Below are 144179 nucleotides of genomic sequence, written 5' to 3' on the forward strand. Positions count from 1 at the left end.
AACAGAGTAGCCATCCCAGCACTCGACTGCCTCTGAATTTCTCCACCAGAGAGAAATTATTTCTATGCCATTGCCAATTTTCCATTTTTTTCATGTTGTTTGCAGTTGAAACTAATCCTAATGTGCCACTTCTCTACGAAAAAGTGACAATAGGAAAGATCGTCCTAGGTATCAATGTTTCAAGAAAAATGATCTTCATTCATGCACATACTTACCTGTCACCTACGATCACTTGAGTTTCCTACCTACCCTGCTGACACAGCTTACCTGAGCCCTCACAGCTCTCAGTCCACCGCTGACTTTTATTTTTGTTTCTTAGTGTGTTTGTTTTTGAAAACACCATGATACCCCAAAATAGTAATAACCCGGAGTTCTGCACACTGGTAGTAAGGAGCAATTTACTTGAGGCTCTTTGTTTTTCAATTCTGGGAAAATTGAAAAAAACAGTTAAATGTTACTCTTGATGCTATTAAATCAGCAGAGTTGTTTATAGTTTAGTCAAAATCATTGAATAAGCCATTTATATAAATTCAGTAGAGAACATGCAGAGATATTCTGAAATAGAAAAAGAAGTACTTTAAATGGGATTAAAATAACTTAGTCATATTAAAAACCTATTTTGTCAAGCATAAGAAAAATTTGAAAAGAATGAGGTAGCAAATATGGAAAGAGATAAATTATTAATACTTTGCTAAGTGAGAAGAACAAAGAGATGTGATAATTAACTTTTGAATAATGAAGAAAACAAAAAGGGAAAGTATGTTTTTAAAGAAAAAGGATGTAGAGAGAAACGGGATAATGCAAGATCAAGAAAATATTTTAGGCTAAATTCTAAGAGAAACACCTGGTCCAACAGAAACCATTCTGGAACTGTTCAAAGTGGGATATAGAGCACCTGAGGTTGACAACTTTACCTCTGGCCTTGCCTGGCAGCTCCAGGACGAACCAGAATAGGAGCGTCATCAGGATAAAGTTGTGAATCTAAACTTGTCTGCCAAAGAACTCATGTTTATGGCAAAATCCTGCAATAAATAAATCTATTCTTCCTATGCCAGACTGCAGTATCTCTCTTCTGTAAGAACTATGCTATTTTTTCTTTCATTTTTCTTCCTTCTCAGCTTCTCTAGTATGTTCTAACCTAGACTGAAAAAAATTATTTACTCTATATTTAATTTTACCTTTTATTTTATATATTTTAGTTTTCATTATTTCTTATTTTGAGAGTCCATTTATTAAAGCTGGAGACATAAGGAAGGGCTGAGGACAGAAGAAGCCACAGGAGAGAGCCTCGTTGGAGCCACTGTCAGCTCACTGGGAAGTCAGAGAAATGGGGCCTTGGGGACAGGTTCAGGAGTTTAGCCTGGAACGAGCTGCCACTGCCCACGGCTCTCCTGCTGGCAAGTCTCACGGGGACCTTTAAAGTTAGGAGGTGCACGCCTGAGAGGTAAGAAAAGTGTGGGCGTATTCTGGAGAGGGAGAGCACACCCTGGGTCCTCTGGTTGCAGTGGTTCTCAACCTTCTGGCCCTTCAAATACAGCTCCTCATGTTGTGGCCCAACCATAAAATTATTTTTGTTGCTACTTCAGAACTGTAATGTTGCTACTGCTATGAATCATCATGTAAATATCTGATATGCAGGATGGTCTTAGGTGACCCCTGTGAAAGAGTCATTAGACCGCCAAAGGGGTCGCGACCCACAGGTTGAGAACCGCTGGCTTAAGGGTTTTAGAAGTTAGGATTTTAACGGAGGTCTTAGGGGAGGATCTCAATAGAATATGCATCACCTTTATGCTGATGAGCCAAAATGAGATTTATTCCCTTAACTTCATCTGTTCTTGGGTGTAGTTGGCATAAAGGGCACTAATTGGATTTCTACTATCTATCTTCCTGAGTAGGGCCTTTTAAGTTATTTACCCTCTTGTTGGGGAGAAGTGAAAACCATTTATTCTTAAGTGGCCTTGGTTAGGGAAGATAGGATTTTGCCATCTAGGTGCCTGGCAGGCATTGGGCTTCCCCGAGGCTACTTCGTTCTAGTTTTCCTCTTCTCTCACAGGCCATCGGCTGCCCACAGGAGATTACCCTGCTTTTAAAGAGGAGTGTCAGTCCTGTTAGCAGAATCAACTAGACTGTGAGCTTGATACTGTTTTGAGGTTAATGCCTCTAAATGTGATCAATCAGCTTTCCAAATACTGTCAGCTATTCTGGAAAAACAGTATTTTGAACCGGACACTGCAAACATTTTTCTTCAAGACTGAATGCCAATAAAACTGTATTTCCTGAATTAACACTAATTGTGTTTCTGAAGGTAAGACAGTCATGATTTTTTTTAAGAAAAAAAAAAAACAAAACAGTTAATAAAGAAAGGAATACAAATAGAAAAAAATTGTAGTAAATCTAGAAGTTGATACTGCCATCTGTTGTTCAGAAATAAAACTGCATGAACTTTAAAGCTACTAGTACAGGGGTGGGCAACCTTTTTGTGAGTGCGTGCCAAAACCAGCAAAATCTCTGACTCAAAATTCTTCTGGGTGCCAACCCTAATTTTTTGAGAACATATTACGCCTACTTGATATCTCTTAAGGTGTACGTATGTGAAGAAACTTGAAGAAATAATAAAATTCATTCGAGTGACAAAAACACAGTATATGATGATGAAAAATACATTTATTTTTTAATGTATACATGTACACTGATAGTCTGACAGAAAACGTTATGACTCCGTTTGATATTATCAGTGGGACTTTTGCTGCTGCATCACGGATGACAGAGATTTTACATCAGGTTGATATTTCGTGACCTTCAGAGATATGCACGAGCTACTACTTTCATCCATCAGGCTACTCCTATTATGAGACTTAACAAAATTCATCACTGAGAACAGAGATTCACAAGTGTATGTGGATGAAACCAAAACACTGTTCGGATCCAGAAAGGCAGGGAGAGTTAAGGCAGAGGCATAGAAATTGCTCTTCCCCTCTCTCGTCAATCCATGTCTATGGTCTTTAAGATAACTTGTTATGTAAAATTATTTATTTATCTAAGATGCACCTACACTGAATTTATCTGAAAAATAAAAAAGTCGATATTGAGAAAAAAATTGTAAATGGAAGATTATAAGAGAGGGTTTCGCGTGCCAGCAAAAGTTACTGGAGTGCCATGTTTGGCACATGTGCCAGGGGCTGCCTACCCCTGTACTAGTACATTTTCTCTAATTTTCAAGAAAAAATAGTATAGGATCCTGTCAGTCAATATTTAATCAATACATTAAAAGAGAGAAAGATAAGGTGCTGTATTCATTCTATATTTCTGAGTTTGGATCAAGCACATGTGTCATTTCTTTTGTATTGCATAATGTGTATACTTTGAAATTGTTATAAATTTAAATATTTTTTAAGTTAGCAACTACTAAAGTTAGCAATTACTAAAAAAAGAGATTAGTTCAGATAATGTTTGAAAATGAAAAGTAAAATAGCAGATATAGGATACAATATGAATACTTTCAGTTTCCAAAGATAATAGACCTTACTTTATATAAAAATATTAAAGATGAAAATGGCTTTTCCTTCTGAACAATGAAGATTAGCAACTATGAAACAACATGCAACTCTGGAATCAAAATAAATACATACCTTGGACTTGAATGAATCCTATATAAAAGAGCTAATATGCAAATGGTCATCACACCCTTGCGCTGGGGCCTGGGGACCTGAGACCGCACACCCCCACCCAGCGAGGCTTGACAAGGGTGGGGCCAGCCAAGTCTGGGTCTTGCATGATTTCGAGGTGCACACGGGTAGGCAGGGACTTGACTCTGGGTCCTGTGGTGTGCCCCAGACTCTGACAGGAGGAAGATTTTCATATACATTTTACTAATTTTCTTTCATCTCTGACACTTCTATTATAGAGAAAGGGCACAGAGCAATATTAAAATATTTCCTCTAATTAATTCCCTTTTAATGTGCATGAATTTTGTGCACCGGGCCACTAGTAAAATTAATATTTTAAAATATTCAAATTATTTAACAATGAGAATTGTCTTTCCTTTTTGTTTAAATAAAATATCTTAGAACTTTTAAAATATTCTTGAAACAGGCCAGTAAGCCAGGAAAAGTGGAATAGGGAAACAGAGTCAGATAGCCGAACAAACTGGCAGATAAATTTACAACACATACTGAAGGTCACCTCCCTAGAAATAACATCAAGGCCTCAGTTGAATTTCAGCTCCAAACCGAGAAAAGCAGCAAAACCAGGTGGGTGACACCAGGCCCAGTTACAATGATTAATAACCCCTTGCCCTAACACTGACCAGTCGGTGGAGACCAGGCTCTGGAGGCACACACCTAGAAAACTGATGAATATTCTGCTAAAACTCTCCTCTGAGACCTCCCTTAAGATTCCTGCCGGAGAGAAAGAGATAAAGCTTCAAGACAAAGGACCCAGTGAGCAGCCTCCACCATCCCCTTTTCCCACTCTTCCCCCACAGGCATGAATCTGCTCAACCCTAAAGGACCTCAGGAGACTTGCAACCAGGAGAGGAATGGGCAGCAGCCGCTCACCCATGTTAACCCCTGAACCTGATCCCAAGGCCCCCTTTCTCTGACTTCCCAGAGAGGTAGGCCAGCCCAGCCTAGGCTTTCCTGTTACTTCTCCTATGCTAAGCCCTTTCTTGTTTTATGTACCCAGTTTTAATAAATGTTCCCTCATAGTCATCTAGACTCGAGCTGTGAAATTTTTCCTGCACCAAGTCAAGAACCCACACACTACCAGCCGACCGTAGGCAGACCTGCCCAGGCCAGGTCCCCTTTCTGGAAACACTCTATGTAATTAATTTTATAAATGCAGTCAAAAGGCATAAAAGTATACCTTTATCGATTCACTAAAAATATTTTTTGAGCTTTTTATGTAAAATAATTTTTTATAAATATATATATGTGTATATATATATTCTTAGTTATTTGGATATCTTTATTTGATTATCTGTTTATTTGCTATATTTTTTTTAAATTTGCCAAAAGATCTTAAGTATTGATGATAACAAAATTAACTTTTATTTAATAAAATCTTGCTATTCAAGAGGGAAAATAATCACATAATATACAAGTGTTGTCTGCAATTATTTGTTGCTAAAAATCCTGAGTTCATTTCAGTATGTTAAAAAATAAAACAATTCTAGAATAAGCTTTATTTCTTGGTTAAAGAAAAGCAAAATTCTAAAGTAATATATTAAACCTTCCACTTCATAATTATATATAAATTATTTATTGCTTCATCTCTGTCACCTTCTCCCCAGTTTGTCAAAAGATTTGTTGGTATAATAAATTTGTTAATATACCGACAGATAAAAGGAAATCCAGGAAAGTTCTGAATAATTTAGGTTTGTGATATTACAAAAACATAATTAGTCTGGGCTACATTTCAAATCCCTTTCTGCTGCTGTTCACAGAAGTAGTTTAACACTCCACAGTAGGTCATTTCAATATAGCATGAGTCAGTCTTTTCTAATGTTATTAACATTGCAAGTGGAATTCTGAAACTACTTTTTAGAACTAGAGTCTTCTCTATAGTTATTCTAAGAGTACTCTTAAATTATAAAAAAAAAAATAAATAAAAGATTCCCCTATTTTTCTATAATGAAGAAATGCATTCATATCCTTGGCACTACTGATAATTTACACAAGGAAAAATTTCATGACGATTATCTTCTTGTCTTATGTTTAACTCTATATGAGTCTCATTAGTAATAACATACAAGAATGAATTGATTCCATAGTATTTTAAGCTCAACCTGAAAAATCAGTCTATAGGAATCCAAATGTTTAAACAAGTCTTCAGTCTTATATCTCTCAAGCAGATATAAATCCCAAAGGAAACTGAATCAGCAGACTTCTGTTTTCATCCAAGATGAGTAGCTTTATCCTTTTGCTTGATATAACACACAAACACACACACACACAACACACACAAATATGAAAAAGTGACTTTCTGGGTGTTGGATATCAGGCAACAGTGATTACATACATGAGAAATATATGAGGTTGGCTCTCTGGCTGCTCCAGGTTACTACCTAGAGAAAGTGTCCAGGCCATAGCATAGGGAGCAGAGGGTTCTCTCTGAGTTAAGTAACTGGAATTGGAAAACTGGGGAAGCAAAGGTGGCTAGAACTTGCAGGGCAGAGACTAGACAGGAGAGAGCCGCACAGAGAGAAAACTCCCGAGTTCTGCAGAGGGCCCTCCTCAGTGTTCAGGTGAGTCCTGCTGAGCATATGCAGATGAGGAAACAATCAGAGGAGTGGGAAAGAACCATGCAGAAGACTTAGAGGGAGCAAACCCCTGAGATCACATCGGGCCAGGATTAGTGCTCACTCTTCATACTCAGAATGGAAAACCACATAGTTCACATGACAAGAGTACTAGGAATTGTCCTGCCTCAGGAGGCAACACAAAGTCACCCTTAACTAAATGGTTCACTGGTTCTGCCTAACAAAGATTAGAAGCAAGAACTGAAATGACCACACGGTTCCCCAGGAACTTAAATGTATCCCAGAACAACACTGAAGAATGTTTAAAGGAACACAAAAATATCCAGCACTCAACAAAGAAAGATTCACAATGTATGGCATACTATTGAAGTTTGCTAAGCATGAAAACGTAAAAGAAAAATACAACCCATAATGAGGAGAAAAATTAATCAACTAAAAGTGACCCTGAAATGACGCAGTAGATAGATTGAGTAGACAAAGATATTGCATACTTTTAACTGTATTCCATGTGGTCAATAAAGTAGAGGTAAGATTAAATGAGATAAATATAAACATAGACAATATAAAAAGACCCAAAGGGAACAATATTTAAGATGGTGAATACATTAGATGGGATTAATAGCAGATAAAATAGTGCAAAAAATTATTCTACTTGAAGACATAGCAATATAAATGATCCACCACAAAAGGCAGAGTGAAAAACAATTTAAGAAATCCGGCAAAGCATCAACAAACTGTGGGATAATTTCAAGTGGCCAAATATATGCATAGTTAGAATCCTCAAGATGGAAGAAGACAAATATATATGTATTTGAAAAATAATGGTGATTGCCCCCCACCCCTGGACCCCTAAATTTAATGAAAACTTTAAACCAACATTCCAAGAACAATAAGCACAGGGAACATGAAAAACATACCAGGGCACATCCATTATCAAATCGCTTGCTTGAAAAAAGATACATTCTCTGAAGGGAACAAAGACAAGGCAATCAGTGTTTTTTTGTTTGCATATTTTGTTTTGTTTTTGGTCAGAAATAGTGTAAGCTAGGAGACATTGGAGTTACCTTTTTTTTTAGTACTGAAATAAAATCTATTACCTTAGAATTCTTCACCCAGCCAAAATATTCAAATGGAATCTTACGGTATGAAAAGTTGTGAGATATTTTGAAGGAGAATGTTTCTGTGCTTTCTGCCCTGTCTGGGATGAGCCACTTTTTCACCATTGCCCTTCTTCCTTTAATAACCTCGCCCACTCTCTAAATTTGTGCCTAATAACCACAGGTGAAAATTTAACAATTCCTGTATTGCTACTTCTCTGCCCCATTAATGTATTCAGCAACACTGGAAATAGTGTAGTGAATAGAGCAGTAACAAAATTCTGCCTTCAGAGAGTTTACATTCTTGTCAGGAGGGGCAGATAACATATACAATATAAGTATGTTGTATAGTTTATGAGATAATAAATTTTACAAGAAAAATAAAGCAGGGAACCGGATACAGAATATGGGGGCAGGAGTGGTGGATGTTGCTGTTTTAAATAAATTAATCATATTTAATGTATAACATGCTTACTATAGTTCATAACACTGTATTGTATAATTGAAATTTGCTGAGAGAGTAGAAAGTTACACGTTCTCTCTCTATCACTCACACACAACACAAAAGGTAAATATGTGAGGTGATGGGTGTGTTAATTAACTCAGTGGGGCTAATCCTTTCACAATGCATACATATATTAAAATATCACATTGTACATTTTAAATACCTTACAATGTTTGTTGCAATGATACTTCAATTTGAAAATAATAACAAAACTAAATAAAAATAATATAGTCAGGGGATGCCTCAGTGATGCGACAATTAAGGAAGGACCTGAAGGAGCAAGCTGTGTGGCCACCCGGGGAACAGTGGTCCTGGCAGAAGAAACAGTCTATGCAGGGGCCTTGAGATCATAGCATCCAAGGCGAGTGTAGCACCGAGTGAGCGAGGGAGAGAGATGTGATCAGATGTTGTTGGGGCATCTTTGTTTTTGATGCATTTATTTTATTTTTATTAAATTTATTGGGATGACATGGTTACCAGTGTCATATAAGTTTCAAGTGTACATTTCTATGATACATGATTTGTGTATTGTAAAGCATTCATAAGCGATGAGTTTTTCATTGTTTTTGCACTCAGTCCTCCTTTAAAAACTGCATTAGAAAAAGGAAAATAATAAAATTAACTTCAATATATCCAATACTCAAGTGAAAGTATTACATTTTGACAAAATTGTTTTTATATCTTTTTTCCTTTGCTGAAATATTTTCAAGCAAAATTCCAGACCTACTCATTGCACCCCTATGCTTTAGTCTGTATCTCTACAAATAAAGCCATATTCTTATGTAACTACAAAACTATTATCACATGAAACCCATATCAGATTATTCCTGTTTATCCGATACCCAATCCATAACCAAAATTTCCTGATTTTTCAAAATGTTTTGCAATTGGTTTGTTTGAATCAATATCCAAACTCAACAGCCTTCTTAAAGAGTAATGACAATTTTACTGTACATATAGTCTTGCCTTGAATCTATCTTAATTTAAAATATTTTAATATTCTTGAGACCTGAATTAGAGAGGAAATCGAACAGTTAATTATAATTATAAGCATCCTAAATTCTACACTATATGTGATTTCAAGTGAAGATGCTAAAAAATAATACGTTGATACTATTTTTATTATTGTTATTACTAATACAACTACTTGTTATACTATCATCTAAATCATAGGTCTGTTGTTTTATTATTTTTTTAAATCAGAGGGGGCTTAACTTGCATACATAAAAAATTATATACCTTTCCATTTTACATGAAATAACTAGAGAAAAGAAAAGAGGAAAATCAGCCCAGGTGATAACAAAGAAAATGCTCCCAGCAGGGATAAGTGGAGACCTAGCATTCTTTAAAATACCCATTTTGTTCACATATTAAAATTATTAGATTTTAGGTCAAACATTATTGTCACACATTTACAAAGCAGCTATTTGATTTAGGACACATGAAGACTTAGCAATAAAATCTGTTAGGATTTGTACCTAGCCTTCAACTTTCCCCTCCTATATTTTCCTAAAGGTTATACCTGAGTTTTTATAAAATTTAAATTTTCTCTCCTTTTATTTTACCTCAAAATCAATGAGAGCATATGTTTTTTTATCTTCATGTCTGGGCTGAGATTGGCCTTCCTTCATTAAATTCTCTTCAGTAGCAAACTGCATGGTGCAGAGAGTGAAGAAAATTATTTGATGTTGATGACCCCATTTATCAAATATCAGAAAAATATGATTTCGTGTCATTGTCCAGTGCATGTTACTGAACCTGAACTGAACAAAGGAGGCTCAACCTTAATTAATCATTCTCTCTTCCTTTCCAACAATTCTATGCTGAGTGATGGTAAATTTATCTATGTCCTTCAAGTTTGAAGGAGAAGGGATTTAAAAATTTTAAGATTTTCAAGTCACCATGTAAAATTTTTATCCTGTAGGTTGATTGATCTCTTACAGACATTGGATATTATAACATTAACTTCCTACAGCTAGAATCGTTTTTCCACCTTCACACTTATGCTTTACATGTGAAATAATGTATGATTTTCCACTTTCATGGATAAACTTTAATTATATGTATGTTTTTATCTTAATTATTTTTGGTAGTTTCATAATTTTTTTATTTCCAGCAGCTGAGTATGTAGTCCCTGAATTCTTTCTGGTAAAAATGTTCTATGGATTATTTCATAGAAAAAAATTTGCTTTCAACTAACTTATGTGTTAAATACAAAAATAAGTTATTGTATTCTCTCAAGGATTTATATTTCAAAAGGACAGTTAGATTCCCCCTGCCCCCCCTCCCCCCATGGATACTTTGCTTAGTTATATACAAGAGATAAAATAGATATTATTGGTAATAACTTTTATTTTTATCTAACATTTTCTAGATGGAAAGCCTTTTGCTAATCCTAGGGTATTTCATTTACACTCTACAATGATCCTGTTTAGCAGGTACTATTGTAATCTTCATTTTACAATGAGGTAATGGAAGATTAACTTGGATGTCAGATACTTGGCTCTTATTGCTCCTGAAGACACAGACACTTCTATTTTCCAAGAAACTCAGTGTCTTAAATGAAAGATAGTCTTTATGATGGTCAACTCCAAGTTGAAAAGTATTAGTATGTCTGTCTATGTGCAAACAGAATCATATAATGTCATATTAAGTCTTGAATACACAGTGCTACAAGTACAAAAATTTTTTTCTCTCAGGGAACTTACTAGTATATTTAATGGGGAGATTACCTGCTAATAAGTAAGTATATCCTACAACAATAGAGAATGATAGTGCAAGAAAAAATAAAAATAGTGTCTAATGAACATGTCATTTAAGGCTGACCAATATTTTTGGCCACTCACATGATGTTTTGATAATTTTCTACATTATGATTTTTGACCTTTCCAAAACTGGGAAATAGAAAGCTTACTTTCCCAGCCACCTTTCATCTGGGATGCAGACAATACCTTGGTTTCTACAAAACACATACACTAGCATAAGATTTCAGTATGGAATTGAACATCGTGACATTTGTTTCATTCAGGACATTGAGTGTCTTGACCAACATGGTGGTGGCGCAGTTTAGGTTTTCAGGAATAGTACTGGCCAATTCTGGTATTCAGTCCCGAGACATATTGATATAAAGGGGGCCCCAGATTCATTGGTATGAGTGGTGGTGTTGATATGATGTGTTACTTGATATTTTTTATACTTTCCTTTTCTTAAACTACCCATTGTGAGTTCTATTGTCTGCAACTAAGAACTGTGACTGATACACAGGGGTAGATGTAATAAGTTGGTCATAAAAGGCTAGGTCAGAAAAGACATAAATGTAAGAGACAAAAATAACAGAAATGAAAACAGTAAATAGAAATTCCTGAAGTAGGAATTAGCTTGAAGTATTTTTGGAGTGGGAAGAACATCTATATGGCTAAGAGGATTAAGCCAGGTAGATGAAAATAGACAATGAGATCAGGCAGAGAGTCATTGGGGATCCCTAAAGATCATTAACAAGAATTGGATTTTATAGTGAGTATAATGAGAATTCATTGGGTAATTTTAAGAAGCAGCTTTATAATATGACTTACATTTCAAAAATTTACTCTGACTGCTGTGCAGTGCTGACTGTAGAGAAACCAGAGCATTGGTGAAAATCACGAAAGTCAGGAGACAGAAGATAGTGGATTAAACTAATTTGGAAAAAATGGAGGTCATAGAAATAGGTTAGAATCCAGAAATATCTTGTAAAGAGAGGTGTCCCATTTGTTTGTGTAGTGGATGTGCATTGGGAGAGAAAGCAATTGGTTGAATTGTGGTAGTTTACTATGGGTGAGACAGCTAGAGGAGAGGTGATTTTTGTTTGTGGCTTGTTTTAATATGGTGATTGGAAATAATAAGCTCAGCTTTGAACTTACACATTAGACACCTACGGCTCTAGATCAGCGGTTCTCAACCTGTGGGTCGCGACCCCTTTGGCAGTCAAACGACCCTTTCACAGGGGTCACCTAAGACCATCCTGAATAACAGATATTTACATTATGATTCATAACAGTAGCAACATTACAGTTATGAAGTAGCAACGAAAATAATTTTATGGTTGGGTCACAACATGAGGAACTGTATTTAAAGGGCCAGAAGGTTGAGAACCACTGCTCTAGATGATCAAGAGAGAATATTGAGCTAGCAATGTAAATTCTGGAGTCATCTGTACATAATGGTATTTAAAAATCTTCAGATACGAGATGACCCTCTGGGTACTAAAAGGAGATAGGGAATGCAAGAAGGCCACATGCTAAGTTATGGGACATTCTAACTTTATAGGTTCAGGTGAATAGAGGAATTAACAAAAAAAGAAAGACTGAGAAAGAATGGCCAATGAGATGAGGTAAAAATGCAGGGAAACCCTGCTACCCACATTCTGAGTGAAGAAAGTATTTCTAGAAAGGCAGGTCATCGATTATGTCAAATGCTACTGATGACTGGAATAAAATGAGGCCTGAGGATTTGATCATTAGTACTTGGCAAGAAAGAGGTAACTATGGATCTAGGCCAGGAGATCTTGAGAGTGATTGATTCAAGTGGACTAAGAAGCGATGAAAATCTTTCTTAAAGGTACCGGGTATGGAGATACTAGGGGCTGAGTAAGTGGTCACGGGAAGTACATAGTCCACTGGTTTTCTGTAAAGAAGAGCACGGAAAGGGGTTATACCTGAAAACATGGAGTTTAGGGAAACGCTTTTATTTTTCTACCATATTCACATTGACACACAAATTTCCTAAAAATAGGAATATGTGACTTTGCCAACTTTTAAATTTTTTATGTTATTTATTTTAGCTCTAATTACCCAATGGCTCACTGGAACACAAAGCAAATGGCAGATGTTTAGTAGTAAACTACCAAGGTTATTAAAAATTGGGTTTAGAATAGACAGACAATTTTAAAGTGCTCAACAATTTACTTGCAATATTTCATTTCATCTTGTTAAAAACCTTTTTTTTTTTTCACATACTAAGAGGCTATAGAATGAAAAATGTGATCATGAATATTTTAGGTTAAGAATATTTAGAAAATAAGGTAGAGAGAAAGAAAGCCAAAAGAAGAGCAAGGAAATGTGATATTCCCAAATTAATAATGCAATGTAAAGTAATATAAAGGAATGTCCAAAGGCCCTAGTATACATATTCAGGAACATATTAAGTGCTATGGGGGATGCTTATGAGTGTAAGACATGGTTCTATAGGTCAAACAACAAACAGATAGAGTTGGGAAGATAAAGAGTATATATTAAGAGGTAATAAAGCAAAATAGTAAATAAATATGCAGTGTAGACAATATGTGCCATAAAGATTAGGGCAGAAAATATAATGGTGAACTATAATCATTAGTTATCTTTTATAAAAAACAGGAAATGAGGAGAATTCCTAGACTCTGGAAAGGAAAGTAAGATGGGAAAGAAAATTCCCAGAAAAGAGAGGAAATTTTGGAGTAATGTAGTAACAATTCCATTAAAAATATTTTCCTTGACTCCTGTTCTGTTCTAAGTTTAAGAGCAGGTAAAAAACAACAACAATGAAGCTCCTCACACACTAGAATAACTATGGTCATAAAGGCACACAATAAAAGGTATTGGTGAGGATGTGAAGAAAACGGAACCATTGTGCTTTGCTGGCAGGAATGTAAAATAGTGTAACCATTTTGAAAAAGTGTGAGAATTCCTTAAAAAGGGAAATGTAGAGTTACTTTATGACCCAGTAATTCAACTCCCAAGTAAATTGCGACATATGTCTACACAAAAACTTCCACACAAATGCTTTTGGTAGCATTATTAATAACTAGAAGCCCAATGCATGAAGATTCATGCAAGATTAGGCCTTCCTTTCCTTGGCTGCTGGCACGCGCCAGGCTCGTTCTGGCAGCCTGTGCAGCGGCAGCTGCGGCGGAGGCGGGGAGGACTGGAGAGGTTGGGTGCGCTAGGGCATTTCACTTTCTCATTGTGAAAATGGGATGCAACTGGCCCCCTTCCTCATCCTCTTCCTCCTCCGCCCTCGCCTCCTGCCCACCCACCCTCCCTCCACACCCATCGTCCGTCCCCTCTTAATTTGGCTAGATAGGGAGGAGGGAGACTTAATTTGGCTAGATAGAGAGGAGGGAGATCTGATAATTTGGGTTACTGTGTAGGTGGCCTCTTTCATCTATTCAAAACAAAGCTGAGCTGCCTGCCGCTGCTGCCACGGCTGCCACCATCACCCCTTGGCTGGCCCGGGGCTCCCGGGGCACACTAACTATGCACCGAGAGAGCTCCTGTGCATGTCTGAGCCCACAGGGCTGCTCCAACGCTAGGGTTTTGTTTACCAGAGCAGGGGTGGGGTAGAGGGAGAGGCCAGACACTGGAGCTATGACCTCAGGCACCAGAGGGCTGCCTCTGAGGCCAGGGGCTGGGCCACAGGGAGGCTGCAAGGATGGTTGACAGGTGTGGAGCACGGCAGGAGGACCTGAGGAGGCGCGCTGCCCAGGAGCCCGGAGCTGCCAGGGGTTGGGGCCACTGCCATCTTTGTTGGGTTGATTTGCATACTTGCTCCTGATTGGTTGCAGGGTATCGTGAAATGATGGTCAATTTACATATTTATCTTTTATTAGATAAGATAGCAAAATGATGAAACAACCAATTGTCTATCAACTGATGAATGAATAAACAAAATGTGATAACACACTCAATTAAATATTATTCAGCCATAAAAAGAATGAAGTGCTAGTGCATGCTACAATGAAAATGAACTTGTAAGACATTATGCTAAGTGAAAGAAGCCTATTACAAAAGACCACATATTGTGTGATTCCGTTTAGGGAAATTTTCAGAAATCACCAATACATAGTGGCAGAAGGTAGATTAGTGGTTGCTACAGGTTCAGGGGAGGGGAGAATAGTAACTGACTGCTAATAGATACGGGGTTTCTTTTGGGGATGATAAAAATATTCTGGAATTGGATAGTGGTGATAGTCATAAAGGGATAGTTATAAAGAGATAAATTTTATAGCACATAAATTCTATCTCAATTTTTTAAGAATGAGAGATATTTAAAATTAATAAACAACAATAAAAAAATACATCCTTTATATCTTTGTGTGTTTTGGAGTCATGTAGAAGCAGAGGTATATGTGAAAGATGGGATGATACTGGGTTGAGTAGGCTTACTGGAGAGGAGAGTTTGAGCTCCTCAGGACATAAATGAAGTTGTAAAGATGGGTTATGCCAACTGTATTATTTTTAAAATAAGTAGCACGATGTCAAGAATTAGGAAAAACTGAAAGATCCTAGTTAATTTATTATAGGCTGCGATATGTAAAAGAAGCACTACTATGTGCTTTTCCATTTAAGATATAAAGAAACTGAGATATAGGTACCTGAAGAATCTTTCCTAAGATAATACAGTGAGGCCTTGACTTATGAGTGTCCCGACTAACGAATTTTTTGAGATACCAGCTGTCTCTCAGCCGATTTTTTTCATTGAGTTGACAGAGTAATTTGAGTTAACGAGCTCCTTAACGAGCTTGGTCTCAGAACGAATTAAACTTGTAAGTCAAGGCCCCACTGTACAGAAAATAAATGATAGAATCAGGATCTGAATCCAGATTTTACTGACTCCAGAGTTAACAACCAGGACTGCTCTTTTTTCCCTTGAATAATGATGTATTTTGTCATGATGAAATTTCTAATATAAATAAAGCCACTTTTATAGTACCAAATTTTACTTTTCTTACATTGTCAGATGAAAAGTTAAATTTGAGTTATATTTCATTAGCACACTAGAACCAATTGATTCTCACCAAATGCAGAGAGAAATGTCAACTCTTTAGCATGATTTATTCCTTTTGAATTTGAATCACTTTAACATTCTATTTTTTAGACCATATAAAATATATCTAAGAAGGTATAAAATTATATTTATGGTAAAGATAAAAACAAAGAGGAAAATTGGAACATTGGAAGGAGGATACATTTTTTTTAGTCTTGTTTAAGGTCACTTAAACTAAAGCATAACATTTGCAATTACTTTTTTCCTGCCTTCAAATATAAATTGTTAAGATGCCATTCAAGTAGTCCTATTGTTGAAATATCTTTGCCTTTTTTTGTTCTTCCATTATCTCTTAAGTCATACTCACAGTAAAAACTTGCCTAAAAATTGTAACTTTTCTATAATTGTCTACTGATTGATTGATTCAACTTCCAAATTATTTTCAAAGATAGTGTACAATGTTTGAAGTTCTGTGTCAATTACTATGTTAGTCAGCATTTGAGTTGAATGACAATCACTGGAAATCCCCATTAACTGTGGTTTGTAATGGATAGAAGTTTAATTCTTTTTTCTTATTCTAAGAAGCCTGGACATGGTCAGGGCAGCCTGCACTGGTGCAATATATCACAATGTCCAGAACCCATGCTAATCCACTCTAACGCTTTGTTCTGCACAGATTTTGATTCTGAGTTATTGTCATGATTCAAGGTGATTGTCAGAGCTCCAGATATTCCATTCAGGAGGAAGGAGGAAGAGCAATGAAAGATGCAAATACATTTCTTCCCTGTGTTTGAGTTGTTGTGGTTTTTTTTTTTTTTACTTAAATACATTTTTTATTGTCTCTCAAAAACAGAACATTGAAAACTCACTGAAATTTAGATACAAGAGCTCTTCCACCCATAGGCCTCTAAACTTTAAAAAGGGTTTCAGACAGAGATCTGAATGTGATAACATCTGGAGACAGCTTTTCAAAAATGAGCAGTGTACTTCCTTGGGCAGTCTCAGCTGACCAGGGAGAGAAAAAGTTCTCAGGGAACAAAATATTTGCGGGAAGAACTAAAATTTATGTCAAAGCTTCCACTACAGCAGCAAAACCACATATTATTTATTGACCACCGATCAAGGGCAAGAGTTGCCATGGGCCTTAGAGAGTCAACAGAGCAAAGGGCTGCAGAGGAAGATCTATTTACTCAGCAGAAGAAATGTGGCAAATGTTGAACCAGAGGCAGAAGCTATGTGTAAAGGCAGTGAGCTGACTAAAATTTCTCTATGCTCCAGAAAAGTTCTGCAGGCTCCAAGAACTCTTTTTTCATCCACATGTAGGAGCTGTATAAGAAACTGTAGAATGCCTTAGCAAAGATTGAGAGTAGATTTTATCAGCGAGGTGTGGCTGACTATGAAATGCTCTCAGGAATGCAACCCAATGCTGAAGAATGGTGTTAATCTAAAAGCTAAAGCAGATTACCCTAGTTTGCTCCTTTCCCCCCCTCGTTTCTAAATCGGGTAGAATTGAGCCAAAATATTATATATAAGGTGTATAATATGTCTCTTTTCAATACTAAACATTATTAATAAACAAAATGTAATGCCATTTTTGAGAAAACTCTTAGCCTCACATTATTCAGAATGCTAATCACAGAGGCAACTAAACCTTCAGATTGGATAACACTTTTTAGTAAGAGCTCTAGGATCATATGCAACACTAACAGGACACAAGGCACTGAGGGTCAGCGCCCTCGGGCATCTTAGTTTCTTGGTCTGGGATTTTGTTGCTAGGCATTCACAGAGAGAATAATGGCAGCGAATAAAAGGTCCTCCCCCCATGCCCCTCTTAAGCTCCTGTTTCTCTGGTTCTGAAAATAAGTGAATGTTTGGGGACAGTTTAAAGAGAGGCCCACAGAGGTTTCCACATGTTATCACCTAGTTTACATCTATGGGCAAAGAATATTAAGGTAAGCGTTATAAATATTTTTAAATTAACATTCTACTTGAAATACTTTTTTAATAGAAGTTTGTTATTGTTGCCTCTAATGAGACTACAGCTCTATTTTGAGTACTAGCAGTGTTAGTACTTGGTGGAACGTACAATGAATTTTTTAAAGCATTAATTCTCCTTTAAAATGTGTGGCACTTGGCATAAGCCATTAGAACAATGTGCACAGAAAATCTGGCAGCATTTAACAATACATATGAAAATAGCCTGAAGAAAAGCATTTATTTGAAAACTGTTATGATGTTATTACTACTTATGGAACAGTCAATTATTCAGCTATTCCTTTACTTGATAGGCTAAGTCACTACTATATCAACAGACTTCATACTGTGAAACTGTTAACCTTTTGGATGTAGTATGTTGCTGCTTCAATTTTACAGAAATTCTGATTGCTCTGGGTATAGAAACCATGGTAGGGGGGAGGAGGCATAATTGATGCATTTGCAAATAGGACTTCTTTTCATCTGAAACTAGGCTCTGTATTTGCTATGTATGTATTTGTCAGTTTTATAATCTAACAGAAATTATCTTCATGTGTCAACAAAAATAAACATATAAATTAAAACATGAGATCAGATTGACCAGGGTTTATTTTAAGTCCCAAGAGGTAGCAGATCTGGGTTCAAATGGCAGGCAGATTGATCACTTTTCAGTTGCCATACTTTGGGTAGTCCCTAGATTTCTTGGTAAAATGGGGATTATGAGTCACAATATTACCAGTTAGAGAAATTACATAAAATAATACCATTTTATATGCCAGTTAACACATGCTTAGCACAAAATTAATGCATGATGAGCTAATAATTATAATTATTAAGACAAGGCAAATCTGTTTTATTCTATCCTTCTATTGGTAGAAGAAAGGAGAACTCATAAAATTGATAATCTGTCAACAAATTTTTTTATAATAGGTGAAACACACACAAAAAGGCTTTCTAATGCTTAGCATAAAAATAATTCTGTTTTATAGTAAAAAGATTCAAAGATAGGTGGGTCCAGGCTTTTGCCAAGAGGAGAGAAAATATAAAGCAAACGATAAGCATAGGACAGATAAAGTATAGCTCTGGCTTCTTGATATACTAATATCTCAACTTTTACCAATATAGTGTTTTACATTATGACAGTCTCATATGCACCAACTCAAATAATCCTCATCAGAAGATTACAGAAGAGATAACTAAAGCTTGGTGAGATCAAGGGATATGTCCAAGGTCAGACCAGTAGTCCATGACAGAAGAGGAATGAGAAAAAAAGATCTCAGGTTCAAGGTTCAAACCTGTACTATTTGCTATGCTGCCTTATTTCTACACAGTGCTGACGATAGTTTCCAAAGGAATAAAGGGTTAGGAGGGAAGGGGTCCATAAAAATATGTGAAAAAGTCTGTGACCTATTGGGGAAGGTAGATGTACTGAGGAGAGAGAGCATTATCTATGGGGATTTGGGAGCAGAAGCACTGATACACTGAGAGAAAGGCACATGCGGCTTCTCGGGAGAAATGCACATCCGAGAATTCCTCTGCCTATAGTCATAGCAATGCTTTGAGTGGATAATTTCCTTTACTGTTTCTTTAATTTAACCAGTGATACATAGATTGGCACACAGTAAAATAAGCAACAGACTGTAACTGCCAATGGAGGCAATTTCTTAACTTTATTTGACTGGATGCTAGTATCTAGTTAAGTTAAAACTCCAGTCTGCCAAATACATCCTTCAAAACTAAAATTTCATTTTTAAATTTGAAGCAAATGCATTTGTAACACATTTTTAAATTTAGGAACTGCTTATTCTAAGGTATTATGGGACTTCATGGGAATGTGGCTGTTTTCTAGACATGACATGAAATCTTCACAATTTGAGAATGTTGAGTGTACTTATGTTGCTGAAATTGTTTCTTCTAACTGAAAAGGCAAGTATTCTCATTTTTGCATGAATGTTAACATGTGTATGAATGAATTACATGCCTTTGTTTAATGAAGTGCCAAGACAGGAATGTCAATTGCAGATGTTTTGTGTTTGTCAAAGTTGCCCATGATGGATATAAAATGTCTTATGCCAATCAGCACTGTTACAACTCATATTTTCACTCAGCTTATATTGTTGCAAGTTGTATACTGAATCCATTTCTACAGGGCTACCTTTCAACGTATAATTTAGCTTTTGAGAACTGAACAGTAATAAAAAGACTAATGAATGCGTTGAGTATAAGTTATACATCACAATTACTGAGAACACTCCAGATGGATAGAATGTGCTTTGTGAGCTATTTTTGTTTTGATTATAACACTTGCTTACAACATCTGGTCATTTCCTAAATTTATTACTAATGTTGGTTTGTTAGTAGCCAGGATATCTCTAAATTTAATCTATTTATCTAAATTAGGGTATTATGTTAACCAATTTCCTGCTGCTTAAGAAAAATAACCTTCTCAGAAAGATTACTTTGTATTTTGGTGAATGACCAGATCCATTGTATTGTGAACTTGTTAAATTGACATTTGGTAGGATTTTTTTTTTTTTAATTTTTGAGAATTACATAGAGTTTCTATGTACATTGGTATGTCATTTCTATAGAAGAATGTTTTACTTTTTCCTTCCCAGTCACCCTGCTTTTTATTACTTTTTTTTTTTTTTTTTTTGGCCTTGTTTTGCTAGCTACGTCTTCCAATACAATAGTGAGCAGAAGTTGTAAGAGAAAACATGTTTGCTTGTTCTTTATATTATGGGAAAGCATTCAATGTTTCATCATTAATGACGATGTAATCCGTAGATTTTTTTGTTGGCACCTTTCTATTTCTTATACACATAGATTTTCATATAAACTATTATTGCCAAATGCTTTTACTGTATCTAGACATGTACAGACACTTTTTTTTTCTAATATAGTGAATTACATAGGTTGATTTCTGAATGGAAAAAATAAACTTTGAATTCTTGGAATAATCCCATGTGGTCCTGAAATAGTAGCCATTTACATAGGGCTGTTATTTAGTTGTCATGTCCATGATGGATATTAGCCTGCAGTTTTGTTTTTGTGAAAGTATTTTTTTTTTTGTAATATTTTTTATTAGTATTTTTCTGTCCTCAAAAATTGAGTCAGGATATATTATCTCTTCTATTTTTGAGAAGAGTTCGTGAAGACTTGTGATATTTCTCCCGTAAATGCTTTATAAAGTTTACTAGTAAAGTCACTTGGGTCAGGAGCTTTCTTTGTGGGAAAGTTTTATGATGAATGGGGTTTTATGTTTTCATGTCTTTTTTTCTATCAGTTTTAGTTAGTTTTTAAAAAGAATATATTAAGTTTATTTAAATTGTCAAATGTATTGGCATGGGGGTCTTCTGGAGACAAATTCTTTCAGGTTTTCCCCCTTAAGATGTCTTTATTTCCCCTTTACTTTAAAGGATACTTTTACTATATATATAGCATTAAAAATTAATAGGTTATTTTTTCCTTTGAGTATTTCAAAGATATCATTGTACTATTTTATTTTATTTATTGTATTTAATGGAGAGTCAGTCATAATTGTTATACCCTTTATGTAACATGGATTGTTTTTTTGAGTGGCTTCAATATTTCTTTTTATTCTTTGTGTTTTAAGATTTCACTTACAATATACCCAAGTATAATCTTCTTCTTGGGGTTTTCTGAACTTATTGAGTGTTTGGTTTTATGTGTTTCATCAATTTAGGGGAAATGTTACCTATTATCTTTAAATTTTATTATTTGTCCTAATCTCTTTATTTTCTCCTTTATTTTTTCCTTTGTTTACTCCAATTATATGTATATTAAACCATATGAAAGTGTCCCATAAATCTCAGACACTTTTCCTTTAGTCTATATACTTATCTTCTCTGTTTCAATTTGGATAATTTCTTTTTGACCTGAATTCATATTAACTGATAGTGTTTTCTTAAATATTACTTATGTGCTATTAAGCTTATCAAATATATTTTTATTTCTGATATTGTTTTATTTCTAGTAGTTCTATTTGATCTTTTATTATAATTTTATCTCTACTGAAATTTCCTTTGCATTCAAGACATGTAGCTCACATTCTCCACGCCATTCTATCATACTTATTTTAAATTGCCTTTCTGATACTTCTAATATCGGGACCTTTTCTGGATATTTTCAATTGATGTATTCTTGACTATGGGTTAAATTTTTAAAAATTTATTTGTTTTGGCTGGATAGAGCTTTGGCCCTTGGACTGAAGGGTAAGGGGTTTGATTCCTGGTCAAGGGCACATACTTCAGTTGCAGGCTCAATCCCCGGTCCCCAGTTGGGCAGAAGCAACCTATGGATGTGTCTCTCTCGCATCAATGTTTCTCTCTCTGTGTCTCTCCAAGTACCTCCACTCTCTCTAAAAGTCAGTGGGAAAATATCCTTGGGTGAAGATTAATAAACAAACAAAAATTATTCATTTGCCTCATAATTTTTTATTATGAGAGGCATTATGAGTAAAATAACTTTAGTAAATAATATTTACCTCAGAGAAAGGAATACCCCTTTTCCTGTCAGGCCTCCAATGCAGGGGCTGAGCCACCCCAATTTGTAGTTGAAAGAGGTCTAATTGAAACTCAAGTTATTGCAGCCTTAATTAGTTTTAACTCACCACAGTCTTTAAATACTTTGAGAATATGATCAGGATTTACCTTTTAATTAAACTTGAGATCTGAGCAATGCAATGCTCCAGAGAGTTCTTCATCCTTTACAATAGAGCTTTCTAACCTTTGTGTGGTAAAAGGACTAAAATTAAGATGCAATATTATGTACTGCCTTGACATGTGAAATAAGAGAGCCTCAGATGTCCTTAACCACAAGTTCCCTTCCCCACTCTGCTCCAGTGGATAAGGTCCCCTAGCCAAAGAATCTTCCTTATCAAAGGGACCAGGCACAGCGTCTGCTTAATAAACATTTTTGTTTTTTCTTGTGATTAGAAAATTATAAGGGAAGAAAATAAACCTTTTATCTCATCACTTAGAACTCATTTTGCAATATATATTCTATCCTATCTTTACTAATATGATACAATGAAAAATGACAAAAACCTGCTGATAGCATATAATATAATGAGTTTCATAGTTTCGTTTTTATAAAATAACTGGAGGTGACTAAACGGCAATAGGTTAAAACATAATTAAATATAAACCATCTAGTGGGCAATGGGTGTGTAGCAGAATGATAGGGTGCAAGTATACAAAACTCTGATGTTATAGTTCAATCCAAGGGTAGCATTTAGAGTAGCTAGAAGAATGGATTGAGTATTCATTCTTCAGGCTGTAATCCCAGGAATATGGTTTTTCTTAATTGTTATTTGATGAGCATTAATGAGTTTCAGAAAGCAGAATTTAAGATTAGGCCTCTGACAGTATTTGAAGTACTAATAGTTTGTGTCTTCAATTAAGGGATAACCCATACATCTAAAACCATCAAATGAGCTGGGGATTCTCTGGGGAGTTACAGCTAAGAGAGCTGAGTGGATTGATCATATAGTACCTTTTGATCACAAGGTCCTTGTAAGCTGGATTAAGGGTAACTAAAAGTCATTATTGGTCAATACCTTACAAGAGGCGAAATGAATTACTTAGCTCAGTTCAGTGTGTGTGTGTGTGTTTTTTAATCTTTACTGTTGTAAGTAATACATGATGTCCCCCTTCCCCCCAATTGACCCCTTCTAGCCTGCCCTGGCCCCCTCCCCAGGTCTTCACCACCCTATTGTCTCTGTCCATGGTTAATGCATATATCAGTTCAGTTTTTATTACCACTGAGAGCTATTTATTTGTTATTAATTGTAAATCCAATGAGTGACCCTCTACCACTAAAGTTCATTTGTCCTAAGCAGGATCAAGATTTTTTTCTTCAAAACATATGTGTACCATTATTCCAGCTTTTTCTTACACTTTTAGAATAGCCTGTTTAACTATGAAAATGGGTTTAAAATTGTATGCTATTAAATAAAAAAATTTACTTGGGTTTTTCTCAATTACTATTCTTCTCAAAGCTAAAGGCAGTTAGTTGCCTATGTCTTTTTCAGATAAAGAATCTAGAATGTTTTTTTCTTAGGACTAAAAACCATGTTTGTGCTTTGAAAATTGTGCAGTTTCTTTGCTGCTTTTAGTAACTAATTACTGCCCGGATTGTCTGTGCTGGACATTTTTGCTCTTTTACAAATGCAAGGTTTGTGGGATTTTTCTGTGGTATATCTGAGAATTAGATATTTTGTACTCCCTATCAAATTCAATTGGAGTTGCTGCTGATTAATGTGTTTTAGTTTAAATAACCTTATATTATATATTCTCTAATATGTTAAAAATTTACTCATAGAAATGAATGGCGAAGACTAAGGAGGAAAAAAAGTATTAAGACCAAGTAGTTAGTAATTCGTTGAAAAAACTAAGGCCTTGTTGCTAATCCTGGTGTCCTGTATCCAGGATTAGGAACAAAAGTATGCCTGTAATAATACATAACCAAGCAGGTTACTAGGTTTTACATTTTCCAATTCTGAAAGAAAACATTACATGACTAAATATTTAGCAAGTGCTTAATGCTTAGCACAGAGGTTGACAGGAATATTAATTACATATGGATCTAGTTTTCAGATAAGACATAATAGAACATAAGCAAATAAAAGCCAAGGATATATTTATTCTCCTTTATAATCTCAGTACCTAAGAAAGTGCCTTGCTGAAGCCAACTTAGGGTTTGAGTAATTATTGAATGAATGTTATTTATGTACTAGAAGCCAGTTGCATGAAGATTCGTGCAATAAGCCTTCCTTCCCCTGGCTGCCAGCACCGGTTTTCCTCTGGCACCTGGGACCCAGGCCTTTGGTCTGGCCAGAGCAGAGAGGCCAAGCCTCTTCAGTCTTCAGTCTTCAGTCTTTAGTCTTCACTCCAGCCAGAGCCTTCAGTCTTTACTCTGCGCCTGCGTATGCAAATTAACTTCCATCCTTGTTGGGCTAATTTGCATACGCATCCTGATTGGCTGGTGGGCATAGTGGAGTGACACCAATTTGCATGTTTCTCTTTTGTTAGTGTAGATACTAAGTCTCCTGTGGAACTTTTTATGGATGAGAGAGCTTAATTGAAGTCTGAGAATCAGAGATTTGATAGAGTGGCGAGATCATAAATCCCATAAAGCATATCTACTAGAAAAATAGTCATAGAAAAGCGTTTGATCAATTTAGTTCTCTATTTCTTACAGTTAGTATACTTTTGTACTACAAAAAAAGTGCAAAAGCATTATATATGATACAATTTTATTGTATTCTCATGTGACTTCACATTTTCTTCATGCATTCCTTAGTGGTAAAATACTAATTACCCCCAACCACTAGAAGATCAGAATTAGAAAATAGAGTAAGTAAAATTCTGATTATTCAACTCATTAATTAATTAGTTCTGGTAAACATTCTGAGAGCAAAATTTAAAGTGAATTCCTTACATACCTGTATGCTTTTTTTTTATTACTTATAATTCAGATTAACTTCACATAATGCTACAGATGAAGTGTATTTATAAAAATGGGTTAATTTTTTCCCCATTAACTTAGCCTGTGATGTGTGAAAGGGCAGAGACACAGCGCAAAACAGTGTTTGTTTATATGTGTGCATGTGTATAAGCACTTGAATAAAAGGTGGCTCTTTGGATGGGGCACAGTGGGAAAGAAGAGTGGCAATTTTTTTCTCTCAATATCCTTGTGTAGTAGAACAAAATGGTAACCTCTTTCATTCAGTACATCCAAACAGGTTCCATGCTCCCCATTGTCAACATGAAGCTCCTCTTTAAAATGAGCAACAGGTGAAGCATAGGTGTACCTACGGGAAGCCAAGTTACTTCATATTTTTCTCATGGGTTTTCCTGGTAACAATTGCCTGTGTTTTCCCATTTGCCCTTAGCCTCGTCAGAAACCCTTCCCGCTTCCATAGATCCATCCTACCAGAGGTCACAGATCACACCGAACCTACAGAAACAGGAAATCAGACTTCCTGAGTCCACTTCAAAACACAGAAACCTGTTTCCTTTGCACATCTCACATTGGCAAAGCCCTGTCTTAGCGGAGTCAGTGTGGAAGCAGCCGTTGAAAAGGCTAGAAGGACTCACTCCCCAGTTTCACATGAGCTTTCTTGCTTCAAACTACTGAGATGAAGGGAGCAAGGCTATTTGTCCTGCTTTCCAGTATATGGAGTGGGGGCTTTGGGCTTAACCACACCACGCAGACTTGGACTACGCCTGAGGATGGAAACTCCCAGAAGAAGATGACCTCTGCTTCGGTTCCTCTAAATAAACTACAAAGTCACCGAATGCTGCCAACCACTCAGATCATGTCAGCTGAGATGGTCCCTGAGACAAGAACCTCAGAAGAAGGTCTCCTAAAAGCAGCCTTGCTTCCCTCAGAGACCAGTGCAGCTCCTGCGGGTGTGAGACGCCCAGCCCTCACATCCACAGAGGAGCCGGAGGAAAGGGTGCTGAAGTTACAAACTCTGGCCCCGCTGGCCAAATCTAGCAGCAAGTTCAGTCCTGGAGCCGAGTCCGTGGTCCTTGCCAACTCCACGCTGAAATTTCTTCAGAGCTTTGCCAGCAAGTCGAATCAAGTGACTTCTCTCAACTCAGTTGGTGGCCTGGGAAATCGATCCCCACGGGAAACATATCTCAGCAGAGGTGACACCAGTGAAAGCCAGAGAACCAACTATCAACAGTCAAGCTTTGAGACAACGAGAGGGAAGTAAGCCGATTCTTTTCTTCTTTTCCCCCTTAACTATAAGGTCTGTAAGATTGCAAGCTAACAGTTCAACTATCTCACTCCCAGAAAATAATTTTATATTTTAGGTGAAAGTGGACCATATTTCAGTTAGACAGTGCAATTAAGTGTTACCTTATCTAATGGAGAAAGGAAGAACAAACAACATGCAACAATTCTGTTTTAATTGAAGTTGTCAAAATCGCTTACAGAGGTATTTTTACTTGGGATAGTTACTGACAAAGAATGTAACACCACAGTGACTGTGAGTTCAGTTCATTCAACTCAAGGGTATGTTGGTTGTGCTCAGAATTATACCCACAACATGAAAGGAAAAAACACACGTCAATATAGTTGGGATGTGAACAGATTTTAAAAATTGAAACAGCCTGGTGCTGTGGAACACATACAGTTATCAAGATCAAACCAAGTAGTGGTGGGTTGGAATCCTGGCTCCCATACTATCTAGATTCATAACTTTGAGCAAGTCAGTTGATCTCCCTGAACCTCAATTTCTTCATATGTGAAATACAGAGGTTGTGGAAAAAGTACAAATAAAACCTGGTTGATTTGGGCTAACTAATTTGAGATAATTTGGGATTTAAAAAAAGAACATATTTTTTCCTACTGCTTTTGGAATTTTATAGTGATTCCAAATAAAAGGAATACGTATATCTATAGGATTTTTTTTTTCTGGCATATTTTTTCGCATCGTTCACTCTCTCTCATCTTAGCACGCAGTTAGTCACTCCTGGCTACATCAGAGCTGTGTGTGGTTTCCTGTCTAGCAGAGTGGATGTTTGTCAGTGACCAAGCACTTTGAAATAGGCAGGATAAAAAGAAGAAATTAGGATTAAGGCATTTATGCGTTGAGTAAGTGCTTGCTGGGGACTTGATCTGTCCACAGCACGGAGCTTGTGCTGAAGGTGAAAGAATGAACACAAACTCCCATTGTCCTGCTCTCATGGATTCTACAGACCAGTGGGAAGGGTATGAGAAGGAAAAACTGAATAAAAAATGCATTAAAATGGTGATAAGCATTCTGAATGAAGCTTATGAGAAAATACAGGAGGGTGCATGGTCTACAAGGGAGGTGAGCAAGCCTTCCCTGAGAGGATAATAGGTGAAAAGAGGTACTGGTATACATCAACTGCTTACTTAACTTCTCCCACAACTACAGCCCCTGCATGCACATACTTGAATTTAAATCTTCACCATCTCAGTGATGGCTAGTTTCATAATTCGAAACCTTGGATATGTTATTTTTTTAACATATTTTTTATTGACTTCAGAGAGGAAGGGAGAGGGAGAGATAGAAGCATCAATGATGAGAGAGAATCATTGATCGGCTGCTTCCTAAACACCCCACCCACACTGGGGATTAAGTCCACAACCCAGGCATGTGCCCTGACCGGGAATTGAACTATGACTTCCTGATTCATAGTTCAATGCTCAACCACTGAGTCATGCCAGCTGGACCCTTGGATATATTCTTGACATTTTCTTTCCCTCTAGCCTTTAACAAAGAAAATAATAATCTTCTTAGTATCTCCTCCAATATATTCCAGATTCCTCAGCTTTTCTCCCCCTTCACTACACCATCCTGTTCCTAGTCTCTATTATTTAACTTGTCCATATTTCCACTCTTGTCTTCTGTAATCCATGCTCCACAGAAGTAAGAGCTTTTAAAAAACTTTTTATTGAATAGATTTTACATGACATTGTTTAAATTTAAGGTGTTTAAACTTTTAAAACATTTTATTAGTGTATTTCATTGGACATATGACTTCATCTATTGTGGCCTATTACATGATATACTAACAAGAAAGGAAAGTATGACAGCATTATCTCTTAGAATTTTTAGATTTACATATCTCTTAGACTTAGGGATTTTTTTTACTATATGTCAATTTTTTGCATATTTAAAATGAAACTGTCCAACCAATACTGACTGAAAGATATCATTCATTTCAAAATATATTCTTGATTGCAAAGATGTGTATCTTAAAATCTGTGAATTTTATATTTTGCTTACATGCTCAAAATTCCTCAGTTGCTTTGCATTACATTTAGAATAAAATGCAGAATTCTCACCAGGGATCACAGCTCTTACTTGACATGAGCTTGCCTATCTTTATGATCTCACTAGAGGCCCAGTACACGAATTCATACATGGTGGGGGAGGGAACACGGGAGGTTGGCCACTGGCCTCGAGCCCCCTGGGAACCACCCCCAACTACTGCCACCCACCCCCAGTTTCCCATCCCAGCCCAGGACTGAAGGCTCGGGCTGGGACGGGAGAGGAGGGGACAGGAGAGGAGGCGAGGGTCACCAGGCTGGACACAGAAGAAACGGATGCTGGATGCCAATACCACCATTGGCGCCCCACCACCATGTGGTTCCCTGCCTCCCCCCCTCCTCCTTCCTTTGCCACTGTGCTGCCATCACAGCGGGCAGCCCCCAGAGAAGGGAGAGGATGGGAGCGAGACAAACCCTTGTGACTTTCAATAGATCTCAGTGAGGGAGCTGCTCTGCTATGTACAAAACCCCGAGCCAGAAGCAGGTTTAGCACCAGGGGCCAATGGGGGCTGGCCGGCTGTGTGGAGGGGCCATGGGAGGTTGGCTGTAGGAGTGCACTGACCACCAGCTCCTGAATTGAGCATCTGCCTCCTGGTGGTCAACGGGTCGTTCCAGTCATTCGGTCTAACAGTCGCTTAGGCTTTTATATATACAGTGGGGCCTTGACTTACGAGTTTAATTCGTTCTGTGACGGAGCTCGTAACTCAAATTACTCGTATGTCAAATCTTAAAGTGAACGAGTGAGACACGTGATGCTGGGCTGATGTTGTGGCGTTCACTGTGATGTTTGCTGTGCCAACTAGCAGTGGGGTATCTGAAGCTGGCTCGTTACCTGAATTTTAGCTCGCAACTCAAAGCAAAAAATCGGCCCGAGAGATGGCTCGTATCTTGAAAAACTCGTTAGTCAGGACACTCGTAAGTCAAGGCCCCACTGTATATAGATCTTCCATTAGGATCCATGCTCACTCCACTTCACTTCCTCCAGCCACACTGGCCTTCTTTCTGGTTGCTGAGCATGTCAAATTAACATGCATGTCAAGGAAACTGTCTGTTCACTCTTGCTAGAATGCTCTTCCTTCAGTATTTAAAGTGAAGGACTTCTTTTCCTCATGAAACTGCAACTTTAATGTCCCTCCTCAGAGACCTGGCTGACTACTCCGTGTAAAGTTGCCATCCTTATTTTATCACCCTTATTTTTTTCATAGCGCTATTTAAAATTATTGGGTCTATGTATGTAAACAGTTGTGTATTTTATGTCTTTTAACAGTAGAACATACATCCCATAAAAATAGGAACCTTGCCTTTCTTATTTACTATTCTATTCACTGCATACAACAGTGCCAGGCACATAGAAAGAACTCAAAAGAACTCTGTGGATTGTGGATGGACTTGGAGTTTAGAAGAGAGGTCAGCTAGAGATGTAAATTTGGGAAATATAGAAATATACACACTCAATTGTGAAGGTTTTATTGTGTGTACTTTTTTTCTTTTTCTTTTTTAATAAATGGGACAAGAGAGAGGGGGCAAAAACCAGAGCTAGCCCAGAGAGTCTTCCACTTTTTTATTGGTTGTTTTATTTTATATACAGGATGGTCATAAATATGGTAAAGAGTTAATGAAAGGGCCAGAAGGAAAATAAAAGTCAAATATGAAACAACATAAATATTTTATTTGATGAGTTTAATAACTTGGTTTCTTTTAGAATTTCATTTATTTATTCTTTTTAATATAAGCTACACTTACTTGCTGTATGTACAAGTGGCTTATGTCAAATGAATTATGACTTCTAGTATAATATGTAAAATTATAAGTTCTATAAGTCTTTTATTAGACTACATGTAGATATGACAAATCTGATCAATAAAATTCATCTGTTGTCTTAGTCCATTCAGGCTGCTGTAACAAAATAACACACTCAGTGGCTTGCGAACAACAGACATTTATTTCTCACGGTTCTGGAAGCTGGAAGTCTGAGGCCAGGTTGCCAGCATCATTGGGTGAGAGCCTTTTTCAGGTCCCAAGCTTTTCATTGTATCCTCCTATGGTGGAAGAGTGAGGGGTATCTCTAGGGCCTCTTTTATAAGGGCATCAATCCCATCATGAGGGAGTGGCCTCATGACCTAATCATCTCCAACCCCCCAATTCTAAGTCTATCATATTGGGCACTTAGGATTTTCAACATATGAATTTGGGGGAGGAAGGACACGATATTTAATTTATAGCATGTGTAGTTTGCAAAATTATTGTCAAGCCTATTAGCATCCAAAGGGAATTATTCTCACATGCTGTAAAAAGAGAACCATACCATTATATTAAATATTATTTTTTTATTTCCTTGGATAACAAATGTCTACCCTGTTATTACCAACAGTGAAAACTAATACTAAATAGACTATAAGCTGTATCTTAATATTCCTCATTGTTTCCTTTTTTTTTTTTTAATTCTCTTGACATTTCTACTCAGTAAATTGCTACTGAATATTTAAGTATATGTGCTAGAATTTAACAAGTATTTAGTGCAGTTGATTAAATGAGAATTTTTTTTGTATTTCCACACCTGTTTTTTAATACAAAAATACTATTTTGAAATGTGTTATTTAAGAGAAAATGCTAAGAGTCAATTTTCAGGAACAACAGGATTATGTGTAGGATTAAGCATCACAGCCTCTTAGCCAGCCTTTCCCCAGGCTTCGTGGTCTGCACACTGGGAAAGCCTGCCATCTTCTGGAACACAAACAGCTTGCAGTGTCCCTGAATATGTTGAATTCACAGTGTGGGGGAAAGAAACAGAAAAAGAAAACTCGGTAAAATAAAACATATTTGTGTAAAAGGTTGTACTAAATAATTTTAAAATGGTTACTTATAAAATATGTTATACATATAACAAAGTTTGGGGTTTCTAAAATGTGTCAATCAAAAATGTAGTACATTGTGTATTTATAATGCTTCTCTTAGTTCATTATCCACAAGACTTCACATTGGATAAGTCAGATTAGACTCCTTTTTCTGCCTCCTATTTCTGCAAAGTCGGCTCATGTTCATAAATAACCAAAGATGTCTGCTTTTCCCTAGGAAAAAAAAAGACCTTTCACCTATTAACTTGGAAAAATCAAAGACTCAATGCAAGCTTTTTTTTTAGTACATGTTGCTGCACAAAAGCAATGGTGTTATTACCCCTAAAGAGAATCCCAGATGCAGGCTGCTGCTTGCAGGGGTGCCGCCCCATGGAAAGCTAACCACTTCGAAGTACCCGCTCTCCATGCACGTAATCCGATTGGAAAAATACAGAGCATTTCTCGACTTAAGCAAAATGCTTGTCTGGGATCATCCCGTTTATCTTATTCTGCCTGTCACCATTTTACCATGCTTAATTTTCTATTTTTAAACATATTTCTTGATAATTTGACTTTAAAATTGTATTTCCATTTTTAACATCATAGCATAAACCTAATTACAAGTCACACCAGGGGTTCTATGGATAATTCTTCCATTTTATACCGGACCAGAGATTGCCAGGTCATGAGCAATCTGCTGCTATGCTTTTTGCCTACTCAGCTATGTTAGTCATGAGACTGTTTTACTACTTAGAATTTTAATAGCTGGTGACCCTGTTATTTATTCTCATAATCTATCTATCTATCTATCTATCTATCTATCTATCTATCTATCTATCATCTATCTATCTATCATCTATCTATCATTTTTCAAAATTCAGAATATGTAGAATTAGTGGTACTTACCTTTTTCCTGCCTCATATTCCAGCCTCAATAGTCATTCAGCTAGTGTTCATGTGACATACAACTGTGCATCGGTTGAAATTCATCGTTCGCTGCAATTAGGATAATCAGTGGATTTGCATGAGGAATCTAAGTTTTTAAAATATCCCTGTATGTGTTTCTCTTAATTTTAAATCTTTCTCCTTTTTATATCTTGCTTTTGCCAGTTCTTTGTTTCACATTATTTTTGCAAGTACTGCCATACTTTCACAAAATGTGCAAAGTGTCTTTTTATGTCTTCATGGAACTGAATTTTTAAACTTTTCCTTCAATACAACCTAGCACCATAAGATATACGGTGCTCAATTCATCTGCCTTGGAAGAATGAATGACTGAGTCAGCTTTCCTTGTAGAAGACCATTTGGTCCTAAGAAGCCAAATATTCCAAAGCAGATGATTACTAACTTTAGTTGCTTTACCCTGGGAAAACTGGGTTCCCTCTTTAACATTCAGGGTGATTTCTGCATTCTTTTATTTTTATTTTTAAGCAGAATAGATTCCTTAATACTGATTTAGAGACATACATCTCATCTCATATTGATTTGCACTTGTAGTGGTTCAATTTCACAGTCATATAACATTTCTTTCAGTATATGTTTTGTAAATCAGCTCTGCTCTCTGGGAGGCGGGGGTGGGGGTGGGGGGAGAACAAACCAAAGTCATAGGTGAGAGGAAAAAATATAAATTAAATGTAACAAGACACATATTTACAATGAAACAAATAATCAAAATAGAAAAGGAGAAGAAAAAATAGCAATATCCAATCATTCATTCAACCTATAATTATTGAGGACTTTCTCTAGTTTGCTATAGGATATTTTTATGATAAAATAACTGGTGTTGCAACCAGGAATAAGGCTTCTCCCTCTTTTCCTACTCTTTTCAAGCACAGCGTGGTATTCAGCCCAAGATGCAAGAGTACCCCAAGGTTGATCTTTAAAATGACCTGTCCCATGTTTTATTTAACTTTTCCCACATCTTCTAACCTCCTCAGCAGCCCCACACTCAGAGCTCTGTTTTCTTCGCCCAGTATTATCTTTCTTTTAAGGTTTACCCAAAGATGCAATTTAAAAACTGTTCCCAGGCAGAAAATTAGATTGAATATGGAGTTCAAATCATGCATGTATGTCCCTTTCTCTCAAGAATCCTATCGCTGTGTTGTCTTTGTCCAACACCTGAAAAATATTGTTATACTAGAGACCCTGTCTGTGCCCTCTCGCAATCTGGGACAACCTCGGGGGATGTTGGACTGCCAGTTTCAGCCTGATCCCTTCAGGCCAGGCCAAGGGACCCGATCAGTGCACGAATCCATGCACTGGGCCTCTAGTATGCATATAGGATCTTTGGCTAATCTCTTCCCACCTTCTCCCCACCCCCTTCCCTCTGAGATTCATCAGTCAGCTCCATGTTTCCATGCCTGTGAGTTGAGCGTCTGCCTCCTGGTAGTCAGTGCATGTCATAGCTACCTGTCAAATGGTTGGCCGGTGCCTTAGGTTTTTCTATATATAGATACTAGAGGCCCAGTACACAAAATTTGTGCATGGGGGAGGGGATCCCTCAGCCTGGTCTGTGCCCTCTCCAATCTGGGATTCCTCTTGCAATCTGGAACCAGATTGGCTCCTAACTGCTCACTTGCCTGCCTGATCCCCCTAACTGCCTAACTGCTCTCCCCTGCTGGCCTGATAGCCCTAACTACCTGACTGCTCTCCCCTCCTGGCTTAATCACCCTAACTGCCTAACTGCCACCTTCTCCCTTCTTCTGCGGTGCTGTCCTTCTCCCTTAGCCCTTCTGCCTTCTCCTGTGATGCCTTCTCCCACGGCCTCTGCAAAAGGGACCATGGCGCTGGACTGGCCCTCACAGCCTCTGCGGCTGCAGGCCCTCAGTCCTTGCAGCAGCTGTGGCCTTGTCTGGAAGGACGTCCAGAAGATGTCTGGTCTAATTAGCATATTACCCTTTTATTAGTATAGACTAGAAGCTCAGTGCACAAAATCGTGCACGGGTGGGGTCCCTCTGGGTAGTCTGCAAGGATCAGCCAAAACCCGCAGTCCAATGCTGCCTGCAGCTCCTACCTGCGGCTCCTGCTCATCCCGGCCTACTGTGCCTGCCACAGGCTCACGCCCAGTAAGTTCTGATCCAGGGAGGCTTGTGCTGTTGCAGCACCACTCACCAGCCATGAACCCTGCATCTGGTGCCCTCCCAAGGGGAGTGGCCTGTGGGATTGGGCTGAAACCTGCTCTCTGACATCCCCCGGAGGGTCCTGGATAGTGAGAGGGCACAGGCCAGGCTGAGGGACCCCACTGGTGCACAATTGGGCTAGGGAAGGACCACAGGAGGGCTCCAGGGCGTGTCCAGCCCATTTTGCTCAGTCCCGATCAGCTGGACCCCAACAGCAAGCTAACCTACTGGTCAGAGTGTCTACCCCTGGTGGTCAGTGCCCATCATCATGAGCGGTTGAGCAGCATTAGCATATCATTAGCATATTATGCTTTGATTGGTTATTAGGTTGTTCTGCCGTTCGGTTTATTTGCATATTACCCTTTTATTAGTATAGATACCTTGTCCAGCTTTATAGTTTTTACCAAGGGAAGGTAAATCTGGTGCTTTTGTTCTGGCCATAACCAGAAATATCTGGAATTTATGTTTTTAGTTTATTTCATAAGACATTATGTAATAAGCTTATTTACTTGTATCAAACTAAGGTTTGATTAAAAATGCATTGATTCTATAGAGTAAATTGATGAGAATTGATATCTTTACATTGGCTCTTCCCGTCAATGAACATAAGACTGGATTTTTTTCAGACTTTTCAATAAAGCTTACAATATTCATATATTAAATCTCACATTTTTTGTTGGATGTAACAAGGTAATATTATTTTTGTTAATGCATACAGTATTTTTAAAAATTTGTTGTTGGTACATTGAACTGTAACTGATCTTAAAGATGTGGCTAAACTTTTCATTAATTATAAAAATGTTTATGTTGATCTTACCCACATTGCTGAACTGTCTTATTAATTGAAATCATTTGCATCTAAACTATTTCATTTTTTCTTTATTCATAGTCATATCATCTGCAGCTCAAAAGAGTTATTTTTTTCCTCTTTTTGATCCTTACACCATTTATTTCTTTACTTCTGTCTTACTGCACATTATGATATAGAGGTAATGAACTTAGATCTGGATCTCCAATCTTGGTCCTAATATTGGTACTTGTCATAAGAGCAATCTTGGATTTTGACTTAGCTTACAGCCAAACAACACAGGTTTTGGTTTTACTTCTGATTTATGCTTAATTTACTGTGATCTTACAGTGTTTCTTTATTTCCCACAAGTACAGCAATGCAGTAACAAATGTAGTTTCTATCCTCTCTAGATATTTTAAAGCTAAACATCAATATTTCAAGGTATCTGATCTTCTGTACTAGCATAGATATAGTTCTATGAAAATAATTTTGATAAAAGGAATTCTTTGACAGTGATTTTTCCTAACAAAAATGATCTCTTCCTTAGGAATTGGTGTGCTTATGTGCACACCAGATTGTCTCCCACAGTGGTACTGGACAACCAAGTCACTCACGTCCCACGTGGGAGAAGGCCTTGTGGCTGGAACACTGGGCTTTGTCCCCAGAGGTATGTCATGGTTCTTGAAAATAGTAATTTCTTGCATCAAAATTGTGTATGGCCTGGAATATATATGGAGAAAGTTAATCATCTCAAATACATATATATAGTAGGGTCATCACATTAAACTATATGTATGATCATGGATAAATAAAATTCAGACACTACTACTACTTGCCTAGATAGGTGTTTTTATAATATGTGAGATAATTCAGGGCTATCCTTATACTAGTATCTTTAATAAATGTTCACTCTCATGCTCGTTTCTTTTTTTACTACTGCTATTACGTTTATTCTGTAACCTTATCAACAACCCTAGCCTTCATTTCCTTATGAAATTCACTCACAGATTTAGACGTTTATTGATAATTTCCCTTTCATTATAGGCTAGAGAGAAGTCCCCAGTGTGGCAGGCTACCCATTGCAGTTATGCATAGTAAAGCAGCTCTGTGGGGCCTTTCTTTTTGTGTCTATTTTAATGACACATGTTATTTAGTTTTCATTTTTAAAAAAAACCCATGTAATTGTTCTAATATGTGGGGCTGAGTAACTGATAAATGCTCTGAATTCATACAGTCACAGGAGCTTAGCTGGGGGTATTTCAGAAGAATGTGCAATAGAAACTAAAATTGTTATTCAGGTCATGATGGCTAATGTTATGCAAATTGTCATACGAATAACTCAGGCAGTGAATCTGACACATCGGCAATCTGGAACAGTGTGCAGTAAGAATACATAAAATCAAGGTGTTGCTTAGTCCCTGAGGAATAGCTACAGTTCATGGTCCAGAGAGCTAAGCACATCTTAGGGAGTTGGGAGAGCTGAGCTCCAGTTCTGCTTTCAGCATCTACTCCCTTTGTGACACTTTCCTTGTCGACATGAGATACGAAGAATGCCTGGTTAGTTCTTTAGTAATGAAAATATTACCACAGAAACATGTATCATCTTGCCCTTCTGAGTTCAAGGTGAGCTTTTTAAATCTCTTTAAATAAACCAGGAATATGTATCTTTATTTTCATCTCTTATCTTTCTCTACCTTTGAATGGATCTCTCCATTTATTCACTATTTCAGTACCAATGCAATGCTTGTCACCTTCTTGTTCATCACATCTGAGCAGCATACAGCAGAAATGCAGTTTGCCAAAGCAGGGAACGTTGGCTCTGACAATAATGCAGCTACCTGCTTGAGTTCATCCTTATAAACTCGAAGGAGTCCTTTTCCCACCTGCCTCACTTCCTATTTAGCTTTAGCTTCTGGACTGGAGATGATATTTTACTGGACAAAGTTATTTACTGCATATAATTTACTGAAATAAGCAGAAACAAATGATTAGCCTGCATTTAGAGATAAAATGAGTCTTAGAGGTCATCTGAAAATTGAGGAATAACCTCATACATTTTGAATTACCCATTGTTGCAGCAGAAATTAAAATTCAAGTCTCCCAAAGCAAAGCCCAGTCTATTATAATGTATTTCCTCCACATAATAAATAAAGGGTTTATTTATGAAAGTGACTACAGTATTTCCAAGTAGTTGTATATGACAAACACTAGATTCATACCAGGGAGGCTAACCCGCACAGCATGGGTGAAAACCCCAGCTTGATTACCTTTAGATGTGGGACTTCGAGCAAATTATTTCATCTCTCTGTTCCACAGCTTCTTCATTAGCAAATTGGGATAATAATACTTTCTTTACAGAACTTCTATGAGAATTAAACAAAATTATATAGGTCCATTTCATAGACCCATTTGATAAATATTAACTAAATACTGAAGTCATGGGGGTAAAAACAATATGGCCAAATTGTATTTATGACTTACATTTACATACCCTGAGCCTACAATTGTGTATTATTCACTATTTATATTGATTCTCGAAATGTTATAGTTTCTAGAATTCCCTTTCATGCTTCCTTCTCAGAAATATTTTATCATGTTAGACCTTTTCCTCTCTCCCCAACCCCTCTCAGAGAAATACTACATGAACAAAATAATATATGGTGTGATTTTAAAATGTGGCTATCATAATTTCACTTATATTACTAATATCTAATTTTTTGTAAGTTGTTTGTTATTGATCAGGAGTAAAAAGGATCCCTTTAACTATAACAATATAAGAAATGAGAGTTGGAATAAAACTAAATTGCCTCTATAGACTATGGAAAAATTAGAATTAAAATAACTTTTTGGGGAAAAAAAGGAGACATATGTAACACTCTTTGTAATACTTTAAGCAATAAAACAACATTTTTAAAAAAGAGTGTAAACTACAAAAAAAATAACTTTTAACATTGGTTTAGTGAAACGCATTATAAAAGGAAACGCTATAGTATCTTTAGAAATGTAATGATAGGCATAAATTTAAAATATCAAATAGTATGACCTTTAACACATTTTTAATGTGTTTAAAGAAATCTCAGTTTGACAATGACATTAATGATAAATACACTCATAATAGTAATGATAATAATCACAACCGATAATGCTTACTAAATGCTTATTATATTTCAGAAATCATCCCAAACGCTTTACATTAATTACTCCAAGTGATAATTGAACGTGAGGCAAATAACCCATTTCCTGCAATTGCTCTCCTCTCTAGATCTCAGAGGATATCAAATTCTGTCTACAGGATGCAACATAAAATTGTTACCTCATTGGAATGGAAATGCTGTCCTGGATTCAGTGGAGCAAAATGTCAGCTAAAAGGTATCATCTAATACTAATTTTGTAATAACAATTAGAAGCATAAACTTCTGAAGAATAAGCAACTGATCCTAGTGAAGAAAAGAGTTGCATTTTCTCTTTTGAATCAGCTAATTAACATGTAACCAAGCTATTAGGACTTACCTTTTCAGTGCCCCCTAACTTGGTAGCTATTATAGTACCCTAAAATCTCATAATCTGTCTTTTAAATTCTCCCCTTATTTTTATGTTGGTTTTACATAATGGGTAAATGGAGATCTCATTAAATAGCTTGCTTTTTTTCTTAGCTATGTGCTTTAGAAACATGCCTTATTAAAATACTAGAAATCCCAATTTTTTAAAAATTATCATTAGACATGACCCTATGTAAAATAAAATAAAAACTACACTCTATTTTTTCCAGTTCAATTATTTTAAATAATATTGTCTTTATAAATGAAACTCAGTTTTAAAGAATATATACAAATATGGCATGAATTATTCTGCTTTTTAAAAAATCCTAATGGAGCCATTTTTTTCAAGTGAGATTATAAGGGTTTTCTGGTAGCAAGATCTGATCAAACACATGGTAGCCTGCTGTGGCCTAACATCCATGCGACTATTATTTTGCTTATGGCTTTAAACAGGTTTCCTTTGAAAAAGAAGATATGGTATCAGCATACATATTTTAAATGAATGAATATTACAAGAAAGGCCAGTGGTGGGGAATTCAATCAGCCGTGTAGGAGGCTGTGATTAAAAATTAATGTAAGTGTGGAGAAACCATTATGATTCGTATTTAAAAAAAGAATATTGTTATACTAGTACAGAAGCTATAGGAAGCCTGCAATTTAGTTAGAGATATTACTTACATATGGTTCTTCTAGCCCAATTCAATGAGAATCTAAAGAGAAATTTCATTGCAATGCTATTTGTTCTGGGTCTGACTTTCAGAGATGTTAAAAAATTTAATACATTTTCAGAGTATAACATGTATATGTATTTCATTTATAATCAGGTAAAGTAAACTTTTAAACAAAATATCTGCACCCAAATATTTGGAAACAAGGTAATTTAGGATATTCTTTAAAAATCCAAGCATGAAGCATGATACTGCTTTCAAAGGACTTTGGACTTCTACGAGTGCATAGATGTGCTCACAGTGGTAAAACGTATTTGTTTATAGTCTGTATTTGGCAGATGGCTGAAAGTTCTGGGCAGTATTTAGAATTATATTTCTAAAGTCTAAGATTATTTTTGTATTTCTCTTATATAAAGAAGAATTTGTTAGGAATATTAACTCCATCATTATTTCTTAAAGATTCAAGTGTTGTTCACAGTATACCTTCCTGGAAATTTAGAATGTCATTACACATCCCAGGGTACAGAGGGGCTGGATACAGCTCTATGGCAGGAAGCAAAGTCTGTTCCCAAAGCTGATAAGGACTGCTGTTGCTCCAGGCTCTGTTTTTTTTGCCGACTACAGTTGACCTTTGAACAATGCCGGAGTTAGGGGTGCTAACACCTCACACAGTAAAAAATCCACATATAACTTTTGAGTTCCATGGGGGATTGGTCACGGGACTCACACAGAGATACCCAAACCCACAGATGCTCAACTCCCTTTTATAAAATAAAATATTGCAGTGTATACTGTGGGCCCTCAGCATCTGTGGATTCCAAACCACTGATGACTGGGCTCCGCCCTTCGGGACATGGCTCAACCCTCCGCAACTAGGCTGAAAAAACCCCCCACAAAAAAACTGTTTTCCATCTGGGTTGGTTGAATCTGCAGATGCAAAACCCTGGGTTACGAAGGGCCAGCTGTATATTTATTGGAAAAAATCCACTTATGAGTGGGCCCACGCAGTTCAAGCCCATGTTTTTGCAAGGGTTAACTCATATAGATTAATAATACACCCAAGAGGGGAAAAAACACGCACACACATAGAATTTCGTCATTATAAATGTACACACAAGAAACAAGACCAGCTGACAATTTTGAATCTCTACTATGTACTGTTATTCCCCTTTTCTCAAAGTATTATATGAAACTAGAAGCCCAGGGCATGCAATTCATGCACAGCTAGGGTTCCTAGTGGTGGCCAGCTGGGGCCTCCCTTCCCATGGTTGGCTGGCCTGCCCTGCCCCCCAGTGGGGGAGGGATGGACAATTGGGGGCAGGGCCGGCTGGGGGGAGGGGCTGCGGGTCGTTGGAAGGCCTGCGCCCCCCGGCCCCTTCCCCCCCATCCCCCCATCAAACTCCTGGTTAAACTCTCCATCGAAGGGACAATTTGCATATTAGGCTTTTATTATATAGGATATTTAAATTAAATTCAAATAGTTTAGTTTTAAATGTTTAATGACACCTTGTGTTCTAAGTGGGAGCAGCCAGTGGATTACTTTAACACTAGATTTATAAATTGTTACCTTGAATCTCCATTAACCAAAATGTCCCAGAACCATTTTGACTGTGACCTTCTGTCACAATACTATAATTAGAATTAGTTACAGTTCAGGTACCTGCTGCTGATAAGCTGCTGTGGAGAGGTCTTCTTTCTATTGAAATCGAGAGCAGGAATAATTTTCTGATGGCTGATATGCCCATTGTGTGAGATTGTCATACCATTAATTCTAATACCACTGCAATTGTAAAAGAACCTACGGTTGCTCCCTACAATATTCTGACCATCCTACTCTTCAGCTGTATTGCAGTACAAGCTATTGAATTTTTTATTTGTGCAATTGATGCACTGGTAGTATCAAGAACTACTGTGTCTCTTTGTCCCTTCAACTATTCTTTATTATCTCTTCTATCCTGGGGTGTGTTTTTGCCCTCCCCCTTCTGATTCCTACCCAATTACATGTCAAGTTCCTCCACCCCTTTTTATCACACTTTATATATATGTGCCAAAAGCCTTGTATTCTTATAAGGGAGAAACAATTGTCAGGTTTCCTTTGACAACACTCTCTATGCTGTCTCATATGACAAGCTGCCCCAAATATGGCAAGAATAACCAGTGTGACTGATTCATTCTTTAAACCTCTTCAGAGCTCTGAAGTGTTTGGAATACCTAGGTTGTGTAACTACCATAATTACTTCAATGCTAGTCCTTCACATCAGGAGATTATTTTAGAAATAATATTCATAGAAAATGTGTGAAATACTGAATACGTTTCACAAATCCCTGCCTCCCCAACAAGTTTCCTCCTCACAAGCAAAATAAATTTTATAAAACAAAAATAAAAACTTTATTTAAATTTATATCCTAGGATAGGGGTGGGCAACCCCTGGCACGTGTGCCAAACATGGCATGCCAGTAACTTTTGCTGGCACCGAAACCCTCTCTTATAATCTTCCATTTACAATTTTTTTCTTAATATCAACTCTTTTATTTTTCAGATAAATTCATTGTGGGTGCATCTTAGATAAATAAATAATTTTACATAACAAGTTATCTTAAAGACCATAGACATGGATTGACGAGAGAGGGGAAGAGCAATTTCTATGCCTCTGCCTTAACTCTCCCTGCCTTTCTAGATCCGAACAGTGTTTTGGTTTCATCCACATATGCTTGTGAATCTTTGTTCTCAGTGATGAATTTTGTTAAGTCTCATAATAGGAGTAGCCTGATGGATGAAAGTAGTAGCTCGTGCATATCTCTGAAGGTCACGAAATATAAACCTGATGTAAAATCTCTGTCATCAGTGATGCAGCAGCAAAAGTCCCACTGATAATATCAAACGGTCATGAAGTTTTCTGTCGGACTATCAGTGTACATGTATACATTAAAAAATAAATGTATTTTTCATCATCATATACTGTGTTTTTGTCGCTCGAATGAATTTTATTTTTTCTTCAAATTTCTTCACATACGTACACCTTAGGAAATATCAAGTAGGCGTAACATGTTCTCAAAAAATTAGGGTTGGCACGCAGAAGAATTTTGAGTCAGAGATTTTGCTGGTTTTGGCACACACTCACAAAAAGGTTGCCCACCCCTGTCCTAGGAGGAAGATCTTTTAAACGATATGAAAGAGATTAATAGGTCAGGGTTAAATTAGAGCTGCTAGCAACTATACTCTTTTATGTTTCCTCCTCCACTTGGTACCCCTCTGTCTTTTTCTTTTTTCCTTTGTCTTTATAGATCTACCCCATCTGTTAGGAAGGAATGTCGGGATTCAAAATAAGGGAGCAACTCTTACTGTGTCTTATCCTGCAACATGCTGTTTATAATATTACTGAACCTCCACACATGCTCTTTTTAAAGTAATTCAGATGTCAAAATTCTGGTAACAAGTTCTAGATTATTAAAAATATTAATCATACTTTCAAGAGAAAACCAATTTTTTTTAAAAAAAAATCTAAGCTAATAGAATTTTGTTGAAAAAAGGAGCATCAAATCCAATGGCAATGTAATAGTTTTAATATATTTTACATTTGTTATACCTTTTTGAGGGTCAAATGGTTTGTCAGAAAGGGACCTAATTTTATATGATACCTGAGATGTGTTTTTGAAATGTCATTAACAACATACTTTTTAAATGAATTTTATAAAATTTGCAATAATGTACTTTTTTAGTAGATGTCTCTAAAATGTTCTGAAGTAGAATAAGGACAGTGTGGCTTTCTCTAATGACACAAAGAACAGAAATTTAAGTTCAAATAATGTTAGATTAGAGAGGAAAAAAGAAAAACTTCTTTGCAAATCTGTTCAAAATAATCCAGTCAGTTTTAGTCAGATCTTCTACACAGGAAAAATGTAAAAAGGGGGAAAAGGTCTTTTATAAAATTACTAGAGGCCCGGTACACAAAATTAGTGCCTGGGTAGGATCCCTAGGCTTGGCTGGTGATCAGGGCTGATCAGATTCCCCGCCTCCACGCATCCCTGCCTCCTCTTTCCCTCACTCCCTCAGTGCTCCACCACAGCTGCTGCTGGTAGCCTGTTGTGTTCTGCACTGCCCCCTTGTGGTCAGTGCATGTCATAGTGAGTGATTGAACTCCAGGTCTCCCGATTGAACTCCTGAGGGGACACTTTGCATATTAGCCTTTTTAAAAAATTATACTTATACTAGAGGCCCTGTGCAAGAATTCGTGCATGGGTGGGGTCCCTCAGCCTGGCCAGCTATCGGGGCTGATTAGGGCCATCTCGCCCAGTCCCGATGAGGCTGATCAGGCTGATCAGGGCCGGCCAGCTCGAGAGAGGGACCACAAGAGGTTGGCTGGCCATGGGAAGTTGGCTGTGGGAGCACACTGACCACCAGGGGGCAGCTTTGCATTGAGCATCTTCTGCGTGTCATAGCTACTAGCCGGTTGTCTGGTCATCTGGTCTTAACAGTCACTTAGGCTTTTATATATATAGATACAATCTATCACAGATATTCTAAAATATGTCATGCAGTTATTGGAATAAACTGATTCCTACCATATGCTATGAATATATGAAAATGTTTTATTTCACAAATGCTGTGAAATAATTCAATAAATTATGTAAGAGCTATTGTAATTAACATTTTTAAATGGGGCTTTTCCAATAAGATTATTTTAAAATATTACTTCAATTAATATGAAATGAGTTCTAATATTTAAAACAGAAAAAAACCTTCTATTGCTTATATTTTTGCATATCTAATTCTTCCAGGTAGTGACTAATACTTTCCTCTTTGAGAAAGACAATTGCCTCCTACAAACATATTGTTCAATAAAATTATGATGCATTTTATCAAAAAAGTCTTTGTTTCTCCAAATTGCCTTATTCAATCTAACTACTAAATCTCAGTAAATCTTTATGTATGCACTGAACTCCACCGTGCAAGCATTCACTTCATGTTGCAGGGTCAGCTGGACACTGGTCTTGTCAAGCCACACAGGCAGGTTCCTAGGGAAGAGAGAGCAAGCTTTCTCATTACTGAGTTGGCATAATGACTTCCTCCATATGTCTCAAAGGCCTGGGGAAAAACATCCACCAATAACACTTGTGTAATTTTAAATAGAAAGAAAAGAAAATTTATCTAATAAGGAAGCTGTTGCTCTTGACACTTGCTGACCTTGCTTGCTTCTCTGAGTCCTTAATCTACCAAGGTCAGAGTTTACAGTGCAAGGAGAAAAAAAAAAGAGTAATTGTATTGGGAGAAGAGAATAAAAAGGAAACCTTTTAAAAATATTTTGAATTTTTAAAAAATCTGAAGTGCATAAATAAAAGCTTTTTTTTTTTTTTTGTCTCAGTGTCTATCTCTTAGAAAGGATCAAGAAAAAAAAGACAGAAATCGATGTCCTATAGGACAAAGCAAAGGTCTGTGCTTAAGTGCAAGATAAGATAGATTGCCTGGAAAACCTAGGATTTGCGGCAGTCCTTGTGGTAGAGAATACATATGGGAAGATAGAAAGATTGCTAAGTGAAAAAAATAAAGCGCATCGATCAAATGGGAATTTTATCACAGGAGAGTAACTGACTCCACTGCCAGAGATTCTAGCAGCATTTCTCCACCAGCTGAATCCCACGAATAAATTGGGATGAATGCAAGTTGAACTCCAGTCAACAAACAGAGCTAGAAAAAGATAACGCAAACAATTGAATTTGTTAAACAGGCATTTAAAGGTTTTAACAGCATTGGCAGGGACCCCATCCAATGAGTTTCAGAGAAAAGAGGTTCATATGACAATTGTATCCAAAGATCTTTGTGTGGTGCTTAGTAATTGTTTTTGTTTGTTTGTTTGTTTGTTTTTTTACCTTAGGAGTACAATGTTCTCAGCTATTTCCTCCTATCACAATAAATTTAAAAACTATGGCTAAGAGTAAATGGAAAGTTTAGTGCACACACACAATCACACTAGTTTTTTGTCATGCAATATTTAAAGTTTTTCCAATTACACTTTCTTTTAAATCCGTCTTTTTAAAATTTCACAAAATTATAGAGGAAAATGTTCTCATTTCATATATATTATGTTTCCACATAATGAGGAGTGAATCACCAAAGATCAGTGTTCAAGAAAACTAAAGACTTTCACTTGATACTTCTATGTATTATTCTTTATCCCTTTCACTTTCTTTCTAAAGGAAATTACTTGTCATTGATTTATTTTTTTCTAATCTGCTTTTATTTAACTTTTATTTCTAATCTGCTGATTCACTCCAGTATGTCACATTCTATTCTCTTGTTTGCAATGCAATAGCGTTTTTCCAGATCACATGAAGTAAATTTATTTGAAATTCTTTTGACCCTAAGGTCAATAGAAAATTAGATTTTACCTCTTCATTCATCTCCTTTCTATTCTTGACACTTGACCTTATACCCAGGTTTGTTTTCACTTCTTGCATATTCAGGATCTTGCCTGGACTGCGTGGCATAGAGAGAACTATGAGGATAAAGTGCCCTCACTCAAACATGACTCTAGGAGACCTAAAATGCCCACATGATCTTGTGTGTGTGTGTGTGTGTGTGTGTGTGATTTCCTGCTTTGCCAGTCCTTCTCAAATGCAGAAGGAAACTACATGATATGCAAGTGTTGTAATCTCCACAATCAGAGGACAACATGCAATACAAAGAGTGAGATAAAGAGATCTGATTTCATTAGAATATAATGCAACATAAAACAATGCCTTACTATTTGTAATAAAGCTTTAGCAGAGTTTTGAGCCTCTAGAAATAAACCCTATGTAAAATTCCTGTGATTTTGTTGAGGTCACTCCACTTCAGTAAGGGACATTAATACCTAAACCAATCTGCCCCTTGATTATGAGGATAGGGTGGGAGGGGTCAGGGGCCATATTCAAACATTTAACAACCAATTCAGTTGTTAATTTGTATATTAAAAGATGTTCCAGCCCTAACTGGTTTTGCTCAATGGATAAAGCGTTGGCCTTCGGACTGAAAGGTCCCAGGTTTGATTTCGGTCAAGGGCATGTACCTTGGTTGCAGGCACATCCCCAGTAGGAGGTGTGTAGGAGGCAGCTGATAGATGTTTCTCTTTCGTCGATGTTTCTAACTCTCTATCCCCCTCCCTTCCTCTCTGTAAAAAAAAAATCAATAAAATATATTTTAAAAAAAGATGTTGCAGACTAACAAATATTAATAATTTATTATATATTCTTGAATAATATTTATGAAAAAATATTATGTACTAACAAGTAAAGTAAAGTAAGCATCAAGCAACTTGCTGATTCTGCTAAAACACTGAATGATTCGTAAAGACTCTAGTGCACAACATGGACCAGAAACTGTTAGCTCTGGAAATATTTCTCAGATGTTGTTACAATAGGAATTCCATTCATCATGTATTCTACAAGACATGCTTGAGAGAAAGAGAGAGAGAGAGAGAGAGAGAGAGAGAGAGAGAGAGAGAGAGAGAGAGATCTATGTGAGAGAGAAGCATCAATCAGTTGCCTTCTGTACATGCCCCGACTGGGGATAGAACCCACAACCCAGGTATGTGCCCTGACCAGGAATTGAACCAGCAACCTTTCAATGCACAGGATGACACTCAACCAACTGAGCCACTCCGGCTGGGTGAAAATTAATACTTTCCGCCACATACCGCAGCCCCCAAATAAGTCCACTTTTTCCCAAGCTGGAGATTGTCTTCTTCAACCAAATATATCAATGATCATATAGGACTTTCTATAACACAGCAGGATGAGGGGGTGGACAAAAGAAAAACATAAACCTTGGGCATGAATGGAAATTCATTAATTTAGCTCAATGCTCTGAAGAAAAACAATGCAAAATTGGGTCTAACATAAGAGACTAACTAAAATTAAAGCCAAATATACTTTCTATGGAGTGAAGATGCTTTAGTATTATTGTCTCAGCCACGTAGGCCTAGAGAGCATAATTACCATGAGCCAGAGGTGAAGTTTCATTGGTACATAATTTCACATGGGAAGAAGTACAGACACCAAACACTTGTTTTCTCATGTCTGATATACAGACTTCAATGAATAAAATAGTTCATTAGAAGTCTGAAAATTACAGACAGGCATTACTTAATATAGTCAATATTTTAATGTCTTCCTTTAAATTGTTTTCCCCAATGAAAAATTTATATTGTCATTCAAAATATTATTTGATTTATGGGAAATATAAGTGATTTTTTAACAGAGAGATTTATGTCATAAGACTTTCAATTTTCTGAAATTTTACTGATTTTGCAGGTTGGCCCCCTTGAGGCGAGTTCTGTAATAGTTTACTTTTATTTGCAGTTCTTAAGTGGCCTACTACTTAAACAGATATTCTTCCAGTAAGGAATCGTAGCTCTCCCTTATTTCCAAGTAGACACCAGTTGGAAATCGCATTGTTAAACATGTAATCTTGTGGCAGAAAATTATAAAACTGCTATGGCTTTTAGCACAGCTGATTTTAAAGTCTCCTCAATTATGCAGGCAGTTTAAGCCTGCCTGTTCACAGCTTCTCCAGACTACCAACCATGTTCGTCTAAAAGGAGATCTGAATGTTTTTTCAGATCACAATTAGGGCCCCGCACTTCCCAGATCAGCGGGGTCGCACGCTGCCCTATGGATGGGGGCGGAGCAGCTTACGCTGCAATGGTCCAGGCATGCTTCAGTAGACAGGGAAACGAACGTCAGCCACATTATTGCTCAGGGCTGGAAAAAGAAAATGAGGCAGCCCCCATGTTTAACTCTCTCTCCTGTCTTTTTGCTTCTGTCTAGCCCAGGAACAGCAGCAGTTGATACACACCAACCAGGCTGAGAGTCACGCAGCTATTGGCGGAGAAACAGCCGAGCAGCAGCGGCACCTGCAGCAGCAAGATCCAGGTCACAGATTGTAATAGCTATCATCCCTAACCCAGTTATTGTCAACGCTATTTAGGACAACTTCCAAACGGGACATCACTTGGCCAAATGTCTGATGATGACACATTAACACACCTCTGAACCCTTTTCTATTGGTGCTGTATGTTGGGGCGAATCTTTGGCTGAGATGGCGGTTCCCTGCCTGAATTACTCTGTGTGCAAACACAGGGGGAGAATAAAAATGCCGCCACATGTTTCCAAAATAAAATCAAACTTTTGTCCTCCAAAGACTGCAGTCATGGAAGAATCTTGACATGGGAGGAATGGCTTGATTCCTTTTGAGGGAGCTAAGAAGGCTTCCTTCCATTGGTGATACAGATCAAGAAGGGGTGTTGATCACTGACGAGGGAAGAGTATTGTGACTAAGAGCTAACAAGAACCTCTTGTTCATCCAAAGTGGTCCTATTACACATTTTCTCATCTTCCTAATCATGAACACTTTACCGTTTCTTTTAGGCTCAACTTTATCTGTTAGAAACATAGGTTGATTACTGATAAAAACATCTCTTCACTGTATTTGGCGTAGTCATACAAAATCGGGCAGTCAAATTAAGGTGATCTCTTTAAGAATGCAGGTGAATATATCTTAGAAATTGTACTCTAAATTTTTAAGGCATTGAAATTCAGTATCTTCATAAAATATCATAAAATCCTCCTTGAATTATTGAAGTGCCTTTGAAAGGCATGAACAGTAGTACTGCTAATAAAGTGATTTAAGCTAAAATCTATCTCTCATTAAAAAATGCCTCAGTAGAGATACTTCTCAGAATATAAATGCATCTACATACTTATATGTATACAGCTACATGTACTTAATGCTGGAGCATTGGATTTGAAAGTAGAAGATGAGGCATTAGCTCTCTAACCTTAAGCATGTTATTTGGTTTTTCTGACCCTGAATTTCTTCATCTATTGAGACTTTAGCAAAAACTCTTTGTTGTTAAAAAAAAAAAAAAGACTAAAAATTCTGGGCATAGTTAAAAGATTTTAGAAATCTAAGCTGATATAATACTTAGACAAATTTCTACCCCTAAATAGTGTAAAATTCAGTTTGCCATTTGCTAAATGCATGTAGCCTATACCTTTAAATATACAGTGCAAACATGATTTGTTTGAATTATCTTCAACCCTATCATAAAATTTAAAAGGTTTTAAATATGTGTTTTTCAATGTTTCCAATATTCTCTTCTTCTCCATACAGCAGTGACACAAAAAATGGCTGACCAGCTGAACCAGCAGGCAGTAAAACTGACCCTTCTGCAGAAGAGGATTGACAACATTTCTCTGGCTGTGAGTGATGTAAGGAGCACATTCTCCTCCCTAGAAGAGAAAATCAATGAAGATAAAGGGAGGGAATTTCAATCTTTTCTAAAAGGTAAAAGTAAAACAAAATAAATTATTCATTCAGTTAAGACAAAAGGCAAATAACTCATTTATCTTTTCTCATATCACTTTGGTATTTTGCTTTAGATTGGGTGGCATATCAGTCTAATATATATTTTAATAAGCTGTTTTTAAATAACTTAATTTATGAAATAATTTGGAATATCTAAATATTTTTCACCATGTAGTCAAATCTTTGACTGAATGTTTCATCTGATTTATTGACATTATGTGCTTAGTTATAGCCTAACTGGTATTTCTTTATAGTTAAAAGAAATTTAACTATGAGTCATATTTATTTTCATTCTGATTTTTAGTTCAGGATAAAGATGAGGTTAAGGAATGATTAACAAGGTAGCTAGATACATGGTTGTCTCAATAATATTGCTGAAGGTATTGAGGATAAATCTGAAGTCCATTATTATCCCAGAAATTATCTAGCTTCTGGAATATAATAAATAAAATATATCCTAAAACATCTCAGGTCAGAGGAATAATTTTTTATAAATGTGAATCAGCTTTGTCTGAATTTTGTGCCTTTAAAACAACAGACTGTGTTCCTCCCTGGAGTTTCTACAGGATAATCTATTTCCTGCGAATTCAAGTTGTCAGAATTCATTTTCTTGCAGTTGTAAAACTGAGGTTTCATTGTCTTGGCGGCTATAAACTGAGGCTTGTTCCCAGCTTCTAGAGTTCACTGCATTTCTTGCCTCATGTCTTTTTTCCATCTTTGAAATCTCACAACTGTTGAATCCTCCTGACATCTCTCAGACCCACTCTTCTGCCTTTCTCTTCCTCTTTTAAGGACCCGTATGATTGCATTGGGCTCACCTGGATAACACAGGCTGATCTCATCTGAAGGTTCTTAACCTTAATCACACCTGGTAAGGCCCTTAGCCATGTAAGATAACCTATTCGCAGGTTCAGAGAATTAGGGTGTGGACATCTTGGACAGGGAAGGATTATTCTGCCTTCCACAGACATTTATCAGTAGCAGGTAATTGCTATGGTAGTGTTAAGTACGTGGTACAATGGGTCTGATTGATAGTTTCAAGAAATCCAGTAGAAAGAGATCTGGGAAGGCTTTTATGAAGAGAAACCACCTCAACTAATAAAACGATGGTCAGGAGGAGTTACTTAGCCAAAGGGTTTTCAGGTAGGGCGTGGATATTCTAGAAAGTATTTTGGTTACTAGGAACATCTCAATTCACTGGGTTTATTGTTTGCTCCTAAGTTTCAGGATCATTGGTTCCTTTCATTTTGTTCATATAAAAAATATGAACAATATCACTTGCACATTATTGTGTGTGTTTTCTAATTTTCACCTGTGGTTTACAGGTAAAAGATAATTTTTAGAAAGTGGAAGTTTCTCTTTCCATATCATCTACCAGTAAAGGAGCAACCATGATTGTTTTAATCATGTAAATAATTGGTGCTAGTAAGTCACTGAAAGGAAGATGCTGCTCTACATTTCTGGCATGTCTCCTATTACAAAAACTTATTGATGACAAGCATGAGAGAGGAACACATTTTTCCTGAAGTAATAGCAGGAACAAGAAGTAAATAAAAACAGTATATAATTGACTATAACCACCATAATGAAATTTGTTTAGCAAAATTTGGTTATCATAACATGAGAGAATTAAGCCTGTCACCTGCTTCTTGTAAACCTACTAACAAAAATTCTGGCAGTGACACAGGAAACATACACTCATAACAACAACACAATTCCCTCCTCATTGGGAGGCATTAATTGTGAACTGAACACAATCATTATGAGAATCAAAGGGTTTATAGTTAATGAATGTTGCTACAGGCAACAAAAACTAAACTCACTCTCTCAGGTACTGTGCTTGCCTAGCAAAACCACAATCCCTTCTCTTGTTTACTCCAGTTCTTAGGTGAGAAACATTGCTTCCCTGCTAACAGCCAGAGAAAATGTTCAAAATCAAATGCCCCAACTCCTTAAGAGGTATTTGAACGTTACAAATAGGGCATACTAGTACATTCACAACAATGGAAGGGACATGTCAAGGTGTCTAATATCAACTATATCTGTCAAGTCACCAAATGCAATATCATCTTTTTTAGAAAGTAGAAGCACATGAATCATATGAAGCAGAATCAAATAGGGTTAAAATGTTGTGCCTACTCAGATGTTAACATAAAGCATGTTATACTTTATGTATTTTTGCAAAATCAGATTTTTGTACAGATGTTTCTTTGGTAAGAAATTATAGGAATGCTAGAGGCCGGATGCATGACATTCATGCACTGAGGTGTGGGGGGGGTCCCCTCAGCCTGGCCTGCTCCCTCTTGCAGTCCGGGACCCCTCGGGGATGTACGACTGCTGGGGAGTGGGCATAAGCTGGTAGTGGGACAGTCGGACATCCTTAGCACCGCCGAGGAGGCAGGGGAGGCTCCCACCACCACCACTGTGCTCACCAGCCATGAGCCCAGCTTCTGCATTGAGTGTCTGCCCCCTGGTGGTCAGTGTGCATCATAGCAACCAGTTGTTCTGCCAATTGGTCAAGTCGCATATTAGGGCCTTATTATATAGGATTACCTGAAAAGCTTCTGGTCCTAAAACAAGTTTTTGAACTAATAATCTGATTTCTTTTCTGTCACTGCTGTAATTTTACCCTTCATCCAATGATTTTTTTCAATAAATAACAGCTAAAGGACCTTCTAATTTTCATTTCCATAGTTTACTTTTTTAAAAATTACTTTGATCAAGATTCTATACTAAACTTTATCTATTTACAATGTTCTTACCTACTATTATTCTTATTTGGACTTTCAGATCATGTTGTTTTTCACTTCCTAAAATTATACACCTGTTGTTATTGACCACTATTCATTAATTAATTCAAGCACACTTAAGTTTTACTTGTGCAATCTTGAAAAAAACATTTCTTGAAAAAACATTTTAAAGCCAAAACTATAAGATTATAATTTTCAGGAAAGTCTGATTTCTAACCTTAAGTATTTTATTGTATTTCACCAAGTTGTTGTTATGAGAATTAAAGACAATTTTTAAAATGTTTTATTGATTTTAGAGAGAGAGGAAGGCAGAAAAAGAGAAACATTGATGTGAGAGAGAATCATTGATCGGTTGCCTCCCATACACGCCTTGACCAGTGATCCAACCCAGAATGTAGGTATGTGACCTGACTGGGAATTGAACCCACCACCTTATGATGCATGGGACAAAGCTCCAACCAACTGAGCCACCCAGCCAGGGCTAAAGATAATTTTAACACACAGGAAATAACTAAGTGATTCTATAGAAAGTTCAGTGAAAATGACTTCTATTGAGAAGCACCTTACTATATCAGAAATTTAATTTTTCAAATGTTTTTTCTGTGTAGCATATACTAGTAGAAACAATGAAGATTTGTTTATAAATAGGTGACTGGTTAAATGTGTAAAATTTGGTGAATAAGAATACTTTAAAACTTTTCTGTTGTAATTATTTATGTTATTAAATACAAAAGCTAGGGCTATTTCAGTATAATTTATCTTAATTGTGGCTATGTAACCTTTTCTAATTAATTTAGCCTTTCCTTAGTACTTTGCTGCTATGTGTAAGATTATTATTCCATACTTCATATGTGTTTTTTTCTGTTACATACAAATTGCTTTTCACATAATTTTTTTGCCTTTTAAATTTATTTCAATGTTCAGTAGGTTTATAAACATACAATGATTTTTGTATATGTTTTGGAAATCTAGAACCTAAAGGTCAATATTGCTCATTGATCTTTAGGGTCTAGGATTTTCAGGAAAATGTTTATCCATGTAAACAACATTTACAGCTTTGTCTTAGAACCAGATTAAATAATATCAAGATGCTCAAGTAATCCATCATTCTATTTAGTATAATTGCTCTTTCATAATACTTTTTCTGTAAGTCTTTCATGCACCTTAAATAATTTTAGAAACTTGCTAGCAAAATATATACATGTAGAGACTCTAGATTTTAGCCCCTATAATCATCTTTTTTGTATAGGCTTCAAAGCAGCTATTACTCATTTCTTAATATACCATTGTTCAAAATACTTTGTATTGTGTTACCTGTATTTTACATTGTAGTCATTGCTTATATTTTGGAATGGACACACCTTCCATTTTATGTGCTTCATGTGTATTATAAATATGCCTTAAGAATGTGTTTTATTTTTTCTCATTTTTTTGTTTTTATAACAAGGTTTTTGTTTCATTTTGCTTTGTTTTGAATTTTTAAAATTTAAAATGTTCACTTTATATTCTAAATAGTTCTGAATAGTGTGCAGGGCCCTTTGTCTTTCTTTCCTTCCTTTTTTTAAATGCTATTTTTAGAACTGTTTATAATTCTTGTCTTATGATCAGTCCATGCTTTCTAATACAGGATATATTATGTGCTTCATTAATGGGAAAGGGCCTCTTCTCTTTTTGTTGAGAATTAGTGTCATAGTATAATAATTAAGGTATATCTTGAATCCCTATTTTCATTTGACTTAGTGAGCCACAAACCTCTCATTATTATTTTATTGTTATTATAAACTATTGTTGTATGTTGTATCTATTATTTCATATTGTCCCTCATTTAAAAATCTCATAAAATTATTTCTCTGTAGTCAATTTATTAGTTTTTATAAGCTAAAAAGACAGACTCTGAAATTAAATTACTAGAAACCTAGTAACAATCATGACCTAAGATTAGGTATTATTTACTAAGACAGAAAGCCCTAAGTCATTTATTTTCTTTTTTTTTTTATTTTGTTTTATTGCTTAAAGTATTACAAAGAGTATTACATATGTCTCCCCCGCCCCCCACCTTGACATTCCCCCGGCCTCCCCTACCCACCCCCAGTGTCTTATGTCCATTGGTTATGCTTATATGCATGCATACAAGTCTTTCGGTTGATCTCTTATCCCCCACTCCCGCCCCCCAACCCTCCCCAGCCTTCCCGCTATAGTTTGACAGTCTGTTTGATGCTGCTCTGCCTCTGTATCTATTTTTGTTCATCAGTTTATCAGTTTATAATGGTCTTTATTATGCATAAATGAGTGAGATCATGTGGTATTTTTCTTTCATTGACTGGTTTATTTCACTTAGCATAATGCTCTCCAAGTCATTTATTTTCATACAAGATTAAAACTAGACCTAGCATCATTGCATAAAAGAGTCTGTTAACTGAAAACAGTAGTAGTTCCCTCATACCTTTTGTCCAGAGAAACTTAGATTTATGGTTCTGGTGTGTTCTACACCACAATTGATTTCTCCCTTCAAACTTATGAATTAAGAGAGTGATCACCATCTATAAAGTATAGATTTTTTAAAATTACATAAGTGTCGTCAAGAAGTATTTTTATTACTACATGTTATTAGTGTTTGGCCTCAAACTTTTTATCTTTTTTAGAGATATCTAAAGTTTACATAGTTAAAATCATGTAACATTTATTATTGTTTATTGTTTTTTTCCTCTAGGTCTAAAATCCAAAAGCATTAATGATCTGGTAAAGGATATAGTTAAAGAACAATTTAAATTTTTCCAAAATGACATGGAAGAGACTATAGCACAGCTCTTCAAGACTGTATCAAAACTCTCAAAGGACCTTGAAGACACCAAACACATAATTCAACAAGTTAATGAATCTGTGGTTTCAATAGAAGTCCAGCAAAAGTCTGTTTTAATGCAGGAAAATAGACCCACTTTGACTGATATCCTAGATCTGAAAAATCACATTGTGAATATGAGGCAAGAAATGATTTTTACATATGAGAAGCCTATTAAAGAACTAGAAGCAAAGCAGACTCATTTAGAAGGTGCTCTAGAGCGGGAACACTCAAGGAACATTCTGTATTATGAATCCCTCAATAAGACTCTTTCTAAAATGAAGGAAGTACATGAACATCTTCTGTCAAAGGAACAAGTATCACACGAGAACAATGTTCCAGCTGCAGAATCAGTTAGCAATAATGTCACTGAGTACCTGTCCACTCTACATGAGAATATAAAGAAGCAAGGTTTGATGATGCTGCAAATGTTCAATGATTTGCACACTCAAGACAGCAAGATTAACAATCTCACCATCACTTTGGAAACGGAGAAAGAATTTTTCAAGAGTGAATGGGAAGAAGTGTTATCCAAATGCAGAAATGATTTTAAATTTCAAATTAAGGACACAGAAGAGAATGTACAAGTTTTAAACCAAACATTGGCTGAGGTAATCTTTCCCATGGACCATAAAATGGATAAAATGAATGAACAGCTAAATGATTTGACTTATGATATGCAGATCCTTCAACCCTTGCTTGAGCAGGGAGCATCACTTGGAGAGACAATGACATTTGAACAACCAAAAGAAGCAAAAGCTACAAGGAAGAAAGTGGAAAATCTGATTAGTGCTGTCAATAGCCTAAATATCCTAATCAAAGAACTTACCAAAAGACACAACTTACTTAGAAATGAAGTACAGAGTCGTAGTGATACCTTAAACAGACGTATCAATGAACATGCCTTAGAAATGGAAGATGGCCTAAATAAGACAATGACTATTATAAATAATGCCATTGATTTCATTCAAGATAACTACATGTTAAAAGAGACTGTGAGTACAATAAAGTGCAATCCCAAGTTCCATGATAAATGTAGCCAAAATATGGAAACTATTTTGGCATTCATTCCTCAATTCCAACGTTTGAATGATTCTATTCAGATTTTGGTCAATGACAATCAGAGATATAACTTTGTTTTGCAAGTTGCCAAGGCCCTTGCAGATATTCCTAATGATGAAAAATTAAGTCAGTTCAACTTCCAAAATATTTATCAAATGGTCAATGAAACCACTTCCCAACTGATAAAATACCAGGAAAATATGAATCATTTGGAGGAAAAAATGCTCTCAGCCACAAAGATTTCCATAAATTTTGAAACTCGGTTGCAAGACATTGAGTCTAAAGTAACCAAGATGCTCATGCCTTATTATGTTTCACTAAAAAAAGGCAATGTGGTCACAAATGAGAGAGACCAGGCTCTTCAACTGCAGGTATTAAATTTAAGATTTAAGGCACTGGAAACAAAATCCATTCATCTTTCAATTAACTTCTCTTTACTTAACAAAACTCTCTATGAAGCTTTAACAATGTGCCATAATGCTTCTACACGTATATCAAAACTCAATGCTGCCATACCTCACTGGATAAATGATTCCCTACCAGATATTCAACTTCTTCAGAAAGGTCTTACAGAATTTGTAGAGTCAATAATTGAAATAAAAACTCAAATTGCTCTATCAAATTTAACTTGGTATATAAACCAATCATTGTCTAGTAGTCTTGCAAATGTTTTCAAGTCTCAGAAGCAAGTAAAACCATTGCTGAAAAAAAACAAGAAACCAGCAGTGAATGTTAGCACTGTCCTGATCGGCCGAACGCAAAGAAACACAGACAACGTTCTATCTCCTGGTAAGCTATCATTGAAAAATCACTTTCAATCTCTCTTTCTATTCAAATGCTACTTAGTAGATTTGTACAGTTTAGCCACACCGTAAGATATAAAAGCCAGTTGCAAAATAATAATAAGAAAAAAAGACACTTGCTGGAACTTGGGTAAATAGTTACTGGTATGTAATTCTAAGACTATTGAGGTAGTATTTGAATCTGATCTTGTCCTATGTAAATTAGGCATCATTACAAAATAAGTGTTTATAATATATATATATAGTCTACATGTTTCATAACTTGTTTCTGACAAGAGTCCTGTAGAACATTTTTCTTTGGATATGTATCTAAAGAAAGCTATTAGACCATGAGCTCCTTGATGAGTAAAACAAGAATATGTCATTCATCTTGGCATTACCTGGCAAAATGTCTGTTATGCAATAGGAACTCTGTTGATTGACTGAATGAATGAATGAATGAATGAATAAGTAGGAATTCCATTTTTGTAGATCACAGAAGGCCATGAATGCCCCACTAAGTATCTTTAGTTTCTTCAGCCTGCCATGAGAAAATACCATAGACAGGGTGGTTTATAAACAAAATATATTTATTTCTCACAGTTTTGGAGCCTATGAAGTCCAAGACCAAAATACCAGCCTGGTTGCATTCTAGAGAGGGCCTTGTTTTTGGTTCATAGCTGGTGACGTCTCACTGTGTTCTCACATGGTAAAAACAGTGAGAGATGTCTGTGGGGTCTCTTTTATAAGAACTCTAATCCAAAAACACCAATTCAAAAGAATATATGCACCCCTGTGTTCATAGCAGCATTATTTACAATAGCCAAAATCTGGAAACAGCCCAAGTGCCCATCAGCAGAGGAGTGGGGTAAAAAAGCTGTGGTACATGTATACAATGGAATACTACACAGTGGTAAAAAAGGAGGAAATCTTCCCTTTTGCAACAGCATGGTTGGACCTGTAGATTATTACACTAAGTGAAATAAGCCAGTCAGAGAAAGACAAATACCATATAATCTCACTTATATGTGGAATCTAATGAAAAACATAAACTGATGAACAAAATAGAAACAGAGGCATGGATATGTGAAGCAGACTGACAGCTGCCAGCGGGGATGAGGGTGGGAAGACTGGATGAAGAAGAAGGGATTAATCAAAGAACATGTGTGCAAAACCCATAGACAGAGACAACAGTGTGGTGATGGCCAGAGGGAATGAGGGGCAGGGACTGGGTATAGCAGTGGTTCTCAACCTTCCTAATGCCATGACCCTTTAATACAGTTCCTCATGTTGTGGTGACCCCCAACCATAACATTATTTTTGTTGCTACTTCATAACTGTAATTTTGCTACTGTTATGAATCCTAATGTAAATATCTGATATGCAGGATGTATTTTCATTGTTACAAATTGAACAAAATTAAAGCATAGTGATTAATCACAAAAACAATATGTAATTATATATGTGTTTTCTGATGGTCTTAGGCGACCCCTGTGAAAGGGACGTTAGACCCCCAAAGGGGTCGCAACCCACAGGTTGAGAACTGCTGGGGTAGAGGTTTACAAAGAGGGGGATATGGGGACATATATAATAGTGGCCATAATAAAAATAAATAAATAAATAAATAAATAAATAAATAAATAAATAAATAGAAATAAGCAACAACAGTAAATAGTAAAAAGGGCTATTAAAACAAAAACAAAAATTTAATCCCATTCATGAGGGCTTCACCCTAATGACCTAACATAGGCATGGATACATGAGCATCTTCCAAAGACCCCAGCTCCCAATATCAACTTTGAGGTTTAAGATTTCAACATATTAATTTTGGGGGGACACTCAGATCATAGCACTAAGGCATTTAGACATGATTTTGAACAAAGTGGTCTTTGACAATGTGGCGCAGAGGCTTGGGTGCAGTAAGAATGGTTGGAGAAGCATGAAGCTGGCAGCAGTAGTGCGTAGCCTGACTGCAAAACAGGAAGTTAGAAATACCAGCTAGCACATTACTGGCAAGAGCAGTAAGAGACAGATCAAAGGGAGAGGTAGTTGAACAGTGGTGAGGAATGTTGTGAAAGTAAAATCAACAGAAACGGAAGAGGGACAGCAGAAACATTAATGTTCTGAGGCTCAACCAATTATGATTCTGGTCCTAGTTGTTTTAGTAAGTTTCTGTAGATCCTTAAGTCAGTTCATCTCTCTGAAGAAACTGTGCTGCTTCCTTTTAAGTGATGAGAGTTCAGTAGATATTTTACCGAGGTTATTGGTAGAAATATACTGCAGACTGCATCATTGTAAAAACATGTGAGCTGTTCACAGCTTGAATGCTGGGCACTTGGGGAAGGAGAGACCAAGAATATTTTAAGGTTTGAACTTGGGAAATGAGAGGGTAGCAGGACCATTAACAGATGTTTGTACGCACTGAAGAAGAGGCATAATTTTGGGGAGAAAGAGAAATTCAGTGCAATGTATATAAACTACAAGTCCCGCTGATGAAAAAAAGTGTTTTATGAATATGTTTGGCATATGAGTAATATTAAATAATCTTTCCACAGCGAAAAGAATAGCTACTGATTCCTACTAAAGAAAATAGCAGTTTCCATCATACACTGGGTGGGGCAAAAGTAAGTTTATAGTTTTGAGTATGTGAAATACAGAATTCATTCTTGTATTACTGTTTATTATTATTTTCCATATGAACAACTATAAACCTACTTTTGCCCCCACCGTGTATATCTGTTGTTAAATTATATACTCATTTGGGTTAATTTTATTGCCTTTTAATTTCAAAGGGTGATCTTTATCCTAACATAAGATGACTCATTTAATCTCTGAAAGCTTTTATAATAATATTTAAAATCACAAAATATACAAAGTTGAATTGTCTCTTAACTATTTAAATTATTGTATTTATTTATATTCTCTTTAAATTAATCTGACCCAGGAGAACTAACCTTGTGCAGTGAAATAATAGAACAAATAATTTTGACATGTATGCTTCTCAGAGAAAGGTAGTACTTCAGTATTCAGATGTTCTATAATAATGCTTTTAGGAAAAGTAATGACTTGTTCTTTGTATACTATTTAAATCCTTGGTCTTCCTGTGATTACTGCAAATGAGTTTCATTTAAGCTCCACAGGATATGTAATCATATACCAAGCAAACTGTGTCATTTGTTTTCCTTAAACTAAAAAATACCTGGATCTATGCAGTACATATAAAATTTTGAATATTAATTCAAAATTAATGGAGTTAAAAAGTTTAATAGGGCATAAGAACCTGTAGACTTTGATAGTGTAAAGAATGCATCTTAGATGCTTATAATTTTAGGGTCTAATGGGCTAATAATTAGCCTAGCTCTGATTCTTTTTTGCAATGATGCCCTGATAAAATTACTTCCTGATTCTGGCTTATAATTAATAACTGATTAACAGTTCTTTATTTTTATTTCAGTAAAGATAACCAAAAACAATGTTAGGGCAATAAAGATATATTGACCTACTTTAATGTGTGGGGTAGATATTCACTTTATGTAGGCCCAGCAACATAATTTTAAGTGGGTACATAGATATTCATGCTCATTGAGCCAGCCCTGTTTCTATGGGCCATAACACTGGTGGCATTCATTGGGCAGCTGAGCAGGTAAAGTCTGTTCACAGTGATTAAACCAGTGAACTCAGTGTTCTCCTACAAGAATAAACAAATTGCAAAACCAGCTACTTCCTTTGATACCCTATTTCATACTAGGGTAGAACATACTGATACTCCGGATAAGTTTGGCTGTATTTTCTTTGACCTTTGCTATTATATTACAAATACCATGCAGCCACATTGCTCCCCTACATAACTAACACCACAGGATAATTATCCTCTTACACATTTCACGATAATATTGTTCAGATTATAGCCACTATCATTTGCAGAATATGTGCAGTTTGTAGCAAGAAAAATAATATAAACATGTTTTTAAAAGATAAAACATGTTTAATCTTAATTTTAATACCTGATTTATTTTGAAGCCAAGTAATAGTACAATAACATAATATTGGATACTATTTAGTACTTAGTATATCCTAGGCACTGTGTAAATTATACTCTACACATTACTTCATGTAATAATACCTATGAGGTAACTCTCATTATTCTTATTTGAAGATGAGTAAACTAACCTTCCGATGGGTGAGTTAAAGTGATCTAAGGCCATGCAGCTAGTAAGTGACTGAGCCTGACTCCCGTTCTGTTGGACTCAGGGCTCAGCCCTCAACCTCTGTACTCAAGGAGATTGTGGAGTATATTCACCTGCCTTTTTCTTCCTTTTGCTTCTGTTTGACGCATCATATCTATTCAAGAGGAGGACCACATCTGAATATTCCATACAGCGAGAGTTGATATTACCAGGGAATTTCTTCTCTTGAGAATCCAAATACGGCCCCTTGTTTCTGCACTGATCAGGCAGAAGTAAAGGTGCTACTTCTCAGTTTGACTTTTCTATGGTTTGGCCAGTAGGCAGTTGTCATTGGAAGTCACCACCAATTATTCACAGAAGGGCAAAATTTAGAGTATTCATCCCCATCACTTCCATTTGAGCCATTCCTACATTCAGATATGCTAATTATGAGCTTTCTAGGCCAATGAAGATAAGCTGTTCTGGTTGATTCACTAAATATTTGATTTTTTTTTCTAAACAATATTCCAATAGACATCAAGAGGGTTTTACTTCATCTTTGAAGATTTGTTTGTATAGCAATTGGCAGACCTGTCCCTGCAGAGAGAGTTTGGCTGCTTGCCTTCCAAGAGGAGCTGAATCCTGCTGTAATATAACATCAGCAGCGTCATTGCTGGGGATATGAGGCTCCTGCTGGGAGACCACTGACTTTTTCTTTTAACCATTTCCCCCAAGATATATCAAATGCATTTGGCACTCCTTAATAAACCTCTTTTATTCATAATAATCCCTTCTCTATAGATTACATTCTATAAAAGATTTGGTCATATACCAAATGTAACTTTTAAAATTATAATTGCTGTGAATATAAGCAGTTTAAGAGAGAAAAATAAGAGCCTAGTGAATATTTAACTGTTTTATATGACTTTGAAACCATTTCTAATTTCTGTGGCTCTGCATAAAGGCAGTTGGGATGACTAAAGAGCACTGATTTTGGAACCAGGAAACCTAAGTGCAAGCCCTGCCTGGCAACATATGTATTTGTAATAAGTAGTGATAGCCTCCCTCACTAATCTGTTGGAAAGTCTGCTCTGCTGTAAGTAGGGATCAGTTATCTGCCTTCTGCAAAGTTATTGTTTAAATGAAGGAATAAAAATTATGATCTTGCCCTAGCTGCTTTGGCTCAGTGGATAGAGTGTCGGCCTGTGGACTGAAGGGTCATGGGTTCAATTCCAGTCAAGGACATATGCCCAGGTTATGTGCTTGATCCCTGGTCGGGGGGGGGGGGGGGGGGGCGCGTACATGAGGCAGCCAATCAATTATTCACTCTCATCATTCATGTATCTATCTCTCCCTCACCATCTCCCTTCCTCTCTGAAATCAATAAAAATATTTTTTTAAAATTACGATATTGATGCTAAAGCAGAACTAAGCAATAAAATATAAATTAAATGTTAATTAACATAAATAATAAATAAAAGTAAAATGATATATAAAAATGTTATATATGACATATTGTGTATAATATAAATAAAAATAAGAATGGAGTAGAAGATATCCATACAATGTGCCCCTTCATTTTATTTATCAGAAACCTATTGAGTGAATTCTGAATGAGTGCTGCTGGGGTCCAGCCCCAGCAGGTCCAGGGGTTCCCCATAGGTGAGGAGGGAGTCGGCGAAGAAGGAATGACGCGGAGACAGCGTTCAGTTGATCAGCAGCCTAGCCAGGATCTCCAGCCAAGTTCTGGTCTGGATCTCCAGAGAGGTTCTGCTTAGGATCTCCAGCCAGGTTCTGTGTCCATGTTCCCTCGCTAGGTTCTCCAGCCAGGTTCAGTCATCAGGTTCTAGTCACAGTCATCAGGTTCTAGTCAGGTTCTCTTGCCAATTTCTGTAGTCAGGTTCAGTCCAGGATCTTTTGCCATGTTCTCTCCAGCGAAGTTCTTCTGTCTGTAGAGAACGTTCTGTGTAGGTTCTTTGCCTAGGTTCCGTCTCTCTTGGTTCCGTATTCTAAGTTCTGTGTCTTGCTGTCTTACTACATCTGTATTTATACCAGTTGATTCAATCCTAACAATCTCTATTACAAAGGTTAGGGCGTTTCTTATCTTCATTCCAGGGAGTAAAGATTATGTAGCTTAAGCATGATTGTTCGTAGTTAAAGTGATTAATTACCCACCTGGCACTAGTTAAGAGGTTTATTCCCTCCCTAACTTCAGGGGAAAATCCCTACCTGGGGAAACAACCTTTCTCAGAGACCTTGGTTAAAACACATAGTGCCAAGAAGGTGAGCAAACATATTAAGAACAGTATGCCATATATGCCAGGTCCTTTGAAACAGCAAGGATGGACCAGCTCCCGGCAGAGTGCTAAGAAAGACTGAGTGGATAGAGTGGTCAATTCAACAGTCTCTCTTCTCAATGGAGCTCAAACATTAAGCAAGTAATTATCATAAGAATGGCAAATGTTAGCAAAGGAAGAGTGATTTGAAAATGTAGGGAGCTCTCCAATCATTTCAAATTTAACATGAACATTTAGGAAATATGGAAGTAGGATTAATAGAAAAGTGTAGTAATTTGAGCACATATCAGGGTTCAGAAAGCAAAAGCCAGAACAGATTGAGGCGTATGAAACATTCCAAGACAATGGCAATGTAATTTTAGTCATGTTCAGAGCAGGGGAATAAATTTTGAAAGATTAGTTATACTACTTGCACAAGATAGTAGAATGTTGAGTTGGCAGAACTGTTCTACAAGTTGCACTGATCTGCACTAAGGAAAATAAATGGGCTGGAAAGGGTTGAAGAGGGTTGAAGCCTGCGGTGGAGAAGTTGTGGAAAGTGCGTTTGAAATGAGTCAGGTCTCTAGAAAAACATGCCGGTGCCATCATGCCTCCTGTAAGCTATGAAAACACAGGCAGTGTCAAAGATACTAACCCATGTCTCATCGTAAAGTTCACACAAACCTGGCGACTGAGAAATCCTTTATCATTGTTTTGCCTTTGGTTTATAGTTTTACAGACATCATAGGTATATAGGAAGAACTCTGTTTCAGTCATTTTCCTCCAGATAATCTAATAATTTTTATTATTTTATAAAATGCATAATATATAAAATATGTGTAATTTTAGAATACTTGTAAAATTATAATATGAATCATCAACACTTGTAGTGTTTCAATGTTTGAAGAAACATCATGAAATTTATAGGTAGCTAAATAAATTGTTGCCTTTTGCTTAAACTAGGCAGTTGAAATGGCTATGAAAACGCATTCTAAACCAAGATTCCACAAATAACGATTGAAATTGCACAACAAATATTGATTGGTGATTTTAAAAAACCCTGTAATTTTTGAGAAACTGTGAAGAAGGGATAAAGTATTGGATAAGGCTGATGTGATCATCTAGTTAATCTTCCGTTACTTTGTTTATTCAACTTTAGGAAGACATTTAACACTTCAATATGTCAGGTACTATGCTACTCACTAGGGACACAAAGTTTAAGAAATAAAAGACCTGGGCCCTGACCTCACAAATGCTTGCACTCGAGTTGGAAGTAAGAAGGACATGAGAGCAATTATACCATAGCGTGGCACATTTAATAAGCAAATTTCCGAGGTCAGACGACAAGAGAATTATATATCATTAAGCCTTTTGACTGGGAGAGGGAAGATGTCAAAAAGAAAATGATGCTGCGTTTAAGTCTTATTTTTGTTAATTCAAGGACACATTGCCTGTTGAGCACAGATATGCACAGAAATTTATAAAGGTACCTAACCATTTTTAAGTATCTTAGAAATCAAGTAGAAAAATGCAAGTCAGGTGATTCACAAAAGTAGATTTGTAGCTTGTATAACAAAGTACAAATAGTTTCAATTGACAAATCAGTGCCAACCAATCTTTAGTTGTGTGTTACAAAGCTGTGTACTTGACACTGATTCATAAAGTATTTGTATCGATGACTTGGATGAACACATAAAACATAACTTTGGGAAATATAACAACGCTGGGAGGGGTGGTTAAAACATTGCATATAGAATTAAAACAAAGACTAGAGATGATAAGTCAAATGTAATAAGATACGTTTAATTATCAATAATAATTGTGAATTCTTGTTAAAATGAATTAAATAAATACAGAATTTCAAAGACTGTCTGTGACATCAGAACATAGAAGTCCTGCTATGACACAATGTGATTCAGGTACAAAAATAGACAATGAACATTTAATTCTTATGGAACATTAACAGATGTGTAAGGTCATTTCTTTATGATAATTGTTACCATAGCTTGCTCTGATTTAGGCTCAATTCACAGTATGTTCTGTTCTGGGAATCGTGGGAATACTTTTATGCATTGTCATGTGGATTATATTGGACTCAGAGACCAGAGGTACCTAAAACATCAAGGAAGGCAAGAAAAGCAACTTAAAACACAAGCAGTAGAAGGGTACAGACCAGTGGGTGAGGTACCCCAGACGGATAATCTATAGCACAATGACAGATATCCTAGAAGGCAAACCAGGTGTGGTCTCAGCAAGTTTGAGCTACTACAGCAGTAGGAGAAAGTGCAGGCCCCATTGGATCAAATGGATTTTTACTCCAATGAATGACCCTAACAGGAATTGAAATAAATGGCAAAATGGCACCCTCTGAAATGACTCAAGGAAGGAAGAACAAGGCAAAATCCTGTTTTTAGGAGCAATGGAACACAAGGGCAAGAAAAATCAAATGTGCATCCTGAACATTAAAGAAAAGGCAATGGCCGCGGTCCTGGAGAATCCCAGTAGAATGAATAGCAATGCAGATTTCTTGGTTTCTGAAATTGATCCCTGATTAATGGGCAGGGTCAAGTCTACAAGTGTCAGTGGCATCTTCCCATCTGGGAAAATAAGAATTACAGAGCTAATCAGGTTACATAAATAATTCAATATTCCCTCAACTACACCTCACAGTTGATTTATTCCCACTGAAATACATTAATTGAATATGCCATCCTGTGAGTTGATCACTGTGCTAGATTTAGAGAATGTGAAAACAGACAAAGCCAGTGCTTTGACATAAAGAATTCACATTTCTATGGGTAATGGAGAGTCATTAGAGATTTTCAAAGCCAGCAAATGACGGGCTTGGTTTTAGAATGATAACCAACAGCAAATGGAAGGGTTTTATAACCTATTCACATGGCTGCAGAAATGTAGGCTGGCTTAAAACATTTGTTAAAATAAATTACACATGTAACATTTTTATATGTATCTTTATTGGGAAAATAGTTTATGGGTATTTCAGATAACATACCAAAATAATTTAAATCAATTTCTAATTGCATAAATAATATATATTTTCTTTGCCAAAACTTCTAATCATATGGGTCACATTTATGTCTAATTGAATTATTTAAATATGAATCAGAATCTGTATAAAGTATTTATAGATCGCACTTCTTGAGAAAAATGTTAAATAAGGCAAATAACCCTAAATTTAAAAATTGTTGAAATGAGATTGTAAAGCGTTTACACTATTGCCACAAGGTGGCGCCATAGTGATAACTGTGGCCGGTAATAGACGTGTTCTTCCAACTTCTTCTCTGTATTTACATAATTATGTATTATGTTTATAACCATATTTAGAATTTGAGGCTTTCTAAATAAGTGAAACTCTATCTAATGAGTCAACTGATTGTCTTCAGTAAATCAAACGTGTTGAGGAATCTGCCTCATTCTTTAACTGCTGTCTAATATTTCTTAGTGAAAAGATACTGTAATTCATTTAACAAGTCCCACATCCGTGGTCATTTAGGTGTGTTACAATCGTTCACTAATGCAAATGATGCCATAAAGATCATTCTTGAACAATTATCTTTGCATACTTAGGAAGTGTGTCTAGAGTATATATTTACCAGAAGAAATTTCTGATTCAAAGCAAATTAACCTTTTAAATTCTAATATGGCCCCTATTGTCCTGTTCAAAGGTTCTAACAATTTAAGCTCTAGCCAGCATTGTGTAAAAAATGCTCAATTTCTCTCACTTCACCGTGATGGAATGTTTTCTATCTTTTTAAATATTGCCAACAGTTATAAAAAATGGTGGTGGTGGTATCATTCCTTCATTAATAGTAAGGTTGAATAGCTTTCAAATTTTTTCGTGAGCTTTCATGTTCTTGTTCAGTGATTTGTTCATATCATTTGTCCATTTTTTACCTTTTTTTTAAGGGGTTACATTTTTTTTGTTTTTTATTGGTCAGAACTTTTCATATGATATGGATATTAGTTATTAGATTGTTGTGTCTGTTATTTTGTTTTCTCTTAAATTGTCACTTATCTTTGAATTTTGATAATGGTGGCTTTTATTGCAAATGAGTTTTAATACTTTTTGTGGTTAAACTTAAAGATTTTTCTACCAGCATATAGCTTCTGGTTCTTGTTTTGTTTGGCTTTGAAAGAGTTTTCCAAAATTTTACATCTCTACATAGATATTTCTTTTATTTAACAGTAATGCCATTATATGAGGTTTTATTTTTAACATGTAGTATTTTTGTACATGTGGAATTTATGTTTTTATGGATATCCAAATATCTGCACACAATGTATTGAATAGACATTTTGCTTCTCTAATGATTTGAAATATTACCTTTATCATGTACCAATTCCAAACACTCATGATTCTGTGACCAGATATTCTATACTGTTCTATAGCTGACCAAATATTCATATTTCCACACAAATAAATTCATTGGATCACAGAATTATTCCCACTTCCAAGAAGCAGGAAAGAGAGCTCAGAGAGTTAAGGGATTTACATGAAGTCCCGTGACTATACTGATGGCGGCTGGACCTGGAAACCCTTTTTTTTTTTTTTTTTTTTATTTCTTGGTCATCAATATTTTTTCTAATTCTGCTGCAAACTATGACTTGACACCAACAGAAAGTAGGTTACATTTACCCTCTTTTATGTTGACTCTTTTTCAGTAATAGAAGAAGTGTGTAGTAGGTCCCCATGCCAGAACGGGGGCACGTGTATAAATGGGAGGACTAGCTTCATCTGTGCTTGCCGGCACCCTTTCACTGGCCACAACTGCACGGTCAAGCTGGTGGAAGAAAACGCTTTAGCTCCAGGTAAGAAAGTGCACGCACCCGTGGGTTTATTCACTGTCTCATGCAAAAACAGTTTTAGAAATATTTGTGAAGGAACACTTTAGTCTGCTTAATCTGGCCTCATTTGAGGATTAATTCCTTTTACTTCGGAAAATTACTGAATAATGCACATGATTTACAAGTAGAAATGTCTTTTTTGTCAGACAAATTCATATTGATGTACACTTGTCGAAATTTTCAATATTGGTGTAATAGAGACAGCTTTTCCCCCCTTATGCACCCTAAAAGAAAATCTCTATCCCTTAAACAAGTTGTCAAACAGTACACCTTCGACTCGTATCAGATATGGCCATTTAAATGAAACTTTCGTAAGTGCTTATCACTACAGCATATCTTCCATGAAGGTCAAGCTAATAGTGGCTGTTGACTAGGTAAGGACTAGTAGCACTTGCTCGAATGTATTGCGTAGAATAAGATGCCTTTCTGTCCATTTACCTTGTAATTATTGGTTGCTATAAATTTACTTCAAGAGTGTACCATTTCTGATTTCTTTAAAATGCATTCTCTTAAATGAGAGCAAAAAAAACCCACACAAACAAACAAAAAAAACCATTTCAAAGCAGGCTTTGAATATGCTGCATAGTGAAGAGTACATTTTTTAGTCTATTTTTAAATCTCAGCCTTTGTTAGTACATTTGGCATTAATTACATAGAAAATTCCTTTTGTCTACTTCTCTATAGTGCATATGACTTCATTTGGTTTTCGTTTAGCCCCTAGAAACTGTTTGACAAGGTGCTGGGAACGTTGTTTCTGCATCACGTCAGCTTCAGTGCCTTCAAGGGGCTTTAAAACATTCTGGCATACCGTAATAATCATCGAGTGCTTTGAATTCCTTTATCCCTGGAGAGATCAAAGCAATATGCAAATTAATCTTTGAGGCATTTTTATGAGGGAGGTAGAATGTTATTATCGTTCTAGTTCTGTCCTGATCTAAATGGGGAAACTGAGGCTCAGAGACTTTGCTTTCTGGCAACTCAGCCAGGAGAAGAGGCAGGATCCAGACACACCTGCCCTTGTTAAATACGATGAATGACCTTTTACTTCTGCTAATCCTTTTTGTAACGGAGACGAATGATACAGAGATGAGGAAAGGCAAAACAAGGTAAAAACATAAAAATTAACTCTTTCCATTTATTTCCTTTTACAGATTTTTCCAAAGGTTCTTACAGATACGCACCGATGGTGGCATTTTTTGCATCTCATACATATGGAATGACTACACCAGGTCCTATTCTATTTAATAATCTGGATGTCAATTATGGATCTTCATATATTTCAAGAACTGGAAAATTCAGAATTCCGTATCTTGGAGTATATGTTTTTAAGTATACCATTGAGTCATTTAGTGCTCATCTCTCTGGATTTTTGGTGGTTGATGGAATAGATAAGCTTACATTTGAATCTGAAAATATTAACAGTGAAATACATTGTGATAGGGTTTTGACTGGGGATGCCTTGTTGGAATTAAATTATGGGCAGGAAGTGTGGCTACGACTTGTAAAAGGAACAATTCCAGCCAAATTCCCTCCAGCTACTACATTTAGTGGTTACTTGTTATACCGTACATAAATTAACATGAAAGGCAGGCTCTCACCCCTACTGAGAAGCAGCCAGTGTTTCTATTTACCTTCGCATACACATCTGCTCTGTTTTTAGTTTTTCCATACAACATGGAAATCAGTTTCTTTTTAATCTGTAGTAAGGCTGAGTTTGTTTATTTCACAAAATTATTTGAATATTTTTAGATCGCCTGAATATGAAGAGGTTCTTGCTCCTAAAGAGATTTATTCTAACAGAAAACAAAGTGCATGTATTAGCATAACTATTTTTTTCTCATGTGAAGTCACTTCAATGTAAAGTAATATAAGATGGTAATCACTCAATATTATCTGTCACAGTAGTCTTTCCAAAAAAAACAAAAAACCAAAAACATTAACTGTGTTATTCTCTGCATATATATATTCAAATAAAGTACTCTAAGATTGAGAAGTGTTTCTTTTTCATTTTGATATTTACTATGTACTGTTGAGTTGATCAATTTTATATATTAAAATTTTCATTTGTAACCAAAATTAAGAAAGTTGAGTTCGACCCTTGAAATATGCTTAACTATGTTCTCTTTCTATAGTTAGAGGATAAAGTAATAATTGACAAATATTGGAACATTTACACCCAAGCCTAAGGATATGTAAGTGGATCTTTTGCTTGTCTCCACTATAGGATGCCTACAGGGGGAAATAAAACCTTTCCCTGAGTGTCCTTCTGCAGCAGCACATTCAGACCTGCCTGGGTCTTTACACAGAGTACAAAATACTCGGGAGTAATGCTATGATTTATGGGGTGCTCACTAGGCCCTGATTCTCTTCTAAGAAACTTACCTGTGAAATCTCCTTGGTCTCACAAAGACTCTCACAGAGGTGGGTATTATTGTCACTATTTTTATAGGTGAAGAAACTGAGGCAGAGAGAGATGATTAAACAGACCAATTTCCACAACTCCTACAGGCTGAGGCAGAATTTAGAATGAGGCTATATCTTCTCCAGTATACACATTTATCCTTTCCTTGTATTGCCTCCTACGGGTGTACCCAATTTACTTACTAATCCCTTATCAAAGGTCATTGAGATTGTCTTCAATGTTTTATTATAACAATACTAGAGACCCGATGCAGGAAGATTCATGCAAGAATGGGCCTTCCTTCCCCTGACTGTCGGCACTGCTTTCACTCCAGCCCGGAGCCGCCTTTCCGCGTTCCCATGCTGCCCAGAGGCCCAGAGTGGCTGGGGTGGTGTGGAATGCCTCCATCGTCACCATGGCGACAACGCAAGCATCCCATCCCCAGCTGCTTGGCGCCTGTGTGTGCAAATTAACCCACCATCTTTGTTGGGTTAATTTGCATATTCACTCCTGATTGGGTGGTGGGTGTAGTGAAGGTATGGTCAATTTGCATCTTTCTCTTTTATTAGTGTAGATTGTTGTAGTGAACACCCTTAAAATAATTTCCTACATATTTGACAAAGTATTTCTGAAGAATTGATTCCTATAAGAAATAGTAAAAATAATGAAAAATTTTTGGTGCAAGCATTTTTCATGAACTAATTTATTTAATGCTTCTATGAATTACATATTAAACCTATGAGATACATGCTACATGTTATTGTCTGCTTTCCACAGATGAGAAATAGGCACATACAGAGCAAATGATTTTTCTAATATTAGAGAAAATTATGGAAAATTTCTTGAACAAAGAATAAGCATATATTTTTATTTTGATAGCTATTATCAAATTGCCCTCAAAAAGATTTCTACCAATCCATAGTTCCATTTTGTTCATGTAAAATAGTACTCTTTATTCCCTACACATCCTCATCAAAACTCACAATTTTTAAATGCTGCCAATCTTGAAAGTAAACACAGTTTTTCCTTATAAGCAGATATTTGAAAATTTTTCAAATTTGCTGCAACTTGAAAGCATATGTCTAAAGACTTGTACACAACATGTAATACCATATGTAATACTTTAAACAATAAAGAATTTAAAATTTTAAAAAATGATTTGTACACAAATATTCGTAGAAGCTTTATTTGTAATAGATAAAAATTAGGTACCATTCACATGTCCACCAACAAATGAACAGTTAATCAAACTCTGGTTTATTCATAGAATTGAGCAGTGATTTTCTTTTCTTTTTAGAATTTTATTTGGCTTTTAATACATTTTGAAATTTTTATTTTATTGATTCCAGAGAGGGAAAATGGGAGAGAGCGGGAGAGAGAGGGAGAGAAAATGTGAGAGAGATACATTGTTCAGTTGCCTCCCATACATGCCCCAACTAGGGATTGAACCCACAACCTAGGTATGTGCCCTGACCAGGAATCAAACCTGTGATAGGAGGACACTCCAACCAACTTACAGCCAGGGCTGAAAGCAGGGATTTTTTCAACTGATGTGCCACATCAGGTACACAGGTGTGCTGCAAGAATTTTTAAAACGTGCAACACCTATTTAATCAGGGTTCCTGACCTCTTTTCCCTAAGATTGTCAGATTTAAAAATGACAACAGCCAACAAAACAATAGCTGTTCAGTGTGAATGAATCAAAACTATGCCAATTTTTTGTCAGATCAGCAAAAAATATAACATATTTTTGGGTGTGCCACAGAATTTTAGTAATTAGTTTATGTGTGCCATGAGATGAGAAAGGTTGAAAATTGCTGGAGTAGAGAACTGCCAAGCAATCAAGAGGAATCAACACCCTACAACACATAGGAAACTCATAATCAATGCAGGAGAAGATTACAAACTACAACCTGAGAAACCTTAGCCACCACTGCAGGCAAGTGTGAGACGAGCATAAAAAAAATAAAAATTGCCAAAACCGGTTTGGCTCAGTGGATAGAGCGTCGGCTTGCGGACTGGAGGGTCCCAGGTTCGATTCCGGTCAGGGGCATGTACCTGGGTTGCAAGCACATCCCCAGTGGGGGATGTGCAGGAGGCAGCTGGTCAATGTTTCTCTCTCATCGATGTTTCTAACTCTCTATCTCTCTCCCTTCCTCTCTATAAAAAATCAATAAAATATATTTAAAAATAAATAAATAAATAAATAAATAAAAATTGACATGTAATTGACATAAAACATTATATTCGTTTTCGGTGTACTATGTGATAATTTGATATAGGTACATATTTTGAAATGATCACTACAATAAGTTTAGTTAAAAACCATCACCTCACATAGTTATAATATTTTTCTTGTGATGAGAACTTGTAAGATCTATTCTCTTAGCAATATTCAAATATACAATAGAGTATTGCTATCTTTAGTATTACCCATCAGAACGTCTTATATTGATCCAAAATAGCAAGGCATTAATACCCCAGCCTCACTCTATAGTCTCGAGCATCCAGGGAAGTCGTAAGCTAGATGCTGACAAGTGGAGGCTGGGTGACTGACAATTTCTACTCTGTTTTGTGTAAATGTGCTATTTTCAAAATATTTGGCAGGTTTTTTGTTTGTTTGTTTATAAGTTCAATTTCTCAATCTTTTTTTGGGGGGATGGGGGGGCAGGTTTTGATAGTTTCTGTAGTCCCTGCTTAAAATTGATCACAATTGAAAATGCTTTTCATTTTATTTCTTCAAGGACTCGTAGACTAAATAGAATTTTTGTCTTACAAATATATGTTTCAACATAGATTCCAGTGATTTCAATGTACTGCTTTTTCTTTAATATTAGCATAACAGAAAGAAGCAAATGATTTGACAATATTTGTCATAGCCATGCACAATTTAGTTAATTGACTTTGTAATTCGATAAAAACATTTAGCATTAAATGATGCTTTGGTATTTGAAATTTTAATTATTAATATTATTTTATAAGTATTTGTAAAAATACACAAATGAAAAATTGCCTCTAATAACAAAGAGGCATTGTAGCAATTTTTTTAATTGATTCGAGAAAGAGAGGGAGAAAGAAGAAGAGAGAGAGGAAGAGAGAGGAACATTGATGTGAGAGAGAAATATTCATTATTTGTCTCCCGTATATACCCTGACCCAGGAATCAAAGCCAGTACCCTTCAGTGCACTGGACGACACTAACCAACTGAGCCATAGCAGCCAGGACCATTGTAGCAATTTTCAAGTTGCTATGATATTGTTTGGCTATTTTTTTTAAAATACACCCAAAATAATGTAAGACAATTACTTTGGTAATCCTATACAATAAAAGCATAATATGCAAATCAACCAAACGGCAGAACAACCGGACGTTATGACATGCACTGACCACCAGGAACAGATGCTCAACACAGGAGCTGCCCCCTGGTGGTCAGTACGCTCCCACAGAGGGAGTGCCGCTCAGCCAGAAGCTGGGCTCATGGTTGGCAAGCCCAGCTGTGGTGCGGGAGCCTCTCCCACCTCTGCTGCAGGGGGGCAGTAGGAGAGAGGGGTCCTGGACTGCGGACTGCAAGAAGGATGTCTGCCTGTCAGTTTAGGCCAGGAATTGGGCCTAAGCCAGCAGGCGGACATCCCCCGAGGGGTCCCAGACTGTGAGAGAGCACAGGCCTGGCTGAGGGACCCCCTACCCCCCGTGCACGAATCTTGGGCACCGGGCCTCTAGTGTTTTTATAGTTGTCCTGATCAAACTTACCCATGTATAAAAAATATAGCACTGGGATTTTCTTGATGCTTTTCCTATGGAGACAGCAAATTTTTATGAGTATTATTTCATAGATTGAATTCCAGAGTGCTTCTCTCTCACAAGACCTTCCTGCCCAGCAAGTTATGAAGTACACTAAGGCAATTTCATATCCATTCATTCATCAGTTATTTAGTAAATATCTACTTTCTGATAGGCAGGATAAATCTAATTTAATTAAAAAGAAACATGCAAATTGACCATACTTTGGTACCCCCAAGCCACGCCCACCAGCCAATCAGAGTGACTATATGTAAATTAACTCAAACAAGATGGCAGCTTTCAGCCACAGAGCTGGAGCAAGCAGGAGGCTTGGCTGCCCCGGTGTTGGAGGAAGCCAAGCTTCTCACCTGCCCTGGCTGGCTGTGGCATCCGCTAAAGGCAACAAAGTTTCAATTATAGAAGATAAATAAATCCCAGATACCTGCTTCCAGCCATCCTCCACTGGGAGCTTGGGTGGCTGGGGGCCATGGCCAGCCTGAAAACATCCATCAGCTCCTCACCCAGGCTGGCCAGGCACCCCAGTGGGGACCCCCACCATGAAGGGGCTGTGGGCAGCCTTCAAACAGCCATCAGCCCCTCACCCATACTGGCCAGGCACCCCAGCAGGGACCGCCACCCTGAAGGAGGTGTGGCCAGTCTGAAAACAGCCCTCACCCCCTCACCCAGGCCTGTCAGTCACCCCAGCGGGACCCCCACCCTGATCCTGGACACCCTTCAGGGCAAACCAGCCAGCCCCCACCCATGCACCAGGCATATAATAAAAGAGTAATATGCAAATTGACCCTAACAGCAGAATGACTGGGAATGACTGGTCACTATGACACACACTGACCACCAGAGGGCAGATGCTCAATGCAGGAGCTGCCCCCTGGTGGTCAGTGCGCTCCCACAGGGGGAGCTCTGCTCAGCTACAAGCCAGGCTGACGGCTGCCAGTACAGCGGTGGTGGTGGGAGCCTCTCCTGCCTCCTCAGCAGCGTTAAGGATGTCCGACTGCAGCTTAGGTCTGCTCCCTGCTGGCAAGGGGACATCCCCTGAGGGCTCCTGGGCTGCCAGAGGGATATCTGACTGCTGGAGCAAGCTTAGGCTTGATCCTCCGGGGAGCGGGCCTAAGCAAGCAGGTGGACATCCCCCGAGGGGTCCCAGACTGTGAGAGGGCACAGGCGGGGCTGAGGGACCCCACCCAAGTGAACAAATTTTTGCACCGGGCATCTAGTCCTATCTAATAAAAGAGAAACATGGTAATTAGCCATACCTCCGCTACCCTTCCCATTGGCTAATCAGGGTGATATGCAAATTGACTTCCAGCCAAGATGGCGGCCAGCAGCCAGGCAGCTTGAAGCGAACATGAGGCTTGCTTGCTCCAGTGACGGAGGATGCCAGGTTCCCCGCCTGCCACTGCTGGGCTCTGAGCTTCTCTCTAAGAAACATTGTTACAAATATAGAAGCTAAACAAAACCCCAGGAACCCGCTTTCAGTCATCGGGGATCTCAGAGCTGGAGTTGCAACAAAATTTCAAATACAGAAGGTAAACAAAGCACAGACACCTGCTTTCAGCAGCCAAGGTCTGAGCTAAAGCTGGTTCTCAGCTCCAGTGACAGCCATAGAAGGTAAATAAATTCCAGAATTAAAAAAAAAGGAAAAAAGGAGAGGCTGGGAGCTTCAGTCACCCGCCAGCCTGAAAACGGCCCTCAGCCCCTCACCCAGGCTGGCGAGGCACCCCAGTGGGGACCCCCACCCTGATCCAGGACACCCTACAGGGCAAACCAGCCGGCCCCCACCCGTGCACCAGGCCTCTATCCTATATAGTAAAAGGGTAATATGCCTCCCAGCACCGGGATCAGCGGAGCCGTGAGGCCTCCTGGCCCCTGGAGCAGCGTGACAGGGGGTAGTGCCCAAACCCCCTGATCCGCCCTGCTCTGTGTGTGACAGGGGGCAGCACCCCACCACCCAATCAGCCCTACCCTGAGCTTGACTGAGGGTAGCATCACAATCTCCTGATTAGCCCTGTTCTGTGCGTGACAGGGGGGAGCACCCCAACCCCCGATTGGCCCTGCTCTGTGCGTGATGGGGGGAGCTCCCCAACCCCCTGATCAGCTAGCTTTGTATGTGACAGGGGTGGCACCACAAACCCCTGATTGGCCCTGCTCTGTGTGTGACAGGGGGTGGTGCCGCAACCTCCGCATCGACCCTGCCTTGAGTGTGACAGGGGGCGGCGCCCCAACCCCCCAATCAGCCTTACCCTGAGCGTGACTGAGGGTGGCATCGCAACCTCCTGATCCACCCTGGTCTGTGCATGACAGGGGGCGGTGCCCCAACTCCCCAATCTGCCCTGCTCTGAGCTGAGCCTGACCAGGGGCTGCACCTAGGGATTGGGCCTGCACTCTGCCACCCGGGAGCAGGCCTAAGCCAGCAGGTCATTATCTCCCGAGGGGTCCCAGACTGTGAGAGGGCACAAGTGGGGCTGAGGGACCGCCCCCCCCCCCCCCCCCGCCAGCCAGTGCACAAATTTTTGTGCACCGGGCCTCTAGTAATATATAAAAGTAATAAAAAAAAGCCCTAACCGATTTGGTTCAGTGGATCGAGCGTCGACTTGCAGACTGAAAGGTCCCAGGTTCGATTCCGGTCAGGGTCATGTACCTTGGTTGCGGGCACATCCCCAGTAGGGGGTGTGCAGGAGGCAGCTGATCGATGTTTCTCTCTCATTGATGTTTCTAACTCTCTATCCCTCTCCCTTCTTCTCTGTAAAAAATCAATAAAATATTTTTTTAAAAAGTAATAAAAAATATCATGTACATCTGCTGCTTTTCAAATACATTACCCAGAGACATGAGGGTGCTTAGTGCCACCAAAATCATGAGTAGGTCAGCAATAGTGGGCGTGGACCTTTAATAACCAGCCTCTCTTTTTTTCTGTACCTCTGACCGAACTCCCATTACCTCCTTTTGGATCACTCCAGGGACTGAGGAAGTTCATATTCAAAGTGAAGGATACCTCTATTGCTCTTCCTTACTCTTTCTCACCAGTCAAAGCTCTCATTTGAAGAGAATGGGTTAATAACATTTGGGGATTACAAAATTATTAAAATAAGCCATATTGATTTTCAGTTGACTAGCCTATTTAACCCTCTTAGAGAAAGTTTTTGTTGTTCATCTGTTGCAAAATATAAATTTACTGACTCAAGTGAATTTCTAATTCATAGAAGTTCGGTTATATATCGTTATATATTTTACATACAGTATGTATCTATAATAATAAAGCGCAATGTGCAAATCAACATTCTGGATGACCTTCTAGAGACCATTGGTTCTCAACCTTCTGGCCCTTTAAACACAGTTCCTCATGTTGTGACCCAACCATAACATTATTTTCATTGCTACTTCATAACTGTAATGTTGCTACTATTACGAATCATAATGTAAATATCTGATATGCAGGATGGTCTTAGGTGACCTCCGTGAAAGGGTCATTCGACCGCCAAAGGGGTCGCGACCCACTGTTCTAGACGAAGCCGGGCTGCGAGGGCCGAGCCCCTTGCACAAGTTTTGTGCATTGGGCCTCCAGTATTATATAAAGGGTATATTTATATTATATATACATTCAGTTAGTTATCTACATATAGAACTTAAGGTTTTCATTTATCTAACATATATAATATAAATCTATCTATATTATAATTATGTTATATGTTATAGGTTATAGGTTATATATTGAATATTATATATTAAATATTATGTATTATGTATTATATATTACATATTACATATTACACGTTACATATTATATATTATACTAGAGGCCCGGTGCACAAAAATTTGTGCACTCGGGGGGAAGGGGGGGGTCCCTCAGCCCGGCCTTTGCCCTCTCACAGTCTGGGACCCCTCGGGAGATAACGACCTGCTGGCTTAGGCCTGCTCCCGGGTGGCAGAGGGCAGGCCCAATCCCTAGGTGCAGCCCCTGGTCGGGCTCAGAGCAGGGCCGATTGGGGGGTTGGGGCACCACCCCCTGTCACACTCAAGGCAGGGTCGATGGGGAGGTTGCAGCGCGACCCCCTGTCACATACAGAGCAGGGCCAATCCGGGGGTTGGGGTGCCACCCCCTGTCACGCACAGAGCAGGGCCAATCAGGGGATTGGGGAGCCGCCACTGTCACACTCAGGGCAGGGCTGATGGGGAGGTTATGGCTCTACCCTGTCACACACAGAGCAGGGCCCATGGGGGGGCGAGGGGGGGGGCTGGGGCGCCACCCTCTATCACCCACAGAGCAGGGCCGATCAGGGGGTTGGGGTGCTGCCACTCTCACACTCAGGGCAGGACCGATGGGGAGGTTATGGCTCTACCCCATCACACACAGAGCAGGGCCCGTGGGGGGGCGGGGGAGGTTGGGGTGCCACACCCTGTCACACACAGAGCAGGGCCGATCAGGGTGTTTGGGCACTGCCCCCTGTCACGCTGATCCCGGTGCTGGGAGGCATATTACCCTTTTACTATATAGGATAGAGGCCTGGTGCATGGGTGGGGGCCAGCTGGTTTGCCCTGAAGGGTGTCCTGGATCAGGGTGGAGGTCCCCACTGGGGTGCCTGGCCAGTCTGGGTGAGGGACTGAGGGCTGTTTTCAGGCTGAGAGTGACTGAAGTTCCCAAACGCTCCTTTTTTCCTTTTTTTTTTTTTTGATTCTGGGCCAGCTTTACCTTGAGGCTTGGCTCCAGCTCTTAGGCCTCCCTCCAGTGCTGAAAGTAGGTTTTTGGCCTTTGCTTACAATGTTGCGAATCTGCTGGCTGAAGTCTGGCGGTATTTGTTACAATGTTTCTTAAACTGCCCGCTCAGAGGCCTGCAGCCACAGGCGGGGAACGTTGGTTTCCTCCAACGATCCTCCGTCACTGAGGCAAGCAAGCCTCATGTTAGTTTCAAGCTGCCTGGCTGCCAGCGCCATCTTGGCTGACAGTTAATTTGCATATCTCGCTGATTAGCCAATGAAAAGGGTAGCGGTCGTACTCTAATTACCATGTTTCTCTTTTATTAGTGTAGATGATATAAACAAGGTGTTTTGTGCACTTTTAATTCAAGTATGAAGAAAATGAATACACAACTTGGTACCTTTTTTAAAAAAAGTTATAGTTTCTTTTTACCAACTTTTTCACATTAGAAACTAACTGAGTAATATTCTTTGTCTTTATCAAAGGCAATTTTGAGTGTAACAATTTATCTTAATAGTCAGAGCTGTTTGCCTATCCTCTGTCCTTGCAGGGCACCAATGGGACACATTAAAGCAGAAATGATGGGCCCACTCTTCCTAGAATGCACATTTAGTTGGGTTGATTTCCCCTGTTAAAGGTAGAGATGTGTGCTGCCCCAGTGATTTCAAACCCAGGGTTTCGTCAATGAGCTGAGGGTGTTCTATAGCACCTTCCCCTGAGGGCTTTTACCACAGCTCAGTGAGAATCTTCAATAAGCTACACTGCATTTGTGTTTAGAGAAAACAATCACAAAGTCATGTTCATCTCTCTGCACTGACATCCTAATTAAACAATCTCAAAACTTTGGAAAAAGTCCAAATTTTGGAGTTTTTATTACATTTATTCATGGATTGCTTCATAAGTTATCAAAGCCCAGGCTTTAGTCAAGCATTTTCCAGATACCAAGTGTTTAATGTAGTAACATTTAGAATTTTTTAAAATGTTATATCCATACTTGTAATAAAACCAGTCTAGAACAGATCCTGGTTGTAACATGATTTCCTATTAGTAGTTGGATTCAAGTAGCTACTTATATCAACCCCATTGAAGATCACAATGAAAATGCTACATGGCACAACCTAGAAGTCAGGGTGTGTGTGTGTTTTCAGTATATTTTCATTGTATTTGAATCTAAATTTTAAAAAGATTTGGGTTCAAACACTTATTTGAATGTTCTATGTTTTGATTCAAATAAATATTGTATTCAATCCACTCAAGAGTGAAAGTCCTATATGACAGACACAACCAAGGAGTTCATGTTCTTATAAATGCTACTCTGCTGTGCTTACTTTAGCAACTAAGAAGAAATTAACTCCCTAGATTCTTTTTACCAGAATACAGACAATTACAGGTAATTTCCAAATTTTTTTGTCATTTACTTCCCCTCACTTACCTTGCAGTCATTGTCATTACCACCAAAGCATTAATTGTGCAGAATATGTATAGAGAGGACCACATGTCTATTTCATCATCTACACGAAATTTGTGAATTAGGAATGACAGCAATTGCTAGAAAACATATGTAGGAAAAATTCATTTATTTGCATTACCTAACCATTTTCAAAAATGATTTGATGTGGTGAGATGGATAATCCTATATAATAAAAGGCTAATATGCAAATAGACCGAACAGTGGAACAACTGGAACAATCGAACAACCAAACAACCAGTTGCTATGACGTGCACTGACCACCAGGGTGTGTGCGCAGAACATGGCGGGTGTTGGCCACGGTGGATGGTCGAACAGGTGAGTGGGCGGCACCAGACCGAGGCGGGGTGCCAGTCGCTGTCATCAAGGTGAACCTCTGGTGGTTACTGAAAGTTTTTTGCTCTCACATGCCGTGGTCCTGCCTGGTGCTTGCACCTGCAGCCGGCACCGGAGCCACCGCTCGCACCTGCTGCTGGTGCCTGGAGCCGGTCTCGATCACTTGGCACCATCAGCGGGTGCGAATTCGTTCACTGGGCCCCTAGTATAATATATAAAAAGAATATTAAACTTTGACAAAGACAGTTGCTACTTATACACCAAATATATGCCAAGAACATGTGCTCTTTTTTATCCTAATTTCACAGATATATTTATGTGCACTAATTTTCATGATCTGTCATGAAGTAATCTGCTAGTAACAAAGAATAACCTACAGAGAAGCCACCCATAGTCTCAACCCCCCTTTCAGTTCCCCACTGTACTTTGTTTCCTATGGTACCATTGTAGACTTTCTATTTGAAGAACTTGTTTAGATCTTTTCAGTCCTGCTGAGAAGGCAGCTAAATATTATGGAAATTATTCTGTAGATGAAATTTAAAAGGCCCTCCAGGGATTGCCTGACTTTTTAATGTGACTTTCATTGCCCTTTCCGAATGCTCCCATGAAATTTTTTGAATCACGATTCTATTTCATAAGCTCTGATTCTATTTTGTTTCAATGGTAGGCACACTGACGGGTCATCAGTGGGTTTTAGCCTGTCACAGAGATCCTTGTTAACAGCAAAAGAGGGACTCTACTGCATACAATGAATGAAAGTGATAAACAAAGGCCATCACGGTACTTCTGTTTCATGTTGGCTTCTCTCTTCCCACTTGGGTCTTTATAAAATTTCAGAACACATATCAGAGGCACATCCTTTTGGTTTGCCCTTCCTATCATACAAGATTAAAATGGAAAAAATTTCAGAGTGAATAGAAAGATATTTTGGAAGGTATACGTCAAGGGCAATTCTGTGTTTTGGCTCAGAACACAGTGTTTCATTATAATACCCCACCGCACACACCCACACACTTTACATGTTACATGACCTCTAGGTTCCCCCTCCCTGTGCTCCTCCACAACTCAGGAGCCTCTCAAACTGCTGTCATTTACCCGGAAATCAAGACTATTCCACGTGCAGACAAACGGCATCTGCAGTGCCTGCGAACTAGCCAAGATGTAATTGCTTCTCCCCGGTCCCGTTGGCAGGAAGCTCCACTTCTGCCCCCACATCCACTCCTTTTCTTTGAAAGCAAACCTCAAGGCGGGAGTCACCTTCTCATTACCCAACAGCTTGATTCTTTACAGGAGCCTCTGAGTGTCAGCAGGAGAATGTCTGGCCTTGCAAGTGGAAGGAAAAAAAAAAAGCCTTGGTCTTTTAACTTTTACATTCCTGCTTCTCTTTCTGTGTCTCCCTTCTTCTCTTTCCCCTTGCCTTGCCCACCCCTCTTCCTCTTCTTCTTCTTTTAGTTTCCGACTGCCTGCATTTTCTTTCCTCATTTCTGCATTCCTCTTCCTTCACTTTTACTTTGTCTCTTTTGCTCTCTTATCTTTTCTCCTTCCTACCCTCCATTTCTCACACATTTCTACAGACTATCACTTGAAGAATATTCCAAATATAAAATCCTATGGCTCCTTTTTCCTCTTTTATTTTTTTACCCCATATTTTCTAAGACCAAATAATAATTAAAAACACTGCCTAGGATGTACCATATTTTCAATAAATTTCCATTGTATATAGTACTGAATCTGGCCTAAATTGTATTTTTAATGAAAATATTATTGCTACTGTGCTGTTCAGTAGGATTCTCTAATTACCTGAATCAATTAAATTAAACTGCCAACTGAGTAGTACATTTCAAAGAAATAATTTAACATACTTATTTACAAATTGCATCCAGGTTAAGCATAGATGACATTTTACTTATTTAGGTGAAATACTTGTTATGTACAAAGAAATATCAAATGATCAAAAAACACATTTTAAAATGACTGCATCTATAAAAAATAATAGCCAGCCTTCTAATCAAATAATATGAAAATAATACACAACTAAATAAAATTATTTGTAATAAAGAATGAAGAAATACTTGGGGTAAATTAGTCACTATAGAAAGAAAATGCCCCAGTCAAAAAATTTTTATCCTAAGTGTCAGAATCTTTTGAAGGTACAGACCTCGCATTATCGAAGATCAGTACATTTCAACTGATGAAGATTAAGTATGATGCATTCTTGATTGTCTCAGGCGCAATCACATGTGCAGACAGAACATCTGTTACAGCCTCCCTTCCTGTTATTTTATTGCAAATTTACAATCTATTGCAATTAAAACAAAATGATTAAAATTATAGACATTTTGAATAAAGAATAATTTATAGGCCTCTAAATAATCAAACCTATTTTTGCAAATGACTAAAATTTAAAAAAAGAAAAGATTTCTGAAACCCTATATATTGTGTTTTATTATAATGAAACACTGGCATTCAGTATCTACATTCAGGCATAGCTACTGCAGTGAAAAAAAAAGAAAAAGAATACTAGACTCAGAAACCTACAATCCCACTTAGTTGATATATTTATTAAAGCTATTTCACAAGGACTTAACATTATCTTTGTTATTTCCAGTATTCACCAGGTCCAACCAAATGGACAGCATATAGTAAACATTTATTTAGTATTTGTTTACTAATGCTTGACCTGATGTATGAGTGAAGTGTTCATAAGGACATATGTTTTAACTGTGCACAAATATATCATATTGTCTGTGAAAGTAACTAAAATTGTATCAAACAGAATGATGCCATAAATAACAGCACAATCTATACACACAGGTGTGTGCAACAGCAAGGGAAATATTCGTTTATAGAAACAATCTCCCTCGTATTACTGGGTTCCCTGACCATTTGTCTATTCAGTGTAACCATTAAATTAAATCCATGGACCTGGTCAACATCAAGTAGAAAGCTACAGGGATCATTTGTAAAGTATAGTTTGACGATGTGCATGTTGCTAAAAATTCTGACACCATTATTTATTTACCTTAGATCTATTTTTCTAACCAGAATTAATCAGAGATTTAGGTGCCAAGATAACAAGGTTTTAAAGGACTTGTTAACAAGGCCGACATCAGTTGTCAGTTGGTTTTCACAACTATTTTACAATGATAGTCTATGAAGGGTAGATGATCTTATAGCAAATCACCCATCCAGTCTTTTAATATTGTTTCTGTTAAAAATATTTTTGTGAAAGATGAATTGTTAACAAATATGTAATACTAGAGGCCCAGTGCATGAATTCGTGCATGGGTGGGGTTCCTCGGCCTGGCTGGTGATCAGGCCTGATCAGGGCCATCTTGCCCAGTCCCGTTTGGTGCCAGCCGGGGGGAGGGACCGCGAGAGGTTGGCCTGCCTCGGGAGGTTGGCTATGGGCGCACATTGACCACTGGGGGCAGCTCCTGCATTGAGTGTCTGCCCCCTGGTGGTCAGTGTGCATCATAACAACCGGTCGACCGGTCATAATGGTCACTTAGGCTTTTATATGTATGTAGATAAACAGCATATTTGTTTAAGAGTTCCAGGAACTAACTTCAAAGGAAGCTGGGTCTAACAACCGGACATTTCAGCTCCAGGAGACTTGATGACTTTCAAACATAAAAACCAGACCTCTGCTTGACCAGTTTCAAGATAATCATTGGAATAGACTGTACTGACTTACACAAAAAGACCTTCAAAACCCATCCCCTGATTTCTTTGTTCTTCTTTCCCTCTACCTCCTAATAAAACTCCTGCCTGCACTGAGATGTTAAGATGGGATTTAGGACAGAGTTGGCCAGCTCCTTGGGCTGCCAGCACCCAAATAAACCATCTTTTCTTACATCAGCACTGGTCTCTTAAGTATTGGCTTTTGAAGCAGCAGGCAGCCAAACTTGAGTTTGGTATCATTATGGGCATGAATTGACTGAGTTCAAATTCCATCACAGCCAAAACCGGTTTGGCTCAGTGGATAGAGCGTCGGCCTGCGGACTGAAGGGTCCCAGGTTCGATTCCGATCAAGGGCATGTACCTTGGTTGCGGGCATATCCCCTGTGGGAGATGTGCAGGAGGCAGCTGATCGATGTATCTCTCTCATCGATGTTTCTAACTATCTCTCTCCCTTCCTCTCTGTACAAAATCAATAAAATAAATTTAAAAAAAAAATTCCATCACAAATTATTTGACTTTAACTTTTCTGTGCTTCATTTTCTTAATCTGTAAATAGGCATAAAAATTGTTCCTACTTAGTATTAGGATGCTTATTGGGTTAAATATGACAATAGTAAATGCAATGTTTAGTATTGAGCAAATATTCAATGATTGGCTAGCACTCTTATGCTAGAAAGAAGATTATAAAGGGGAGCACACAGAAAAGGAGACAATTAACAGTCTCAGTAACTGCTTATTGTTGGATTTGAGTTTTAACAAAGAAAAAAAGAGGCAATAAAATTAACGGAATTAGTAGAGCAAGAAAGTTTATGAAATTGATAGTGAAACCAAGGATTCTTTAACTTCAATTAAATCCTAGCTCTATGAATCATATACCTCTCTCTCTACACCCCTCAGATGTACGTAGCCTTTCCCCTGAGTAATCAGCAGCCCCCGAGGGAGCAGAAGACCACAGCTGGGACCTGACCAGTGGTCACAAGGTCTAGACCTCCGGCAGGTTAAAGATAACATCTTGACCTAAGTTATGTTTGGCTCCTGAGTATAAAGTGAATCTACCTCCTGGCTATCTTCCCCTGAGACCAGACAGAGGGATGAAAGAGCAGACCTCAGAGATACACCCAAGACCTGAGGAAATGATTTATTCCCCTTACCCTACCTCCAACCAATCACCTCCCAACACAACTCTGAAACCCTGACCTGTGGTGTCTTGTGATATTGCCCAATAGAGTCTGTAGTCTACATGCCATCCGCGAGTCCAGACAGCACAAGCTTGCTTGTACTCTGGATTGGCCAATTCTCTAATAAACCTTTCTATTCTGAAAATTCCTGCTTGTTTTCTTTTAGCCAGTGAACACAGACAGACATTGTTTGATACAACAACATTGGGGTTTAGAAATAGGACAAAAGATATCATATTGTCAGAATAAACCTGCACAGCACCATTGGACAGATAAAAACAAAAAAAAAAACCTGAGAGAAAAACATAGATAAAAAGATAGTCTTGCACACTGGAATGCATACTTCTCAAATAAAACATATCTTTAGCCTGAGGTAACACATTCGTGTTTGGGGGAAAGAAATAGGAAATGAGAACATAAAAAGAAGAAAATGCAAAAAGAAACTATTTGTTGAACTTCAGATGATATATTAATTATTCACTTTTCTTTATATTTATTGACACAAAACTTGCCAGGGTGTAAAGAAGGATTTGAAAAAATAAAAAGAAAAGCCAGGATAAAAAATAATTTCTCATACAAATAAATGTTTAAAATCTATTTTAGCCTGATTATTGCCTTTTAAAAATCACTTTTTACTGTAGTATTCATAGATTCTTCAGGTATTATATTAGCCATCATTTTCAAAATAACATGTCACATAGAATAGGTAGAAGTTCAACTTATAGAACTTCATAAGCTATTCTAATGCATCAAAATTGTATGAAAATTAAGTAAATAATTTTATATTGCTAAAAATGTTTGATTCAGTAGCGGTAAGATGCTTCCTAAAATTTGATTGATCTCTTTAAAAGAAGAACATTCAAATGTTAGATTAAATATATTCTTCCTCCACCCGGCACAGTGGAAAAGACACTAAAGAGAAAGCAGATAACTAAAAGGTTTTACTTAAGAGGTGAAATGCATGGTGGTTATAAACAAGACTGTTTTGCTAAAAACCTGACTCTGAGCCTCAGTTCTATTTTCTGTAAAATGAGTAATACTATTAATATCTCCCTCAGAGGTTTGTTGCAGGGATTAAATTAATTAATAGACATAGATAATTTAGAATAGTAGTTGGTACATCAATACTCTTGAAGTATTCTCCATTGGTATTTCTGGCATTCTTAACTTCAAGATTATGGCAACAAATATTTGACAATCAAAAGGTTAAAAAAAAATGCTACAAACTTTTAGGGTGTCAGTACAATGTTGCTCAGAACTGCATACTTCAATATATTATCTAACAAAATATTTGTTCCTAATCGCAAAGATTTTGCTTGAAACAAAGATTTTGAGATTCTTACAAAATCTCCCTGGAAACAAATATAAAGACAAAGCTACTGGGATCGTTTTCTTAAAAGTCTCTTTTGTAAGCCAATGTAGAACAGAAGCATTCAGATACTAAAATGAATTTCCCAGTCATGATTTCCATCTAAATCTGCTTCCTTTCTGAAGCTTTTTCCTACATGAAGCTCTCTTCATGGTACAGGTGAGTCACAGATTTCAAACGCAATCCTATGGCTTTCTGCATGCTTAATTTATGTATCTTTCAAGCACAAGGACAGAAAACATCTGATTTTAGAGTGGTTAAATCCACTTGTAATGTCATGTTATATATTTGGTCTTTATCTTCCGCTTCTGGAACAGAGCTCGTTAAGACTTTTGTAAATTCCTAAATGGTAAAGTGGGAGAAGTGCCTTTTGTTATTTATAAACCTTTTTCAATCCTGTGGACTTTATGTTAATTAGATGACTGCTGGCTGGAGCCCCTCCGTAGCTCCAGGGTCTGGGTTAGTTGCCAGAGGAACCAGCCATGTGATTGGAGGATTGAAAATCTAAGCGCCACCTGCTGGACATCCAGGGAAGGAAGGGGAGGCGGTGAGAATTACTAATAAGCTAATCACTAATGGCCAAAGATAAAACAATCATGCCTGTGCAGGGGGGTGGTATACACCAAACTTTATAGACCCGGAAGCCCTGTGCTTGGGACCTTTCTATTCCTCTCACCCTATGTACCTTTTCATTGGACTTTTATCTGTATCCTTTGTAATAAAATGCTAATAATACCTAGAGAGTCTCCCCGTCCCCACCCCCCGAGTTCTGTGAACCAATCATCAAACCTGAGAAGATGTCATGGAAATCCCCAGTTTGTAGCCAGGTTGGACAGAAGTGTGTGTATCCTGTGGACCTACTACCTGTGATTGACATCTAAATTTTGTGTGTGTTTTGGGGGGGTTGAGAGGGGGTGTTGTGGCACTGAGCTCTTTACCTGCAGGTCTTTCCTCATGTTACCAAACTCAAAGGGTTTGGTGCTTGGGCACTCTATTCAATAAGACTTGGTTGTTGCAGGGCAATTTTGTTTACGTGCAGCAAGTAAAGGAGACGAGATTTATATCCAAAGCTCTGCCTCCTCAGGGAAGGCTTAGTCTTTGTTTTATACACAATTTTTTCAATTACATGTCGACTTCTTCTTTGTGATTGGCTACTTTCGTCTGGTTGAGTTCCTGTTTACTCATCCTATTTATTGCTGAATCTGCAGATAAATGAATATTTTAACATTTAACAAGAAATAACATTTAGAACTGCCAGACTTGAAGACCCTTGTGCTATCTAACACTAGCTTTGGGTAGCTAATGTCAGAACTGAATTAAGTTGTAAGAAACCCAGTTTGTGTCCACAGAGCACTGGAAACTTGCTTGGCGTGGAAAACCCACACATTGGATGTTAGAGGTGTTCTATATAGGTAAGAAACAGATCATAGCAGTAGACTATGAAGAGATATTCTGAGTAAAGAAGTATTGAAAAAATAAGCATATTAAAACAACCTAATACCCATTCACAATGAATGCACTTAGACTAAGATGGAGAAAGAACTAGGTTGAAACTGATTCAGTTGTGTTATTAGATTAGTGATTTGGCAGAGAGAGAAAAACAACATAGTGAGAATTGACAAAAATTAACAAAAGATAATGTGGTTTTATATATATGAAAAATTGAAGTGCTGAAAAAAAACACTGGGAGAAGATGGTTTTGAATTTCAGTTTTCCCATGTACTTCTGAAATGCAAATGTGTCATTAACCTCTAGTACAGTGGTTCTCAACCTTCCTAATGCCACGACCCTTTAATACAGTTCCTCATGTTGTGGTGACCCCCAACCATAAAATTATTTTCGTTGCTACTTCATAACTGTAATTTTGCTACTGTTATGAATCGTAATGTAAATATCTGATATGCAGGATGTATTTTCATTATTAATAATTGAACATAATTAAAGCATAGTGATTAATCACAAAAACAATATGTAATTATATATGTGTTTTCTGATGGTCTTAGGTGACCCCTGTGAAAGGGGCCGTTCAACCCCAAAGGGGTCGCGACCCACAGGTTGAGAACCGCTGCTCTAGTAGAACAGTTAGGCAGTTTGGGGAAAAAAGCTGGACATTTAAAATGAGAACATAAGTAAAGAGAAGTATAACAGGAAATGGTTTTTGGAAACTCAGAATTCCACTTATATTTATGTTGTTGTGTAAAGTAAGTAAACATTTTGTTCCATTTAGAGTTAAAATCATAACATTGACATGAATTATAAATGCACTAGAGGCCTGGTGCATGAAATTTGTGCATGGGGGCGGGGGAGGGGAGTCCCTTAGCCTGACCTGAACCCTTTCCAATCCGGGACCACTCAAAGGATGTCCCACTGCTGGGTTAGGCCCGATCCCACAGGGACCACTGGCTTCTAACTGCTCACCTGCCTGCCTGCCTGCCTGATCGCCCCTATTTGCTCTCTCTTGCTGGCCTGATTGCTTCTAACTGCCTCTGCCTCAGCCCCTGCCACTGTGGCTTTGTCTGGAATGACGTCCGGAAGACATCCGGTCTATCCAGTCTAATTAGCACATTACCCTTTTATTAGTATAGATACTTCTAGATTAAAACTATTTTCGGTATATAAAAATACCAGGTTTTGAGAAAAATCACAATGGTTATTTTTTTATTATTTTATGATATGCTATTTGGTCCCTTGACTATAACAAAATATTGGGAGAAATTCAACTTAACATCCTATGTGAGAGAAGCACCAGGTTACTTGTTAGATGTAGCAGCATGAACTAGGCCGCAAATGGAGGTGCCCAACCATTTCCCTTTCTCTTAGTAATGCTTCCCCTCCTCCCTCCATTTAAAAACTAACTCCTGAATTCAAGATTCTATACAGGGTCCACAATACCTTGGGAAGTGTAATTCAGCCACTTCACTCAACCCTCTTTCCCCATCTTCTTCCCTTATATGCCAGCTTCTTTCTTTCCCTCGCGGACAGCAGTTCCCCCAAGCAGATGCCTTCCTAAATCATTGGGAATAAAAATGTCTCACTTAATTTGGTCTAGTCCAGTGGTCAGCAAACTGCGGCTCGGCAAACCACGGCTCGTGAGCCACATGAGGCTCTTTGGCCCCTTCAGTGTGGCTCTTCCACAAAATACCGGCTCTTCCACAAAGTACAGACTTCTGCACATGGGCCACGAAGTTTCAATCGTACTGTACGTGCGCACCCACACGTGGTATTTTGTGGAAGAGCCACACTGAAGGGGCCAAAGAGCCGCATGTGGCTCACGAGCCGCAGTTTGCCGACCACGGGGCTAGTCATTTGATTTGTCGTGAATTAAGAGACAATACAAAAAGGAGATCTACCAGAGCAGTTTTGTAATTATTGCAAAATAACCATTTGCACATTATGATAAGCTATCATAGCTCTTAAGCCACACAATGGACAACACAGTTAATTCTCTGGGAAAAAGAAAGGAAGCATCAGTGCATAGTCACTTTTATATTGAGGAGAACATAACTGCTTTATTTAAAAAATCACTAAAAGAAGTTCTTATGTTAATATTTTAAATGATTAATTTTATAATTAAACTAGAGGCCTGATGCATGAAATTCGTGCAGAGGGCTCAGCCCTCACAACCCTGGCTTCATCTGGACAGTCATTCTGCTGTTTGGTCTAATTAGCATATTAACTCTTTATTATGTAGGATTTTCTTAAGATATTAAAAAGCTGAAGGAGAATAAAATGCTAACTATTTCATAATCTGTATTTCATAATCTTGGACCTTTCAGAAACCCTGAATGCCATTAGATATTAAAAGGGCACTCAACTTTTTACTTAGCCACAGGTTTCTGTTCTCTGGGAGGAAAACAAATCAGTAATTATATGATGATTTTAGATAATATGCAAATCATCCAGTTATATTAACAGCAGAAATAGAAAAAGAGTATTTTCTGGAGGGTGATCTAGGTATTCTGCCACTGGATACTTTATTGGATGGGGGTGGCATTATATAATAAGAAGCTCATTCTAAGGCACATGTGTTATTCTTAATACTGAGGTAAAATACATTTCCCTGGCATTTTCACAAGTGAGTTTAGTTCTGTCGTGTAGAGTCATACAGAAAATAATATCTATGGACTTGCTGCTGCTTGTCAGTGCTTCCTCTAGAGTGTGACATCCAGAAAGGTGTCAGTTCAAATGCCATGTGGGAAGATGCTGAGAAGCTGCCCCTAGCAAGAATTGTCAGGGGTGTCAGGCTTTTGGAATTGAGGTTGCCATGCCTACCCCTTAACACTTCCAGTTTCCCTGGAAGTATCACTCAAGAATCTTTTAAGATAAGACTGTAGGCACCTTTCCCCACAATTGTAGCAACTGAGAAATAAAATGAATCTAAAGCTGTTTCACATTATTTAAGACATTCTATAAACCAAAATGAAACACTGAGGTTAATCAATGGTAAAACTTAGCAAATATGACCAAACTTTATTAATTGTGGTTACACACATGATTAATATAAAATATATTGTTATAGGTTGAATTGTGCCCCCCAACAAATTCATATGCTAAAATCCTAACCGCCAGTACCTCAGAACGTGATGGTATTTGGAGATCAGATATTTAAAGGTGATTAAGTTAACATGGAGATTTTTAGAGTAGGCCTTAATCTACTAACTGGTATCCTTGTGATAAGAGGGGCACACAGTCACAGAGGAAAGATCATGTGAGGACACAGCAAGAAGGTGGCCACCTGTAAACCAAAGGGAGAGGCCTTAGAAGAAGCCAAATCTACTAGCATCTTCATCTTTGACTTCTTGGTTCCAGATAAAATAAATTTTAGTGGTTTAAGGCACTCAGCCTATAGAATTTTCTTATGGCCATCCTAGCAAACTAATATATATATATCATATATAATTATTTATATGTCTATGTATTCATTATATATATAATGAATATATATATAATATACACACACACACACACACATATGTGTGTCAAATATATGCAATATCTTATAGGATATCTAATATATTTTATATTAATTTATATGTTAATATAAATTGATAACATTATATCTATGTCTATATTATCTACATCTGTAAGTTTTTCAACAGAGGGAATTCCCTCAGAAGAGATATCAAGGTCAATATAACTTTTTATATCAGTAAGTGAAGTTTTATACTTGTCTATATCAGCAAACACTAACTATAGACTTAAAAGAATAGCATACAGAGGTCATTCCTCCTGGATAGCTTGTGGGGAATGTACAATTCTATTTTCCTACCAAGCAATTTACCTTCTCTAGCCAAGAGCACACTTACACAATTGCCTCCAACCTAACAACCTTAATGAAAAATCTGTTTTTGATCTTCCCACTATACGATGGCTGACACTTTCAGAGTATGGTACCAACCATTTGCTCATGTGTGCTGATAACAGCATGCTATTAACTGCCACATTGTTGGGCCTGTCTATTATATTTGACATAATTTAATTGATCATGGGCCCTCACATTCATATATAGATATATTATTGTCTTAATTAAGGCTTTTCTTTGCTCATGAAATATATATATATATATATCTCCTTGTTAATATTGCCAACATTTTCCATATTTGTTTTAAATATACCAGTAAGACCCATATAATTTAATTCTTGAATAAAGGTGGCTTCAGAATTGTTGAATCTAAGGTATATTTTGGTTGACATTATGTTGATGATATATGAGTTTATTTTTCATCTCTCAAAAAGCAATTTAAAAATTAAGTGCCTGAGTGTCATTTGGAAAGTAAAATTGTGAATATCCATTCATCACCTGAATGGTACCTTATAATTCTCACTTTCAAATGAATTGTGCTTATTTCACAGCAATAAGGACATTTTGATTCATACATTTACTGACAGCAAGAAACTTTACTTGATCCTATCGCAGTTTATGTGGAAAACATTTTGGTACTTTACTTCTTATAAATGCTTACCAAAGTGACATATTAAAATAACATATTAAGGCATCTTATGATATACTAGAGGCCTGGTGCACAGATTCGTGCACCAGTGGGGTCCCTCAGCCTGGCTTACGGGGATCGGGCCAAAAACCGGCTGTCCAACATCCGCCGAGGGGTCCCGGATTGTGAGAGTGCGGTTCTCGGGTGATGCAACCCGGAATCGGGCTCCCTCCTCTTTGGTTCCGTGTACATCACCCGAGAACCACAGCTGCCAAGTCACTGCGGCTTGGCAGCTCCTACATTGAGCATCTGCCCCCTGGTGGTCATTGAGCATCATAGCTACCGGTTGGACAGTCAAATGGTCAGATGGTCACTTAGGCTTTTACATATATATATAGATCTCCCTGTACCCCACATCAAGAGTGAAAACACTTTGAGTCCTTCACTAATTTTTCTTGTGATAAAATATTTACAACTTCGACATCACGCGCTTATCAAACTCAAGGGAAAGCAACATATAACTGACCATGTCCAAAAACAGGTTCAGGTAGGAATATTCCTTCTCTGTCTAGAGTTTGTCCTTGTGATTTATTAATAGTCATTGCAAATGCTGGTATCATGGGAAACTGTCTTCAAATTAGTTTAAATGGGAGGCCAGTGTCAGACAGGGACAGTTGTGCCAATAGTTGGCCTTCAGACATATTCTGTCTATGACACCGCTTTCTTTCAGCTTCAGAATGTCAACAAAACAACCAATTCACGACTGACAATGACAGATCAAAACACATGCATGCAGTTGGCACCAGCAAGAGCTTTATATGTATTGCACATGCAAGAATCAATGTTTATTTTTAAATTGCCAGAGTATGTCATATGTACTGGATGGTCAGTCGGTCAGATGGTCAGACAGACGAACAGTCGGTCAATTAGCCTTTTATATATGTAGATAATAACAATTCAAAACTCAAAAATGAATCTACTAGGTAGACATTGTTATCCATATGGTACATAAAAAGTTACTGAGAGACTAATAAATCTTTGATAATCCTTTAATCTGAACTAGATGTCAGAGTGAGGGCTGTGAACCATGTATGATGTCAAAACCACTCTTCTTACATACTATGCTACACTAACACATAACTCTCACTAAAATAGTTGTGAATGAATCTAACTGGGTTCCGCACTTGAAGATTTCTTATTTTAAGATTGATGTTATTCAATAAACGAAGTGTTTCAAAAATAGTTATGTAAATTCATACAGCTGATTGATCTTGTGGTTAAAATCAAGCATTAAGAATGGGTGGGTAAGCTCTATTATAATAAAATATTAGATATTATCCTTGATATTAAAATTAATCATTGGTCCATGTATAAAAATAACATTAAGAAAGTGAAAAGAGAAGCAATAGAATGGAAGAGATATTCTTAATGCATATATCCAATAAAAGACATATTTAGAACATATAAAGGACTTGCAAATAGAAAAGGAAAATACAGCTTAAAAGAGAAATGGGCATAAGTCTTCTATAGGAACTTGAAAAATGAGGATATTCAAGTAGACAATGAACATTTTAGAATGTGCAAAATAGAATCACAATAAAATAAGTGTGTACTACACTGAATTACTAAAAATAAAATGATTGAAAGTAACAAGTATAGGTAAGGATGTGTAAGAATGAAATTAATAATTTTTTCTGAGTATAAAATCAGGAATTAAGAATCTAGCATGATACTTGTCAAAGCTCATTTTTCAAACAAAGCATGGTGGGGCTGAACATGTTAATATTTGGAAAAGCTTCCTCAATAAATACGTACACATTACAGTTCCAAATAGCATTAGGTCTGACCTAATTATTTCAAGATATACCAGTATTATCCCTACCTGTAACACCTTTGAGTGACTGTGGGGTAATCAACTTTAATTTGAATGTTTTTCTCCTATACTTTTTGTGTTTTTTTGTTTTTTTTTATCCTAAAGTTGTTGATATGACACTTAGAAAATTTGCAATAATGACTGACAACAGCAATTTTATCATAACAACACTCTCTGGGGCATGATTTTATAGTCTAAGACAGTGTCCTTAACTTTTTTCTCCCTTTGGCTAGGAAACTTCTGTATGGAGTGTAACCACATAAGATGAAAGAGAATGTGCTGATCTAGTTGTAAAATGGCTTGGAAGCATGAAAACTCTGGTAGCCCTCCCAGCTCCCTCAACGGGAAGGATCTTGGTCACACATTGTTTAATTCTATCTCTCCAGGTGATTGCGGGGAAATAATATTTAATTATCTGAATTACTAACACACTGAAACACTGATCTACACCACTGTTTTCAAACATTGTTTCATTAAAAGAAGAAAATGTTCCAGAACCCTCAGGAAAATTGTCTGCAAATCCCAGTTGGTAAACACTTACTGAAGACACTAAACTCTTCGTCGGCAAACTCATTAGTCAACAGAGCCAAATATCAACAGTACAATGATTGAAATTTCTTTTGAGAGCCAAATTTTTTAAACTTAAACTATACAGGTAGGTACACTGTTATTAACTTAATTAGGGTACTCCTAAGGCTTAGGAAGAGCCACACTCAAGGGGCCAAAGAGTCGCATGTGGCTCGCGAGCCGCAGTTTGCCGGTCACGGCATCTAATAAAACATTTTAAATTATGAATTAGCACTATAAATGAGAAGTTTCATCTGTATAACTTAAAAAAAAATTAGGTTTATCTTTGAAATAAAACTACATAATTTTTTTTTGAATTTTTGATCCTCAGTCTCTGATTCATAAAACTTCAGTTTGCCTACGCAAAACCAGTTTTAGAAAACAGAAAAAGTGCCACTCTGATTCTAATTTTATGTGAGATTTTTGCAGCAAAGAAGTTGGCACCTGAAGTCAGCCTTGTCTGTTATTTGGTATGTGCCTGAGTAGGTTACTTTAATTTCACATTTTTTTCCCTCATCAAAAATGAGAGGCACGTTAGGTTATCTTGTTTGGCTTAAGTTCACCTTGTTTAAGCCAAATGATGCCCTTCTTCCCTAGACATAGCTCCCGCACCTGTGACAGTTAGCTAATATGGCAGTTGTGATTAAGGTGAAGATCCTGAGGTGGGGAGATGACCCTGGATTATCTGAAGGGCCTTAAATGCAATCACAGTCTTAATAAGAGGGAGACAGGAATGTTGGATATAGAAAAGGAGAAGGACCATGAATTGATGCAGCCACAAGCCAAGGAATGCCAAAGTCACATGGAGCTAGAGGAGGCAAGGGACAGATTCGTTCTAACAGCCTCTGGAGGGAGCACGGCCCAGGGGCAGTGTGTTTGGCCCAGTGATACTGATTTCGGACTTCTGATCCCCCGAGAAAATTAATTTGTTTTCTAAAGCCACCAAGTTTGTGACAATTCATTCCAGCAGCCTAAGAAATAAATAGAGGACCCTGCTAGCTTTACAATTGTATGAGTGACAAAAACAAACGAAGATGTGAAATTCAATAGGCACTCAGACTCTTAACCTGCTTTTATGAACTAAATTTCTAAAGTACAACTAGGTGCTAACAGCTCTGGGCTTCTTGACATCTCTGACCCTAGTGAAGACATTGGCTCTGAATTTGTTACTTTATGTAAATGCTTTTTACTTGAAAAATTAAACCAGCCATTTGTTATTAATATGCAACTGACCTAATATCTAACTTAAGATACTTACACTAAAGTCCCCTATGACACGGGCCCTTCCTGACCTTTGTCACTTCCTACCTCTCAGCCCATCCTGTGGCTTTCTTGACATTTCCCATTTACTGAGGGGCCTGTTGGCTGTTTAGATATACAATTCATTCAATAAATATTTCTTAGGAACTCATTCTTCCTCTGTTTTCCATTGTTGTCTATAATTCTTTACCTCCTCTCTCTAATCTGTGTGGTTCTGGCTATTGCCTCTAGCATTGGGATGAAACTATTTTCCTCAAGGCCACTAATATCCTCCCCATGCCAAATTTAAAGGACACATTTCTGCTCTTTTCTTAATTATACCCCCAGCAGCACTGGACATAACTGATTTCCTCTTTTGACTCCCACATCAGCATGCTCTCTCTCTCTCTCCTTTTTTTTTTTATAATATATTTTATTGATTTTTTCACAGAGAAGAAGAGAGAGGGATAGAGAGTTAGAAACATCGATAAGAGAGAAACATCGATCAGCTGCCTCTTGCACACTTCCTACTGGGGATGTGCCCGCAACCAAGGTACATGCCCTTGGCCGGAATCAAACCCGGGACCTTTCAGTCCTCAGGCCGACACTCTATCCACTGAGCCAAACCAGTCAGGGCGTCAACATGCTCTCTTGTTGGGCTTCTTCTGATCTTCTTGTACTTCTCAACTCTAATTTTTAGAATTACTAGTACTTGGAACTCAAACATAGTCTTCCTCCTTCCTGTCTTCACACACTCAGCCTCGCTGACCTATCCATTCTCATGGCTTCATATGCCTTCTGATTTCTGATGGCTCCCTGACTGATTTATCTGAACTTCAGATTCACAAATTCAATTGCTAGATGAATAGATCCTATCGCGTGCCTAATGGCATCTAAAATTGAAATTGTTCAGAAAGGAGTCTACTTTTCTTCTTGCACACTCCCTTTTCCAGCTGTTTTTTCTCTAGCATTCCCTGAGTAAATGGTGCCACCATCTACCAAGTTGCTCCAACTAGAAATCTGAGGGCTATCTTTAATACTTCCTTTTCCGCAGACACCAGGTTGGATCCACTATGTGATGTTGTACATTATTGCCGGAAGCCGGTCCATCCTTGCTGCTTGACACAGTCGCTGCAGGAAAGAAACATCTGCACAGCATATGTTTCAAGGGACCTGGCGTATATAGCATACTGTTCTTAATATGTTTGCTCCCCTTAGCGCTGTGTGTTTTAACCAAGGTCACCTCTCCGAGAAAGGTTGTTTCCCCAGGTAGGAATTTTTCCCTGAAGTCAGGGAGGGGATGCCTCTCCTAGAAAGGTTGTTTCCCCAGGTAGGAATTTTTCCCTGAAGTCAGGGAGGGGATGAAACTCCTTTACTAAGTGCCAGGCGGGTAGTTAATCACTACAAACAATCATGCTTAAGCTACATAATCTTTACTCCCTGGAATGGAGATAAGAAACGCCCTAACCTTTGTAATAGAAATTGACAAGATTAAAATCAACTGGGATAAATACGGATGTAACAAGACAATAAACAGCAGAACCTCTCTGGAGATCCAGACCAGAACTTGGCTGGAGATCCTGGCTGGAGATCCTGGCTAGGCTGCTGATCAACTGAACACTGTCTCCGTGTCCTTCCTTCTTCGCCGACTCCGTCTACACCTTTGGGGACCCCTGGACCTGCTGGGGTTGGACCCCGGCATCTGGCGCCCGAACAGGGACCCCTAGGTAAGCGCCCCACTCTCGGGATGGATAGGACTCCACCGTAGGAGAGGGTGGATAGTCTTCACCGACTCCGTCCACACCTTTGGGAACCCCTGGAACAGGATTCCCCTAGGTAAGCCCCCCCCCATTGAGAACCCCCACATTCGGGACGGATACGACTCCACCAGGGTGCTACATACCCCCCTATAAAGAATAAGTAGGGTAAGAAGGTGGATAGTACAGAACTTAGATTGAGAAGATGTGCCATACTGAATCCAAAGAAAGAAGACTCTGTATTGATTCTTAGATTGAAAAGATGTGCCATACTGAGTCCAAAGAAAGAAGACTCTGTATTGATCTTTAGATTAAGAAGATGTGCCATACTGAGTCTAAAGAAAAAAGACTCCGTATTGATCTTTTAACACATATGCTTGCTAGCAGAGGAATTAAGGTTACTCCCAGTCAGATGGAACATTTTATACAAGAAATACGTCCATGCTTTTCTGAGGAAGGAAAGGTGCTGGAAAGGTAAATGTAAAGGCATGGGAGGAGGTAGGCCCAAGGAGCCTTATCATTAACCCCACTGCAGCCTTTCCACCCCGGGAAAGTGCAGGATTGGCAAGTTCTCCCTGGGGTGATAGATCAGGACTCAGGTAATAGCGGAAAGTGCCAATCCTACTCTTAAAATGGATACAAGAGAGCATTTGGGGTTTTTCTTTTTAATGCCTGCTTTTAAAAAAATAAAAAAGGGGAATTTGCCGGGAGCCGGTCCATCCTTGCTGTTTCAAGGGACCTGGCATATATGGCATACTGTTCTTAAAATGTTTGCTCACCTTCTTGGCACTATGTGTTTTAACCAAGGTCACCTCTCCGAGAAAGGTTGTTTCCCCAGGTAGGGATTTTTCCCTGAAGTTAGGGAGGGAATAAAACCTCTTAACTAAGTGCCAGGCGGGTAATTAATCACTTTAACTATGAACAATCATGCTTAAGCTACATAATCTTTACTCCCTGGAATGGAGATAAGAAACGCCCTAACCTTTGTAATTGAGATTGATAGGATTGAATCAACTGGTATAAATACAGATGTAACAAGACAGAAAGAGACAGAACTTAGAACACAGAACTTAGAACACAGAACTTAGAACACAGAACCTACACAGAACCTAGAGACAGAAGAACTTCGCTGGAGAGAACATGGCAAAAGATCTTGGACTGAACCTGACTACAGAAATTGGCAAGAGAACCTGACTAGAACCTGGTGACTGAACCTGGCTGGAGAACCTGGACAGAACCTGGCTGGAGAACCTAGCGAGGGAACATGGCTACAGAACCTGGCTGGAGAACCTGGAGAACCTAGCAAGAGAACATGGACACAGAACCTGGCTGGAGATCCTAACCAGAACTTCGCTGGAGATCCAGACCAGAACTTGGCTGGAGATCCTGGCTGGAGATCCTGGCTAGGCTGCTGATCAACTGAACGCTGTCTCCATGTCATCTCTTCTTCGCCGACTCCATCCACACCTTTGGGGACCCCTGGACCCGCTGGGGTTGGACCCCGGCACATTATGGCTCAAATACATTTTATAATGCCTCTTCATTTCTGTGGCTGCTGCCGTCTTTAGCCTAGACTGCCTCCTATGTGATCTTCTGGATCTCAGTCTTGCCTGTGTTCAAATCATTTTCCATATGGCCACCAGGTTTATCTTTACATCAATTTATTTGCCTACTTAAACATTCTAATTTATTCTAAATATTTTTTTTTATAAATTCATGCCTTATCTAACCTCTTTCTGTTTATCTTAACTCATCTCAAACTTTCCATCACAGCTACTATGAATACTCAGGCCTTCCTTCAATTTCTCTAAAACTTCAAGTTTTTGACATTTCTTTCTGCATGGAACATTCCTCCAGCCCAACCCCCAGCTATTTCCCCAGGCATGAATTTTTATTCCAGTTTAACATATAATAATCTCTTTAAAGAAACAGAGAAGTCCTCCCTGACCACCCTATACAAAAACATATTTTTAAGTCACCCCAGTGAGTCTTTATCAGAATCCACGGCTTCCTTATAGCACTTTTCAGAAATTGTTTCCTGATATTATTTATGTGTTTATTACTTGCCTGTTTCCCTTACTACCTGTAAGTATTATGAGGGTAAAACCCCATAACTCTTTGGTAATATTTTGTTTTTATTATATTTTGCTTTTCATTTTCATTCAAGTTTTACATGTACAGAAAAATTTAAAAGACAAATGAATAAGCTTGTTAGCCATGAAAAAGCAGTTCCCTGGCCCCTCGACCACAGTTCTTTTTTCCCCAGGGGTATTTTAATCAGTTAAAATTGATTGCTGTGGCACTTAACTCCACGGTTCTCCAGAACATGTCAGTAACCCTGCTTCTTGCTATTTCAGTTTTAGGGCTTATTTTCTCACTTTGTTACTGTGGGAGATGAGCATTAAACTTTCTTCCGCTATACCTCCCCGCTCCCCCCCCTCCACACACACACACACCCATCCTCTAGCGAACCTCCCAGTAGCAGCTCTGTCATGCGTTTGATGAGATTAATATTTTATTTTTTTCCGTTATAATGATTATGCAAATGCTAGTCACAGGTGAGTTTTCTCTGGAGTTAAAATCGTCTTCGTTTGTTTGCTTAGTTTTCTCTATTTTCATCAATTAATCCCAAACCCTTTCCCATTGTATAATCTTTTCCTAAATGATCAGATTCATGAATCATTCTGTCAATTTTAGTTTCTTTCTCCTCCAAACGAGTTTCCCTTCCCTCTGGGCCAGAATCACAGCTGTCATCCAGGGACTGTTTTTCCCTCATATTTGGGATTCCTTTCATGTCTTTCTAAACAATCTATTCCTTGTTTTCCTCTTTCTTGTTTAAGTCCTTTGTTTTAATGGGCCACTTTCTCCAGCTCTCTTAGAAAGAGTACAAGGGGCATCATTCTTTGCTATCTGGTATGACTAAAATATCTTCATTCTATCCTCGTCTTGATTAAATGTAGACTGATTTCAAATTCTCAATTTAAAATCATTTTCTTTCTTAGCAAATTATCTAATAACCTGTTAGCTTTCAATGTGACTATGGAGAATTTCAGTCGTGTTGACCCTTAGTCTTTTGTTAGTGTCTCTCCTTTTGTGTTTTCTTTTTTTGTCTGCAAGCTTAGAAAGTTTCTCTTTGTTCTTGGTCTTCTGAATATTCAGTATGTGTCTCTGTATGAATTTACTTGTACCTTTTAACTTGGGCATTCCATGAAAGGAAGGGAAGAAAGAATGAAAATAGGAGCAGGTAGGTATATTTGTATTTGAGTTGGCAAAATCGAGATGATTTCTGGTAGATGTATTTTTTTAATAAATTAAGGTCTTCTACGGAGGCTAACACAAATTTTTGGGAAGTTTCTCAGTTCTATTGTGGAGAACAGAAAAGTGTCCATATAAGGCAAGTTTATTCTTGTCCCTAAATAAGAAAATGGGACTCTAGTTATTTGCTCTACAGCTGCCTTTCCTGTGTTCTTGCTTTGCTAGCTGAACTCAAATGTCATCTCCTCTGAAAGAGAGAGGCCTTTCCTGACCATGAGAAAAAGTGGCACTCTCCACATGTCTTTATCATGTCATCCTGGTGACTTCATTCTTTGTACTCAACAGTAACTGAAATTACCTTTGAATATAGGTTTAAACTCTGTGTCCTCAATTGGAAAGTCAGTGTCATGAGGGAAGGGACTTTTTTTTTTTTTTTTTTTTTTCAGCTACATCACCAGAGCATGGAATAGCTCCTGGCACATGATACAGATTTAATAAATATTTACAGAATGGCTCATGAGTGACTGAGAGTCAGCAGTGGGAGTCTGTTCTATCAAGATTGGACACCATGAATTTGCCACAGCACCAACTTAATATGGTAAGAATTCAGTATCTCCTGTATGGGAAAAAATAGGTAGAGTTATGTTGATCTAGGGTTGTCTTTTTGCCAAATAGATGCACTAAAAAGGATAAGGATATTATGACTATTGACAAGAAAGAAGCTGGGCAGAGAGGAAAATGCCCAGCATGGAGGATGGTGTGGATATAAGCTTTTCAGAATTATTCACTAAAGCAGTGTTCTGCTGGGGGTGGGGGGTGGGGGGGATAGAGTGGGAAGACAGAAGGACTGAGACCGCTACAAAGTTATAAATTCTATATCAAATTATTTGATTTATGGCTAAACTATAACATAGGTAGACAGCAAGTAATGTCATTTGTGATTTCCTGGCCACTAGTAAATGTTGGAAAGAATAGCAGTCTCTGATGCTTGCAGAAGACATGCCTTGGACTTCATAGGAGTAAACGCTGGTCAGCTTCTGAGTTTCTAGTTAGTACATTCGTGTCTTGGAAGGGCACCTTAATGTATTTTCGTGCAAACAGCCACAATAAACTCAGTTTTTGTCTTCCTCCAGGCCCTTTGGAGATTCATTTTGTTAGGATGAGTTCTTCCTGGTGGTTCCAGTTAGATCAGTGAATGCAGTCCCTGCCTTTTCCTGCTGTAATTAACTCTGTTTTATCTGGTAATTTCCCAAGAATGTGTTTTGAAGTCATATGTGCTTAGTTGGAGATGTAGCTGACAGATGATTAGTGAGGTTATTAGTGAAAAAATAGAGAGAGGGACAAAGAATGGGTCCCTGACCTATCCTGATGGAAATAAAAACTTAGAAGAAGTAAACTGTTCAGAATGTCCAAAACCTCACAGAAAGGATTGAATAAGACAGAGATGGTTTCTTGTTCTCCCAAATTTCATCATCTTTTTCAGGCTACTAAAGTACAATTTACCTCCCTAGAAGTAATTTCCTAAATGTATTCTGGAGGAATCCCTGAGTCCATGTATCACTAAAAATGAGCAATTTGTTCCTTTCTTGTAGTAATAGTCCCAACACGTTATATAGAAATAGAGAAACAAGAAATGTCATTAAATGTATTGAACTGGCTGAAGTAGTGGTTTTCAAACTGTGTTCTGAGGTGAGAGGCCACCTGCAGAAAGGCAGCTTCAAATAGATCGGTTCCACTGTTACCTACTTGACATATAGGGTTCCTATGTGAGATTAAATGTAAAAACCAGTTTCTGTGCTAAAGTACATTAGAACATCATGGGTCTTCTTAGGATAGAGAAAAGGACCATCTTTAAACTATATCATGCAGCTATGGTCAGATATTTTATAACATCATAAGCATTGCATTTCTGTAGCTATCATTTTGAAAATATTCTCATAGATCTAATTTAGTAATTTTTAAATAAAAAAGAAAGAAAAATGAGAGGGAAGAAGGAAAACAAGTAGGACTTAGTACATTCACCAAGCTGTGTAACCCCTACCTGTATCCAATTCCAAAATATTTTCATCTTCTCAAAAGAAAACCCCTCACCTCTTAAGCAGTCACTCCCAACTCTCCTTTCTCCTCAGATCTGGCAACCATCAATGAGCTTCTGACTTCATGGATTTATAGATTCTGGGTATTCCATATAAATAGAATCATTTAGTATGTGACTCTTTTTTATCTGACTTAGGATAATGTTTTCTAGGTTCATCCATGCTGTACCATGTATCAGTACTTGATTCCTGTTACTAAAAATATTTGATTTTGTGTATATGCCGATTGTGTTCATTCATTCATCTGTTGATGGCCAGTTGGATTGTTTTCACCTTTGGTTCTATGAGTACTGCTGCTCTGAACATTTATATACAAGTATTTTCTTGAGTACCTGTTTTCAGTTTTCTAGGTTATATACCTAAAATGGAATTGTTGCATCACATGAAATTCTATTTTTAATTTTTTGAGGAATTATCAAACTATTTATCATTGTGGTTGCACTATTTTACCTTACTCCTCGAAAAGTGTGAAGGTTCTGATTTCTACACATACTCACCAACACCCGTTGTTTTCCCTTTGCCTCTCCTTTATTCCAACATTTCTGTGGTTAAATATAATTATTGGTTTTATAGGAATCATTGTTTTAAAAAAAGGATTTCTCTTTTCATACTCTTGGTTTGCTTTTTTTCCAAAATTGAATCCCTTACTCCTCTTCATTCACTCCATATAAAAGAATAGTTTCTGGCTTTATAAAGGCATAAATGTTGAACACCATGTTACTGTACTATGGGCACCTGCTTTTTTAAAATGGAACACCTATATCTATTAGAGGAGCTCAGGTAACATTCCTAGTTGTTCCTATCACTTCCCACTCTACTCATATGATGCTATATGTTTTATATTTTACTAAACCCTTTTGAGATAGAGTATCCAGGTCAGTTATAGCAAACATTAGGAGACAATATGGAAGAGAAACACAATGTTGAGAATTAGAAAATATTTTGAAAAATCACAGTTTAAACCGTTATATCCATACTATATGCTGTTTCACACACGTATACAACATTATTTCATAGCACAAGAAAATGTAATTCTCAGAACAAGAAAAACATGAGTATTTTGGCCCACCTTATGACATTTTACCATTATTTTATATGATTTCAGTGGTAATTTTGCTTTCTGTTCGTATAATTTTATTTTTATGCTCCATGGCTACTTTATCACCTAGAAGCAGTTGTTTAAGTGACTCTAATGTGGCCACATATCACTTTAATATATTTCTGTTCTAGCAATGATCAGTCACACGCCACCTGCCAAGCATCGTAACCGATCGCCAAGTAGACAATTTTGACAGGCTGTTCCCAGGAGATTCCTGGGCTGTGTTTTGTAACAGGAGGTCGCCGGCAGGATCACAGTCTAGGAATGTAAACCCAAAAGCAAGAATGAATAAAGAGGGAATAAAGGATGAAAGTGACTAAGCACAAGATAAAACCTTTAAAAATTAGAAATAATTGCTGAAAGATTATAAAGACATGAGCATCAGAGAGAAAGATTATAAAATGTTTAGCCTCAGAATTTGAAAGAGAAACTAAAAAGGCACGTAGTGTGAGGAACAATGTAAATTAAATAGACAACAACAGAAATTCAGAAAAGCACAAAGGAGAAAACACGTAGCCCTTGGCAATTTTTGCCAAATATGTTGGAGGGATGGACAATAGAAAGCCCAATGTTGCAGAAATAACCAAGTACACACAAGTTGCACACAAACAAGCAATAATTGCCAAAGGCTGTAGTTCATCGAAAGAACACATGCCTTCCCCGTATGAAGCTTGGGATTTATGTCCTATCACAATCCGTTTATGTGCACTTGTGAGAGCTCAATCAATATTTGTTGGCTCTATAAGAAAGAAAGGCAGGCCACACAGGACATTTACAAATGTAAAACCTAGAGAAAAATATTATTTTTTCTTCTCCTGGCCCTTGGAAACATGTTATTTTGTATTTATTGGTATTTCCTAAACGCATCCTTCCTCTGAGATGTAACGAGCCTTCATTGTATGATGTACTTACCAGAAAGTAACACCAGATAAACTATATAAATAGAACCAAGGGAAAATTGATTCTTTGAACCTCCTGTTAAGGGGTGTACGCTGGACTTCAGAAGCCTGACGTGTGCACGCAGGGTTTGCTACCACTTGACTCTGTCTGGTGTGGCAGGTGGAGGACCGCAGACACACTGTTTCCTCCTGTCATGCTGAACAGTTTGGCAAACCCACAGGCAAAGAAACCAGGGCTGCTGGCTTGGATCCTGTTCAAGAGGAAGACAAAGGCACCTTTGTGCTTGCGTTGCCCCAGGGAGAGTGTTTGGGCCCAGGATCTGTTACAGGAAACCTGCCTAGAAGGAAAGCAGCTTTGAAACCAGACTCTGGGTAACTGGAGATGTAAGCTTTTGTGATGCCACCACCTACAGGGAACAGCCCTGATTTGATAGGTAAATATCTGCTCTCGCTAAGCTGTACAGTAATAGATTCTTTTGGTGAACACTCTAAAACTGGCTTGGTGGAAGAAAATTATTCTAGTGTTACATTTGTTTGCCTAATTTTTATGAGTTGCAGAATAAAACAAGATAAAGTCGCAAACACAGAGTTCACACAGGGGAAAAAAAAAAAGACTGGAGTAGTTCTTTGAAGAGAGGATGACAGATATTGGAGAGTTGTACAAAAGTGAGGGTGGTAGTTAATGCATAAGAATTAAAAGAAGTTTGCATAAGGAACACCAAATAGATATTAAAACACTTCTTTGGGGGAACATTTTAATGAGTATATCCAGCCTCTCATTCTAAAAATGCCACCATTAATTGTTTAGGATTTATATTTAAATATAAATCCTAAACAATTTACATATTACAAGGGTTCATTTTTTATGAACCAGTTAAAAAAAACACACACAAACAAACCTGCCCTCGATGTCACAACAAATTTGTCTAGCAGTTTTAGAGATGTAGGGTGATTAGCTATTAATAGGTACCTTCAAAATAAGGTATTTCTGACATCTTAAATTTAAGGTATAGCAGACTAACATAGACAGATAAGACTCAGATTCTCATTAGGTAAAGGATGCTGCTTGCCTGGTCAGCCCACAGCACATCAATTTTGGGGCTTATGAATATAAATTTGGCTCATGAGCTGAGAAATATCTCTTAGGATCAACAGAATAATGTTGATAATCATTGATGAAACACTATGGAATGAGCAGGTTATACTAGTAGTTTACTAGAAAGAATAAGTTTTGGAAAACAAATTCAAATAATATGTAGGTATAATTACAATGAAGTTCTTACAAATCACCAATACCCTCTGCCTTAGCCATTGAGAACACAATTGACTAACAGTTTTATAAGGATCCATTTGTTTTTCATCTTCTGCTTATTTCATGAAAATTTATATTCTACATAAGACTTTGCTGAAACATATCAGACTAATCATTTCCTTTTATCATAACTGAGGAGGAAATTTCAAACCTTCTCAGCAATTGAAAAACATGGACCTTTAGCCAGACCAAGCTGGGTTTGAATCTTAGCTCCGTGGTCTTGGACAAGTGACAACCTCTCTAACCCTTGCACTCCTCAGAGCAAAATGGGGCAGTCTAACATTCATTGTCATGTGAGGATTAGAAACACTTTGCTCAGGCCCTGGTGCAGAGCAGGTACTTGATAAATGGCAGATTTTTGTTTGTTTTTTCTCCCTCCAATTATTCTAGGTTTAACCTCAAAACTGCAATGATTTTCTTTCTCAAACAGATTTTACAATCTAATTTTATTGCTCTATTTCTTTAATAAATTATTGTTGCAAATATCCATGCAAAAAAATGGAATCCTGTTAGTAAGGGTTTCTGAGGAGTGGTATGCTCTGTGTATACATTTCTTCTACAAAATGTCCTGTCCTGTATCGCAGCAGGGTTCACCAGTGCTCCTAGCTTATGTGAGAAAGAATATCTTCTAGGATGAGTGGGGCTTGAACATACTCATTAAAAAAAATACCCTTTACCAAACACTCTAGCAGAGGGAGAGGCTATAAAAACCTGTTCCTCTACTACATCCTGAATTATCAATATTTCATTGTTTAACTATTTTAAAACTGCTATATATATTTTCACAAGTGTATACCATGTATCACCTGGAGTGTCCTCATCCTTTGAAATCTATTAAGGTAAATTTGAACCCCATTTCATAATCTGCTACAATCTATGAAAGATTTATTTAATAATATTTGCTAAGATTTAAGAAAATTTAAATGGTCAGTTCTGGTTCTGGGCCTCTATTTATAGGCAGGCTATGTTAACCCACTCATGAACTTCAAGCTTTTCTTTTAATCTCCACTAAAATCACATCTCTCATGCAGGTCACATGCCTGAAGTATACTTAAAGACTTTGGTGGGAGTGGTGAAGTGGAGGGAGTTTTACGATGAAGCAATACCGACAACTTCCTACCAAACATTAGCAACCATGTTCTTTACAATCCTGGCTACCGTGCCACTGGAAGGTTTCTCATTGGCTCTTTATTCCATAGAGTGACCATACTAAAGCTACCTCACTCATGCCCATTTCTCATGACATTTGCTCTGTGTTTTTTTTTTTTGTTTGTTTGTTTTTCTTAATTCAGGCCTTCAAATTGTTTATTTATTTATTTATTTTTTTAATTAAATCTTTATTGTTCAGATTATTACATTTGTTCCTCTTTTTCCCCCCCATAACTCCCCTCCTCCCAGTTCCCGCCCCACCCTCCGCCCTCACTCCCCACCCACTGTCCTCATCCATAGGTACACGATTTTTGTCCAGTCTCTTCCCTCATCTCCCACACCCCTTTCCCCCCCAAGAATAGTCAGTCCATTTCCCTTTCTATGTCCCTGATTCTATTATAATCAACAGTTCATTCTGTCCATCAGATTATTTATTCACTTGATTCTTAGATTCACTTGTTGATAGATGCATGTTTGTTGTTCATAATTTGTATCTTTACCTTTTTCTTCCTCTTCCTCTTCTTAAAGGATACCTTTCAGCATTTCATATAATACTGGTTTGGTGGTGATGAACTCCTTTAGCTTTTCCTTATCTGTGAAGCTCTTTATCTGACCTTCAATTCTGAATGATAGCTTTGCTGGATAAAGTAATCTTGGTTGTAGGTTCTTGGCATTCATCACTTTGAATATTTCTTGCCACTCCCTCTGGCCTGCAAAGTTTCTGGTGAGAAATCCGCTGACAGTTGTATGGGTATTCCCTTGTAGGTAACTGAGTTTCTTTCTCTTGCTGCTTTTAAGATTCTCTCTTTGTCTTTTGCTCTTGGCATTTTAATTATGATGTGTCTTGGTGTGGTCCTCTTTGGATTCCTTTTGTTTGGGGTTCTCTGCACTTCTTGGACCCGTAAGTCTATTTCTTTCACCAGGTGGGGGAAGTTTTCTGTCATTATTTCTTCAAATAGGTTTTCAATATCTTGCTCTCTCTCATCTTCTGGCACCCCTATAATTCTGATGTTGGTATGCTTGAAGCTGTCCCAGAGGCTCCTTACACTATCTTCGTATTTTCGGATTCTTTTTTCATTTTGCTTTTCCGGTTGGGTGTTTTTTGCTTCTTCACCTTTCAATTCTTTGACTTGATTCTTGCGCTCCTCTAGTCTGCTGTTGGGAGTCTGTATAATATTCTTTATTTCAGTCAGTGTATGCTTAATTTCTAGTTGGTTCTTTATCACAACATCGAGGGTCTCATTAGATTTCTTGAGGATCTCACTACATTTATCGGCAGTTTTTAGAAAATTATTGAAAGACCTTAAAAGTGTGGTTTTGAGCTCTATAACTTCCATTTCTGACATCTGTGTCCTGTTTCTTTGTCTCCGCATTTTTTATGCTTTCTTGGTGCAACCCCTAGTGGTCTTTATGCGCAGTCTTGTTGTAGTTAAGCCTAGATTGTTGTAGGTGATACTGGCGGGGATTTGATCTCCAGGCCAACTGGCTGTGAGAATCAGCTGTGTCTGCAGTGAGAGAACTTCTGTCCTCTAGGGAGGTGCTAATCTAGCCTTTGCCTGAGGCTATCCGGCAAATGCCTCTGTGCAAGGCTTGGGCTGGGCGGGTCTCACGGGATCAACAGGGTGGGCCGGAGCAAGCAGTTATGGCTGCTCTCAGTCCCGTCCCCAGGGGCTCTGCCTCTCTAAGTCCCAGCAACCACTGCAAACCTCGGAGAGAAAGCTGCCTTCGAGTTCCGACCGAAGCCAGACAGTCCCACTTCTCCCGTTTGAGTCTGGGTCCCTAAAGACTCGCTGGGATCTGGAGCTCAGAGTCTGCAACTCCCTCCCGATTGAAAACACCAACCGCGCCCTCAGCCACCAGCCCGCTCTGCATGCACTCCGCACCTCAGTATTTGACTTCAGCACTGCGCCTCCTCTGAGTCTCGGTATGCATTTCTCTTTCCTCCTAGTTGTAGGACTTCCACTCAGCCAGCGTTCCTGTGGTTCTGGGTGATGTCCGTTCCGTCTTTTTGTTGTTTTTTTTGAAGTGGTTGTTCGAGGCAGCAAACTCCGGCGTTAACCTATGCCGCCATCTTGGTTCTCCCAAATTGTTTTTTAAAGGAGTCTTTCATGCCTTATCTAAAGCCCTCATTAGCAAAAGTAATTAGATTCCCTTAAAAAATGTTGGTTTAGCCTGCTTTGGTCTTTAGAGGGCACTCTGATGTGCCACCACGACCCCCTTCAGGATGAAAGGACTTCTTCCCCAGCTGCTGGTAATGCTGTCTCTCTGGGTCTCAGAGTTGGCTTAGGCAGTGGTCAGCAAGCGGCTTACGAGCCACATGCGGCTCTTTGGCTCCTTGAGTGTGGCTCTTCCACAAAATACTTCTGCACACGAGCCACGAAGTTTCAAACGCATTGTACGTGCATGCCCACACGTGGTATGTTTTGGAAGAGCCACACTCAAGGGGCCAAAGAGCCGCATGTGGCTTGTGAGCCGCAGTTTGCCGACCACTGGTAGCCGTGGGCAAACTACGGCCCGTTTGAAATGAATAAAACTAAAAAAAAAAAGACCATACCCTTTTATGTAATGATGTTTACTTTGAGTTTATATTAGTTCACACAAACACTCCATCCATGCTTTTGTTCCGGCCCTCCTGTCCAGTTTAAGAACCCATTGTGGCCCTCGAGTCAAAAAGTTTGCCCACCCCTGGGTTAGGGGAAGAAAGTCTCCTTGACCAGGGTCATGCTCCCATTCTAGGGCAGCTCAGAGGTAAAGACTGGTCTATGCAGGTATAAAGGCCTTGGCCCCTCACTTAGACTCAGGAAAATGACAGGCCTGTGCTCTTTGTGGGATTGGCTGACGGAGCTAAATTCTTTGCGGTGCCTATGTACTGGCTCAGCCTCTCCATCTGCTCAGTCTGGCTTTCTACCTTTCCTTTCCACAGTTGTGAACCCAGAGATCACTCTCTAATAATCTTTCTGAATGAAATTTTCATCTCAAAGTCTCCTCAGCTAACCCAACCTGCAACAGTCCCTTATTAATTAAGGATATGTAGTAAGATAAAGACGTTTGAGAGAAATGGAGAAAATATGAGTGTGAAGAAACCTACAAATGAATTAAAGGTGAAAGAAGTGTAAAGAGAAATAACTGATTTTTAAACACTTAGAATGAAAATTTTAGTTACAATATCTTGGCAGTCTGGTAATAAGAAAGGAAGCAGAAATTGATAGAGATAAAATAGTAAAAAAGGAAATGATTCAAATAGAAAAGTTTCATTACACTATAGGAATATTTCTTTATAGGAGTCAAATGACATAGCAGGATTTAAATTACCTTTGTGCTTCCAGCAGTTTTGAAGTACACAATGTTGTACTTCCATGATTTTTGGCTCATTGATTACACATCCAAAGATTCTTATTTCTCACTGCTAAATATAGAAGCAGAGGATAAATGGTTTAACAATCTATTTAAAAAATGATTCCCAAAGGACATTAGCTGTGAAAACCATTAAAAAATATTTCTTTGGTTTTGGTCATGGTAGGTTCACATCTGGCATTTGGTCAATCACTCATTAAATATTAATTAGCACTATTTATGCAATTTCAATGCTCTTTTACCCTTTTAATGGAGGAAAACCTGAAGAAAGGGATCTTCAAAAGCTGGTTAAGTTCTTTTGCACTGATTTACAGATTGCTTATCCAGTTTAAATAAATTCCTTTTTCTCATTTTCCTTTTCCATAAGCCTGAAATAGAAACAGTGACTAAGTGCAAAGAAAATATCTTCACTTCTAAGCATGGAATTTCCTCCTAAATAAAGAAACATTATCCAGTTAATTGCTATTAATATAAAGAATAAATCACTACCCTATTTAGCATTTCCTGAGTCTATATTTTAAGTTTTTAAAATATGTAGGATAAAAAGAGAGATAATTTTCAAATAAGATATTCTAATTTTGAGGAGTTTTACATACAAATATGGCTCTTCAATGTGCCAAGAATTTAAGAATCATTCAGTGACGACTGGTCTATGCAGGTATAAAGGAATATATCATTACATTTTGGAATAGAAACATGACTCAATAAAGTCATATACATTTTTCAGTATACATTTGAGCCTCTTTTATATGCCAAGCATTGTGTACAAAGGATTTCTGAAATAAACCCAAATTCCTGCCTACTCAGCAGTTCACCTTCTAGTGAGGACACCAATGAGAAGTTAGCAATTATGTTATAGGGAAAAAGTACTCTAATAGACCTACACACAGAGTATAGAGAGTAGGAAAGACCTAATTTATCCTGAGGATTATAAATCAAGGAACACTTGCCTATAGAGCCTAGAAGAATGAGTTCCTTGTGCACAGGTGTGAAGTTTAATGAGGGAACAAGACCTGAACAGGAAGAAAAAGACCACATTTAAAGCTGAAAGTTGTGAGGGATCCTGGCATGAGAATGACAAGTGTGTCTACATCACTAGACAAAAAGGTGTGTGTGTGTGTGTGTGTGTGTGTGTGTGTGTGTGTGTGTGTGTGTTGTGTGTGAGAGCAGATGAGGCTGAATATGCATCTAGCAGGAAATTAATGAAAGTTCCTGCATGGTTGTTTTAAAAAATTTTAACTTTATCCTGAAGTCCATGGAGACTCAATGAAGATATTCCAAGAATTTTCCTCAGGAAAATATAAGTGGCTAGAGCTCTAAGAGATTGATGGAGGTTAATCTGTTCCATACTTATGGCCCTGGGGCAGTCTAGGGGATCGAAATGCTAATTCCTTCAGTGACCCTGGTTACAAACAGCACAGGAGAGCAGACCTCCCTCCACAGTCTACAGCAGAGATCCTCACATGCGAATCACCTGAATATCTGCTTTGATTGCTAGAGGAGGTCTCTGGGTATGATTATTTTGCAAAAGCTCCTTACGTGATTCGAATGGGCAGTAAAGTTGAAGCTGCTACTTTCTCCAAGTCATGGAAGGCAATGAATCAAACAGAACATGCAAGGTTTATAAAGAATAGAAGAAAATTGAATTATAATGTTCAGGTATTTGAGATGTACATAGCACCTGGAGTCTAACGCTTAGCACATGTAAGATAGGGGTTGTGATAAATGCGTGCATTGGAAACGGAGGTTTGTGAGTTGAAGTAGACAACTGGACGAAGTCAGTGTTTGGGCTGTCATTCTCCCAGGACACTACATGCACACTGTTCTTCAAACACACATGTCTGTGCTTTTGCTATCCAGAATAATGTCTCCCAAACTATTCAAATGGAAACAGTCTACCTGTGCTTCAAGGCTGCTTTCCCAACATCACCTTTGTGTCGAGGACAGAATGAACTGTTCCTGTCACTAAGCTCCTACCCCAGCACATTTTATTACGGTGGGGCCTTGACTTACCAGTATCCCGGCTAACGAGCTTTTCGAGATAAGAGCCGTCTCTCGGCCGATTTTTTTTGCTTTGAGTTGCGAGCTAAAATTCGGGTTACGAGCCAGCTTCAGATACCCCACCGCTAGTTGGCGCAGCGAACGTCACAGTGAACGCCACAACATCAGCCCAGCATCACGTGTCTCACTCATTCACTTTTTGATTTGACATACGAGTAATTTGAGTTATGAGCTCTGTCACGGAAGGAATTAAACTCGTAAGTCAAGGCCCCACTGTACTTCCATAAAGCACTAACCACATTGCCTCTGAGGTCTTTGCTGGACTGTGCACTTCACGAAGAGTAACTCATCTCAGATCACCCTGGGGTGCATAACAGCAAGTGTTTGTTGAATAGCTTTAAGTATAGGAATAGGAAAAGGACTGTCGCGGGTTATATATTTTAAGATGCATAATTGGAAAGGCAGATGAGCAGAGAGCAGAGGGGATAGAAATCATTCTGAGAAGTACTTTGCCTGCGAGAATAGACAGAACCTGAGTCAGAAGAAAGAGAACTCCGTTCTGCAGTACCGACAGGAAGGAAAATCGTCGCATATCTCTATCTGTTGCTGGATTAAGGGGGAAAGGATAGACAAGGTCCCACAGTCTTGGTTTTCATTTACATGAAGACTGTGGAAAGTATGTGAGTGAACCGGTCCTCCGGGAAATTCTCAAAGCTCTGCGTGATCTACACAATTACTTGGTGGAACTGGACTAGCTTAACTACTACTATCTATGATTTTATGGCTTCTTAAGAGTATGAAAAGTAAGTAATTAATATTAATTAATTAATTTATCTGGGACTTTTGGAAACACAGGTAGGCAAAGGAACACTGAAACAAACACCTGTACTACTTTGGGCAGGAAAAACAAGACACAAACAAAAGTAAAACCCAAGCCACTGTGTGTACAACTTTACCTTTATGTGCATAAAAGTGTATGTTCAGACTCAGTCGCTGGAGTCCAACTACATCCATGTAATTGGACACATTATGTCACATCCAGGCCTCTTGCTGAGGATCGTGTGACAGGCTTGTATTAGGCATTCTGCCTTTGATTTTCTTTGTCATTTATTTCTTGAACGACAATTGTCAAACCAAATTTATTCTTTACAATTCATAAGCAAACGTAGTGGTTACGTGGGGTGAAATGTTAGATTATTCTATCCTCATTAGGATATCAGCACTACTACCCTTTGAATATTATTTATATTGGAAATAATACAAAATTGTACCCCAGCCCTGGCCGGTGTGGCGCAGTTGGTTGGAGCCTTATCCCACGCATCAAAAGGTTGCTGTTTCGCTGTCAGGGCACATGCCCAGTTTTCAGCTTGATCCCCAGTAGAGGGTATGCAGGAGGCAGCTGATTGATGTTATTTTCTCACATTGATGTTTCTCTCTCCCCCTTTCCCTTCCTTTCTCTCTCTAAAATAAACAAACAAACAAATAAATAAACTTCTTAAAAACAAAACAAAAACTGTATCCTAGTTTGTTTCTAATGCACTAGAAATTAATAAGCCTCTGAACTATCACAATATTTGCTAAAAATTGGAAGACATACATGTAGATCAGATGTATGAGATTTAAAATATAAAAAGATAATATGTAGGATATAATCACACCTATGTCTTCAGATTTCATTTTCTTTGTTTTTAATTGATTTCAGAGATGAAGGGAGAGGGAGAGAGAGAGATAGAAACATCAATGATGAGAGAGAATCATTCGTTGGCTGCCTCTTGCACAGCCCCGCTGGGGATCGAGCCCGCAACCAGAGCATGTGCCCTGACTGGGAATCGAACCCTGACCGCCTGGTCCATAGGATGACACTCAACCACTGCTCCACAGCCGGCCAGGCCAGATTTCATTTTCTACAAAGTTACTCTACGTAAAAGATCTCCCACTAAGGGTTATGGAAAACCGAATAAAGGGCTTATTTTGTTCCTCTTTCCTGTTGATCTGGTTTTAAAGGGAAATTCAGATGTCAAAGCCAATGCTGCGATAAAATAAAGAGTTTGATCTGATTCTGACATCCATACACTATTCAACAATGGAGTAAGCCTTTAACCTTTTTGAAATTTGCATTCACTATGTAAAAAAGGTTACAAGGTTAATTATTACAAGATTAATAAGATCATATTTGCAGAGTATTTTAAGCTCAATTCTGGTCAAAGGGCACATGCCCAGGCTGCGGGCTCGATCCCCAGTGTGGGGTGTGCAGGAGGCAGCCGATCAATGGTTCTCTCCCATCATTGATGTTTCTCTCTCTCTCTCTCTCTCTCTCTCTCTCTCTCTCTCTCTCTCTCTCTCTCTCTCTCTCTCCCTCCCTTCCCTCCTTTCCTCTCTGAAATCAATAACAATAAAAATATTTTTTAAAAAGAATAGAAGAAAATTGAATTATAATGTTCAGGTATTTGAGATGTACATAGCACCTGGAGTCTAAGGCTTAGCACGTGTAAGATAGGGGTTGTGATAAATGCGTGCATTGGAAACGGAGGTTTGTGAGTCAAAGTAGACAATTGGATGAAGTCAGTGTTTGGGCTGTCATTCTCCCAGGACACTACATGCACACTGTTCTTCAAAATTATAAGCAAATATGAGGTTTTATTATCATTATCATTCCCTCCAAAGGGAATTTGGCTTTCATAGCTCAGTAGGGTAAAAAAAAAAAAAAATAAGAACCTGGCTATAGTGTTCAAATAGAAAAAAAAAAAACAGAGAGAGAAAAACATAATTTCATTGATACATCAGTAATGAGAGGCAGTTCAAGCAAGAATAAATAGATAAATAATCCTAAATAAGCTATCAGGGCAAAACAAGCTCCCCTCCCTGCCCCCTCACACACACACACACACATGCACTGGCTCAATCTTTTAAATTTACTCCTCTGTTATTTACTCATCCTCTGTGTTAAATCAAAAGATAAGTAAAATCATTCTAAATGTATTCCTGACTACTTTTATTTTCTTTCCTTTTCTTCTCATTTTTTTTTAAATCCTTATCTGAGGACATGCTTAGAGAAAGGGAGAGAGAAAGAAACATCGATGGGTTGCCTTCTGTATGAGATTGAACTCACAACCCAGTTATGTTCCCTGACTGGGAATCAGGCCAGCAACCTTTTGGTACACAAGATGATGCTCAACCAACTGAGCCACTCCAGACAGCCTGACTGCTTTGCTTAATGCATGTATTAATGGAATTTCCCTACATGTTTAATGTTGCATATTAATGAAAAAATATAGCAGACCACTTTCATTAGCTTAGCTCAAAACATAGCTATTTGGTCCTAAGAAGTCACATCTACAATCTCCCATTTGAAATGGATGGGTGCATTGAGAGGAAAATCTTAACATTCTATGGTTGTTGTCCTCTCATAGTGAAATGAGAGTGTCACATTTTTTAAACATAGTTTAACATTTGCATTTTTTAGCTCAACTGAGAGCACACAGAAAAAAAATCTGCCTTATATATTTAACACTGGTCATTGAGATGTAATTCATAGTAAATGACACATAGAAATAAATAGACAAACAGCAGAAAAAATAAAAATGTACAACCTCTATACAGTCATTTGTCTTCTGATGGCACAAGTAAAGCTTAAGTCAGATACAATTAAATGTACTAACGCTTTAACAGTGACTTTTGAACTGCTTGAATTAACAAAATCAATCCCCATAAATTAAGCTATCAGTGATCTATGATACAATTAAGTTCCGTAATAAAAAAAGCTACAGTGCATGCAGTGTCACTTGGACTATTTCTAACCCTGTATTTTAACAACTGCTGGCTCACTCCTCCAACAGGGTCGTGTAAAACTCCATCTGGCCTACTAGACACTAACATTATGATACACAGTTTCTTTTCCATTCTTCAATTTAGGCTGACATCTGGTGGTCTAGGAAAACGACAAGAAATGCTTCTGGATGTAAACCAACTCACAAATGTGCCTTTTTTCAGTCTTCCTTTTGTCTCACTGAAGTGCTTGAAATTGCCACCAAACCAGCTAATTACATGGAAATTCACATAGAATAACAATGTAAAGGGCAGAACAATAGGGGTGAAGAAAGTGACTTTCCTGTGATGAATTATATACATGCAAGTTTATCGAACTCTGTAGTGACTAAAAAGCATCAATAGAAAGCACCATATATTGGCCAATTAGACCCACTCAGAAGGGGTACTATTTAGCAGCACCACACTGGGGATCATGATGGCAATGTGGTACATGTGGGATCTCCTCTCTTTCTCCTTGTCAGGCTAGTTGGAGGGAGGGAAATGAGAAGAATGAGGGGGAGGGGGCAGACTACTGTGTCTCGTCAGAAATTGATGTTAAACGGGCATAAGGTGGCGTTCAGAATCGTTTATCTTGTGTTTTTCTTTGGGAGGAAGGGGGCACTTGCAGCACTTGCCGTGGCAGTCCAGATGGCAAAACACATTGGGCCAGAAGCAGGAGTAATTCACCTCTCCCCAGGCCTACGTTGAAAAAAAAAATACCTCCAGTTAATTTATTCTGGTATATTCCACTAATTACCAAATCGTGGAGGAACAGTGTGCTAAACTGTCAGCTGTAGGACTTTCATACCATGTGTAAAATTTACCAGCATGGAAAAAGAAATAAAAAGTGCCTTTGATTTTTCTCATAGTCAGCACTTACCACATCACTCATAATATTTGGACCATGAAGAATCTTAATAAATAGGCATTTTTGTGTGTAGGGTTTGATGACTATTTTTCTGTGTGTATCTCTTGCAAGTGACTGTAAATAGCACAGGAAATAAACATAATTCTTGATTGAGTTTGTTCCACCTTCATATTCATAAAAGGTTCTAGATTGAAAGAATGATGGGAAAAGCTCCCTGATATGAAAAACAACCAGAACATAAAACAAAACATAAAAAAACGAACCACCCAGCCCACTTCTCGCTCACTCAGCCGCCAGGTGCCCACCCTTGAGGTTTTCACAGAACCACCTGGGGCAGAGCCTCCGCTCCTCCCCAGGGATGAAGCTGGCAGCCTGGGCTCCTTGCAGGCCCCCAAGGCCAGGCCCCCCCCCCCCCCCCCCCCTCCCCGCTTGTCTCCTCCAGGCTGCTGTGGCTTCCATGACCCGGGCACAGCACCTGCCTTGCCTAGCCTTAGCTCAATCCCTGTTAGCTGTGACACCGTTGCCCCGTTTTGCTTCCATTGAAAATGTCTGTGTATTTCCAAACAAAAAAAAAAAAACCAAAACATAAAGGGGAGGGAATAAATGGGAAGTTACAAAATCAAAGTTTTTAGTCAGTATAAAATGGACTTTTATATCTAGATGAAGTTTTATATAAGCTCCAGTAACCACACAGCAAAAAACCTAAATGGATTCACAAGAGAGGAGAAGGAATATGCAAGGAAGAAAGAATTCTACCCAGAGTCTCACAGGGTGGTGGCCCTTCTGATACCTTGATATAGGACTGTGATGCAATAAATTTCTGTTCTCTTAAAAAAAAAAAAACCCACTTATGTATAACTAACCCATATGTATAAATTTATATATAATACATATATATAAATAACCCATATGTATAAGAAACCCATACGTATAAATAGCCCATCTGTATAAGTATCCCATATGTATAAATAACCACGTTTTTAGCAGGAAGCTGAGCATATCCGGCACGGTGCACATCAGGCTCTTCCCCAGATCACACTTGTTCCAGCGACCCCACAGCTACAAAGCTCACATCCCTCCACATTATTTACTCTTTTCCTTGTGAGAATCAAGTAGAAAAACAAAGTGCTATTCAGGGAGTTCAGCAAAAAGCATTTTATCAAGTGTCCTCTAATTCCTTTTCTTAAATTATTAAAACAACAACAACAACAAAAACACAAAAAACAAATAATAAAAGCCTTGAACCTTGTCCAAAAGAAAAAAGAAAAAAAAAGACCCTTGTGAAGGTTTGCTTTGCCCTCTGTTCCCACTTAACCTTGTGACTCTGAAAAGGTTATTGGAAGGCGTGCCAATTACATCGGTGCTTTTGAAATGTGGCAGGTCCTGAGGCAGCCGCAAACTGCCAAAGTCGCATAAAGGTCACTGAGAAGTTCAAATAAAATTGCTTTTGGTTACTATACAACTCACCTGAATTGAAATGAGTAAGCAGAAGATAAAATGTTCCCATCTGCTCTTAACAGCCCTTTCTCCCCCTGTAAGAGTGAAGTTAATTCTAATCAGAAGTCATTAGATCTCTCAGGAAAGGATGCTATTTTCTTCCAATAAACTCACAACAATGAAATAAACTTTTAAAGAAGCAGAATGAATGCAAGTTCTATAAGAAAAATGTCTACAACAAACTATCATCAGGAAAGGCCGTGTCATTCTAATAGATTTCATGTGACCCATATTTATTAATTATAAGGGTTAGCGCAGAGAAAATCAGACTGATTTTTGGAATACTCAAATAGCTTTTGTATCGCTCACAAATATCTTACATTGATTGCTAATGAATGAGATCTCAAAATTAGACATCGGTTGTTTTAGTATTGGACTTTGTAGACTCTTTGCATGTAAATATTTTCTAAAGAATCACTTTTAGAATTATGTCTCATTTTTATCAGCCTTATTTTCATTAGAAAATAAATTATACATTTACTTTATTTCTTCCAGCTACCCGGCCCAGGTATAAAAATGGTGCCATGTTTAGAATAAGTAAGACTATTTCTTTGAAAACATAACGTAGTATTTTCAGCTTCATCAAAGATTTTTTTTTCCAATATTAGTTAGAGTGCCAAAGAAATCTCTCATGCATGCTCTTGGGTAAGTCTTCCATTCTGAGACCTCCATTGCCTAGGAACCCACATAAAGCGTCTCATCAGTTCTACCAGCACCACTCCCCACCGTCACTTCTACCATCACCTCTATCACCACTGCTTCCTACTGCTGCTGACCTGGCTGAGGCAATAAAACACCACAAATGCCAGCACCAGACCTCCCAAAGAACACTTATGCTGTTACCTACCGAAGATGGTGTGGTCTGGGCATTTGGAGAACAATGCCGAAAAATCCTCTTGTAGTTTCAGATTTAGATTTTCTTTCTCCTTCCCTCTGTTACCCCCCTCCCCCGACTTTTATTTAAACAATAAAAGTGTTGCTTGTCCAGCCAGCATGGCTCAGTGGTTGAGTGTCCACCCATGAACCAGGAGGTTCTATTCCCCATTAGGGCATATGCCTGGGTTGTGGACCTGACCCCGGTAAGGGGGCATGCGGGAGGCAGCCACTCAATGATTCTCATCACTGATGTTTCTATCTCTCTCTGCCTCTCCCTTTTTCTCTCTGAAATCAATAAACATATATTTTAAAAAAAGAAAAGTGTTGCTCATCTAATATGTATAGATTCTAAGATATTTACATAGAACAGAAATATAGTTACCATGTAATTGTGTAACATGGTCCCAAGGTTTTAAAAATACAGAGCACTCAGAAGAAAGCCAGGTTCTATTAAATGTTATGGATAAGAGCCAAGAATGGATCTTTTCCTTCCTGGTGGAGCAGCTAGTTAGTTTTTGGATAAACAGATTCCTTAATTGGTGCTACTTTTGTTGGGTGATGCTCTGGTAATACTATTCTAGAATCTGTTCCTTAGAACTACACAGACCCATTTTTGAGTCGTATAAGCATGTGATAGCATAATAAAATACATGTTAAGCAAAGTTTGAAGATCAAACGATACACTGTTATGTCTATGTATATGAATTATATTATTTCTCTTATTTTTCTCAAGCTGCATAAAGCATGATTTAGATGTTACTGGTTGGACTACTGGAAGAGAAAGGAGAGAGGACATCACAGAATCTAGTACATGCTTTGTTTTTTCACATGGTTCCTTTGAATATTCATGGGATTGTAAGGACAAATATTAACAGGTTTTTTAATAGAACTGTTATTGAAATGGCTTCATTGCTTCTCTACTATAAAATATGAAAATATTGGAGATATTACTAGTATATCACTAGATAAAAATAGTAATGAAATAAGAACTAGTAAAGTGGAATAAGTTTTTAAAAAGTAAATTTGTCATGGATCATACATTTTAAGTTTGATTTTATGCAAAAAAATGGAATGTGTTCAAACATTTGAAGCATCTATAATTTATACACTCATTAATATTTGAATGTTATTTTTAAATAGCAATCATTGTTTCATTTTTAAATAAAAGTTGACCCTTTAACAAATGAAACTCAGTCTCATATTAATTCATAACTATAAGGGGTCCATTCCAGAAGCTTAGAGCACTTTCTGAAACTCTAGCAGTGGAACCTAAATAAGCTTCCAGGTTTAAGTCAGGGCTACTGTGCCAATCTGAATGTCACAAACACAAGGTGTCTCATCTTAGCAAGCAGGTTCCATGTCCAGATGGTTAGCTTGAGCAGACAGTGAGATTATATGCCTCTCTTGTCACGCAGCCAAGAATTCCTGGGATAGTCCAATATTTTTGTTTAAAAAAAAAAAAAAGCAATAGCTGAATGAAGGCAGCCGTCAGAGCTGCTGAAATTTCCTTGCTCTTCTTTGTTGAGAGGCTGGGTTTTTGTTGTTCTTGTGGTTTTAGGTTTTTTACCTGTAAGGATTTAAAATGGTTGGCATGCGTTTATCTCCTTTGGGAGCCAGGGCTTTCCCTGCCCAGCTGTCTGTAGTTCCAGGAGCCATTATGCCCGAGACTACAGAAGCCAAGTCCCAGTTTCCTCAATTCGTTCCTGAAAGCTTTTCCTTCTGTCCTCTTTCTTTCCTAGATGTCCGCCTGGCCTCATGATTGGAGCCAGCACCCAGAAAATGAGTCAGCCAAAGGAAGATTGAGGTTTCCCACATGCATTTATTGAATAGCAGTGACTAAGCCCGACTTAAACATGTAAGTGGCACAGTTTGAAAAACACATATTTCCCCTTCTCACATATGGAACATAGAAGTTTTAACATTAGAATATTTCTTGGTTTAAAGGTATTAGCTCTGCTAAAACAAAGTATGCAGCCATCAATCACTATGCTGGCTACTGGATATAAAAGATGACTAAGGAATTGTCCAAGTATTACTATACAATGAGAAATTCAGCAGAAATACATAAAGAACTGAGAAATGGAAGAGAATGAATATGCCCAGGCAAGAGAAGGGAGTTGACACTTGAGGACTGGGTGTATTTGGCCGGTGGAGAGAGCAGCATGGTGTTCCAGGAAAAAAAAGAATGTGAAGTACAATATGTGAATGTAAGGGGAAATAAGACAAGGATGGAAGGTGAAACCTGAACCCGGAGGGGTGTGCGTGATTCCACAAATAATTTACTTTATAGCCTATGATTTTGAGAAACTGCTGATTGGTTTTACACAAGCAAACAGTGTGATCGGTTTTCCAGCAAGATGGCAGGTATATTTGAGGGCTGGAAAGGCAGGTAGGACATTGATGCAAAGAGCTGGTTGTGATGGAGAAATGCCCAGGAGAGTGGGGAAGACCCACAGATGGGAGGTTTTAGGGAGGAATATACATATGGTGAGGGTGGCCATTAACTTTTGAAGAACACCAGTGACCATAATGTGAGGGGTTACCTGTCAAATTCCAGAAATTGAAGAAATACTGCACCTGGATAGGGTAGGGGCAGAATAGGGATCTTGGACTTGCTCAAGGAAGAGAAGGGACACCTGACTTGAGCCTGCAGGAACAGAGTCCTAAGAAAGCATCAAATTCACAGTGTAAAGAGAACTCTTCAGAGTGCAGAGAAACACACATGTGAAGGATAGCTACTCTCCAATCGCTCAGTTGCATTGCTGTGCTAAGAATTCCTCTGATAATAGCAGCTGACATTGCTATTACTGTTACTATTTTTAATTCTTTTTTTTTTAATCTTTAATTTCTTTATTGGTTAAGGTATTACAAATGTGTCCTCATCCCCCCCATTAACCCCCAACTTCCCTCCCCCCCCCACTCATGCTCTCATCCCCCTGTTGTCCGTGTCCATTGGTTTGGCTTATATGCATGAATACAAGTCCTTTCGTTGATCTCTTCCCCTTACCCCCACCCTCCCCTACTTTCCCTCTGGGAGAAAAGCAATCTTTTTCATTGGTTTTGTTTTACGAAAAATTCTTATGTTTACTATTACCTATTTTATTTAATATACAAACTTTTATGTTTTTATGAATATATCTTTTTGTTTTAAATGTATTAAATCCTTCATCTAATACTCTTATGCTCAAAATTTAGTACATAGCAAAGAAATATAACATATATAAGAGGGCAGTATTTGAAAATGTTTATATGTGTATTCATTTTTGTTTTTACAAATTAGCAAATTTAAATATAAACACATGATTCAACAAATGATGCTGGGAAAATTATAGAGATACATGCAAAAAATGAAACTAGACCACCTTCTTACACCATACATAAGAATAAACTCAAAATGGGTTAGAGATTTAAATATGAAACTCGAAACCATAAAAATCCTAGAAGAAAACATAGGCAACAAAATCTCAGATATTTTTTGTAGTAATTTTTTTTTCTGATACATTTCCTCAGGCAAGAGGAAAAAAAGAAAAAAGAAACAAATAGGACTACATCAAACTAAAAAATCTTTGCATAGTAAAGGAAACCATCAACAACATGAAAAGACAACCTACTAAATGGAAGATCATATTCACCAATGACTTATCTGATAAGGGGTTAATATCCAAAATTTATAAGGAACTCAACAACTTCACACCAAAAACAACAATCCAATTTAAAAATGGTCAAAGGCCCTGAATAGATATTTCTCCAAAGAGGACAAACAGATGGCCAGTAGACATGAAAAGATGCTCAACATCACTGATCATCAGAGAAATGCAGATTAAAGCCACAATGAGACATCACCAGACACCTGTCAGAATGTCTACCATCAAAAAATCAACAAACAAGTGCTGGTGAGAATATGGAGAAAAGGGAACCCTTGTGTACTGTTAATAGGAATGAAGACTTTTGAAGCTACTATGGAAAACATTATGCAGTTTTCTCAAAAAATTAAAAATGGGCCCAGCTGTTGTGGCTCGGTGATTGAGGGTCAACCCATGAACCAGATTGTCATAGTTTGATTCCTAGTCAGGGCACATGTCCAGGTTGCGGGCTCTATCCCCAATAGAGGGCATGTGGAGGCAGCCAATCATTGATGCTGCTAACTCTCCCTCTCCCTTCTTCTCTCTTAAATCCATAAAAATATATTTTTTAAAAAAGGAAAAAAACTGGAACTACCTTATGACCCAGCGATTTCACTTCTGGAAATATATCCAAAGAAACCCAAAACACTAATTCAAAAGAATATATGCACCCCTGTGTTCATTTCAGCACTATTCACAATAACCAAGATTTGGAAGCAGCCCAAGTGCCCATCAGCAGACGAGTGGATAAAAAGGAAGTGGTACATTTACACAATGGAATTCCACTCAGCAGTGAAAAAAAATATATATATAAGGAAGGAAGGAAATCCTGCCTTTCGCAACAGGTAGAAGGTAGTATGCTAGGTGAAATAAGCCATCAGAGAAAGACAAATACTATATGATGATTTCACTTATATGTGGAATCTAATGAACAAAAACAAGATGATACAGAGAACAGACCGACAACTCTCAGAGGGGAGTGGGACTAGGAGACTAGGTGAAATAGGTGAAAGGATGAAGCAAAACAACAACAGTTGTTTTGGACACAGACAACAGTATAGTAATTACCAGAGGGAAAAGGGATGGGGGAGAGGTAGAAGGTAAACAGGTGATAAATGGTGATGGAAGGAGACTTGATTTGGGGTGAGAAACACACAATACAATATACAGATGATGTATTATAGAATTGTATACTTGAAACCTATATAAGTTTATTAACCAATGTAACCCCAATAAATTCAATTAAAAATATAAGAGAGATATTAATAAATAATGTGCTTCCCCATCATTCTAGCTATAGTCAAATATACACCTTGAAGAGAATTTGGAAAATACAATTGCGTCAAAAACAAAATAAGTAAATAAATATATAAATAAAATTAATGCAGATCGGGAGAACCAAGATGGCAGCATAGGTTAACGCCGGAGTTTGCTGCTTTGAACAACTACTTTAAAAGTGAAACCAAAAAACGGAAGGGACATCACCCAGAACCACAGGAACGCTGGCTGAGTGGAAGTCCTACAACTAGGAGGAAAGAGAAACGCATACGGACACTCAGAGGAGGCGCAGTGCTGAAGTCAAATTCTGAGGTGCGGAGTGCGCGGAGCCGGCTGGCGGCGGAGGGCGCGGTTGGCGTTTTCAATCGGGAGGGAGTCGCAGAATCTGAGCTCCAGATCCGGGCGAGTCTTTAGGGACCCAGACTCAAACGGGAGAAGCGGGACTGTCTGGCTTCCGTCAGAGCGAGTGTAGCTTTCTCTCTGAGCTTTGCAGCCGGGGCTGGGACTCAGAGAGGCAGAGCCCCTGGGGACAGGACTGAGAGCCGCCATAACTCACTATTTTTAATTCTTAAATGAGGATATGTTTATTAATTTTAGAGAGAGGGGAAAAGAGAGAGAGAGAGAGAGAGAGAGAGAGAGAGAGAGAGAGAGAGAGAGATTGGTTGGTTGCCTCCCATATGTGCCCCGACTGGGGATCGAACCTCCAATTCTTCAGTATATGGGATGATGTTCCAACCCAACCGGCCAAGGTGCATTTGAATTCTTTCAGCTCATGATTCACCTTGCTATAGTCCACTTGCAACAATATGAGAAAATAAACATAATTCTTATCAAGGCCATCTTTCCCCCCAAAATTGAATATACAGAATGTTTCAGGGCTGGGAGTGGTGGGGGAAGTTTTCTAAACACAGCAGCAATGTTTTAAGACACTTTTCCATGAGAATTTAATGAATGAATAATTTTAATTATTGTTTTCTCTCAAAATTACACAAATAAATCATTGATGAAGAATGCAAAATGCACATAAAGCATAGGGCTTGGAATCGATTTAATGTGAGAGGTCAATTCTCAAGCTCACAGGTTTATTCCTCTCTCCCACCAAGAACCCTCCAGTGACACATTTCAGATAACTGCCACCAAGATATTTACCAAGTAATGTTACTTTAGGTTTCAAGTTGAAAGTGAAAATATTTAAATATATTCATGGCTAATCAAATCAAGAGTGAAACTGGTAAATAATGGTGCCATTTTGTCTTATTCCAGTATCTCTAATGGGATTCAACAAACATCCCCACCATCTTTCCCTTAACCAAATATACTTATGGCGGCATTTATAGGGAGAGAGAAAAGTTAGCTTTCGGATAAAAGTCAAGATGGTTGGTGCATTATAGTAAAAGCTTTTTTCCCTTTAATGCGGTGAGGTTGTTATAAAAGGGGAGTGGGGCTCGTCTCCCCCAGTTGCTGCTGGGGGTGGAGTTCTTGGGGTGCCACTGGAATAAGCATTTCTGGAGGCCACGCTGGGAGGATGAGATATGGTAGAAAGAAGCTTTATTTCCATGAAATTCCACCGCTGGCTTCCAAAGTCCCATTTCCCTCAGTCCAGTCATAGCAGTGTAGCTGGCTGAGCTGTGTCCCCCGCTGCCGTCCGTCAGTCCAGTGCGCGTGGGGTCCACAGGGCCACATGCCTACGGAGGAAACACAGTGAATGCAGGGAAGCCAAGAGCACAGGAGCAACCACAGCAACGAGAGAGCGACCCCTAGGGGATTACGCATTCCCAACTTTTGGCACGCTGCAGCGGCCCTGCCCTCTCTGGCCAACCATCTCTATCTCCACGTGTGATTGACTGGCATCTTCCCGAGTCTCCCCAACTTTCCTGGGCATGCGTCTATGTTCCCTATGTGGTTCCCAGGGGAGCGTGGAATCGCAGCTTCTTGGCAAAGCTGCCCACATGACAGGCCTATAATGCCTGACTCCCCCCTTTCCTCCTTTCCTGTTATTAATAACTAACTCATTACAATGGTGTCAAGGTTTCTCAGCCAACAACATCCCGCTGTTTAAAGTTTTATTTAGTTTAAACTAAAAATATGTTTTTCTTATTATGTTTCTTGATTTCCATTCCAGCAATGCTATCACACTGTAACATAGTAACACTCCTGACAGTATTTGCACATAATGAGATGGAACGCTTCCTTTCATTCCCCAAACCATGCCTCCAGTTCAGGACCTCATTAATGCCTGTCTTACTTCAGACAATAACCTCCTGGCTGGTCCCTTTGCCTTTAATCTCTTGTGACTTGAATCCATCATTCTGCCTGATTAATCTTCTTTTGGTACCATTCTACTCTTGCCACTACCTTTCTCAAAAAGCCTCAAACACTCTTACCTATTTCAAAAGGTATTGTAAATTTCTAGGCCAATTATTTGCAGCATTTTTTGGTTCCTGTGCCAAGAAAAAAATCTGTTAACCTGCTGAACGTTATGAATCCTCTCCTCATAAAACTGCAGTTAGGTTTACTTTTACACCACAGTTCTATAAAATGTCCAGCTAATTCACCCTGAAACACCTACGCATAAACACTTCTCTCATTCATTCAACAACTATTAGCGGGCTTTTACTATAAGTCAGTCACTGTTTTAGGTGCTGAGGATAGCGTAATAAAGAATATAGATAAAAATTTCTACCCTTATTTGGCTTATATTCAAGTGTAGGGAGCTAGACAATAAAGAAGAGAAATAAATAAAATATATTGTATGTGAGACAGTGATTGGTGCCAAGGAGAAAACGGAAATAGGAGAAGTTGGATATGAAATTAAATTAACCAACCAGGGAAGCCTATGCTGAGAGTTTTTGAACGAATACCTGAAGGGAGTGACTGAGCTAGCCCATTTGGGAATAGTACCCAGGCACTGGCATTAGTAAGGGCAAAGTCCCTGAGGTGAGCATGTTTGGCAAGTTTGAAGAATAAAATAAGGCCAGTAGAGTAGCAGTGGAGAGAATTAGGAGGTGCTATTCAGGAGAAGCCAGAGAGTAACATATAACCTGATATGCAGGACCTTAGGAGTCATAGTAAGCACTGCAGTGTTTATTCTGAGTGAGATGTCAGCCCACCAGGTATATTCAGATTTCTCCACTGTCTGGTTTTAAACAATGTTTTGTCTTAACTGTGACTATTCTTCAAACCATATAACAAATTTTATTTAATCCTTATAATGTAAAATTTAACTGTTTGCATATTTATACATATATACATATAGATTTGAGTGAATATGTATATATATACAAAAATATTTTCCTGATACTCATAATTAGTAAATCAATCATGAAAATTAAAATTTCAAAATTAGCACAGTATTAAAGTGATATTTGATATTTGTGCATGATACATTTCACACAAGTTTAAGAAAATATTTGTCACACTGTTGCCAAGGCAGAAAGATATCACATCATATAACGTATGTTATAGTAACTGCTGAAGAAAAGTTGTTTTTTATTCAAAGCATTTCTTTTTAACAATTTATCCAACTACATAGTATGCTAAAGCCATTAAATAAAGATTGCAGATTTTTTTCAGTTATTTATTGATTATCTTCTATGTTCTAGGGATCTTGCTAGGGACTGGAAATACAATGTTGTGTCAATTAGACATATTATTTGGTGCATAATAAACAACTCAAAAACTTTAGTGGCCTAAGACAAAACTTTATTCTTTCTCATGATTCTGAGGATCCATTGTGCAATTATTTCGGTCTGAATCAGCTTCGGTGATCTCTGGGACCAGGGCGAGTCTCAGCGGGAGCTGTTTGGACTGGGAGTGTGCTTGGCCTTCAGCTCTGTGTGGTCACTCTTCTTCCAAGAGGCCAGCCTGGACTTCTTTACGGGGGCAGTCACAGTGATCCCAGCAGCAGCAAAGAGGGAAAATCACACAGTGCAAGTGCTTTTCAAGCCTCTGCTAAAGGCACACGTGCTATTGGATTGATCAAAGTAAGTCATATGGCCAAGCCCAGTGTCAGAATAGGTCTTTATAAGGGAGAGCATATGAGAAGGCGGGGACAAGTTCAGGGACATGACTGCAATAGTCTACCATAAACACTGTGCACTGTTGAAGTTGGCAATTATAGTAGATTCTCTTGCTTACAGTAATAGCAACAAGACATTTAACATTGCAACACATATTAGTGGCATTTTGAAGAAAAGCCAAAATGCAAATCAAACCTAATACAAATCTTTTTTGTTTTAAAGAAAGTTATTCTTTAGAGAAACATGCTACTAAGAATAGCTTCTATTTGTTAACCATAAGGTGCTTGGAATACATTTTCTAATTTAATATTCAGAAAATATCTGCCAGGTAGCAATTATTACATCTCTTATATAGAGAACTAGAGGGCTGGTGCACAAAAATTTGTGCACTCGGGAAGGTCCCTCAGCCCGGCCTGTGCCCTCTCTCAGTATGGGACCCCTCAGGGGAATGACCACCTGCTGGCTTAGGCCCACTCCCCAGGGGATTGGGCCTAAGCTGGCAGTCAGACATCCCTCTGGCAGCTCGGGAGCTCTCTGGGGATGTCCACTTGCCAGCGGGGAGCAGGCCTAGCTGCAGTCAGACATCTTTAGCGCTGCTGAGGAGGCGGGAGAGGCTCCCACCACCACCGTTGTACTGGCAGCCATCAGCCTGGCTTGTGGCTGAGCAGAGCTCCCCCTGTGGGAGCACACTGACCACCAGGGGGCAGCTCCTGCATTGAGTGTCTGCCCCCTGGTTGTCAGTGTGTGTTATAGTGAGCAGTCATTCCCAGTCGTTCTGCTGTTAGGGTCAATTTTCATATTACCCTTTTATTATATAGGTTAGAGGCCTGGTGCATGGGGGGGGGGGGGGCGGCGGCGGCTGGTTTGCCCTGAAGGGTGTCCCGGATCAGGGTGGGGGTCCTGCTGGGGTGCCTGGCCATCATGGGTGAGGGGCTGATGGCTGTTTGCAGGCTGGCCACAGCCCCCAGCCACCCAAGCTCCCAGTGGAGGCTGGCTGGAAGCAGGTATCTGGGATTTATTTAGCTTCTATAATTGAAACTTTGTTGCCTTTTGTGGAGGCCACAGCCGGCCAGGGCAATCGGGAAGCTTGGCTTCCTCCATCGCCAGGGCAGCCAAGCCTCCTGCTTGCTCCAGCTCCGTGCTGCTGGCCGCCATCTTGGTTGGGTTACTTTGCATATAGTCGCTCTGATTGGCTGGTGGGCGTGGCTTGGGCATAGCAAAGGCACAGTCAATTAGCATCTTTGTCTTTTATTAGTGTAGACTAGAGGTTTGGTGCATGAAATTCTGCATGGGGAGGGGACCCCCTCAGCCTGGCCTGTACCCTCTCACAATTTGGGACTGCTGGCTCCTAACCGCTCACCTGCCTGCCTTTCTGATCGCCCTAACCACTTGCCTGCCTGCCTGATTTCCCCTAACTACTCGCCTGCCTGCCTGATCGCCCCTAACCACCTCTGCCTTGGCCCCTGCGACTGGGCCTTCATCCAGAAGGACTTTCGGAATGATTTCCAGAAGGTCATTCAGCTATCCAGTCTAATTCGCATATTACACTTTTATTATCTATACTAATAAAAGTGTAATATGCTAATTAGAGCAGACATCTTCTGGATGACCATCCAGACGTCCTTCCTGACAAAGCCGGGCCCGGGCACTTGTTGCTGCGGGGCCCAGGAGAAGCTGCCTGATGAGGAGGTGACCCTGCTTGCAGTCCTGGGTTGAAGAAGCCAAGCCGCCATGGTTTCAGAGCAAAGAAGCCAAGCTGCCCGCAGTCCCAGGCTCCAGCTTAGCAAAATCTTGTAGGAGGAGAATTCTGTCTGGGTTTCCCCAAATTCCCTCAGCCCCTACTCACCCCTCTTTAAAGGCACAGAACAAGTGAGGCCCCTAAATAAAAGTCAGAGGTCTCCAGCAACTGATCCGGTGGGCCTCTCTCATCACAGTCATTTGGACTGGATGGCATTTGAATATTTATCTAGGCACCATGACAGAGAAACACAAGCTCAAGTCATGATCTCTGCCCTTAAATAATTCACAATCTTATAGAGCGAGTGGATGATAAAAGTGCAGTAATGACATCAGAATGTAAGGCAACAATACAGAGGTTATTTTCCAACAATTAGTACAAAGAGTATGTGCTATAAATTAACGAACTATAGAAATGATCCCTGAAAGTATAGTCTTATGTGCTATAAATTAAATTTAAAAAATATGTGTGGAAGTATCTGCTTCATGAATATGGCATCCCTTCCTATTTTAAAGGAAGCTGAGTTCCATGTGAACTGTGTACTATGCTGATATTTGAGGCACAGAACACGAGAGGCCCTAGTGTACTATGCTTTGATATCTGAGACATTCTTTATTGTTCAATGGGATTTATTTCTGTATGGCTCAGTTTTGTAATAGTTAAATTACTAGAATAGTGCATCTTGCTATGAAATATTACTAGAAGATCAAATGATCAGGTGACATTTATTGTTATTTTCTATAAATGAACACAATCCCTGGTATGCTAAAGTGATAGGTATTATAGAAATATTCAGATAGGGAGCTCTACAGGCTTGATTACAAGTGAGGTTTACTATCACAACCCAAATTTATTGCTTAAAGAAAAAAGCAGGGAGCCAACTAGAAACTGAACCAAATATAAGCCCTTGAAGGGCAAATGTAATTGGATAAGCTTCGCTATTACAAGAGCAACAAGAAAGAATTCAGAGGCAAGAATGAGAAGCAGATTGTATCCACTCTAAGTTGCTGCTAAAGAAAAAGAATGTATACTATGAAAATACTTAATACAGATTGTAAAGAGATTTGTTCAAAGAGGATTTCCTAGAGTAGGTGGTATTTCAGTTACTTTTTTTAAATGTGAAGAGGTTAGCTAGATAAGAAAAAGGTGTAGGGGTCCTGGATTGGACAGGGTGCTGGCCAGACTGAGGGGAACCCCCCCTCCATTTACAAATTTTGTGCACCAGGCCTCTAGTTATAGATAATTTGAGGATAACAAAGGTTACATTACTCATTTAAGTCACCCAATCTATGGTATTCTTTTATGGCCACCCAACAAACTAATATTAACACACTTAAAAATTGTCCAAGTTTAGTCAGTCCCCACTGGTGATTTACAGTGACACCTGATATTCATTTGCCATGCTCCAATCATCTCCCTCTCATAGGTCTCAGGTAAAAGAGACCTTTTAAAGAACCCAGCACTCTACCAGTGAGTGATATAAGATCAGCAAAGTGGAATGGTTTTCCTAAGATTCTTCAGCCAGTGAGATTTCTATTGATCTGGGGAACTTTCAAAACCATGATCATAGGGACATTCTTTGGCAGAGTGAGTCCGCAGGTCTTTACTGCTTTATAAATACATTCTTTACAAGTAATTTATGAGTTATGAAGATGAATTCAAATGCACCTGTAATCATTTTATATTTTTGCTATCCTCAATGTGAGGAAACTCAAAAGTGGGATTCCACTCTCTATAAATACTAGAGGCCCGATGTACGAAAATTCATGCAAGAGTAGGCCTTTCTTCCCCGGGCTGCTGGCAGTGGCTTCCCTCCAGTCCTGGCTTTGTCAGGAAGGGTGTCCTGAATGACGTCTGGAAGATATCCGGTCTAATTAGCATATTACCCTTTTATTATTATAGATAGCAATAGTCTCCCAATTGCATTCTGTAGCAATACTTTTTCTTTTATTTATTTTTTTTCATTTAAAGAAGCATTTTATTTATTTATTTTTTATTGCTTAAAGTATTACAAAGGGTATTACAGATATGTCCATTTTTCCCCCCGCCCTTGACAGTCCCCTAGACTCCCCTATCCCCCAGTGTCTTATGTCCATTGGTTATTCTTATATGCATGCATACAAGTCCTTTGGTTGATCTCTTACCCCCCTCCCTCCTGCCCCCCAACCCTCCCCGGCCTTCCCGCTGCAGTTTGACAATCTGTTTGAGGCAGCTCTGCCTCTGTATCCATTATTGTTCAAAAGTTTATAATGGTCTCTATTATCCATGAATGAGTGAGATCATGTGGTATTTTTCCTTCATTGACTGGCTTATTTCACCTGGCTTTGTCAGGAAGGGTGTCCTGAATGACGTCCGGAAGATATCCGGTCTAATTAGCATATTACCCTTTTATTATTATAGATAGCAATAGTCTCCCAATTGCATTCTGTAGCAATACTTTTTCTTTTAAATCTGGTGTTTTCAATTTCTCTTATAGTTGGAAATATTTTTGTAGTCAGCATTTAAATGTATTCAAATAATAAACCCAATTTTTTTGTGCTTTTTAAATTTTTATCTGAAAACAATAGATTGTATGAACCATTTTCAGCCCTAAAAATGAGGTTTTCTTGAGTTACACTTTGTACACAGATTATTATGAATAAACCAAGGATTTTATTGACATTAAATTGAGTAGAAATCATTCGTTGTTTTAGAAACACAAGTTTAAGAAAATCTTTTTTTCTATTTAATATACCACTCCAGATTAAGCAAGAAAATAAAACATATAGTGCTCAATTTATTCGATTTACCTATATCCCTAATTGTTAGCATATTAATAATAGCTTCTATTTAAAAGGAGATACCTATATCTGATTATAGATTTCACAAGCATGTTGTTTATCATTATTAGCCTTTAGAATTACCCCTGGTTAGTGTGTAAACTGACAATGTCCAGATCACTCTTCAGTTTTATTAACAATGAAAAATTAATTTTTTTCCATTCAACTCTTACTTACTGAAAATGCAGTTCCCACTGTTTAAAATATACATAAATGTATTTTATTATCACTGTTATCTTTCTAAGGGTATCTTTGAAAGTTAAAGTATTTCTAATATGTCTTATGTTTAATAGTGACATTACTTAAAATAACACATACGGAAGATTAATTTTATTAGCCAGTGTATGTGTGTTACTGCTATATTTGTTGCAGATTACTGTCTCTTTAGCAAACAAAAAAATTTGTATTCATTTAATTCAAATATGATGAGTTCCTAGGTTGCATATTGATATTGAGGGAAGAATATTTTATACTGGTTTATTTTGGGATACATTTACTCTTTTGAAAAAATTTATCTGAAAGTATTATAAATGTCCTTTTTTCCTCATTGAGCCTTCCACCTTCTCCACCCAGGCCTTTACCACACTAGTGGTATGCATGGGTTATGTATATGTGCATATAAGTCCTTCGGTTAATCTCTTCCTGCCCTCCTGCCTCCTTCCCTCTGGAGACACATTGTGGCCAAGTACCTTTGCTACCGAGAGGAAATGATAAATGTAGAGTTTACCAACTAGAAAAGCATGAAGTGTGTGTGCTAGGGAAGGGGAGCATTTTCAACCATCTAAGTGATAAGGAAGAAAATGAATGGGTAGACTCAAATTTAGCGGCCAGAGGTTGAAGGTGAACACATTTACGTTTTGTAGGCCTTCTCAACATCTTTTCTCTCTTCTTTTACTATGGGCAACCAAAATTCAGTTTAGGGAATTGGCACAGCTGTATTGCTGTATGAGCTTTATGGTCTTTCCAAGGCTTCACGTCAAGCCAAACCATGACTATGTAACACAAATAGAGGAATCAGACTCTCTTTGTTGAATTTATCCAGCCATTACGTGTTGAGAGGAGAACCTCAAGAACAGATAGGAAAAAATAATCTGTAATCTAGGTGCTGTGAGCAGTAGAAGTAGTACCATGGACTGAATTTTTGTGTGCCCCCCAAAATTCATATGTTAAAACCTAATCCCAGTGTGATGGCATTAGGAAGTGGGACATTTGGGATGTGATTAGGTCCTAAGGGTGGAGCCTTCATGAATGGGATTAGTTCTCTTATAAAAGAGACCCCAGAGAGATCCCTTGCCCCTGCTGCTATGTGAGGACACAGCAAGAAGATGGCCACATCTGAACCAGAAAGTGAGTCCTCACTAGGCATTGCATGTGCTGGCATCCTGATCTTGGACTCCCAGATCTCCAAATCTGTGAGAAATAAATGTTTGTTGTTAAGCCACCTGGTCTAATGCATTTTTTGTTTGTTTGTTTTGGTAGTCTGAACAGACTAAAGCAGGTGGGTTAATTGCAATTTTATAATTCATTAAATACCTAGTTAGAATTTTATGAGTAAGAGTGTAGTGCAATAGGAACTTAATTTTGTCTCTTCTCAAGGGTATGAGAAAAAAATTTCTTAATTGCCAGGGAATAGAGCTTCAAATTAAGAGCTATGTTTGAGAGCACCTCTGGTACTGTGCCACCAGTGTTAGTTATATAGTCCTGAGCCCATCTGTCACTCTTGCTCTCTGTACATGTGAGTGAATAAATGCTCAGCTTTTAGGGGTCAGAGTGGTGGACATAACGAGAAAGATAGAGCTAGACTAAGGGAGAATGTGATCAAGTGGCTGTTTGAAAACTGTCAATGAAACACGGAAGGGAACAATGTAGGAATAAATCAGAAGCTTTCAGAAACCATTGGTGCTGTTAATCAAAATCTATAGAACTTTGGTTCTAAAGTTCACCAATACCTTGGTATTTTTATAGCAAGAAGAAGTATGCAACAAAGTCATGATTTTTTCCCACTACATATGGCTTTTGGGTCAAATTATTTTAATTAAAAATTAAAAATCACCTATGATTATAGAAGCTTACCTTACTTGAGTATTACATAGTACTTTATTTTCAGTCACATTGTTTTGCAGAGCAAACTGGGCAAGACCTTGTAATATTGGAGATTAGCAAGTTTTTCACTGGCTGTAAGAATTGTTTAGTCTTTTCTGAAAATGGAGTCCTATAGGGCAAGACTCTTAGAGAAATGGCTGTTCCAACAGGAAGCCCAACTCTATTCTAGAAACTTCAACTCTGTATAGATTACTAAGTAGAAGACTTACAACAGTGCTTGTGTTTTTCAATCCTACATACTAGCCATTACTTCCTCCTACCTCAGTGTTTTTTTAGACTTTACCACAATTTGTGGTTAGTTGCAAATGGTACGGATAGCCTGTAAGTGTGACCTGATCATTCTTGGATATGCATCCTTTGCTGCTAAAGGTTTTACACATTATTTCAATTTAGGCTTTCAGCCTTTCCAACATCTTCAAAAAGAATGTGAATATCAATAGTTACATCTGTAGTTTTCTTTTTTAAGCTTTTGCATCTAATAGTAAGTTGTCACCCCTTGGGTTCCTAGTCCCTCTATATGTTACAAATATCTACTCTTCTTTGCTATATTCATTAGATCTTCAACTCCTTCTTGAATGGTGCTTTTTGTGATCACACTGTGACATGCCCTGTGCTGTGTTTCCTCATCTCAAGACATGTGTACATCTTGCAGCACTACCCTTCCATTTCGCAAATGGTTCTTTATGATTTCTCATTTATCAAAATCGTATGCTCCATTGGTCTGAATATTTTATTTAATATATGTGTACTTTCCACATATATTAAAATCATTGCATATCTCTTCAAAATTAATTTTTGGCTTATATTTCTTTAAGGAAATAGAAACATGAAAGCTGAATAGGTTGGTGCTAGGCCAGTAAGAAATAAGCCTGCTGATAAACATCAGTGCTACTGTCTGCTACACTCTGACTCATTGCCTACCAATGTGGCTATAAAAAAACCTCAACATGTTTTTGTAAGATAGATTCCATTACTCTCTTTAAAAAAAATCACCTAATGTTCTAAAGTAACTACAGCTGTAACTAACAAGGATAAATACCCACCATCCTTAAGAAAATGTGCAAGTGATGTGAAAATGAAAAAAAAAATGAATTGAAAATGGATTGTCAAATAATTTCCATTGATGATCCATACTACTCGATGCTAACACTAAGTGGTTGTAGGCTTCCCCCTAAAAAGCGAGCAGAGAGAATGCTTTGGAGTTAAGTTCTCGATCCGATTCTATTGTCCTAGCCACAGCAATGAAGAAGCTCTTGTTATCTTGTTAAGGCCAATGTGAATAACTGAGATTGGAGTTCCACTTCTTTGCCATTTGCTAACTTTTAACTTTGATGCTATCATTTAACTTTTTCATTCCCTGTTTCTTCCTATTTAAAAGGAAAGATTTGGAGCATCTGCTATTCTAGTTCTAAAATTCTGTGATGACATCACCACATTTTTCCTTTTCTATTTCTTCGCCCTTAGCCCTAATTCTTTTAATATCTCCATTTCCTTTCTAACCTATTGATTAGCTTTGTGACTATTCTTCAAATTTATAAGCTTTTATGATTTTAAAATAAAAATAACATATCACTGTGTGTACCTTCATGTGTAGAGGCAACCCATTTTCAGTAGGTGTGCCAGCAATTGCAGCATAGTTCATAAGTTAATAATAGGAGATGGTCACCTAATTGACCTGCTTATTTTACACAGAAAATTTGGGTCAGATTGATTAACTGATCAAAAGTTTCACTTATTGATAGAAACATAAGGAATAGGTTCCCTGGCCCATTATATACATTATTTTCTATACATTTTCTCCTTTAAAAATTTCTTTCAATCTTTTAATGTTGTTAGGTGTGGGGTTTTTTGTTTGTTTGTTTTAAATGTGTACTCTACTCTCAGTCTAATTGTCATCTCATTATGAACTATGATCCTAAGCTGTTTCCTACCAGATTTATGGGATATTTTTATTTGTTTTTCCTCCCCAATGTTCAGCTCCACAATTGTCTTTACTGAACTACAGTTTGTATCTGATTATTTCATTATTCAATATGATTTCTTCCAATCTTTTTGACCTTACTTTATCAGCCTGGGACTCAGTTTCCTCATTTGCAAAATAAGTGATTTCAGGTAGATTAACTCCTGAGGCACTTTTTACCTCAAAAAAAAAAAAAAATCATTTTCTAAGTTGTCACTAAATCAGTCTTTGGCTCTTTAATGCCACTTTCAGATTTAAAGAATATGTTTGTATTTTATCACCTGGACACTTGAGGAGAAGGTATAGCAGCACCAAGCCCCAAATCCACTCTTTCAGGGCACCATTGGCACATTCTCCTGAGTGGAATGCATTGATCACATCCTTTTCACCCATTTATTCTCTCTGCAAGGGTTTTCAGTTTGGGGAATATTTGTTGATGATTTACTAAATTCCCAGGGTATATTTATTTTGTTTTTGGATTTTTATTTTTAAAAATCTTGCTTTATCTAATTGAATCTCTTTAAACTCATTTTATATATTACTAGAGGCCCGGTGCACAAAAATTTGTGCACTCGGGGGGAAGGGGGGGTCCCTCACCCCGGCCTGTGCCCTCTAGCAGTCTGGGACCCCTCGGGAGATAACAACCTGCTGGCTTAGGCCTGCTCCCGAGTGGCAGAGGGCAGGCCCAATCCCTAGGTGCAGCCCCTGGTCAGGCTCAGAGCAGGGCCGATTGGGGGGTTGAGGCACCACCCCCTGTCACACTCAAGGCAGGGTCGATGGGGAGGTTGCAGCGCGATCCCCTGTCACGCACAGAGCAGGGCCAATGGGGGGGTTGGGGCACTGCCCCCTGTCACACACAGAGCAGAGCCCATCAGGGGGGTTGGGGCTCTATACCCTCTCATGCACAGAGCAGGGCCAATCAGGGGGTTGGGGAGCTCCCTCCTGTCACGAACAGAGCAGGTCCAATAGGGGAGTTGGGGCACCGCCCCCTGTCACACACAGAGCAGGGCGGATCAGTGGGTTGGGGCACCGCCCTCTATCACCCACAGAGCAGGGCCAATCAGGGGATTGGGGTGCCACCACTGTCACACTCAGGGCAGGGCCAATGGGGAGGTTATGGCTCTACCTCGTCACACACAGAGCAGGGCCCGGGGGGGGGGGGGTTGGGGTGTCGCACCCTGTCATGCTGATCCCGGTGCTGGGAGGCATATTACCCTTTTACTATATAGGGTAGAGGCCTGGTGCATGGGTGGGTGCCAGCTCGTTTGCCCTGAAGGGTGTTCTGGATCAGGGTGGGGGTCCCCACTGGGGTGCCTGGCCAGCCTGGGTGAGTGGATGATGGCTGTTTGCAGCTAATCACACATCCTTCAGGGTGGGGGTCCCCACTGGGGTGCCTGGACAGCCTGGGTGAGGGGATGATGGCTGTTTGCAGCTGGTCACACATCCTTCAGGGTGGGGGTCCCCACTGGGGTGCCTGGCCAGCCTGGGTGAGGGGATGATGGCTGTTTGCAGCTGGTCACACATCCTTCAGGGTGGGGGTCCCCACTGGGGTGCCTGGCCAGTCTGGGTGAGGGGCTGAGGGCTGTTTTCAGGCTGGGGGTGACTGAACTCCCAAACGCTCCTTTCTTTTTTTTTTTATTCTGGGCCAGCTTTAGCTTGAGGCTTGGCTCCGGCTCTTAGGCCGCTGCTCCTGAAAGTAGGTTTCTGGCCTTTGCATACAATGTTGTGAATCTGCTGGCTGAAGTCCGGCGGTATTTGTTACAATGTTTCTAACTGCAGGCTCAGAGGCCTGTAGCCGCAGGCGGGGAACGTTGGTTTCCTCCGTCACTGAGGCAAGCAAGCCTCATGTTAGTTTCAAGCTGCCTGGCTGCCAGCTGCCATCTTGGCTGACAGTTAATTTGCATATCTCGCTGATTAGCCAATGAAAAGGGTAGCGGTCGTACGCCAATTACCATATTTCTCTTTTATTAGTGTAGATTTTCCAAGACTTTAAGAAGATGGAAATGTGAGATCAGTTTAATTCACATTAATATCCTATTAATTTTAGGAATACCAAATTTATCAAGTGTTTAAGGCTGAAAGACAATGGACTATAATTATTGTCAGAGATTTACAAAGCCTCATTTAACTTTATTTTGTCTCCTAGAACCTTAATGGAATTAGCCAAATGAGATGTTTAAGCTTCATTATTTTTTTTGAACAAATTACTGTAAAATTTTGAAGAGTAAAATATAACATTATTTTCCAATAATTTTGTTTAGCCTTGCTATGAACTGCAGCACCAAACTTGTCTGCAGTCCTTTCAAGACATTTACTTAATTAAATCAAGTCTGTTTTGCTTCTGTAAAATGCCTTTGAATATTAGGTGCCGTTCTGCTTTCAGGATTTGGTTTCTATTGTCTCTAGAAGAGACTCTGATCTTAACTTTGCCAGCAGAGGGCACATCCACATATCCTTCTTCGTGTTTTCTAATCTACAAAAAGGAAATAAAAAGCCACATTTGAGGTTTTATAATATGCCACCTTATTTGCACTATATCTAATTTAAAAAAGAAAACAATGCTTTAATATTTTCTCTTAAAAGTCTAATGCCTGAATGAAACCTGAAAGAGACTTTGATACTATTGCCACTGAACCAGAACATTGGAGTAATATATCTATCTATTTTTGCTCTGCAAATTTGTTTGAGAATTTTACCAATCATTTTGTCCTTGTTATATTTTGGTCTGGTCTTTCTGCTTTTGCTATTCAGTTCTGGATATCAAATTAGCAAAAAAAAAATTTTTAAAAACTGGTCAAATAGTTACTTATTTACATGTTTATGTATTTGTAGAATTAGCAAAAATTCAAACAACTAGTAGTCTATATTTCAGCCTAAAGTGAATAAAAGTGCACATGCAGAATATTGAATTTAATTAGAGAGTTATTTAAATGTTTCTGAGAGAAGAACATTTTTAAAGAAAATAATTTGGAGTGAAGCCATAATAATTAGTTTGTTGAGCATTTTGGTTAATGGCTTAATAACAGACAAACATTTTAATTTTCTTCATACTTCAGATGAACTGATAGAATGGTAGCATTTTTTATACTCTCAGCTAAATGAACAGAGAGGAGCACACCCATAATTTTAACAATATGGATATGCATCATGTAATTATACAGCTGAGATATGTTGTGCCTGTGCACATACAAAGTTTATGATTTTAAAATGGGATAGTAATGTTGAAAAGCAGAGTTCATAGGCTCACGTGCTGATACTTATCTCTATTTTGTATAAGGCATTGCACAATCTTATACAAAAATCAGTCCAAAGAACTCACAAATGTAAGCACAAATGCTACTTCAGCTTTTAAAACATCCTAATGCATTAGGTCAAGATGATTAATAATCTTTATAGGTTATTTCACATTTTAGCACATGTGGCACAAAAGCCACCATGAATTGGGACACTTTGTACTTAAAAAATGTTATTCGAATGTTAAGTTCAGAAAAAGTTATAATAATGTAAATAAAGAGTTCGGTTTGAGGCTTAGTAAAAATACACTAGCAAAAGAAAATTAAAAGTGATTATAGGTTCAAGACAAAAGAAGCAAAAGCACTCTGAGAATATGAGACTATTTTCATTAATAAGTAGTTTTTTTTTCCCAAATAAAATCTTTTCTGATAAAGCCCAATCCCAATGGCAACCCCAAATGCAAGACCACTTGGATTACTATTAATGACAACAAACATTTTGTCAGGTCTAAAAATGCTAAGCAATTAAAAATTTTGACAGTCTAAAATTGACATATTTATATGTAATGTTAGTTAAAATCTATGTATATCTTTATAAGTAATAATTATTAATCATTGACATTTTTAAGAACCAAATGCTCTGCAGCCGACAATATTTTAGTGATTCTCTCTCTCCCTCTCTCCCTCTCTCTCTCTCTCTCTCTGTCCCCCCCCTCTTATCCCTCTCTCTCTTTATATATCTCTCTTTTTAAAATAAAATAAAATAGATATTCTATGCAGTCTTAAAACATTGAATCTGTACGACCTCTAGGAACTGGAATGTTGAGTTGAGAACAAAGAGGAGAGAGGACGTGTAAGAACACAGAATAACCAGGAAGGTTGAGTACCTCACAAAGCAGCAGGTTGTACACACTGCAAGTACATATGTCATGCACCATTTCCTACTTCGCTGACAAACATCAGGCTCAAACACAATGCTTCTCTGGTACCACAGCTAGCTTTTTCTCTCTTTGTCCTCCTCTTTTTCTTCTTTTTCTTTCTTCATTTGCTAAATAGGATTATGGTATCATAGTTTGCTGAACTTACAGCTAATAACTTCGGTATATTTTCCATAATGCTGAAACCTTACCAGTGTCATTGGAAATTACTAAGATAATTCTATGGCATGTTTTGAGCAACAAGTCCTAAAGGAGGAGGTATAGGATTAGGACTCAGGGCTTCTAACTTTTTAAAATTTACATTACAAAACTGCCCCAAACAACCACCCTTTGTAATATCTCTGTTTACTTCATTTCCTAAAACAAAGGAACAATACAATAACAAAACCAGGTTCATATTTCCATGGCCTAGTTTAAATTGGTAGTGTAGTATAATTTTTTAAAAATTTATGCTACTCTGGTTTATGTTAGTACAGACATTTTTAAATGTGCAACAGTTGACTTCCCCTTTGGTAATAAGGAAGTAGAAAGAAACTTGTGGTTCCTTAAGGTATGTACTTACTGGGGTTTTCCACCATCTGATTCATCCTGAAATAAAGAAATAGAAAATAAACATTGATTATTGCACCAACTAAGAGAATGCCTTTATTATTTTTACCATTTACATGTATTTTTTAAATTATTATTGTCCATGTATTCTATTTGACTTCTCAGGTTATATGAATCAGAAACTTGAAATGAATAAATCAAATTAATTAGTACCTTCAGCTGAAAGAGCTGAAATATAGAACACTTTCTTTAGTTACCTACGTAGCTTTTCTATTATTCATCTTATTTTGAGGTTTTGCTCATCTTTGAAGAGAGTGGATAATGAGGACATATATTTATTTCTGACCTATTACTAATCTGCCTTGGTGCAGACTAAATCTGTTATACTGAAATGGTTCTTTGGTAGCATCTATGGTAATAATTCTGTGTTAATGATTAAACAGTCCAATATATATGTTATGATTACAATGTGATAAAAATCTTTACAAGAGATAAAATGAATAAATGAGATCAGCTTTCTACTTACCTCCTAAATAATTATCAAATGAGAAAAATGTTGGTTGGAGTGGGTTTGTGGTAATAAATAAATAAATGAATAAGTAAATACTGAATTCCTTCCCCTGCTGGCATGGCTCAGTGGTTGAGTATTGACCTATGACCCAGGAGGTCACAGTTTGATTCCCAGTCAGGGCACACGCCTGGGTTGCTGGCTCAATCCCCAGTGTGGGGCGTGCAGGAGGCAGCTGATCAATGATTCTCTCTCATCATGGATGTTTCTATCTCCCTCTCCCTCTCCCTTCCTCCCTGAAATCAATAAAAATATATTAATTAAATAAATAAATAAATACTGAATTTCAGCCTGTAATGTCCTCCAGGGTACAGAACATGCACATGAAAGAGCAAAGAGGAAGTGCAGCATTA

The 144179-nt window shown here is 38.1% G+C and overlaps 1 protein-coding gene across 1 annotated transcript; it reads left to right on the top strand.

The window, feature by feature from the left end:
* The first annotated feature begins 25602 nt into the window (after window positions 1-25602).
* MMRN1 (multimerin 1) lies at window positions 25603-70479 on the top strand. Its single transcript, XM_036339687.1, has 8 exons — window positions 25603-26359; window positions 35744-35863; window positions 38459-38565; window positions 48209-48313; window positions 49554-49727; window positions 55209-57188; window positions 68307-68453; window positions 69641-70479. The coding sequence occupies exons 1-8, from the start codon at window positions 25779-25781 to the stop codon at window positions 70060-70062; spliced, it is 3636 nt and encodes a 1211-aa protein (XP_036195580.1). The 5' UTR covers window positions 25603-25778; the 3' UTR covers window positions 70063-70479.
* Window positions 70480-144179: the final 73700 nt, after the last annotated feature.

The sequence above is a fragment of the Myotis myotis genome, unplaced genomic scaffold (assembly GCF_014108235.1).
Source record: "Myotis myotis isolate mMyoMyo1 unplaced genomic scaffold, mMyoMyo1.p scaffold_m19_p_1, whole genome shotgun sequence".
Lineage (NCBI taxonomy): Eukaryota > Metazoa > Chordata > Mammalia > Chiroptera > Vespertilionidae > Myotis > Myotis myotis.

Bases quoted from the DNA above. Each gene is read 5' to 3' on its own strand.
- MMRN1 (XM_036339687.1), top strand. From the start codon at position 25,779: ATGAAGGGAGCAAGGCTATTTGTCCTGCTTTCCAGTATATGGAGTGGG. The intron at 26,360-35,743 runs GTAAGCCGATTC...TCTCTTCCTTAG, and splicing joins TTTGAGACAACGAGAGGGAA to GAATTGGTGTGCTTATGTGC. The intron at 49,728-55,208 runs GTAAAAGTAAAA...TTTTTCCTCTAG, and splicing joins ATTTCAATCTTTTCTAAAAG to GTCTAAAATCCAAAAGCATT.